We start from the raw sequence: 105,800 nt of genomic DNA on the forward strand, positions 1-105,800 counted from the left end.
TGTTCTTTTACCTCTGAAAGAACATGTATTTTAGGCTGTAAAGTTAGCTCTGACTAGGTCACCTTTAAATATACCTTCAGATATTATTATACAAATCTTTGCTTCATTATGACATCCACAGATTCTATTACAGACATTAATATTCAATGAAATGAGTGAATCAAGCTAAAAATGAGAAAGCTTTGTATATTGTTAGAGTGAATTGTTAAATGTTTGTCATTTTTATGTTTACCATTTGTACATTGTTTTAACTCTGATGAAAGAAATTTCACTGTCCTTCCCCCCAGATTCTCGAGGTTCTAGGTGGGGAGCTGTAGTCTTTTATCACAGACACATCCTTGTGCTTTTGATGTAAGCTTCCTGCGTTTACGACCCTTTGGTCAGCAGGAGGTCTGACACACACACACACACACACACACACACGCACACACACGCACACACACACTTACTTAGATACAGAAGTTCACACATATACATACAATGCCTTGTCTTGGAACCAAGGGGGCGTGGCTTTGTTCTGACGTGTTTTGTGTGAACTGTCTCTCAATAAAAGGCAGCAGGTGGAGGTCAGATCTAGAGGTCATTTTCGTGGTGGACACAGACGAGGCCTCCCTTGCGCAAATAATTGATCAATCGACTGTCTTGTTTTCTTCATGATGAATAAGTCTCTAGAATTACCGGGGCTTGTGGAAACACAGACCCAACATATATAGGATCATATTATGTCTTATGTGAATAATCTTGTATGATCTGTGATGTAAATGTAAGTGCAAATTCAAACAAATGCCTTAACAAAAGTGAACATTGCAGAATTGTTGTGCCTTGTGATAAGGGCAGACAATGACCTGTTTAATTATGTCATTTCATACGCATCTGTTTTAAGAAATGATGGACTATGACTCTTAGGGGATTTGCAATAATGATAACTGTGGTTCAGATAAGACATGATAAGATGAAATAATCCTTTATTAGCTCCACAGGATGGGGGGGTTCAGTCTTAAAGCGGCACAGAGATAGACGCATAGAGTCAAATAAAAAAAATACTAGTATCTGTAAAAAAAATAAAATGTGGTTGTAGTTGTTGTGGTGGTTGTTGTGGAGGTTGTGGTGGTGGTGGTTGCCATCTCCCTTGGACTTTTACCACATGCTGACTCATTACATAAATGAATGGGGAAATTCACGTGTTTACGTCAGGCATTCAGTTTTACTGGAATTGTGTCATCTCCATGACAAATGTAGATGCGTGATTCATGACTAAACATCACTTTAATCCAATCATCTGCACTCAGTGACTGTTTCTTTAGCCCATTACAAGCTTGTTTTCTCTTGTTTAGGTGTTAGTACTGGTTTTGTTTGGCTTTTTTGTATGTAAATCCATTTAGCCCATATCTTACAGTTCTCTCACAAATTTGACTACAATTTTTGCCCATTCATTTTTCATTTTCCTGTTGTGCTTGTTTTTCTATTTTCAAAGCATATTTCCATGTCCTACACATCTTCCCATGTCCACCTGTATAGTTTCGCCTTAATACCTTTTCCACTTTGATTGAATTTTCTTCAAATTGTAGATACAGCTAACTGAGAATTACCAACATCTCCATGTTGAATTTCCTTCTTGAAGGACTTGTATATTTAATTTGAATATTTAAACTGACAGATCTCTTGTTGGAGGAATACTTCCTTACAGCAGCTTGTTAAAATTTGCAAACAATCTTTTTTTAATTTTTATTTTGAGTGGTTTGATTTGTGCAGGCATTGATGCAAATTCAAAGATGACTCCATATTAAATGTTTTTATTTTTGTTTGTTTTTTTCTGTATGTGATCTAGATTAAAATGCTTTATCAAGTATTGTTGGGTCTATGTTTCCACATGCCCCGCTAGTTTAGAGTCAAAAAGCAGCTCTTGGAGCTCACACTCCTCACCTGTCCCATAGCCCAAATCCTTCAAAGAGCAGCTTCCTTCGCAGCTATTTATTGACAAACTGTTACAATACACATCACAGCAAAAGCACCTCCCCTCGTAAGACCCCTCTTGATTACAAAGACAAGGCACTATGTGTGTATGTGTAGGCACTTGTATGCATGTGCAAGAACGTGTGTGTGTCTATGTGTGTCCATGTGTGTGTTTGGGTGAGTGTGTGAGAATGTGTGTGCGTGTGTGTGTGTATGTGACCTCCTGCTCACCAAAAGGGTCGTAAAAGCAGGAAGCTACAACACAAGAAACAGATCTTCCAGATAGAATGTATCTGCAGTAAAACCTCCCCCAGCACAGAGTGGCTGGAGAGGTGGTCAGAAACAAAGGAATGGCTTTGATCCTACAGTTTGAACCAAGACAAATTTAAGAAACACAATGACAACATTCAACAATTAGACTTAACAAGTATTAAATCTACTAACCTCAGCCAAGGAAGAGTTATGGAGGACTTTTGTCTTTCACCAACAGCACTACTGATTGGACTACAGGCAGCCATTTCAGCCTTGTTACGCATAAGCCTCACTTTGTTCACACTGTGGGTGTGTTTATGGGTGTCATCAACATCACACATAAATAATAAATTATACTGATGGAGATCACTTAATCTGTTACTCAGTGATAATGATAAGCTACATTAAGGAATTATAATCCTAAAGTTCCAATTAAACACCTAAAAACCAATCAAATATACCCCCACATGCTCTCATCTCTAGTCATTAGAATCTTGAAGTTTTCATTTGACCTCTGTCAATGGAAAATTGTATTTAGTAGTCAGTATAATCTTTTAGTGATATAAGTTTGCATATGATAGAATACTGCATGTAGTTATTTGTATTAGGAAATATTCAACCATGTATACTTAGAGGCATATAATCAATTGTGTGTGATCTCTAACAGGCTGCAGGCTTGGTGTGCACTCCAGGAATGCACCCCCACGTCCTGGGAGCATGAGAGTTCGTACCTTGTTTTATTGTTTTACGGCAGGATTAACGTAGCTATGTCTGTTTTAGTTTAAGTGCTTCTTTACATATAGATGAACTGTTGGATTTTCCAGACCAGCAGGTTAAGGGAAGTTGTTTATGGGGTCACACTCTGACCCTTTGATCTCACACACACACACACACACACACACACACACACACACACACACACACACACACACACACACACACACACACACACACACACGCACCACTGAAGTATAAATAAAGACCAGGGCAAAGCTCAGCGCGAGTCTCAGTCTGGAGGCTGCCCTTGCTAGCAAGAAGTTCTGTGTGTTTCTCTTCTCGGAGTCTTTACTGAAGAAGTGTTTTAGAACATTTTCCTTAACAACCTCTGTCCACATGTATTTTATTAGTTGTATCTTGGCCTGTCGATCCATCAGTGAAATGGAATGATTTTATGTCATTTTTGAGATTAAGTTTGAAATAATAATAAGGTGAAAAACCAAACTACCTTCAGATCTGGTTAGAATTATATTTGGTTTTGAGTGAGTTAAGAATGTGTATATTTGTACAGATTGGGGTCCATTATGTGTCTCAACAACTTTAGAAGTTAACACAGGATCAATTATTTATACAAGTTCACACTTTACTGGGTCTTACCGGGAATGCTACTATGTGCTTCTTTGTGATTTTTGCAGCAGGTAAACAACACATTGAAACAATGCTGGTCTGAACATTCTGTCCTCCAGGAGATGTTTAACTCTACCACCATCAATGTGTCACAAGAAAAAAAAAACAACAAAGGTGAGGAGGATTACTACAACAATTACAAAGGAATATACCCTCTGATTGATGAAAAAGTGTTTAGTGTTAAACTAGAATTCCTAGACACTTTTGCTGTCTTCATTGTTCCTGCTACTCGTATGTAACTTTGAAATTGGCAGGATATTAAAAAGGCCTATAATGTTCAAGCTGCTTGAGTTGAGTTGGCTCCACTTGTATGTTCCTCAGCTTGATGCGACCTTTCCTGAAAAATATGATTAACCACATTTTTGGGAAATCTCAGTTCAAAATCCCTGCCAAATCTGTTGAAAAAAAGAAATTACATAAATAGAACCTGTCTAACAAACTAGTAATTTAAAAGATATCAAAAAGCAGCACATCATGCACTGTAAAATCTAATTAGTTCCCAGAACTCAAAAAAATTGAGGAAACTCGTTGCCTCAAAAAAAATTGAGTAAAGCTAAGCTAAAAATGACTAAATTAGGACAACTTATTTATTTTGAGTACTCTATACAGGCTCATTTGTTCCCAGAACTCAAGAAAATTGGATCAAGTTTACGTAAGATGACCAAGTTAGGGCAACTTACTCATTTTGAGTACACTGTACAGCCTTGTTAGTTCCCAGAACTCAAAACAATTGAGGAAACTTGTTGCCTCAAAAAAACTAAGTAAAGCTTACTTAAGATGACTGTTAGGACAACTTATTCATTGCAAGTCTGCAGTATTAAGAATAACTTGATATTTCTGACTATACAATACTAATTGTTTACGTCTGTGAAGGTTCTCAGTCATCCAGGTCATCGTAGTCAAAGGAGCTTGCAAAGAAAAGCGTCTGGACTTCTTTAAGTTACTTGAAGACGTTTCACCTCTCATCCGAGAAGCTTCTTCAGTTCTAAGGTCAAATGGTGGAGAGTCCCAGATATAAACCTAGTGGGAGTGACCCCCCACAGAGGAACAAAAGGACCCCCTGATGATCCTCTAATCGCCTGAGCCAAGGTGTGAAACTGGGTGTGGGTCCCAATCAGCCAGAGTTTTGGGTGAGTTCATTGTGAAACCTGGCCCCACCTTATCATGCGAATTCCTGAGATCAGGTGGCCCAGGATGTGAGTGGGCGTTAAGGCGTCTGGGAAGGGATCTCAAAACTGGATTATAGATGGCAGAGAGTTGGTGTCGTAGACCACCACCTCTGTTCAAAGATGGTCGCTCACAGTGGACATAGATGGCTTCTTTCACTCCTCTTTCTTTGGTTTGAAAGAGGAGTGAAAGAAGCCATCTGGCTCAAGCGATTAGAGGATCATCAGGGGGTCCTTTTGTCCCTCTGTGGGGGGTCACTCCCACTAGGTTTATATCTGGGACTCTCCACCATTTGACCTTAGAACTGAAGAAGCTTCTCAGATGAGAGGTGAAACGTCTTCAAGTAACTTAAAGAAGTCCAGACGCTTTTCTTTGCAAGCTCCTTTGACTAATTGTTTACCTACTGACAAACATTTCAAGTTCAACTAAATGAAAAAACAATTTGTGGTAACCTGAATATGATTAAAAATAATTAACAAAACTTTTTGTAATGATGTTAAAATCAGCCCAACTTTTATTTTCAAACACAACCAAGTATAACAGCCAACATACTGGACACTGTTCTGCTGAACAACACTGTTATATCACTGTTATAATCTCACAATGAAACAAAGTCTCAGATGTAATTATTCTGAAAATAAGTTTAGGCCTACCACAAGTCTGTTTTGTACTTACATTACTTATATAATCAAAATAAAATATTTATTGTTCTGTCACAAGTGCAGTCTCTGATTTAAACAACACATTTGTTTTTCATTCCAACACATGAGCTGGAATGTTGTAATGTTTTAAGGATGCTTGTTTCCAGTCCAGGCATTACTGCCTGAATGACTATCATGGATCGATGTGATCCAAATGTAGGTGCAGAAGAAAGTCTTTAACTTCCCTTAAGTACAGTGGCAGTGGATGTGGGTTGGAGATGCAATGAGCTTGAACCTGCAGGCGACCATCTTCACTGACCACACTATCTGTGACGGAGGACTCATCTCTCCTGGTGTCCTGCAAGCAAACAATCATATTTTTTGGAACATGAACTTAATTGCTTTCTTAAAACATTTTTTATGTGTAATGCTGAAATATCTACTTCATTTATCAAAATATCACATATTTGCAAAAGTGCTTCCACGTTTTCGGAGAGCTCTGTTATCCACCAGCAGCTGACCGGGAGGTCAAGGCTCGATAGAGTCCGGGAGCACAGCTAACTTCTGGCTATTCTTTTCAACCCCCCTGCACTCTTTTGCTACTCAGGTTAAACATGATATATAGTTAGTTAGTTAGTTAGTTGGTTATGGCTATGGATTGAAAATACCCCCACCCCTAACGGCTGCACCTCCCAAAGAATTTTGTCTGGGCTCTTATCTCACTTTTTTTTATTTCAAACAATCAACAGAAAATTTCACCGACACAGTTTTATGTAAGGTTTTTAAGGCTGTTGTGTTAATTTTTAAGTAACATGACCCCAGCGGCAGCAGCAACGCTAGGCTAACACTAACTAGCTAGCAAGATTATAAACCTGGTGCTAAACTAAGAGAAGCCGCAAAATCAGTTTGAATAAGAGTAAACATTTACTCACCAAGTCAGTGTATCAGGTAAAGATTCACAGCAATGACAATAATCTCTTGAGCTGACGCTTCTCCAGGTTTGCTCAACATATCCCATAACAAATGCTGGCACCATGAACATGTGGACTGATCCGAGAGGGAGGAGGAGGTAGTCATGTGGCATTTTCAAAACACATTTTTCATCCTTCCGCCCTGAGAAGCAAAACTTCCAGCTTACTTAGTTTTTCTAAGTTTAGACAACTCAAATAAATTGAGTTTATCAGCATTTTTGCATAAAAAGTACTGGTAACTTATTTAAATCGAGTTCTAATAACAAATTGATAAAAATTGAGTTCAGCCCATTTAATATTTTTAATTAAACACAATATTACATTTTACAGTGTGCCATGATCTAAAGAAACCCAAGAACAACTGAGATTTGCATTGTGGGCTACTTTTTGTGAAAAATTTTGAATTTATCAGTGAGAGAATAAAAATCCTCGTCTCAATCATGTTTAATATCTAAGCAATAATATCTTCAATAAAAGGACTGAATAAATTCCTTGAGGAAGATTGCTGAAACTATCAGAATGGAAGTGAGGGAATTAATCAAGAGGGAAAAACTAGAGAGACAACTATGTTTGCATCTGCAAAAAAAAAAAAAAAAAAAAAAAGACCACATAAAAGAGTGGGCACCAAGAGGGAATGTAACCAGGATTTTATTTTAACTTCAAACACTGGCTTCCTCTAGTTCTTGCAGCTTTTGGAGTACCTACCGAATACAAAGGAAATGTTTAAAACGCTTTAAGGAGAATTTGAACCTTTGCCGCAGACACAGTTATAATCTGCTAACACAAAAACACACTGGCATATGAACTCAGTAACCCTGAGACCCAGAACTTATGACCACGTTTCAGACAAATACAAGGGGGAGGGGGTTTAGGCTCTGACTGAGTGAGTTTTCACCAACAAAATTTAGAACAGTTTGTGAGAAAGTAAGAGTATTTACTGCAGTGAGAACTTTCAGTTTGACAGATTGGCAGACACTTTCATTCACTGAAACTCCAGAAACAGTCCCTTACTCCCATAAGCCTTTACTGAAATACTTGGAAAATCAAAGTTTCAACTCTAGAGTGTTATTGGCTTTTTCATTTTTATGTTGCAAACCCAGGACAGGAAAGTTACCAATATATGATTCATGGGTAGAGCTATGTTGAAAACAAATATTTACAGATATATATAGTTTAAAAAACATTGAAGCTACACAATTCAATAAAAGCTTAATAATTACTAAATAAGTAAAATGGAATAAAACTGCTGTATTAAAGCCTAAAAAAATCAGATTTAGGGCATTACATGTAACATTACATATTGTAATTACATATTTACTTCTATTTAAAATCATGTTACATTTTGCAATTTAGCTGCCTTTAATTAAAAGACTTTTTTTTAGTTTTACAGCAAAGTAACCACGACACATCATTATAACTGAGATAGATAGATAGATAGATAGATAGATAGATAGATAGATAGATAGATAGATAGATAGATAGATAGATAGATAGATAGATAGATAGATAGATAGATAGATAGATAGATAGATAGATAGATGCTGAAAAACTGTTATAAATTGTATTTAAGGATCGTGTTATTGTTGATCTTCCAGCCTGTAGATGGCGATAACGGCTTCTGTCCCCAGTTCCCCGAATCATGTGACTTCCACCAAAACAAAGCTACCAGCCAGCTGACGGTGAAAGTACAGAGGTCAGAGGCTGAAACTTTTTAGACTGAATGAAACCGCTGCTGGTTTAGGATGAACACGACACTGAAGCACTGGAAAGAGGCGGCCACTCTGATTTTAGCCGCAGGACGCGGGCGTGGTTTCACCCCGAGAGCACCGCTGACAGGGGAAAGCGACTCTGGACAGTCACATCTGCCCCACAGGTCCCTCTTTGATTACGACGTTTTGCTGCTTAAAAGAAGCGGTAAAAGCGGATTCATGCCCAATGCTTATGTGTTTCCTGGGGGAGTGGTGGACGCATCGGATTTTTCCAGTGAGTGGCTGGACATTTTCAGATCTTTCACTAACTCCCTGACTTTCGGGTTAAGAAGTGTCAAACAGCCTCTGGAGACCAGACCTCCAATCTTTGCTACAGACCGACTGAAACTAGGCTCTCCCATCCCGGGAGAAGTCGCCCTCCGGATCTGCGCGTTGAGGGAAACATTTGAGGAATCTGGCGTACTTCTGGTTGCTCCCAAAACAGAGGAGAAAAAAATGTTAAAAAGCATAAAGGACTTTGGTTACATTGAGCGCTACGGGGTGAATGATCTGTGCAGCAGTGAGCTCACCAAGTGGAGGGCTCTGGTTAACCAGAACCCCTCCAACTTTATCAGGATGTGTAGAGAGCTGCAAGTGTTGCCTAACATCTGGGCTTTACATGAGTGGAGCAACTGGCTGACTCCAGCAGGCCGATATGGGACGACGAGATTTGACACAGCTTTCTTCATCTGCTGCTTGCAGGAGATTCCGCATACGCTACAAGATGATAAGGAAATTGAGCGTTTTCAGGTGATTACATATATCCAGCCAGATTAATTTATATTCTTTATAGACGCATGAAACGCACACGTGACCATCAAAACCTGCTTACCAATTCATTAAAAAGGGGGTCAGTCATATAATCCAACAGTATCCCAACTAAAATCTGGGATCTGGTAGAGCAACTGACTCCTGAGCTACAGCCACTGAGGGGTGGCTCCTTTCTGATTTTTCTATCTCTTGGTATGGCCATATTATTTAGCAAAGATATAGTATAGCCATACTCAGCACAGATGTCCCTGTATACTATGCCAGGCACTTGGTTATAGGGTTCCATGTATCCCCTGCCTGCTAGCATCTTGCACGCTGCTGTTATGTGGTCATCTCAGGAGCATCTTTGCACAACTTGCACCGAGGGTCTTGCCTGGTGTGGTAGGACACAGCCTCTATCGACCTTTTGCTTATAGCTTACAGAAAACAAGAGATGTCAATTTATTCTTATTAGACAGACCTGCAGATCTTTTTGTCCACAGCCCATGCAATGCCAGGGGACAAAGTAAAGCAAAGAAATGCTCCAAATGTAACAGGAAATGAATTCGGAGAACAAAATTAAGACCTTTCAGTAATCACTGCTAAATACTTTATTGATCCCAGAAAGGAAATGATTGTGTTACAGCAGTGGGATAAGGAATAAAAACAGCACAGTCTGCAGTAAATAAACAACCAAATGAATGTATAAGTGCCACAGGTGCACAGTAAGGGAATTATACTGTTAAATAGTGCAAAAATTTACATAGACTACAATGATAACAAACAAAGAGTAAAACTGAAGCGAATGCAAGAGAATAGTGTAAATTGCATTTACAAAAAAATAAATAAAAGTAAACATGAAAGGGTATATACAAAAATGTGTGTTTTAGATCTTATTCCTGACAGGTATGTTCACCTGTGACAGAACAAAACCTTATTGTACAGTTTTATAGAGAAATATAGGATTGATTTCCACAATCATTCTTTATGGCAGTGTGTTTGAATCAGTCTGAAGGAGCTCTGCTGCCTCAGTAGTGCGGAGTGGAGTGGGTGAGATTGTCTGTGGTGGAGAGCAGTTTGTTCAGTGACCTCCTGTCCCTCACTAACGGAAACACCTCCAAATTCTTGATAGTGATGCTTACCGCCTTGTGAATCAGTTTCTTGACAATTATGATTTCTGTTTTACGACACAGAGTTCGTTTTTGTTTTTTTTAAAGAAGCACAGTTGGAAAATGTCATAGACCTAAGAAGTGGTTCGATACTTGCTCCTTTTTAAATTTTCCCAGTGCAGTCAACTTGCCTCTTAAATAATGTTCCTCATAAAAAAAAAGTGTGATCTCAGAAAATCACACTGTGAAGCTAGCATCTTCTCTGACCTCCCAAGATAAGAACTGATATCACCTGACACTGAACTTCTTTATACAATTCCTCTACCAATCATTAAAATCTTCCAGGGGCCACTGGTTACACAAGGATAAGTCAGCGTGAGTAATTCAAAAATGGGGTTTTGCAGCTGAAATTACACAGAAAATGTGGTAAAATTAGTTTCAGTGGGTAAATAACACTAGCTCTTTCGGGTGTCTTTGTACCAGCTGATTGATATTGTGTACCAAATCAAAGGTAAGATCACAGTGTTGCAGTTTTAAAACACTAACCCCATCTGTGTGTTTCAGTGGTCCACACCCTCAGAGATCTTGCAGAGCTACCAGGCACAGGAGTTGTGGATTGCGCCTCCACAGTTCTATGAACTCAGCCGCCTGTGCCACTTCCCTCTACTAAATGATCTCCACAACTTCGCCAGCCAGCGTGCCACAGCGGGCTGCGAGCAGTGGATGCCCGTTGTTGTATCAAATGATGAACATCATATATCGCTGCTGCCAGGTGCAGATTTTATCATTATCATTTAATGATTTACACCTATCTATGTTTAATCTTTCCTCTCTCTCTCTTGGACTACTTACTCATCCAGGTGATAAACTTTATCCAGTGGACAGCCCAAGAGACTCTGAAGCTGCAAAAAACACAGCCCCTCAATCAAAGGATCATCAGGATGCTTCCCCGCTCCACCGTGTTGTCATATCAGATCCATACACTTTAAGGGTACAGATCACCATCACTCCAAAATACAAGCACGTCCTCCCTGTTGCACATTCAGCAGTGTCACATGACTCAAAAAGTCAGCTTTGACAACCCTGTGATCCTTGTCCTCCTGTGCCTATGAAATAAAAAGTCACAAAACCAGGCAAATTTACAGTCATATTTTTATATCGGTCTCAGTCATGTTGCTCTCATCACTGTATATTTTATTATGTTCATTTAAATGAGAAATTTTGCAGCACTTTGAGAGTTAATGTGTTTCAGATTGGCTTGTTTTGGGTAGAAATTCCTAGTACATGAAGCTGGAAGAGAAGAAGAAGACAAACATGGACAGAAGAGAAAGAACATTCAGTCTTCAGCTCAGGCCAAACTTTGCAGGACCTGCCAGACAGCTCATTTAAATAATGGCAGTAATCGTGTCTGTTTTTACAGTGTGTAGTTAGTTTTTACGTCAGGACAAAAAGCAACTTCAAAAATTGTATATGCAGTTTAAAGATTAGACAACTTTTTATTTGCACGGACCTGCCTGCACAGACACAGATGCATTAAGAGGTCAGATTTTTGTTCCAATAAAAATGTATATATAGTTATTGCAATCCAAAGACATGTTCTTCATGACTATACAGAGGACCAGAGTATCCTCAAACTTTGTCGCAGTTGTAGTGAAAGCTGAAGGCTGTGTTTGATCAGTTGTGCTTATTACTGGAAATATAGGTTGATTACAGCAATGCTGTTAATGAAATTTGTTAAATCTGATTAATTTAAACATAAAGGCTGCTGAAAAACACAAGTGTCTTGTGTGTGTTCATGGTTGTCCTTGTGTGGAGGATGCATAAGTAGAAGTTTTCCAGAACAGTGTCCTTCAGGACAAATTGAAGCCCTGTGAGAAATACTTTGTGCAAAATGGGCCACGCAGGATTTTTGCCAGTATAAATGAATTTATTATTGAGCATATTTGATCATTATTCATATTAACCTTTCAATAACGCTGCTTTAACCTGCCTTTTTGTGCTATATCTTATGATTATTTGTGATGGACATAAGTAATGAGCCAAATGGTTTGTCCTATTAAAATTAAGGCTCTCAATTCAGTTCAATCATCACAGTATAACACAAAGTCAGGTAAGTTTCAGGCATATTGTAGGGAACATAGACTGCTGTAAATCAGTTTCATCCATTTTGGTGCAAATCAACGTGATAACACATGCAGTGCTTCCTCTCCTTTGCTGTAATTTTTCAGTACCATTCTTGTCAATACTGGCAGCATGAAACAGTACCTGAAGCACATTCCTTTTGCACAGGTAGCCCAGCTCCTCCAGGATGGCATACCTGTTTATACTGTCTAAAAAATGTTTCATGTATCTCCCAACTATCACCATCAAAAGTGTGGAAGAGCATCAATCCAGCAGCAGGATTAGTATCTGCTTGTTTGTATGAGAAAGAAACACTACCAGAGCTCTGGAAGTGTTTGTTCTGCTCTTTCAAATAGACTTCAAAAGGGCTACTCATGCATGTTTTTCTTATCAAACAGCCAGACACAGGCTCCATGAGGGTGGTGTGAGGTAGTTTGTTAAACTATCTGAGAAAACAGTTCATATTAACCAGGTTTTAAAGTAAAAGTCTGGATATGATTTGTCATGAAATCCAAGACATGACAAATTTTGTTTCTTGTGGAACATGAGCATCCAAAGATTTTTTTCTTTTAGCTTTCAGTGTTCACTTAACTGTATATTTGACATAACAACAAGCTTTGTACAGATACAAAATTAATTTCAGATAAAAGAGGCCAATGGTTGAATTCACCCCGAGAGTTCCAGTACATTATGCACCAGTCACCTTTTTAGAAAAGGTGCAATTCAGAGGTACACTTTCACTAATTCACACTCAAAATGTAAAATGTAAATAAAGTATATTACAACTTTATTTATAATGTTCTTTCTTCTGTAGTAAGAAAGAACCGAAAAACCACCTGTTTTTCGGGCCGGAAAACTGGTGGTGGCTCAACGTACCCATAGCCTTGTCTCACACATTTCTCCAGTACAGTATTTTAAGACAGGATTTTTTTTTCATAACTGTTTTTGGTATCGGCTCTCAAAAACACAAAGTGCACTTTAAATGTGACAGACCACCGTCTGCTGGACTGCTGAGACGACTAGAACAAGTGGGAAGAGGCTGAACCAGCACAAGAGATAGATCCAAATATGCTGTCATAATGTCACCTGTGTTCATCAGAAAAAGTACTTTAATGTCACTCTGATCTGACGAAAACATTTCTCCCAGAAAAAAAAAATGAAGACACACACTGAAGCGAGTCAGCAGCCCTCAGTCTGGTTTTCATCTTTCTGACATATTTTACCTGTCAGCTTGATAAAAGATGCAGAGCTTCTGTCCCCTTTTGCCCTCCCCTGTCCTCACACCTCATCTCTTACTGCTTCAGAGTGCCGTGTGTGTAGGATGGTGGTGGCAGAAAGCGGGTGAGTTGAAATAACGCTGCTGAACCTTCTGTGCTGTTTGCGGAGTATGTTAAGGGTTTCTATGGCAACTCACAGCCTTGAAAACCCACCATCTAAGTCCAGATGAAGTGATGATGCAGTGGTCTGTGTCTGCCAAGTGTGTAGCTCACCTCTTTGTGAACCAGTCTGCTTAGTGTGCTTGTTTCCAAGCGAGCGAATTAAGCAAATACATGGTTTTGTTGTGCATATGTTAAAATAAAATACCTCCAAACAGCTGTTGAGAAACCTGATTTACTCACCTGTAAAGGTGAGTGATGGAGCACTCTAAATATTTGATGCTGTGGCTATTTTCAGGAACATCTTGCATAACTGAAATTTTTTAAAAAGCAATTTAAGAGACACATGAAACAGTCTCTGAGTTGCATGTTGCATAAATGCTCCTCTTCCTCTGGAAGTGAGTGGAACAAATTTTAAAGGGCAGCATTTGAGGATGCTTCATCTCATTCTCTACTTAAATCTCCTCCCTCTCATCCTCATGTTTAATTAATCGCTTTTATATTTTTAGATTTCCGGATGACAATGTAAATCTGTCATAAGTTTCGAGAGATTCAAGGTCCGTGACTCACTGTTAGAAGAGCATAGTGCCTCTGTGAAATGACAGCAACGATAAACAAGATGTCAGAAAGCCTACTGTGAATCAGATGTGAGTAGAGCATGCCACTGATTTTCACACATCGAAGTCTTGCCAAAGAATGCTTTCAGCTTTTTTGTTAGAAGATTAAATATCTTGCATTTTATCTACTTTGTTTACTCTATTATACTAGTTTCTTTTTTAAATGTTTCTCCACAGAATTTCTGTATTGAGAGGTGGAGAAGAGAGAGAGATTCATTTCCTGGAAACAGGAAATGAATCTGAAACTTGAATACCTTTACAATGTTTTACATATAGTTCATATATATATATACACACATATATATATATATATGTAAAGGAAGGAGCCTCTGCTTCGAACAGGAATGTGGATGTACTGTAATTGCATTTAAACATGTGAGATAACTACATTCAGCCTAAGACTCAATTGACTTCAAATGCCATGGGTCCACTTACCATATACAATTAGTACAAGAGGACCTCCTTAATAGTGAAGAAGCTGATCATTAGGGTCCTTTCAGGGCTCATGTGATGTGCAGCTTTTCAGGTGCCAGCATTTAAACAGTCTTTTCATTAGAATTTGCATCAAACTGTTATTTTAATGATACAAGTGTAAATATTTATCTTGAATTATTGTTTTTAGTTAAATTGGCTCTTTTGTCAATCTAAATGGACCTCCTTCTGATTTGACTGATGACCAGAGTCATTACTTCCATGACTGTTTGTTGTTTCACTTATGAAATCAATGAGCGTTTAGTGAACATAAGTTAACCAACTTGCAATGAAGATGAGGAAACTCACAGGATGAACACGGTGGCCTGTTGGGGAAAGAAACTCAGACACCTACTTACATGAAGTGGCATGTTTTTTTAAATGAATAATAATGATAACACACAAACACTCTGACACAAAAATGCAATGAGTTTGTGCATAAATCTGGTTTTCTATTTCACTTACATAGACATTATGGCTATGTAAGAAATGAAGTTTTGTGATACCTGGATATTTTAGCCTGGAGGTATCAAAGTACAAGTTACTGTGATTTCAAACCCAGATTATGACAAAGTTTCAATGACCATTATTATTTTTTACCCACATATACATTTCTGAAAATATCTACATGCATGCTTATACCAACAATTTTGCTATCTTTATTTTTTAAGTGCACTTTTGTCTTTTTGACTTTTTACATTTTTTGTCAAACTTTTGTGGAGTTAAAAAAAGTGGAAGATGTTTTCAATCCTTTGCATAATTCTATTTTATGATTTTTAGGGTGGTTTGACAAGCATTAGATGCATTATCTCTCTATATGTTAAGGTTTTTGTTTTTAGCCCAATGTACTAAAGCATGTGACTTGAAAATATTTCTGGAGCAGCACTTGTTTCTGTTCTGCAAATTAATAACTAACTTGCATTTATATTCATGTTGGGCTAAAGAAAACTGTCTTAGTGTGCATCTACCCTTAACTAACAACCACATGGGTGGAAACTTTGACTCTGACTGCTTCCAGTTCAACTGGATGCCAGTCCAGGAATACCCTTAAAGGCTCTTAGATGTAAAACTATTAGGGATTTAAGCATAGTCTACTTTCCATTTAAATTAAGTACTATTTTAAACCTAAGGTGGTTAAGTGGTTAATTCCCTTCTTAAAACATCTCTATGTGTGTTAGATGTATAGATCTCTAGCTTAGGTTTGCAGTGATTACAAACTAGGCCCGGACTGGTACACAACTTACCACACCTTCAGACAAAGTGACCTTACAAGCATGCCTGGTCATGTTTGTAAAGCACCTATCAAACTGCAAGCACATTTTCAAGTGTGTTTCGAAGTTTTATTATAATAAATATACTTGATCGTATGTACATTTTCTGAAACAGCAGTATATACAAACCTTCTATTCATGTTGCAATGTACATTCAACACTGTGCAAGAAAACCCTGAAAAGGAACATGAGCAGGCTTACAGTGAATGGATGCGTTATTAAAAGACTGTGAACATCTCTTCGGTCCCAAGGCTCTCATCAAGCACATTGTGATTTGATGCGGTAAAGTAAGATGCAGGCCTATTGCAATCTGGCTATACAGATTATTATGACGCATTAAAACGGTGCTGAAAGGAGTGTAGAAGAGTGCAGATTTGATAACATCTGACCAGTGTGGTTTGACGAGCAGAGATTAACTGTGCTGGCTTCCACTATAGTTTCAATAAGACAACCGTTTTTTAGATGCCCCCCTGTTTGTTTGAGCAGATTTAACTTTTCTGGATGCAAAGCATCAATCCACAGAACATCATGAGAATAGTTAACCGTAGGCTACATTTCTGCTTGAGCTTTTCCACTAATCCACTTGGATTACGTGTTGTTTATATCATCCTGATGGCTAGACTCTGTCACGTAATTTTATGACCTTTTTTCCCACCCTCTTCCAAAAATAAATGGTCCACTGGCCCTCCCCCCAAACATACTTTTTCTACCTCACTCCCATTATTTTCACACTTTGGCTATATTGTTCTAGTACATTTTAGCTTATCTAGTGCAATTTCTCGTCTCTGCCAAATACATTCACAAATCAAGGAAAGCTTAATAACTTTTCTGTGTCCACATTATTTTTCAAGCCCAAAAAGACGCTCTTTCTCTTTCTTATGGGCCTGCAGAGTCTTACCGCTCCCTGGGCAGCTTCACAGGTTGTCCATCAGGGTGGGCTTTTGGTTAGACAGTTCACATATTGACGACCAAATAGCCTAGAACCAAGGCGACTATAACGATGACAAAGAATCCAATCACCGCGCAGATTGACGCAAAACCAGTCTCCCTGCTCCCTCCGCCACCTTCTTCTTCTTTGGGCTCTTCTTCGCAGATCGAGATGACACCCACTGAGGAATTCCCTACACTCATGTTGGACTTGAGCTCAGCGCCTGCCTCCTGCTTCGCCTCCACGGCCCACGGCGCCACCTGCACCTTCATCTCCATTTCTTCCATCATCTGGCTCACCTGGGTGATCTCGGCCTGTAGGTCTCTGAGGTCTGCCGTGTCGATATTGCTGTCCGCCTCGTACTTCATATTCTGCACGCTCATGGCCCGGGCCGCCACCGTGGTGGTGCTGCCGGTCATCCCTGTCTGGATGAGGTGTCTTGTGGGCACCTTGAGGGGGAAATCCTGTGCTATCTCTAAGGACCTTTTCATGTCCACCTCAAGAAGCTCCATGCAACTAGAGAACAGCACCCACAGGCGCTCGTACTCGGTCCGATCCTCTTTGCTGATGGTCTTATCTTTGAGCAAAGAAGTCAGTTTAGTCCTGTTGGCCACCGCCAGCTCCTGGGCCTTTTTGCGGGTCTTCTTCAGCTCCTCTCGCAGGTTTTGCGAGTCCGAAGTGCTCCCAAGAGCGATGACCAAATGCCTGTAGCAGGCGGTCACTTTGTTCAAAGCGTCCAGCATTGTTTTGCATTCCTCTTTCCCCATGACTGATAAAAAAAAAAATCTATATCCTTCTTAGAAAATATGAAATGATTAAAAAGGGGGAGCTCTAAACAGCGCGCTTATTCGAACAATGCTTTAGCCACTGACCTCGGTTTAGTTTCCACGGGAGCTCACCAGCCGCTCTCTAAATCCACTCAACGCGCTGGTGAGAGAAAATTCCTCTCTATCCATGCTCCTTCCTGTGCAAGCATATATAGAGAGGGGCTTAGAAAGTAATGCCCCGTAGCCTAAAAGGCTTTAGATTACCTTTGTGTTTTCCAACATGAGATCATACGGCTCCGCAGCCCGTCTCCTGCAGGACGGATGCGAACGTGAAACAATCCAACCACCCTTTTATGAAATTGCGATCCCGATTCAGCCACAGGTGTCACAACATCCGCCTAACCGTTTGCGTAGAGAGCTCGGCGCCTTTTCTCTTCAGCAGCTTAAAATAAATGTTCAAAGAAAATGCGCTGCCGGACAAGTTAGGTTCGCCATTCAGCGTCCGCGAGGAGCAACGCGAGCCATTGTTGTTTTGGTTTGTTTTATCTGCATGAGGAGCTGTCCACTTCAGCACCCGATCGATGATTTTTAAATACCAGTAAGCGCCTTCTGTAGTCACATGTGCACGCACAACAGTGCTATTCAGCGACAGGCAGAGGCAGGGCAGCAAAACAGCTTCACTCCCATTGGGTTTTTTTTCCACACAGGCGTTTGGTTTACATTCTTCATGCTATTGGCTGCTCTGTCCATGATGTGGGCAGAACTGCGATGTCTATCAGCAGGGAAGTCAAATCACAAACACCCTAACTCTCTGACAATACCATGGTCATCAGGGTTCCTGCTTACAGTCGGCTGCACGAGGAAAAATAAAGACCGGTGAACCCAGAGAGGAATGTAAAGTAAATAAATAAAAAAATTAGATTGTTATTTATATAATTTTTTACTTAAGTTAAACAATCTATACTTTTAGTATGAATTGTTTAAATGAATGGTTCTTTTCTTCCTCTTGGAACTATCCTCAGTCTGTTTCAGTGTTGCCTATTACTTCATCTTCACTGCTGGAGGTTAGGCTAAAGAGCTTTCACTGGTACTCTCTCTCGTTCCCACAGTTCCCTTTCAATGGCCATAAAATAATCAAACTCTGATGCCCTGCAGTATATATATGTGGCTTGTAGACTTCCTGTGTTCTCTGTGTAACAGAGGCTATATTGCCATCAACATAAAAATGCACTGTACTTTCAACTAAGCTGCAATAGTTAGCAGCACACTGATAAATCTACCCTAATCTGTAATGTATGCCTGCCATCACTATGTTAGGAACTCTCCAACTTCTTGGTAAAGCCAATAACTAATAATAATAACTAATCCCATGGCAACAACTCACTGCACTTAGATGTGTAGACATGGTAAGGATGAATTGCTGTAGTTCAAACTAAGCACCAGAATGGAGAATAAAGGGTATTTAAGTGGTTTTAAATGTGGCATGATTTGTAGTGTCAGACAGGTTCCACTGAGTATTTCAGAAACTGCTGATCTACTGAGATTTTCCCCACATAATCATCACTAGGGTTTACAGAGAATGACCCAAAAAAGGGAAATTATCCAACCAGTGACAGTTCTGTGGGTGAAAATGCATTCTTGTTACCAGAGGTCAGAGGTGAATGACCAGACTACTACAGGCTGATGGGAAGACAACAATAACTTAAATAACCACTTGTTACCACCAAGGTTTGCAGAAGAGCATCTTTGATTGCACAACATATTGAACCTTGAAACAGATAGGCTACAGCAGCAGACAGAGCACACTGGGAGCTATTCATGTTAGCTAAGGACAAGGAAGCAAGGTTAGGTTAATTTAGGTTCATTTGTGTGGGCTCATCAAAACAGGAAAACAGAAAACTGGAAAAACATTGGCTGGTCTGACGATTTGATTTCTGCTGCAACACTCAGAGATAGAGTCAGAACTTAGGAATAAATAACACGAAAGCATGAATCCATCCTGCCTTGTGTCAGTGATTCAGGCTCTTGATGGTGGTGTAATGGTGTGTGAGATATTTTTGGCACACTTTGGGCTGTTTCGTACAAGTTGAGCATTGTTTCAATGCCAACAACTTACCCGAGTATTTCTGCTGACCATGTCCATCCCTTAGTGATCACAGTGTACCAATCATCTAATGGTTGCTTTCAGCAAGATAAAAAAACATGTAAAAAAAAAAAAGATCAAATCAAAGTTGTTTTATTTTATTTCATTTACATATATTTTACATGACAATGTGCTCACAGTCAGTGGACCTCAGTCCATTAAATCACCTTTGGGATGCATCATGGATGTGCAGCTGACATCTGCAACAACTGTGTGATGCTATCATATCAATATGAACCAAAATCTCTCACACCATAATCAGTGGAACAAAGAATCAGAAAGTTCTGAAGGTAAAACTGGCTTCCAACCCAAGATTAGCAACATTTTTTCTGATAAAGACATCGGTGAGTGTAGATTGTAGTGGAGGGTGATACATTTGAAAAGCTGCTAAAAAACAAACAAACACTATTGACGATGCTGCACCACCTTTTCATCAGCATATCAAAAATGCATAATTTTGCAATACTAAAAATAACAGAATAAAAAATTACCATCTGGTTGACATGTATTGCACCATTGACTGTCACAGCTGAGTGTGTTCATTGAACCTGATGTGTAATCAGGTTCAATGAACACTGAAAGCAAACCCAAAACAAACTGATGATACCCTGATACCAAAAGATCTTTCATACACTGACTAAACCTTCAGTCATATGTTCCTATAAAAAGATAAAACACTTTGTTTCTCCTTGTGTGTTGTTCCATGTGATTTTAAAGCTACGCTGATGTGATTATGAGACACAGGTTTGCGGAAATAGTATTCAGTTTTTCTCTTGCCATTTTTTTTTTTCAGTTTTATAAGTGTGGTAAAAGTGGATAATTTGTGGGTTGTCACCACAGCTGCCTGCACACTGGGAGGAGGCCTGTTGTTGCACACAGTACTGGATGGATAATGTGTTGTTTAGTTGGCTCCTGCTGTGTTGAGAGATGAGAGGCACATAAGGCTGAGTGGTCTTTGCCTGCTTTGCTCTTTTTGCATTATTCAAGCGGATGGGGCCTAATGATCCAGTGACTACAGTGCAAAGCTAATGGAGTGCAGTGAATGCCTGAGGAACTGAGTGAGAGGCTTATTGTTCGTTTCACATAAAATGACATCTGCTGTGGCATGGGAATTGATTTCTTCTGTTCAATTTATTCCTAGTTTGAATCCATTTTTGCTCATATCACTCATTAAAAACATTATGCATGCCCGCCCCTCATATTTGATGCTTTATAAGGTAACTGTGTACTAAAACCTGCAGATCACCATCCCAAGATTACAATATGTGGCTCTGCTGTAAACTGCACTGTTTAATATATTTAAAGTGCTGGTAGCCATTTCAGCACTTTCTGACTAATAACAAATATCTTGGTTGAGTCAGATGATCTTGGCAAATGGATCGTCTTTCCTTTCATGAATATGTTTCCATGGCTACCTCTCACCTCTTACTACTCTTCAGTTATTTTTCTCCAAGGTATTTCATTGCTCTGAGATGTCATCTTTCACTTTGTGCATTTAAAGTTACAAATCAGTTGTTTTCTGTTGTTTATTTCATGTTCTCATGAAATTCCTTAAGGAGCTAACTTTTACACAGACTAAACAAATAACTCAGTTTCAATTTTCATTTCATGCGCTTTCATTAATTTATTTTGAGCTTGAATTTAAAGTGTAAAAAAATAATTAAAAATATAGGAATTCATTCAAAGATTAAAGACCATATGAATTCCCAATAAACGTATAACTGGGCTAATGTAGACTTTATTACCTTTATAAATAACTGATGAAACGCTAAAGTAAGTCGGACTTGCAGGATTAGAAAATTGGCCATAGTCTCTGTCTGTCTACCTCTCTGTCTTTCTCCTCTCCTGTAAAAAGGTTGCTGATAAGCTGTTGTGTTAGATTCAAGTGATGAGTCAGACATGCAGTGGTCTGATTGCTCTCAGTGCCAACACATGATGGAAAACTCCATTTTTGATTTCCACAGGATTTTTGTTTGCACAGGACAGTAAAATGATATAGAACTCTCCAGATATTACTGTTGTTTTTACACAGATTATCGAAGAAATAAAGAAATACCCCCAAATCTCTGTTTGTGTAACAATGCATTATGTGTCAGGTTTCAGTTAACGGACTCAGGCGCAGACCGGGACTCCTTACAGGATTTACAGATTTTATTCACACAACGACACCAGGTGATGCTATTTACAAAGTGCTGGAGGGAGGGGAGGGGGGTCCAGGGTTCCGGGGTATGTGAGGGAAAAGACGGGGATCTGACGTCCTCCAAAGGCTCTCTCTCTTCACTCCCCACACTGGGGAAACACCATCCACTCACTCGTCCACGGGGTGACAGGCAGGCAGGGAAAGGTCCGGGATAGATCTATACACAGAGATAATAGTTAGAGGCGAACAGACGGAACGAACTCACAGATCCTTATTTGCAATCTACTGAGCGACTGACGCTGATAACTCAACGATCCAGCGACGAGTGACACAGTGCTGCTGTCTTAAATCGGCCTTGTGATTATCCCGATCGGCAGCAGGTGCGTGGGCCAGGGGCGGGAGCCCGTAATGAGCATCGCCCCGGCAGGAGAGAGAGAGAGAGAGAGAGAGAGAGAGAGAGAGAGAGAAAACATGTTGCCTAATACAGAATCAGCTGGTGAGGCACAGGGACCATGACATTATGAGTACATCATTAGATCATTTACACTGATATAGATCCCAAAGAATATGACACATATAGCAAGTTTGTTTAGCCTGGAAGAGCTACAGTGATGCACTAAGTACACACCATGATTCAGTAGCTTTTAGAACTACCTTTAGCTCCAGTACACTGAGTTGCTTTCTGTGTAACTTTATCTCTCAGATCATTGTGGATGAATTTTGACACACTCTTCTTTACAGTGTTGCTTCTTCCTCTCAAGGTCCTGCCACAACATTTCATTCAGGTTGAAATCTAGACTTTGACTGGGCCATTACAACATCTTGATTGTTTTCTTTTTCAGTCCCTCTGTTGTAGAGTTGATGTTTTGTTTGGGATAATTGTCGTGTTAGATGACCTAATTTTGAAAATGCTTTAGCTGTCAGAGAGATGACCACACATTTGACTCTTTAATACTTGGTACACAAGGGACTTCATGGTTGACTCACTGACCGTCTTGTGGCTGCAAAATAAGCCCAACTCTACACCCCTGCACCACTGTGCTGACAGTTGGTATGAGGTGTTTGTGCTGACATGCTGTATTTGGTTTTTGCCAAATGTGGCACTGTGCTTCATGGCCACAAATCTCCATTTTGATCTCATTCTTTCAAATGATGTTTGAATAGATGTATGAGTGTGTATTTGCCAGGGTACTTGGCAGGAAGGTTGTTCCAGGCTTTTTAAAAAAATTGCCATCTTTCCTTTTTGGATCCATGTGTCCTCCGGTGCTTCTGTCTCTTTATGTAGTCCAAATATCAATCTTTGATGTTGAGTTCAGGGTATTGTGGAGTCTTGTTCTTCTTGTGATTCTTGTGTTGCTGCACAATGAATTTAAAAGAAAAACCCCAAAGGTATTACTGCACTGAATAAGAACATAAACAGCTGAAAGCAAAAATGATATTTGCATTGGCTTTAAAGAAAGTCTCAACCTTGCAACTATCTTCATATTATATGCTTATGTTATATACCTAAATGAAATAGGTAAAACTGGCATATTTGACATGATTTTTATCACTAAAAAGTAAATACATCAAAATGTCATATTACAAAAGTATTTAGTCACTTGATTCAGTACTGGCAGCTTTGAGTGTGGTTTTGACAACTGGGTTTAGACAGGAAGTGCCTCTTAGTTTCTCTCTTCAGAGTTCTGCAGAGTTGTTCTACAGGCTGTAATTGTGGGCCTTGGCTAGGTTGCTCAGGGACAGTAAGACAGTCGTCCTGAAGTCACTCCAGTATTGTCTTGGCTACATGCCTCAGCTCATTGTGGTACTAAAAGCTGAACCATTGCCCCAGTCTTAGGTCCAGGTTCTCTCTGTGCTGCACTGAGCCTTTAATGAGTCCCTCTGTCTGGGAAATTTGCCTCTTATGCTTTATCTCTGACAGGCTCTATAAGAAGTGTCATTTACCTTTTCTTAAACTAAACCAAGTAGCCTATACAAACTGTGAAAGGAAAAAACACGCACACATACACAACATAAAACAAACTTCCATAAGGCAAAATTATCCCATTAGCAGAATTCACCAAAAAAAAAAAAATGTCTAAACAATGTCAAACTTGTTTTCCATGGAGATTATTAGTTTTTAGTATATGATAGCATTCAGATGCTAAATTACTCCATTTTTCAATGGAGTAATTTTATATAAAATAAAATATAGTATATATGGAATGTTTAACTGAGAAATTTCATGCACCAAGAGCTAAGCATTAAAATAAGAGGCTCAAGAGGTTAAAAAGAGGAGGACTTTAAAAGGGAGGAAAACATCTTAGTGTGTAAAGGAGACACAAATGATGCTATAACATGATACAAATTCTATAATCCAGATTAGCAGTTTCCTACAGGTCCTGGGATTAGCAGTATAATGCTCACTAATGTATCTTTTGAAGAACACTGATCTGTCTCTCTTGCATTTTCGTCATATGGAATCAATGGTTTTAGGGAGGAAATGGAGGCCTCTGATGCTTACTACACTTTGTGTGAGATGATGGTTAAAAGAGGACAGACATAAACACGGTTTCCCCCTGATCTCTGATACTCTGACCAAACACATTAGAAGACCCTAACGTCTGTAAGCCCTTTGATAATCCCAGTAAAAAGCTCCAGCACTAACTGATATTTCCCAAATGACCAAATATGCTTTCTAGTTACAGCCAGCTTTAAGTTTACACTAGTGCAGTCATCAATGTGACTGCTTTTGTTAACACTTAAGTGACATCCTATTCTTAGTCTGTGGGGTTTAACATGATGTTGGCCCACCCTTTGCAGATATAACAGTTTCAGCTCTTCTGAGAAGTCTTTCCACGAGGTTTAGGAGTGTGTTTACGAGAATTTGCATTTTTGGACTGGCTCTCAGTCTCCTATCTAATTCATAACAAAGGTGTTCTCTCAGATTGAGGTACTCTGTGCAAGACAGTCAAGTTTTTCCACACTAAACTCACGCATCCATATCTTTATGGGCCTTCTTGTGCGCTGATGTACAGTTCCCAGTTCCAAAACTGTTCCCAGAAAGATGTAAGTGTGAATTTGTCCAAAATGTCTTGGTATGCTGAAGCATTAAGAGTCCTTTACAATGGAACTAAGGAGCAAAGCCCAATACCTGAGAAAAAAAACTCCATTGTCAGGTTCCCTTCTCTTCCTGGCTTGAGATGTCCTTCCGTCTTTCTCTCTCTCACACTCTTTGTTTCTCTCAGTTCTGCGTTGTCTTCCAGAGGTAGATTGTTTTACTACTCTTTGCTGCGGTGATCACATACCTGAATTCAGCAACCAATCACACACCTGCAGGTTGCCAGACCAATTATACTCTGGCTACTGGAAGCTGGAGATTCTCTTCAACTGACACCAGATCATTGCACTGTTAAACAAGCTCAGCTCACCTTCCAATCAGTATTGCAAGAATCAGTGTTTGTGCGTTTCTTTCCCTCTTTCCCTCTCTGTCCAGAGCTCTTTCAATGCAGAGTGGAAAAGGGGATATTAGACCAGCATGGGAGAGTAGCTCAATGAAGACAAGAACGCTTATGGGGGATAACTTTGCAGTCACCACCTAAGAACCTGTCTTGAACACTGTATCATAATAAACTTTTTTTGTTCAACTTACCTCTGTGCTCTCCACTTTATACCAGGATACCCACGGACTTAACACCTACACCATGATCCCCTCTAAACCAAACCTTACTTTTAGCACACAAGTACTGTTCCTCTGGCAACCACCAAACCCAGACTCATCCATTGGATTGCCAGATGGAGAAATGTGATATGTCACTTCAGAGAGCACATCTCAACCACTCTACAGTCCAGTGGCACCAAACTTTATACTACTCTATCCTAAACTTTGCATTGGGACAATTGTTATTGCCAATTGAATTGGCACTATACAAATAAAATTGAACTATATATATATTTAAGAAGATATTTATAATCCTTTTCTGATAACATCCTTACAGAAAATCTCAGGAAAAGTCCTTCTAGACTGTATTATCCAGGTGAGCTTGTATGTCGTCACGATATCATCTCTAAAATCCACTTAACGACCACTCATTTCATTGCTTTATAGAATGACAAGGGTCTTACACACCCATGTAGCCCTATACTCATTTGAGCTTCTTCTTTTTTTTTTAAACTTTGCAGCTTTGTCTTTTAATAGCTTCCAACATTTGGCATAGAAGAAGGTGGAAAATAAAAGCTGTATGCAGAATTAGGAAGATTCAGTCACTTAGAAAAAGAGGCAGAGCACAGAGGGGAATAAAAAGCAGAGAAAGAGGAAGTCTGTCTTTGTTGAATTATAGATGGACCTTATCCACTATGTGGCCTCTTACACACATAGCATGCAGCAGTGGAGTGAACTGTGAGTCATGCCTCAACTCCACAAAGATCTCCACTCAACCTTGACTTTCAAATATATACACACACAAAGACTGAGTGTCTGAGGACACTATATTGATTTGCAGTGATGTAAGACAGACTTATCCCAGCCCCTAGCTCTAACCTAAATGTAACCTAATTAACCCGCGTAGGCTTTAGTGTGGGTTTTGTTTAGACCATATGGTAAATAGACACATTTTGAGAAACTGAAAGAGCTTTCCTGTGATAGATTGGTGAACTGCATGTATAAAAGTATAGTTGGATGATGGCTGGATGATTTGGAATAATTGAAGTTCTTCTAAATCAATGTTCCAAAGAGACAAGGTGGATGTTAACTTAACCCAGACCCTTTTTCATAACACCCTGATGGATGTTACAAACTCAAACCAAGCCATGCCCTTGCAAAGATTTTTATTTAAACTGTTTTATTTCAGTAATCATGTTACATGTGTTTGTACCTGGTTCTGTCTCACTGCTGTTTATAGGTGCATTTCTTCAGTATATCAAGTTTATTTTAATGATTTTCTTTGTTGCATTTATTTATGATGTTGCCAAATACAGTAATCCAGTACTGCTGTACTGCTGTTTTAAAATGTGCTGCATAGTAAATTTGATTAGATTTTCATACCAAAAAGAAAGATGAGACCCTAGAAGCCATGTGCTTCTAGGGTCTCATCCCTAGAAGCACATCTTACTCGCTCCCTATGAAAATGATAGCGGTTCTGGGGGCGCTCCGTCTCTGGGCTGGGGCCCGGGCCGGGCCTCGGGGGCTTGGGTCCTGGTTGGTGTGTTGCCGGGGTTGTGGGCGGGTGGGTGCATGGGGGCCCGGCCCTGGAGCAGGGTGCCGCCGGTGCGTCGAGCCGCCTGGGGGGCTCTTCATCTGGTGGGGGGGATGGTCACATCTTGCAGGAGCTTTCTTCTCTTCAGGAACTCTCTGCGGGAGGGGGAGATACAGGAGAGGTGGAGGAAGATCTCACATGCAGGGCCTTGGAGTGGGGGTATGTCACCAGGGTGCAGAGGAGGCTACCCCCCCCCCCCCCCCCCCCCCCCCCCCCGTCCCCTTCTGGCTGCCTCTGCCTCAATTTTATCCCACAACTTAGACATTCACATTATTCACACTCTCATTACACATACATATAGGATCTTGGGGGTGGGCACAATCACGGAGTCCAATTTACCATCAGGGTGTATACCTCACCCCTGACGTCGTTGCCCACCTCTCAATTTTAAATACACTTAGTCATTGAGGGCTAGCAGGAGGGACTATGCGCTTACCTGCTGCTCCATGGCAGGTAGCTCCATGCCCTCCTGGGTTTTAATTGCACCTTAGAACACATATGCATCAACACTACAATGAGCGGGTGGAGGGAGGTTTGGAGTCTTCTCCCACCCCCATTCTCTGCGGCCTGCTGGAGCGGGAGGGCTAGTAGGAGGAGTTGGCCGTCCGACTGCGGTCTGGGGTGTGGGGCCTCCCTGCTGCTGCGGAGTCGGGGTGGTCTGCCTCTCCCCACCGCAGGGAAAAGGGTAACACCACCTGGGTCTGGGTGCAATTCCCCCCTCCAGGGGCAAGGGTACCTAGACCCGGTTTGTAGAGTACGCTTGGGGAGTGTGATTGTGTGTACAGCGTCTCTTTATGTCTGTCTCCACGTTGGTTGAGTGTGGAGTGAGTGCATATGAGAGCATGAGGGTGGGAATGGATGTTTGTGTCTGTGTGTGCCTGTATGTCTGTGTCTATATGTCAGGTTGGGTATCAGACGCCACCTCTCTGGGGACACCTCAGGCCCTCCAAGGTTTGGAGGCCTATCTCCACCCACCACCACTTCCCCTGCCGGTGGCGGACTCCCTCAGGTGTCGGTGTGTTGGTGGTTCTTTGTGTCTGGGGGTGGGCGTCCGGGTACACACCGGCTCACTCCTTGGCGGCCGCTTGTCGGGGCCTGGGGCCTGGGGCTCGCTCGGGCCCCCTTTGGAGGTGGGGTGCCCCCGGCCTCTCGGCCTGGGGCTCGGTCACTCAGGCGCAGCTGGGGGCCGGCGGAGCTCACGGGCGCGTCACTGCAACTCCCCCTGACTTCTGCTCCGCGGCTGCTGGGCGAGCCCTCATCTGGGACTCTCCTCAGCTCTTACTGGAACAGTGGCGCGGCTGCCCCTCTGTTGGTCTTCCATGGTCTCTTGTGTTCTGGGGGCCTCTGGATGTCTGGAGTTTTGATCTCCTCCATACCCGCTTCACACCCTGGAGGACGGGGCTGTGGCCCCCCCACACTCCCTAGCAGATCATTACATGGAGAAACCTTTGGAATGCAAGCATGCTGATCCACACAGGTATGCACACATGGGTATTCACAGACGCGGACTAAAGCTTTCTTGGCTGCTACCTCAAAGCACACTGTGCGCTGTCTATCTTGCGTGCTGCACAATATCGTTTATTATTTAGTAAATATTGATATCTATGACTAGCTAGTTTATTGTGATGGTGCTTTGTTTTCTCTATTATTATGTTGCTCTTTGTTGTTTTCTGTCTCCTCTGTTTGTTTTTTTGTTTGTTTTTTTTTTCTTTCTCCATACAGGTGACCCAGGAGTTCTTTTTTTTTTTTTTCTCTCTCTCTCTTCCCCCCCCCTTCTCACCGTCTCTTCTCCCCTTTGGTTTTCTTTCTTTCTCTCCCCCTCTTTCTCTCATTCATTCCCCCTGTCCTATTTATTAAAAAAAAAAAAAAAAAAAAAAAAAAAATGACAAAGGATGAACTGAAGCTCTGCCATCACGTAATGTCGCATACTGCTGTTTCTGATGTCATTTTAAAAAAAAAAAAAAAAAAAAAAGAAAATGATAGCCAAGCTTACCTTAAAAGCCCTCATACAAAGTTTGCATTGATCGCTGCCAGTGTAAAGCAACATTTATTAAAGAAGGGATATATGTGACTATGTGAGGCTGTGGCTGAAACTGGCTAAACTTTAAAAGAAAAAAATGCTTTTTCTTTCCTAAAGATGCAGTCATCATTCAAACTAGTTGCAGTCACATGCTGGGGAGCTGCTGATCTTCTCATTTAACTTTCCATTACAGAAGAAGTAAGCGTGTTTCCTTGAAGTGTTTACCGCATAGACTCTGAGAAAAAAAGGCCTACATTCCCTTAGCTAGAAAATATTATACAATGGCAGCCTTTAAAGGACAAGTATATTTTTTAAGTTGAGGGCAGTCAGTAAGCCTCACTAGTTTGTAACACAAGATAACATGTTTACCTGGACAACTGAGATGAGCCAGAAGATCCAATAGCATTTGCCGCGTCACATCAAGGCAAACTTCAGAAAACTCTGAGGTATGGCAAGCTTTAAAAGTGATATATTTGGAGAATAGTGTCAGCAGAGGAAATGAAGATGCAGGTCATTTGCTTTGCATGCTAAACATTTGAATCAGTTTTCTGAAATTAATTTTGCATCAGCCCTTTTTTCATTCGTATTGCTTCTTGTCATTCTCCACTTCATAGTATCTGATAAAAACATATTAAAACAAGCGGTCCATCCAGCCTGTCATCCTGTGGCTTGCATGTGAAGGAGGTACTTGTTTATCCTTAGCTCCCCTCTCTGGAGCATTAATGTCATCCATTGTACATGTGTCTTTTTGCAGAAAATAGAACAGTACGATGAATGGAGGAAACAACAGGTGCATTAAGGAGATGTCCTCCACTGGGCTCTTAAAAGATATTCAGCTCTGCAAAAACATACTATAGAAGGTTTACATAGTTAATGAGAGAAATACATTAGTGACCTTTAAAAACGCTGAAGTGTTGCTTATTCATAACACTCCTCTTGGCGTCATTTACTGAATGTGCATATTCCAAATAAACCATACGAGCAGAGCTGATGGCCTGCAGGGGGGAAGGGTCATGACCTGTTTGTGCTCTTGCAGTTTTAGAAAAGCAAACAGATTTCCAGAGTCAGAAAATCCCTTCTAAAAGGCTTCTAGGATTTGTGTGGTGAAGGTGGGTGCAGCAGAGATAAGCCTTTGGAAAAGTCAGAGGCCATTCCATCTAAAGACTGTGTATAAAGTCTGCGTTTCACCTTGACCTGGGTCACTTTATATGATATCATGGAGCATTTAATGTCCATTACTATGTCTGTTTCAATCATATTTAGAAGAAGACCTCATACATTTTTCTGTTGTAGATTTATTTAGCGTGATACTTGTGTACACTCACAACCAGATTACCTACTGGCAATAATAAACATCCAGTACTCTCATGTATTTACTGAAACAGGAAAAAGAAAGATAAAGGTATCTTAATTTATTTTATGTGGTCGCTAATATAATAAAAGTGACCAAACATTCAAAAAAAAAAAAGAGGAAAAAAAGGCCAAACCCATTTCAGAAATGTTTCCAGCAGTTTTATGGTGCTAAAAAGATTACTTTGCTTCATTCAGCCATGCTTCACAGAGGTCATGAGAATGACCAGGTCATGGGAAATGCATTGAATTGTATTTATCTCCTTTACCTCAGTTTGTTGAACAAATCTTGTTCTTTTAATTTCATTAAGCAGGCCAATCTACCCCTTTAATGGAGGGCTAAGCTGGTCTCCTGTACTGGAGACTGAATATAACCAAGGTGGCAATATTAGTGTTCTTGAGATTAGCTAAATCAAGTCTTACTTCATCTAGTACTCTAAATACTACGATCTAGCATTTTATTACACCGTGCATCTACTCTCCACTGTATTTTCCTCCTCCTTTTCTACCACAAGTAGATTGCTGACCATCTACCATCAACACCAAAGGATTTTCCTCTGAGGGTTCTCTCTTTAACTCTTTTTTCTTAATAAGACATTAATCTTCAGTTATGAGTCTCTTCTCTTACGGTAACTCAGGGTCAGTTGCCTTGGCACAGAATAAGCTTTGCAATGAGAAAATGTCTAAACAATGACTAGAAATATGGAGTTTATATCTTATACAAGAGGTGAATGTATAGCCATGTGACATCACTAAATGTGATATGAAATGTGACAGAGAAACTGAAACACTCATAAAGTAGCAATAAGCACAAAGTAGGTCCAACATGAGGATGCTTTATTGCCCCTTTTCACTCTAATGAGGACTAAACATTGGAAAAAATTGTGCTGTTCTTAGTAAGATGTTAAAGTTGGAAACAATTTATTGAGCTCATAGGTCAAGGAAGTCAACTTGCAGCCAAAGGATTTGCCTCTTGGCCATAAGAAAGAATGCAATTTTCAGGCTTCACTTTTTGGACATAGATGTTATTATAAATGGTCCTCTGTGTGCGTATTTTCTACAAACATCTTAGGTTACAAAATTTGCACCATTCAGCTCCGTTACAAGTTTATTAAAGTGTTAGATTTATTTCTGAAAATACTGACCGGCAGCCAAGCAAAAAAAAAAAGAAAAAAAAAAAAAGGGGGGGTCCAATATAAAACTAACCCTCTTTCTGAATCTGTATTTTTTTTTTTTCTTAAACACACAAAAAATATACTGTGCTAAGTACTGAGTTTGGGGCATAAAACTGACAGATTTCCCCTTGAAACAATGAAACAAAGCAGGTCTTGTAGTTGTGTGTGTATATGTTCATCTAAGACAGCTGGCTGCTGCTGGTAACTTTCTGTAGGAATGAGAGCAGTCTTAAACTTCCTCTTACTGCAGCAAGAAACAGAATAAATATAGTTGCAAGCTGTTGAATTATTCCCTTGAGAAATGTGATTAAAGTGATTTCCCTCTGGTTTTCAAAGGAATTTCCTTCCTTGTGTCATGCCGTGCTGAAGTATTTATATGCACAATTATGCTAACTTAATCCTTAACCAACCACAAAAATTAATATATAATTTGGATGCATCTGGTAGAAACCCAACAAGTGAGATTACCCAGATGGGGCTTCTTCTCCAGGACAAATCTAAATAAGGTTTTTTCAATGTCTGCGTAAATGCATCAGTCTGGAGCTGTTCTATAGACTCTTGTTTCTATTCTCTGTTTTGCTTGTTCCTTCTTTCTCTCTCTCATTTGCCTTTTTTTCTCCTCTCACCCCTTGAGAAGTAACTCAAGCCTTCAATTCTGTTTTCCTCTGTTTATTCCTGCAGCAATATACACACACACACACACTGACAAGAGGACCACCTAGAGTCACATCACGCACTCACTTCAAACCACTCAGGGCTCCACTCGTCTTTGCGTCACTTCATTTCACTCAAAAGTCAGCATGTTAACAAAGGACAGCGGAGGCGACTGCACCAAAATAATAATGGGTACTGCAACCCATAGGCTCCCATTGGGAGAGTTTATTTGTTACATGATCACTTGACATTCATTATTTAATTGGATGCAAGACTCCTGAATACATCAAGAGTTCAAATCAAACAACCCCCTCTTCCCACAGTTTCTATTCACAGTCTCTAATGCCTTTATAGGACATCAATGTTTTGTGAGATGCACATGAGGCATGAAGAGCCGTTTGGAGAATGCAGCACACAATTTAAATATATCCACAGTAGTTGCTCCTTTGGAAGTCAGTCAGATGTTCATCTAGCCGTAATGGAGAGAGAAGCAGTTCTGGAAATGGAAAGAGCTTCAGTCCCCAAATTCAGCCTTTAAGCTGCTTTAGAGGATTGCTGGGTATTTTTTTCTCTCCCTCGCTCTAAAACAGACTGCCAATATTGGCTCTAAACCAGAATGGGAGAGGGCATACCCCCTGAGCTTTCACTGTGCAGTTGCACAGGGCAGAGAAGGGCCAAGCTGCTTTGTCTTGGCTTTGTAATCCACTCTTGGGTGACACGTGACGGCAGAGACTTCTGCCAGTAAGGTGTTGCCTCTCCCTGCTGTACACCCTGCTGTAAGAAGGGTGCACCTGACCTCAGCTGACCAGAAAGGATTTCACTCAGTATTTCACTGAATTAGATGAGTGGGCCTTCATCTGTATGTACTGAATAAGATGTTGGGCTGCTATGAGGGAAATGCAGAGGACAGAAATCTTCCATAAGTCTTTGACTTGGATGGGATTTTAAAGCTGCAAAGCACTTAGCTTCATCACAGTGAAAAGGTTGTCACTCAGAACAGTTTTTTATTGGTTTGCAGTGACCTTTCCCTCAATAGGTCCAGTTCATGGATTTAATTGACGTTCAAGGTTATGTAGCAGCCACAAGATTTAGTGAGTTTGTTTTGAGAGAGATTTCCCAGACAAGTCAGAGTTTTATTACAGTATTCATCCTCTTTTTTCTAAATACATATGTGCATGTTGATCAAGGTTGAGTTACAAGAGCATCCTCAACTTCAGACTGATTTTAAAGGTATCCATGCAACAAAAGTGTATGCATAGTTGTTTAATTGTGCAGAGTTTTAAACAGTGTTGACCTTACTCACTGGAGTAAGTGGCATAAAAATTGGGTACTTCAAAAAGTAGGAAAGATACACCTTAAAGCCTCATGCTGTTATAAGGTTTTTGTGGGCAAGCATTTGATAAAGATCTGCAGAAATATAAAGTAAATTTCTAAAGCACCAGTATGGTCCCTGAATGCAATTCAGCTGAGATGAATAATGAAAAAAAAATAGCTATTCAGTAATTCAAGGGCAATAACCTGAAGTAACAGGGTCCCTGTTTTTATTAATTTATTTTTGTTTCTTTTTTTATTGAGTGGAGTTTGCCCCAATACACACACACACTATCTAAAACACACACACACACACACACACACACACACACACACACACACACACACACACACACACACACACACACACACACACACCACCTGCTCTTTAACTATAGTTTAGCTTTTTCACTTGAACTTTACCTAAGGTTATTCACTGTAATTGGCCAATATCACCCACTAGTGGAGAAATCATGGTATCGCAGTTTTTACGCGCAATTCTATCATTAACCACACGGTGGCAATGTTTAACCAAATATGATTCGACGAAAAATTACGAAAGGTACCGGACAAACCCGAAGCGAACCCCGGAAGCTCTGTTGTTACTGGTGGCTTTCAGCCCGTTGTTCAAACGATGTGTCGCTTGCTGCAGATCCAGCTGCTTTGAGGGTTAAGAGTTCAGCTGAAACGCTACGCCAGAATGTATTGAGACAGAGTTCCCAGGAAAATACATGACGAATATTAAGGTTTGTAATTTAGCTGTCACTCCAAAGGTTTTGTTTTCTCACTCGTCATTCGTATAGAGTGTTAGCATGCTAGCGGCGTTAGCTTATTTTAGTGGCTTGTTAGCAAGCGAGATTTACCAGCCATCCCGGTTGCATGTGAACTGTCAGGCTAGAGGTGCGTGCTGGCGTACGTGCGCGTGTGTCTGTCTGTGTGCGTGTGTCGAAGTGTTGAGTTTCTATCACGACCTCTGCAGGTATTGTAGATCTGAAGATCGACCCCAGTTGATGCTTTTAGCTGGCAGACAGATAGTCCGTGATACCTATACTAGTACGACGAGTTCCACTGATGGCGGAAGATCAATGAGAAAGTGGTTTGTGGTCTGATCAGTCATACCTCTAAACAATCTTTTTGAGTGACGAGACGCCTAAAGACCCCTGATGATGATGATGATAATGATGATAATAATGATAATAATAATAATAATAATAATAATAATATGTATCTGGTCAAACTAGTTTAAAACCAGTAAAAAGTCATTTACATTTCAGTTTAGTTTCTTAAAGAGTAGTTCAAAGTGGTTTGTAAAGGTTTACATGGTTAGTTTTTTGTATCAACGTTGAGGAACTGGTCGTGTTTTTCCCCCGTGTCTATTAATTTGTGTATTTGATTAGTGTTACTATAGTTTGACCACATTGAGCTGATCCAAATAGAGAAGGACTGATTGACCAACTCGGGGAAAAAAATGTTACTGTTTATATTTGCAGTGTCACCTCATCACCATGACTTGCCTTAATTATGGGTGTGCCACCTGGAAGTAAAAAAACAGTTGTAAATATATATGGCACATACTCTCATTCTGCTATAAGGAAATTAAGCGATGTATAAACTGATCGACAGAAATGGTTTCTTCAATCTGTAATTATGGCCGGTCACAATAAATAAATAAATAAATAAAAATAATAACTTCAGTTCATTACACTCTGTGGAAACTGAACAAATATTTGTGTGCCTTTTGTCTTTTTCAGCCAGCAGTCCACATGTGTATTTCATCCTGAATGCTGGCCCAGGAGGTGCACACCACAGCATGCTGTTGTGAAGCTGGAACATATTAGGTATGTAACAAGAGCAAACAGAGGAAGGACCTTGTGCCACCAGTTTGTCGCTTATGCAAAACCTGGAGAAGTTGCATTCCACTTCTTGGTTTTGGCTGATGAAAAGCGACATTCAGATCAGCAGAGAATATTTGCTTGATTCACTTGCAAACTGGTTTAATTTATGGTATTTTCAATCGTTAATAGCGAATCTGACCTGCAATATTGATGGTGTATGTAAAATGTGACAGTGAGTTGTAATATAACTAAGTAAATCTTCTTTTACTTAGTTATATATATATATATATATATATATATATATATATATATATATATATATATATATATATATATATATATGTAATTTCCTTTCTTGCTTAGCGTGTTGGGGATATAACAAACCTCAGATTTTATTAGAGGGGATGAGTAACAAAAAAGAAATGGAAAGAGCAGGGGGAAATCTTTGGATCATGAACAAAAATTAAACTCAATAATTCAATCAGATAATGTCTGATTTTAACAGGATTAACTTTTTTAAATGGGCATTAACTGCTGCACGTGGATATCATGGTAGAGGAAGATGGAACCACGAGATGATATTGTCGACGTTTGCATCGTGATCTTGGTTTCTGTTTTGGTGGAACTGCTACATCCCTGTTGGCATGCGATGACTCAAGACTAGTGTGAGTCCCATAAAGTGATCTGAGCAGAATAGCGTTTGGGTGCTGTTTCTGGTTACAAAGATAGGAAAAGGAGGAGAGAGGACAGTTGGTGGCTGTTGTGTTGTGCCCTCTGACTGGGAAGGGCAGACAGCTGGACAAGCAGCAGCTGCTGCGGCTTAAATGGACCTCCTCTTTATTGACAATGGAAAAATCAATACTCCTTAAACTAGCAAGAGCATTTTTTGTCCTCTTTAGGATGGTGATTTTCCTTTTTGTTTGTTTTTATTTAGTTTAACAGTCTACTGGCAATGCTGTCTGTCTTCACCTGGCCTGTGGTCCTAATGGCATCAGCTTTGTGGATATTAAACTTCAGCATGACTTCTTAACATACAAATGCAATGTTGCCAGTGGTATTGGGAATATGCAATGAGTGAGTGAGTTATTCTTTTAGCAAGTGTAGCTGACTGCTGGTGATTGAGCAGCTTTTCCTCAGTATATTCATCAACTGGCACAAACTGTTTCTCCTGTCATTGTAATTAATTGAAGTGAAGCATGTATATGAGCTAGACAGTCGGTCACTATCAGTTTCTGGGCTGACTTTTTCAGTTCCTGTTATACCCATTATAACTGGGTGGGAAACATTAGCTCAGCTTTGCTATATGAAATATTGCAGTCTATCTATACGAAGGAAGTGCAAAATTCAGCGACACACACAGTCATCTCATAACTGAAGCTTTATTTGTGGTTTATTGTTTTTGTTCCGTGCATCACACTCGGGTCGCTTGATAACAAACTTCCTTTGTTTTAAGATAGTTTTTATATATAAACAAGGTTTAACAACGTGGAGAATTTTATTAACGTAAGACATCCTGTATTTTGTTATTTTGCACAATATAGAAAAAAATGCACTGCTGTAGTTTATTTGGAGGGTTACAATATGCACAAAGTAGTTTCATTAGATTAGACCAGAGATGCTAAACTCATGTTACATCACGGGCCACGTACAGCTCTCTTTGATCTTATAGTGGGCCGCACCAGTGAAACTCTCCTTTTTGTCAGTGTAAAGAATAGGGCTGCCACGATTAGTCGACTAGTCACGATTACGTCGATTATCAAAATCGTCGACAACAAATTTAATAGTCGACGCGTCGTTTAAAGCCTTGTAAGATCCTGAAAGACGCAGGAATAAGTAGTAGGATTTAAGAGTGTAATAACGGACTGAAACAGAAAATGACAGCACTGCATGTACGAGAATGCCAGCTGCCGTTAAACCTCCAAGAAGAAGAAGCAGTTTCCGATATCGTAGCCGTGTCCAAATTCAGGAACCGCATCCTCTTGTGCCCGCATTTTAAGGCTGATTACGTTACAGCGACACGACAAAGGCTTTTCAAATTCGAAGACTTCTGCAAATGCAGCCGACAAATGTGTTCTACTTTTCCCCAGATTTGAAGGATGGGTCGGGCATATGGCCCAACCTATCCCATAATTCATAGCACGGCTCAGCATATTCCTGTTTCCAACAATGGCGGCAGCTACTTAGTTTTAATATTACTCTTATTATTCTTTCTGGGTCACAAAATAAACTTTGAACATATTTTCAGGCGAGAATGGAGCTGTGTGAACTTCAATCATCTGTTCGGCTTATCAAGACACCACATATTTGTAAAAGCGCTCCGACATTTTCGGAGACATCTGTCACCCACCAGCTGGATAGCTAGCCGGGGGCAAGGCTCACTGGAGCCCGTGAGAACACCGGACTCCCGGCAAATCGTTTTCAAACCCCCCGCGGTCTTTCGCTACTCAGGTTAAACACGATATATAAGTCACATGTCCAATGGATGCATGATCTGATTAGTCGACTAATCGCAAAAATAATCAGTGACTAGTCGACTAGCAAAATAATCGTTTGTGGCAGCCCTAGTAAAGAACTTTAACTACACATTTAGTCCCTGATATATTTTAATGTGAAAAAGAAGATCTCAATATAAACCATACATACCAGTTTTTCCTCACAATGAAAAAATGCTGCTGTAGTAAATTAAATAAATCTATTTGGGATGATTAAATTGTAAGAAATAAGTGTGTAAAATGCCAAAAAAGTTCTGGTATCATATTGCCCAACCTACATTTTAATTATAACACGAGAGGATTTTGTTATTTGACAGAATGTCCTTTTTTATATAATCAGTTAATGAATTTTTTTTAAAATTCTGGAGCTACTGGAAAAAGAAACATACTTCTCTATAGTAGATGGCAAAAAACAAACTTTCTGTAATTTAATTTATTTATTTACTTTGATGTAGTATTAATGGTTATTAATGAGGTATTCAGGAGAAGAGCTACAAAAACTTATAAAATTACAGTTAAATGCCCCATATTTATGTCCTCCTTAATATTTTCCAAAGCTGCCAAGCTGGCCAGATTGGAGCCTTTGGCAGGCTGATTCTGGCCCTGGGCTTTATATTTGACACCCGTGGATTAGACACACAAGTTACGACACAATGTGTGTATAGGGACATGAGTGTGTTTTGAAATAATATATAAAACAGCACAGCACATTTACCTTTCTGAGTCCGTGTTCAAAGGTGTATATGTTCTTCTGTTGTGCCTGACACTTCTGATTAAAAAAAGGAAAAAGCTATTGTTCTTGAATGAAAGGAACATCAATTAACAAGAGTGGTTAAAAGTGGCAATTTTACCACTTCTGTGCTTGCACACTGAAAATTAGGATTTCTTTTCACAATTTGAACTTCAAAAACATCACTCCATCACAAACAGTGTGTCTCTGACAGGGCATGATAATCAGACAGGTATGTCGTTAAAGGTAACCTTTAAAAAAATACAAACTTATGGTAAACATTTCTTTTGTGCACTATATCTGTAGCTAAGATATGTTAAAGCAGAGACAGTTTGACCACTCTTACTATCTGAACCAGTTGTTTGCACAAGTTACATATTGCTAGCTTGCGTGACGTAATATTTTATCCATGTAGGATGTGTTTGGAAGAATTTGTGTGTTCTAGCACTTACTCTTGTGTAACAATATAGATAACTTCCCATATTATCAAAAGGGACAATCCACACAGACTGTGAAACATGCACTACTAAAGTGTCACCTTGCAACACAGATTTTACAGAACACCTCTATTATTTTGAACCAGTTACCGTGAAATCACTTTGGGGCTTGAACTGAACTCCCAAAGAGAAAGAGGATGTCTGTTTTCTGGCAGCCAGAAAGGCAGTTTTCAACACTGCAGGGTAAAAACCTCATACTGCAACTTCAGTGAAAGTCACTGTCATGGAAAGGTGTTGAAGGTGCAAGCACAAGCAAATCTCACCAGGGTATTCCAAAGACAGTCTGATTAGAAATTCTGCACAAGACTGACTGCTTAGCTTTGCACCACCCTATCTCCTGTCTCATTTTATTTAAATGCTTACCTAAAGGAAGCAGCTAAAGCACCTCTACTATTCACCTTAAGTCAATTCTGTAGCGTGGTAATGAGGAAATAGTGTAAGATTGGTGAGGGTGGCAAGACCTTGTGCAAGGTTGTTCTTCTGGCTGAGTCTTATCACTTTAAGGGCCTTGAATATTTGTGTTTGGTTAGCAGGGGCGCATGTATTCTGTTGTGAAAACTGGACATTGTTTAAATTTTTTTATTCCTCTTGTTCCTTTAAAATGGGATCCGTTCTTTTATTTTAAGAGTTAACTCTTTTCATTTGTATTTCTCTGCTCCTCTGTATATAGGCACGTGAAGCAGACACTCATGTGCACTAAGGATGCATCAATCCCACAGTTTCCCGTCTCCATTTGGCTTTGGGCGTATGCCAATACTGAGTATACTGATCAGATAATAATGTTAAATTAATAATTGTATTCCTTGGAGTCATTCTTTCAGCAATTTATTTGCACTAGTCTCATAACAGCTCGGTGTAAGAGTCATTAGGCTACTGCATATTGGTATAATTTTCCAGATGTGCAAGTTTCTCCTTTCCCTGTTGTTCTTCTGTCTCAATGCAAGCGCACCTCCTCACTCGTGTGTTATGTGTGGAGTTGAGGTGATGAGTGAAAGGTACAAATAGTTGACGACATCATATAACCTTGCCACAAGTGAGACAAAGTTTGCCCCAGTTCCCCCCAGATTTGCTGTCATAGGGTGCTAGACCCTGGATGGATGGAATTGTTTTTCTTCTTCTTCTTCTTCTTCTCCTTCTTCCCGTTTGAGTGTTTGGTGGTTCAAGTGTTCCAGCAATGGTAGAAACACTAGATTTGACCTTAAAGTAAGGCTGTGTGATATTTGTTTTCTCTCTTTTTTTAAATACTACAGAATCTAAAAAGCTTTGTTATATTATTTTGTTTTGTCTTTTTTTTTTAACACAAAGCCTACAAGCCAAAGGGAAAATAGGCCCACAAATTATTATTAGCCTTTATTTCTCCTGAACATGTAGCTCAGCTGCGGGATCAGTTTCCTAAAGGTACCAGAATAGCCATTGATTTATCCTGAAGCTGTGGAGATAGTTTCCCCAGCTGGTCCTGAATGTTCGCTTGCGACCTTGAGGAGTACGCCAATGAATCATGCTGAAAGGCTCAACAGGCCCTGAGCTTTGAGGGGGTTGAGTCCAGGGTTGAGCAACATTGATCATATACATACTTTGCCCCATTTGTGTCAGCTGGCATCAGACGTTTGTCCAAAACTTTGAATGTATAAAGTTGCCATAAACTATTAAGAAATGATTTGATTATGTGATTTCAAATTATTTTGGAAAGCACTCTGATCACTAGTTATAATCACTGCTGTCCTAAGGTTTAGTTGTCATTTTACAGATAATCATGACCTAAGAATAAGTACCTTACATTCTTGTTTGATGCTATTTGTAGAACTCTTAATTAACACACATTCCTCATTCTTTTCCCCAAACATTTTACTATTTGTCTCTTTGATGTACTGATTCTAGTTTAAACCGTATTTATTGATTGACTGCTATTACTTTTACTGCTACTAAGTTTGAATGTCTTTCCTCTCTCTAGGGCAGAATGCAGTCTTCAAACCACAGATTACGAGATATGGAGCAGCACCATCCGCTGCTGTCAGCAGGTGCAGATGTCGAGACAGGTAGCCTTGCAGCCGGAGTGATGGTTGGAGGTCCACATGTGGGTCACACAGCAGGAAACCGCACTCTGTGGTTTATTCAGGACAGCTGTGGTATGGTGTGTGCAACCATGACCTGGTTCCTGGTTCTGTACGCTGAATTTGTTGTGAACTTCGTCATGCTTTTGCCTGCCAAGAACTTCTGGTACTCGCTGTTGAATGGTGCTACCTTCAACTCACTGGCTGTGCTTGCGTTGGCCTCGCACCTGCGCACCATGCTGACTGACCCGGTAAGTATGTTTATTACAGTAAGGGTGGAGAAAGTGTGAAAGTTTCAGTCTGATGGCAGTTATTTGTTTTTGCAAACAAACAACATTTACAAATATTAAATAGAACCTGGCTTATTGTTGTAATTTTGCAAGCTAAATTTTTGGTGCTTTAGCTATCAAATCATCTTAATGAAATAAAGATGTGTGGCATGATGCTCAGACTTTGTATAGTAGTCTTACTGCAGTAGATGTTTTGACAGTGAAGCTTACACCAAAAATCACTGACAGTGATACTTGGAGTCACTCACTGATGTAATCTGGGACACTAAGCTTAGGGGTAGTGTGTGAGTGGATGCTGTGCACGAAAGCAGCACAGTGCAGCCTTCTGAACTGAATTTCTGTCAGCTTGTTACTCTAATCTGTTAAGAGCATTTGAGGTTTTCAAAAAAAATGTTCAACTTTTAATTTGGTTTGCTACTGACTTTGCTTCTAATACTTGGCGAATAGTTTAAATACAGTGAAGTCATGTGTCGGGGGGATTGCACGTCTAATACTGTTAGTGCTGCTGTTGAAATGTCAACTGATTCTAACTCAAAGAAACTAAAATGTCTGGTGACAGCCCCACTGGTGCCTCCAGCCCAGTGGCCCTTCCTGAACAAATGCTTAATTGAAATCCAACAAGTAAAACACAGAAGTGTACGCTGTAGTGGAGAAACTGGAGTTTCAGCTGTACTTTCAAGGTCTTAAGGTCATCTGTGTATTTGAGTTTAAGTGTGCGTTACACACTGGGTGTTTCAGTCGACATGCCAAAATGGTTTTGGGCAAGATACTGAACCCCGAGTTGGACCCAGTGCATTCATCAGAGTGTGAATATGTGTGTGAATGTTTGCGTGAGAGGGTGAGTCAGACATAGTGTATAGAAAAAGCTGTGAGTCCTCAAGTAGAATAGAAAAGTTGTGAATAAGAACCAATGCATCTGTTTGTGTCTCAGTTGGACTATTGCCATTTTGGGTTATTAAGATTAATTACTTGTATTACTTTGTACAAGTAGACATTTTGTTCCTTTTATTTATTTATTTTTTAAATTAAAGTATTTTTTCCCCTCTCACAGCCTAGAGACATGACCCCAGCATAATGCATTTATGTGGATCTTTTTAATAAATAGCATGTTTCTTTTTCTGTCTGCCCTTTTCCTTAGGGCGCAGTTCCCAAGGGTAACGCAACAAAGGAATATATGGAGAGCTTGCAGTTGAAGCCTGGTGAGGTCATCTACAAGTGCCCAAAGTGCTGTAGCATCAAGCCTGAGAGGGCACACCACTGCAGGTCAGTCTAACACCATGCATACGCAGCAGGCAGAGCATGAGTAGCATGTAATGAGAACAGAAGCACATTCAGACTCTGTGACTTAGTAATACACAGGCTTGTTGTAGCAGGAAAAATGTTCCTTAAAAACATATTTTATGAAAGGACAAACAGAGTAGCTGATTACATTTGCATTAGCAGTCAGTTTGTCATGAATTAAACTCTCCTTTCTCCTGCCTGCAGTATTTGTAAACGATGCATCAGGAAGATGGATCATCACTGTCCCTGGGTCAATAACTGTGTGGGAGAAAAGAACCAGAGATTCTTTGTTCTTTTCACTGTAAGTACACAGTTGCAGTCGTGAGTTAATCTGTTTGTTAAAGTTACAAAGCAAGTAGAAATGCTCGTTTTACATATGAGAATACTGTTTTTAATCCTCTTAGAAAATTGCTTGTTTTCCACTCATTTTAAATTTAAATAAATACATAAATTATATTTTATTTGGTACTACATGGGAGATATTGCAAAAGTCTTCCCACTTGCTTCATTTCCATGATCAAATAAGCAGCTCAGCTCAGTAGAGATGCACCGCACAGCAGGAACATGCCGACATTAAATGTGCTTTCATGGCCATCTGTGACTCTCTTGACAGCATCAGCACTTCTTTCTGGTTTCGTGTGCTGACTGGAACTTTTTTGAGGGCAGAAACATAAAGCTGTCATATATGGTTGAGTGGCACAAGGTCATAGTTAACTTTCCTTTCAGATTGCCATAAAGGAGAAGTTATCTGTGGAAACACAGGTTCATCATTTAACCCTTTAAAGAACAGCATATCGTATTTGATACATGTGTTTTTGTGAGTTTTTGAGACCTCTACATCATCAGCGTGACTTTTTTTTAACCCTCAAAAAAGAATCTAAATTGCATGACACATTTTTAATGACTAAATTGCAAAAATATGGTTTATGTATTAAATGTAATATAAATGAAAACTTATAAATACATATATGCAGATTAAAATTTCAAATATTTGTATTAGTGCTGTCAAAATTAACGCGTTAACACACATTAATCCGCCATCACGGTCAACGCGGTTAAAATTTTTAATGCAATTAACACATGTGGTAGAACCTGTGTTAAAAGATTGAAGAAAACTATTCAAATTCTCTTTGAATTTAACTATAAATTATTTGTTTATTCTGCATTTACTTCATTATATTGGATAAATGTCTGTTACAAGCTTAAATATAAAGTTGAAAAAATCAAGTAATCAGGATCAAGTAAATGCGATTAATCGCGATTAATTACAGACAATTTTGAGATTTGTTATTTTTTTAATGTATTAACACCACTAATTTGTATATATTTTGTCTAAATTGTTAATGGCCTGCATTTGTATAGCGCTTTACTTAGTCCCTAAGGACTCCAAAGCGCTTTACACTACATTCAGTCATTCACCCATTCACACACACTGGTGATGGCAAGCTACATTGTAGCCACAGCTGCCCTGGGGCGCACTGACAGAGGCGAGGCTGCCGGACACTGGCGCCACCAGGCCCTCTGACCACCACCAGTAGGCAAAAATGGGGTTAGTATCTTGCCCAAGGATATTTGGCATGCAGCGAGGAGGTATCCTGGGATCGAACCACCGACCTTCTGATTAGTGGCTGACCTGCTCAGGTGGCAGAGCAGGTCAGGTGGCAAGGTTCCACAAACACTCCATTATCAAAAAATTAAAGATTTCTGGCAGTTCTTTCATGGTTCAGGTTTTAAAGGGTTAAAATAGAAAGTTGTTTTTGTTTTTAAGTCTAAATACTTAAACTTGTGAATAGAGCAGGGCGATATGACCAAAAATATTTATCACGATATACATTTGAAAATTTGCGATAATGATATAACTGACGATATAATTGACACTAGACAAAATACTTTACAACTGCACAACTTTATTAATGTAAAAAAAAAAAAACATCAATGTATTTTCACTTAAACAAGCAGCTGTTTTTTATGTGCATTAAAGTTATATAAAAATTTAACAGCGCAAATGCAAATTCCTTGCTGACAGTTTAACCAAAAGGCATTTCCAGTGGAAATTGGCCGACATATCCTCAGCATAACCATGTATAATATCCACAAAACTTAAAAAGAGGTTATACACACACAATACGGTAATATTATGTTGAAGCACAGTACGTATCACTCTGCGAGGCTCCTGCCTACGATAGCCGTAATGCTCCGACAATCCATCAAGCGGTAGCTTAGCAAAGTCGTATTAAAACGTTTGAAAGATTTTCGAGTGCTGTGTAGCACATAAAATTGTTTCAAGGTCAGTAAACACAACCAGAATTCATACATAAGGCACACAGGATTATAAGGGGCACAGTCGATTTTCAGAAAAATCAAAGGATTGATTTTAAGTGTGCCGTATGTGCCAAAAAACACGGTAATAACGACGGCCCACTAGCATGCGCTACCAAAAATAGTGCTTTGTTGTGTATCTGACGGACGAAAGCCAAACCAGTTCCACACCACTGAAGTCGCAGCATTTTTACAAACCAGTTCTGGTTCATCCGTTTCATTCATCGATCCGTTTTCGCTCTTCTCATTCTCCGTCGCCGCCATGCTTTTTTCGCCATGTGCGTATGAAAACAAAGACACTGCGCATGCGCGTTTTACCCATATTCTATCGCGATATTTCATTTTCTTATCATTGCCCAACATTATACCGGTATCACCTTGAACGGTATGATCTGGCCCAGCTCTACTTGTGAATGTGAAATTTATAGTTTAAGGCTACATTACTCCAGTGAATGTCAGTAAACTTTTGGGTTGTGAGTGGTTTTGCTTACCTTCTTTGTTTTGTATATGTGACTTTTTTTGTTCTCTTCATCTCTCCATAGATGTACATAGCCTTGATTTCTGCCTATGCCCTCGGCCTCAGTGGCATGCACTTCTTCACATGTATTAAACTTCAGTGGAACGGTAAGGCTTCTCTAACGTAACTTTCAAAAACATGAACACATGATGTCAAAGACATGCAGTTTAAGGCAGAAATACAACTATTAGTACAAGTGGTTGAAACTCCTTAGAGACATGAAGAAAAGAAGCAGAGTACGGAAATGAAAGAGATTTTTATCCTGTTGTCAGAACAGCTGCTCTGCACAAGTCATTGAAGTTGTGCGGCAAAGCCATCATTGAGCTGTCATCCATCACTTCCCGCTCCCTTGTGGGTCTGTCTGTAAGAGTGAACCAGAAAATGAAGATAATATTTCATTCTTCAAATTCTAGCTTCTCGTCGTCTCTACAGGATAATACTCTGACCTCCCAAAAAAATACAGTCTGCCGTAGCAATTGTATTGTAGCAAAGGGACTATTTTAATGGTCTGCACTAGATTTTATCCAGTCACCTATGTGACTTTTAAACACCCAAAGGGAAGACATTTACCCTTTTAGAATCTGTCCTATTTTAAATGTATTGTTATTTGATTGGCATTTTATATTCTGTTTTACTCAGTTGTTCAGCGCACTCTGAAACCTCTAACTTTGTTCCTCTAACCAGAGTGCAGTGAGTTCTCTCCGGGGGTGTCTGTGCTGCTGCTTATCTTCCTGTGTCTCGAAGCCATCCTCTTCCTCACTTTCACAGCTGTAATGTTTGGTACGCAGATCCACTCCATCTGCAATGACGAGACGGTCAGTATCTACTGCGCCATGCAAGCTTTGTTCCTTTCAGCAGTGGAGGGATTAAATGTGCATGAATCGAAGAAAGAAGTCATAGACTAATTTTATCAAGTTGTTACGGTGTCATATTCCTGCCTCAGCAATGTCATCTCATTGGTAATCATGATCATTCGTTAATTTTAATCTGTAAAAGTCACAGGAAATTCACCTAAAAGTTGTGTACCGAGATAGCAGTGATATATTATTTATAAAATAATCAACTGAGACATTGTTCAGGCGTACATTAAATTTCTTTAGCTATAGTAGTATAATTAATATGCAATGACTTTTGTTCTAGTTCTCTGCATAAATGTTTGTGTTAGCATGCTAATGAGAAAGGAAATGGACAACTTATTGAGGATCTTTCCTTTCTGGTGGGTTCAAATGTGTTGCAGGAAATTGAACGTCTTAAAAACGAGAAACCCACTTGGGAGCGTCGCATGAGATGGGATGGCATGAAAGCTGTATTTGGGGGTTCGCCATCTTTGCTGTGGTGCAATCCGTTCACAGGCCTGCGTCTGCGGCGCCTAATGCTGTTGACCCACGGTCGCCGTGGTGGGTCTGAGTTTTCTGTCTGAGAAGACTGCAGACTGATGCAACTCACCGACACCTCACCGTGTCTGGTGTGGTGGAAAAAAAGGATTTCTTCTATGCCCTCTTCGACTGGAGCTACCATGAACCTCCGGCGGCGTCTTTCCTGAGTAGGTGACAAAACATTCTGCAGTAATGGGACCCAAGTGTATCACAATCACTACTGAGAGTCTGTGTTGTCTATCACATGCTGATGTGGATCCAACACATGTGATATTGCTTTGCACAAATCAGATGAACAACTGGATTTTTTTTTTTGCAGGGTGGGCAAAATGAGGAGCTATGTGGTTTGTGTTGTTTGGTAACGCATGCAGTACGTAACTCAAGTGAGTCTTTTTATTCCCCACCATCCAAGATGCTGTTTGAACTCAACTAATGCACCTTGGGACACAACTTGAGTATGTTTTGTTTGCTGTGCACATGAGATTGGAGAAAAGTCTTTGAATGTTTTTTTTTGAGGGATGGATCAACAACGTCTTTCATCATCACTGGAGCCACACAAGTGGGTCGAAATGGAAAGTGCTTGAATTATTTTTCTTTTGGCCCAGACAAGAGAACCACTGACAGGGGATTCACAGTCAAGGACATGCACTACTTACATGACACTTGAGGAAAAAGCTTGGTTATGGAGCACAGTGGTCATTAGAGTTTGAACTGTGCTGCATGTATAAGGCTTCATTCAGCATCTTAGTCTGGAAATGAGGCTTTAATCATCTTAACAAGCTACCATGAACACAATGCTCATTCTTATCTAGGAGATGGCTTTTTCTATCTCTTCATCTCTGTTGTTTTTTGGGGGTTTTTTTGTTTTGGGTCCTCGGGATAAAGTTGTTTAGGTTACTCGAGCTAAAAGAAATTTATTGGTGAAGCTTTATCACCATGTGCACACCTCAGCAGATGACCATGACTCACAGGAGACGACTACTGCTAGTCTTCATTTGGACAAAACATTTTGTAATAATTGTGTATGTGTATCCATTTCCATCACTCCTACATGCTGATCAACATCTCCTTATCTCTGCAATCAGTTAAACAACAGGACAACTGATGGCTGTGCTTTCATGATGAAGTGAATTAGGCCGAAGACTAAATGTTACTAAGTTTGCGTTGTTTAATACTTTCATGTTTTGTTTTGTTTTTAACCTCTGTGTGGGAAATCAGAGGGAACTTCTGTGTAGTAGGAATTTTACTATATACAAAAGTTATCGGAAAAGTCTTCACAGCATTTTAAACCCTAAAAAAACAACGTTATAAGCCCTCAAGACAGAGCCGAGTCTCAGACATGGTCACTTTACATGCTCCTTGGCCACCGTGTGTAACAATGAGTTGAAAAGGAAGGTTTGAAACGTTAGCACAACCTCCTTTGGGTCATTGTTTTCACATTCTGATCGACTGTGCAAAGCTCCATTGTGAAGTCAGCTTGTAGATTTAAAAAGAGTGCTTTGCTGAAAAAGACTGAGGTACCAGGCTCACTATACGAGCTTTAATACGGTCTCGGGGAGCTCAGCAGAGGCTTGTGAGGCCTTTTTTCCTATTACTGCAAAAGTTTCAGGCATGTACCATCTAGTGGCAGGACAGCAGCAGACACTTTCCCAGTGTTATTAGAACACTTTGCCATGCCTTTGAAACATCAAATCAATTGAATTTTTGAGATTGAAAGATATTGTGATTTTTGAAAATGTCAATTTTGTGGCTGCCACTCTCCTAACTTCACTCTGCCTAACTAACGAGTTTGTTGGCACCGGATGAATGTGGCTTTTCGAATCTGCAGTTTACAGTCAAGTCCAGATGCACAGGCTGGTATTATCAAAGTATTGTCAAGTCTAGACTCTTAAAGTCTAATTTATTTGCTTGCTGAACAATATTACTGCTGTTTGTTTTCATCTGTGGTCGTTAAGAAAAGGAACTGTGCCCACTGTTTACAATAAATAATATCTGATGCTCTATGGCTGTAATGTTTTGAAAAACATGCTGTCATTAGAATGGTATTTGACAGCACTGTCATCAGAAGGGTCACAGCACTGAAAGCTAATTAATATCAGGGGATTATTTTAATGCTGGCCTCATTTCTCATTTGTATTCTGCTGAATTTCATATATTTACTATTTAAACATTGCTTTACTTTCACTATATATAGATCATAGAACATTCAACAAGTCCCTAACATGCTAAAAACTGAAAACTGTTAAAAGTTAAGCTTCATAGAAAGTAGAAAATGAAAATTTTTATAACTGAAAGAAATTTAAAATTTGCCAGAAAATAATACTAAAATTCCCATTGTTTAGTTTTGCACGCATATATGTTGCTAATCATGCAGCAGCTGAATAAATGTGTTGCAGGAAATGTTGACGAGTCCAATAAACTATTATGTCATTAGATAAAAGGCAAATATCAAAAGAAATAACAGTTCTAATGCAGTGCTGAACTGTAAGTTGTAGTTGTTGTGGGTACAAAAACAAAAGTAATTGCAGATATTGCTGTGTCAAAGCATTTGAATTTGATTGGTATCATTTGGGCAAGATTGATATGGTCAAGTATTTGACAATAGGATGTCCTGCTCCATGACCGAACTCTTAAACTGTCTCATGTCTTTTTCATATTTGGTAACAGACTCGATGAATGCTGAAGGACTACACTGATAATCTCTGCTTTCTGCTGTATGACTTTAAAAAGCTACAATCACCACAGGAAGATGAATGTTGAACAACATGCAAAGATGCTTAAACCAATACAACACTATTCTGTCAATGCTTTTTTTTTTCTCCTCACAGTAGTTGGCAGTTGAAGCAGAGTCCTGCAGAATATAAAGGATAGAGAGAATTTTGTGTTGTGTCGTAATGGTTCTTAACAGGATGGGTGTTTGATCACAGATTTACCGTTAATATCACCATGAACAGTTGTGAAAGTTTTGTGTCCTACACTCCTGAGAGAATGTTTCTTCAAGAACAAAAGTCCTTCAGCTTTACAAGCAAAGTATAAAGGTTACTATTAACAATATATAAATGGAATGTTTTATTCAAGTTTTTTTAATGGTGTCATAATCTTATGATGTCTTATATTGTTAATGTCATACTTTTACATAATAAACTTGATTAATTTAAAGCTATACACTCGGATTAATTGCCTGTCATACTCATGCTCACGTGCTCCTGATTTGCTTAAAGCAGTTCAGCAAGTGTGAGGTTGGGCAGAATTTGGAGTGGATTTTGATTTTCATCATACATTATGGAGTATATGTATATTAAGTCATTTGTGATGCAGATGCAGTGTGCAAATCATCTTTCAGTTGCTTCCTTTAGGGGTTGCTCCGTCTCACCCTACCCCTCGTTTCCTCCTCTGTCACACGAACCCTCTGCATGGCCTTCATTATTACCTCCTTGAACCTTCTATGTGGTCTTCCTCGTTTCTTCCTGTCTGGCAGCTCTGGATTCAGCATCCTTTGTCCAATATATTCCACAATCCCTCCACTGTGCATGTCCAGAACATCTCAGACGTGCTTCTCTAACTTTGTCTCCTTCATGCTCAGCCTGAGCCATCCCTCTGATATATTAATTTCTTTTCCTGTGCATGCCAGTTACGATCAACAAAAACCTTAAAATCTCTAACTCTGCCACCTCCTGTCTTGTTGTTAGTGCCACCATCTCCAAACCATACACCATAGCTTCTAAAACCTTCCCTTTCGCTCTTCCTCCTTTCCTTCTGTCAGAAATAAATACTGCCACTTATTTCCATCCATCTGGTACTGCCTACACTGTACAAAAAGGTTGACCCCACGCACCATCACTAACTCTAGATCTACTAAGCAAATCAGCAGCAAAAAAATACACACTGTAATTACATAATTAAGCATTTAAAGTCTTCAAAGTTCAGTTGAGCTTCATTCAGAATCCCTCCCCAGAAACAGACATGCACAAAAATGTAAATGAGAGCAATTATTTCAATAGGGGAACACCAAACTTTTAGTATTGTTGTAATGCAAGTATTACAGCAACGTACAGGTGTGCTGAGTTGGCAGCGATGGAGCAAAATGCTTGCAAGGTACAAGTAATGCAGTAAAAAACATTTGAAAAGAACAGCGCTGCTTCTTCCAGTCCGCTGGGTGGCAGCATAGTGCTATCCTGCTAGTGCAACGTCGGCTCAGAGAAGAAGCGCTTGTGTTTTGTAAGCTGAATTTTGACTTTCAGGCAGAACTCTTTTTAAAGTCTTAATTAAATTTTGTATTTTTGATATTGGACTGGCAGTCATGGTTGTAGTTTCACCGATTTTTAAACGTTATTTGGGGATATTTATTGTCTTGGATGAGTTTCTCTTGTGGTTTTATACAACTGGAATGACTTAAGTGCTGCCTGAAAAACTAAATTCGGAGAATAAAATGCCCCGGTTTGCCTTTCGGCCAGCCTTCAAATTTTCCCCGCCTTCATCCTAAATGCTTTCCTGCTTTACCGTCTAACTTGACGTGAATATGGCGGCAAAGGAGACTGTAAACAGTTATCAAGTGAGCGTTGAATCTGTCGTGAACGGCTGGCTAGTGGATTATTACTTCTTTTTGGCGGTAGAGTTCTTTAAAAATGAACAATACGAGGATTTCTGTGCCATTATAGATATACTCGACTGTAAGTATAAACAGTGTTTTTGACTAGTTTGGCTAGCTCGTAACCAGCTATAGTACTACCAGAACTGCCTAACTTCGTACCAAACTTAATACAAGTTAGCGGACTTAAATATTAGTGCTCCTTTATAAGTTGTCTTCTATCTTGGTTACGATAATACATGCTCTTAAACTTTCCAGGCGTCAGCTGACAGAAAATAAATGAATAAACGGGGGAAATTTCATGAATCGTGTTGTTGTGAGACTAAGCGGACTCATCGTCTTGTTATGTCGAGCGAGGCTGCTCTTATTTATTTGTTTTGATCTTTTATATACACAAGGAACAATTTCAGTTCTGTTTACATGTATGTACGTTCACGTAGTGGTTTTTCAACATACTAAAATGTGTCTTTTAAGAAAAAAATCAAGGTGATTTTAATGACATTTATAGTTTTATTACCATACAAAAGACATCTTTTTCTTAAATACAACCTCCATACGCCTTATTTTTGGTTTGTTTTTTTAAAATTATTTATTTATTTATTGAACTTGTTTCTAGGGCATAGACTTCTCTCCAGGTGACATGATAATGGAGTATCAACAGGACTGTCATAATGCCAAGTGTTTATGTAGCTGTACTTCTAATGCTGACAAACATGATACTGACATTACCTGAAAATGTTATTTGTAGCCAGTCAGTAAAATCGGTTATGTATTCCTTCAATTTGAGACACCTCAGTAGACGTTAAAAAAGTGGGCATATAGCCAGCTATTATTGCCAGTTACTTAGGCTATTTTGTGTTATTAATTTCTGTGTGTTTGGGGGAAATAAGAAGCTTCTTTATTGTTTTATTGCAGGTATTATGGCGCGCCCTTTGGAGTCCACGGATGACATCGCAATGAAATTTCGAGTGTTGCAGTTTATCTCCCGGATAAATGAGGGTGAAAACCTTGGTGAGTTCAACATTAATCGACAAGATCGGCACATCTGAGTATTACTGTGGTTCTTTAAGCGACATCAGTGTACAGCTCTGTGCATCAAAATAAATCATTTGCAAAAATGTAATAACTTACCTGTCAAATGATTAAAAAAGGGTATGTAACTAATCTGCAATACATTGTACCACAGTTATGCCACAGTTAGACACATTTAGAGGCCAATATAAATAATAAAAGCTTGTGATTAGAGTCTGACTACACACTCACTGGCTACTTAATTAGTTACACCTTGCCTATACTGGGATTGATCACCTTTTGCTTTCAGAGCTGCCTCAGTTATTTGTGTCACATAATTTTCCTTCCTTGGTCCATATTGACATGATATCCATTGATGTCTATTTAAATACCAGTACACATTTTTATGTAATATTCTGATATCACAAAAGTATCATATCACAATGTCACTGTTGTAGCAACGCCATGCCTTGATGTTCCCTAGTGTGGACAACAACGAGAAAAGCCGAGGCATGTCTCAGAGCAGGAACCACCTGTCAGCTTCCAATGATTTAGTGAAGCAGCTCCCTTTTTAGATCCCAACTTCCAACAAAGGAAAAGTAGTTTGTAAAACACCAAGGTGGAAATGTCAAACTTATTTCACTACTTGAGGTGGTGCTAGTTTCAGTCGTCATTATGCAAATGTACTGTTTATAAGATTGGGGAAACCTGCAGTCAGCTGAGACTGAAGGAGTCACTTGGATGACTGACAAAACGTTTCTCCCACTGAAAACGCTGCGTCCAGATGAACAGAATCAACTAACAACAGAATTGGGGACTAACATGCTAAAGTCACAGCGGAGATCAAGACTCACCAGACCAGGCAGAATTTTCCATTTTGAGTGAATGAGTCAACTCAAAATAGTCTCACTATTCTCCTCTGACTTCTCCCATCAATATGACAATTTTTATTCAGCGAACTGCTGCTCACTGGATGTTTTCTCTTTATCTGACCATTCTCTGTAAACCCTAGAGATGATTGTTAGAGAAAATCCCAGTACATCTTAAATGCACAGACCAGCCTGTCTGGCACCACAAACATGCCATGTTTAAAGTCGCTGAAATTCTTATTCTGATGCTCGGTTTGAATTCCACAAGTAGTCTTTACCATATCCAAATCCCTAAATGCGCTACAGCTGCTGCGGTGGGATTTTAGAAATTTCTATTAAGAAGCTTTTGAAACTTATTGGTATTATTGTACCTAATAGTCCAGTGATGTCCAGTGAGTGTATACATGGTATATAAAGGACATCTGATGACATATCAATACTAGGACTGCTTCTGTAGCGCTCAGTTGTCACGGCGTCACTCACATTTGCAACTAAAAACAGACAACGTAGCAGAAACATATCTAAGAGCAGGGGTGTGTTAAAAACATTACGCTCAAGCTGCTCCGGTTTTTAAACAAAAAAAATCGTTTCTAAAAGAGAATTCAATGAGCAGTTTATTTTAAAAGACCTGTTTTTTTCTCATTTTAATATTTAATATTTTAAAAATTGCTTATTAAAGAGACAAATGTAATTTTCCATTATTACTCAATTGATAGAATACTTGATTATCAAGAATACTTGATAACAAAACTAAGTTTGATTTCTGTCATAATCAATAGCCTGATTCACAGCTTTCTCTAAATTCATATTTGAGGTTGACATCTCGTCATACTGCGAATATTGTGAATAAACACAACAGTGAATATTGGTTTGTCTTTGCCTACAGGTGTTTCATTTGAAATGGATGTGCCATCAACTCCTCTGGAATCAGCCTTAATGTTACTGGAAAAAATAAGCCAGGAATTCAGTATCCCACAGCAGGAGTATGAAAAGGTGTCCTCTTCTCTTAAAGATATGGTAAGCATTTCTCTTGAGCTGAATTCCTTTATTGTACTTCCATTCAAAGTAGAGCTGGGCGATATGAGATTTTTTCATATCACGATATGTTTTTTTCATTTCAGGCGATAACGATATCTATCACGATATAAGCCAAATAACTATATTTGTAAGATTTAAATGTGCCGTTGCTCACAAGTAAAATGTGAAATAATCAGCAGCTTGTTTTTATTTAAATATTTATTTCCCATAATAAGTTCAACAGGGTAGATGTACTTAAGGAACATGAAACTTTTTCAGATAAATAAAGGCAAATATTGCAAACTACACAAAAGGCAGCCACTAAAGCGTTTAAGTTTCAAAATAGAACAAACAAAACAGACTAAATTGTCAATTCCACTTAGAAACAAAATATTAATTCTAAAAATAAATCTTAGTTTGTTTTACAGAAGATCAGACAAAACTGACTAACTTTTGTCAATATCAAATAAACTGAGAACTAAAAGGAAATTCTCAATCTCTCCTTGTCGTATAGCTGAGCTTTTCAAACAGTTTTAACAGTTACTTTAGTCTGACAAAAGCCGAATGACGAATTAGCGCTTCCAGTCAGAGACTGAGGCTACGTCCACGGGTACACGGGTATTTTTGAAAACGGAGATTTTCCGTTTTCGTTTTAAAAAATAATCCCGTCCACACATAAAGGCAGAAATGAAGGAAAACGCTGCTATGAACATGCCAAAGCAGCAGGTGGAGCTAGATTCCTAACCGTGCCGAAATGTTGGCCAATCAGAAGTCTAGAAGCCTCGGTGGGAAAAAGTAAACAAAGCTGCGGCATAGAAGCAGAACCGAGTCGTATGTGTGGAGGGACAGTAACTGTGTGTATATGTAAGCATTTAAACACTGCAGAGAGTAGAATTAACAGTATTGTAGAAATTCATTTCACCGAAACAATAACGTGGCGCACAGTGTCACGCATGCACCAGTTTATTGTATTTCCAGACTTGCTTTCGGCACAATTTACAGTGCACGCTACTCTGTTTTTTGTCAGACTTGAAATAGCCGAAATACCTTCACACTACGGAACTTCTATGGCTCTTCCGTTCGACAATCTCTCCGGCATTGGAACCATCATCGGTTTTCTCTTCGGTCACGCTCGGTTGATTTTTCTAGTCGGCACACTCATTTCCTCCATTACCCGCTGGCTCCATTACCCGCTGGCTGCTTCCCAAACAAACACACGTGCGGCTTGGCACTTGTGCTGTACGTAACAAGTCACGCGGACGTGACGCTGCGGCTGTGATTGGTTCGGCTCTGCGCTACTTAATTTGGATTGGCTGACCTTTTTTTTTTTTTTTTTTTTTTTGAGGACAAGAGCGGCGAAGTCTATCGCGATAGCTTAATTTCTCTATCGAGTAAAAGTTATATCGCGATACATATCGTTATCGTTCTATCGCCCAGCTCTAATTCAAAGACAACTTCTCCCTAAATTAAGTGGGTTGTTTTTGTTTTTACATTTTAAATATCTGCACTTGTTCAGCTTTTACATTCTTACATACGTCTACAAAGGCAATCAAAACAGTGGTTTCTAATTATATTCTGTTTAGCAAATAATATATTTCTGTCTTTAGATTGTGGGGATTTTCATCAAAAACAGTAAGTTTGAGAAAGCAGAAGAGGTGCTGATGAAACACTTTCCTCCCAAAAATATTGGAAAGGTGAGGTTACTCGCTAAACCTTTTTTTCACTACACGATAATAACATTTACATTAAAGTCAGTGTGTAACTTTATCCCTACTGATAAGTTATTTTGTAAAGTCTTGTTTAAAAATTGATAAGCATTGTCATATCGATGTTGATATGCTGTGTAATACAAAATAACCAGGATGGGAAGCTTTTGCTAATCGTTTTATAGCTTTTAAGTGTAGACAAAGACACAACGGTTAATTTCATTTCAGATCTACTAGGCTTTGCAAGCTTAGGCCATAAAAATACTGGATAATGGACAGTCTGCTTTCCCATCTTGCATCTCCTCATCAGCCACAGTCATCAGTGTGCTGATATGATGATAGCGCTGGTGCAGGAAGACATTATGTGGAAAAGACAAATTAAAACAATTGGTTTAGCTTGCATGCCTTATAAGTGTCCCTTTTATTATCTGGATGGGGTTGACTGATCACTGAATGATCTTTGGATGGTGGAGCCTCATTTCACTGTAGAATCCTCCCCAACTTTTTCTGCATTTGTTTTTTAGCTCCAGCTCCCTCCAGTGGCCAACCTCCCCCTTTACAACAAAACCATCAAATAACTGCATTGGCTAGTTTTCATTTTCTGTCACATGAATGTTAAACAATGTTGGGTCTGATTTTATTACATCCCTAAAACAATTTAAAAATTAAAATGGTGCATGCTAAGATATTCAAACACATTATATTTTTAATGTCACGTTTCTCACATTTTCTGTAGAGAGCAACATTCATGGGTCTCATCAGGAAAAAGAATAAGATTCATGAAGTCATTGAGCAAATCAACTTTCAGCACTTCAAGGAGGAGATGCTTGCGTTTTGCCTGAGGATCTGCCACTTCAGCCTTCCTCTTCTTCATAAGGTATACATGCTCTGTATTAAATATGTTTTGTTTTTTTTAGTTAATTATAGAAACTAATCAATAGAATAACTTTAAGCAATGTGAAGTCCTTTTAAACATTTGGGGTCAAGATTGGCCCATCTTTGCATTTAGACATTTCAGCACTTGTTGGGAAAATGGAATGTACACTGCCCGGTGCATCTGCAAAGAAATTGCTGTTACATGAGGTTGACAGCATTAAACTGCAGTCCAGCATTAAACTGTACCCTCTAAACCAGGGGTGGGCAACTCCAGGCCTCGAGGGCTGGTGTCCCTGCAGGTTTTATATGTGTCCTTGAACCAACACAGCTGATTTAAATGGCTAAATTACCTCCTCAACATGTCCTGAAGTTCTCCAGAGGCCTGGTAACGAACTAATCATGTGATTCAGGTGTGTTGACCCAGAGATCTAAAGATCTAAAACCTGCAGGACACCGGGGCCTGGAATTGCCCACCCCTGCTCTAAACCAAGTCTCCAGGGTTTTGGAGATATTTTTTTTGTTGGTGTTTTTTAAAGCCTGCGCATCTTGTAAAATTATCAGGATTTCTATATGTTTCTTTATTACCGGTATGTCTATTCTTCATGTACATCCCTGCTGTAATTTCCTGCTTAAGGATTAAGGATTTCATAGATCCAGCTCTTTCAGCTCAGATATAATATATGCTGACACCTTGATTTGTAGTATCTTCCAATACTAGTATTAATCAATAATAAGTTCTTCTTTGTGAGGAAGAGACCAGGATGTTTAAGGCTGCAAATATCAGATTGCTTTCTTGAGCAGTCCTAATAGCTCAGTGTGTTTAGTAAATGCATGAAAGGTTCAACTTGCTGTATATTATGAATTTAAGTGCATTGTCTTTTGACTAGAATTGAGATTCAAATGAAGAACAAACCATGTTTCATATGTAATCAATTCAGAAATCCTGTTCATGGAAGTTTCTTTGTTGTGAATTTGTGTGTGTGTGTGTGTGTGTGTGTTTGGTTTATGCATCCCAGGCTGCAAAACGTATCATTGAAAAAACCCCTGTGGATCAAGACAGCACAACAACTGAAAGTGATGAACAAGCTGAACCTCAGCCATGCTCTAGTTCACAAATAGCCACTGTCCAGTTTGTACCATGGTAATCGCTTCCCTTCTCTTAGTTGATTAGTAATGTTAGTAATGTCTAATGTTAATGTAATGTCCATAGTAATGCCTATTAAGATCAGTGGCAAAACAACAGTCAGTTTGAAAATGTGTGAAGAAAAATAATTCTCCCTTTTCTTTGAATTGGAAGTGATTATTAACTATATTAATACTCACCATTAGCAGCTGCATTAATTGTATGTTGCACTCATGTGATCACACTGTCCATGCATGTAAAAACATTTATGTATTAGATTAACTGTACATACCTTTTTGTTGTCAGGATGTTTGTTTGTCTGTTTTTCAGTTTTCTAGTGTTAATAGTATTTTATTGTCTTCCAGTACACATTCACTTATCCCGAAGACCAGGCTAGAAGCGGCCTACAAATCCCTGGCCACAGGTTTAAATAAAAAAACATTTGCTCAGTTGGAGGAAGAAGTAGACAGAGAGGAGCTGGAAAAAGAAAATTTTTGCGAACAGCTTTCCATGACATCAGAGAGGTGCACAAGTGTGGACTTGGAGGAACTGTTATTTCAGAGAGACTCAGGAGGCCCTATGGAAGCTTCCCCAGCAGACCAACCAACACAAGCAAATGCCATTCCTCCAATTTGGGAAGATTTACACTTTAAGAATCCGATTGTGCTGTGTAAAAGAGAGAACTACACTGTGTCTCGGCTGGTGGTGGAACCAGACAGTCAGGCAAGTTCACGCTGCACAACCGCTTTAGAGGAACTGGAACCTGAGGTCAGAAGGAAAAAAACACCACAGACACTGTCTGCATCTAATGAAAAAGACCGTCAGTGTCGGGGAACAGACAAAAAAGGTGCCACGCCCACCCAAAAGAGCTGCATTCAAGCCAACAGAACTCGCACCAGGTAAGTTAAAGTAGCAAATAGCAAGATGTTTTTGCTATCCGGTCGTTAAGTCTGACGTCATTAGCCGTGCCTGGGCCCAAACTCCGCTGCAGGTCCTTAAGTCACACGATCACTGCAGCATCACTGAGAGTTAAAAACTGTCTAAATTCTTTCATCTGTAATAAAATGATCAGTGTGGCTGCTCTACCAGGTGTAACAATTACGTTTAACATCCAGGCATCCATGAAAACTGAATCTATGAAGTTTAACGGAGTTAGAAGTTAGCAGGGAGTTAGCTCGCTAATTTCCATCTAAATATAATATACCATGTTCTGACCGAGGGATTTCTGAAAAAATTAAGACTTACAGCTCAGCTATCACTTCCGACATAAATGAAGACAGAAAAGTAAACAGCAGTGACTTTTGTAGGGTTACTGAAGTTGGACTAGCTGGTATATAATGATGTGCTACGTGATCGCTAGCGATCATATAAACAGTGAAGCTGGAGGATGAACGCTAACCTTTTTCCACTCGATAAAAAGTTAATGTGAGGGTTCCCGAAGGTTAGGGACAAATGCAATCGCATGGCAGGATGCTATAAACAGACCAAACGTCAGTCAGGAGAACAACTGAGATAATCCATCCACAATATGAGGTTAGTCATTAATATACTGCTGCATGGGCTGGGCTGCAGTTACATCGTAAGGTTTTAAAAACAGATTTAAAATGATTAGCTGTAATAAAAACTGAGAGAGGCCGACAGTGATCACTGACTGTTTTTAGGGACTTGAGATTAAATAGAACAAGATACAAAGCATTAAAACGTGTTAAATACACAACAGCCTTATTAAACACAGAGTAGTTTGGGCCGGGAAGCAGGATTCATCACGTCCTCACTTAAAGACCGGATTGTTTCGCCTCGTCCATGCCCCACAACTTACGTCTGCCCCTCAGTTTGAGAACCACTGTGTTATGAGAAAGTTACTGTTTAGTAGATATACAACATTAAAAACCGTTTGTTTCAGCTGTTTGAGTTGACTCCTCTGACTCTGCATCCAGCAGGGAAAGTTATGCTGCAGCACAGCAGTTTGATGGTTTACTAAGCAATAAGTCCAAATGTGCATTTCTCACCTGTTACTGGTTACTAGATTGTCAATTTTCAATGTTTGAACTTATTTTATAATAACTTTGATGTGAAAACTAATAACAACCATCAATCCATTTTTCTGCTACTTATCTGGCTCTGGGTTATGAGGGCAGTAGCCTGAGCAAAGATGTCCGGATTTCCCTATCCCCAGCCACCTGTTTTAGGTCTTCTGAGGGTATATTTTGTTTTCACCATGTCAGCCAAATCACTCCAGCATGTCCTGGTCTCCTTCCAATTAGACATAGCAGAAAACACCCAATTAAGTCCTAAATCCTAGTAGGATGCTAAAAAAAAAAAAACAACTCACCCAATTGTCTTCTTTAGGTCCACAACATGATTGATATTTGACCAGTTTTATTTATTTATTCAGGAATCAGGATAATATGGACGTCAGCCGTACCACATCCTCTTCAGTGGAGAGCTCACCAAGTGAGTCACCTTCTCATCCTGTCCGACAAACAACCTCCACTCCTCACAAGGACTCTGGTCAAAAGAAAAGTCCTCGTCTTTTAAAATGGTTAGTAAACGCCAGTAACTGAGAAACTAAAAGTGGTAGAATACACCTGGGTGAATATTTCACCCAGCGTGATTGAGTAATAGTTCTAATCATTTTTAATTTTTATCTTTTGTAGTTGTGCTTAATCATTTTGCCAAACAAAAACACACTCTGGATCTTATTCACAGGAAGCGACTGTACCATGATGCACAGGAGAGCAAGGGCGACGAAGAGTCGCATGTTACCCCTAACAAGAGCGGTATGTAACACTTCATTAAATATAAAATGTTTATAAATATTCAATAAGACTAAAGCAAGTTTGCCATCTGAAACATCTGGTTTTAATGTTTTTCTGTTTGTTTGTTTTTTTGCCTTCCTACAAAGGCTCAGACATGAGCACCAATTCAAATTCAGGCCAAAGGAAAAGGGTAAGTATAGCAAAACATGCTACAAAGCTAACTTGTCACTGTACTTTCCTGTGGATGTTATTTATAAATATAAATAATTAATTTATAATTTATTTACATAAATTACACTAAGTCAAACTCTTTGTTCAATACAGGCATCTCCATTTACAGTTTAGCATATATATTTTGTTCCTCTTTTGCACAAAAAGTACTCATTTGCAACCATCATACAAATGTAAGTTCCTGTATGAATAATGCAGTACACATGAGGACATTTCACTTTAGTCAGTTACATTAAAAACAATTGAAACAATGTTTGGACTCTCCACAGTAGGAAAAAGCTAACAAATCTTTCAATTGTGTTGCAGAAATGGACAGAGAGTGAGACGCAGAAGTTAAAAGACGGGGTCAAAAAATTTGGAGAGGGCAACTGGTGTAAGATAAAGGAACACTACGGCTTCAAAGATCGAACAAATGTCAACCTGAAGGACAGGTGGAGAACAATGAAGAAGTCAAATATCGTCTGACTCACCAATGTCATTTTATCCCATCTCCATTTATTTATTTTTGTTTCTTAAGCAAGTTATTGATAATTTTAAAAATTTGTTTATAGATTTGGTAAATGTTCAGTGTCCACGGCTCAAAGATTGTTTTGTTTTGAGGAAGGGATAAAATGTTACTGTAAGAATAAAAATCTTTGATAGTCTCTTTTTGTCTGCATCTTTATGTTAATGTGTTCTCATTTGTGTTTCACGGGGTCCTAGAGGATTACAAGACATGACTCATACGTCCCTTTAGTGAACAAGGACAAAATTCAAGGTCTCTCTTCTCCCCCCCCCCCCATATAATCCTAAATTTAAGTGACATTAATTCCACATTGTGATCAGTGCGGATACAATTTAGTATATACAGAGTAGCTTTAAAAGTCAAAAATTTCTCTCAGTCTTGTGATCTCAGAAAAGCAGAACAGACCTTTTAATTAAAGATATGACAGCAGCAAAATATCCATTTAGCTGAGATCTACAGGTATATTTTCCCCCAAACAAACTATCGATAAAAAGAATGAATGGAGCAACCTTTTGTGTGTGTGTGTGTGTGTCAGGTCTGATGCAGTGAAATAGATATAAAAAATAAGCCCAGAGAATTTAAAAATCCTTTCCTGTTTACAAGCACAAACCCATATTGAGACATACATTTTATCATTCAGTCCCTATTAAAAATAATGATGAACATGAACAAAGTTCTGCTATGACATTACTGTTGGTAATTCTGGGTAAATATAGGTGCCCCTTAATGTTCTTTATTCTTCACTTACAGTATTAATAGCTTCCATTGTTTTTTCTCTTCAGTAAATATAGTGAGATTCCAGAAGTGACACTGCAAAATAAAACACGTTTCCTTTTCTCCACTTCTCCAATAACTGTCTCACTTGCATATTCTGTGAAACCGTTCTTTGCTGTCATTTTCATTTATGCGTGTAGTCCAATTAAACCCGTGTAGACTGAAATATCAGTGAGCTACCTTAAAATGAAGATTTAAGTAGGAGAGTAGTGAAATGTAGCAGATGGAAAAAATTATATATACCAAAAGAACTGCGTTAATAATGCCTTTACAATGTAAACATGTTACTTTCTGCTACTGTACTTTTTTTTTTTTTTTTAATCCAAATACATTTCTTTCTAAACAATACCAATTATTTTTAGGCTTTAATTTTTATTTTTTGGCCCATAAATTGCATTATTATCATTCAAGCTCCCCAGGAAAATAAATGAGGCGTTATTAAAATGTCACAACGGTTTTAATGGCTCAAAACTGTACAGTGCTACAGCAACAAGATAGTTTGCCTAGTCGAGGTTTCTGTAGCAGCTTGGTGTTTGTGCGGTAGGAAAGCTCTGCTTTCTCATCTGGGATTGAAACCTGGATTATCAGGGCTTGATAAATCAGAGTTAGTTAAATCTAGATCAGGTATGTGTAAAAACAAATTGTTTAAGGCAAAAAAAAAAAAAAAGGAAAGAAAATGCAAAAACAAAATCACTGTTAAAATTGAATGTCTAAAGCGTAATGCGCCTTCCAGTCCAGTGTGTGGCAGCACGAGGTTTTGCGAGTATACGATTTGCCAATGAGTTCAAAGAGTAAGTGTAAGATTTAGTTCTTTTCTTCTTCTTTTTTTTTTTACTCTAAATTGAGACCAATGTATTGTTATACGTAGTATTAATTGAGAGTTGTCTCAAAGGGTGTCTTCTGGGGTAGTTGACCTGGTTATTAACTTCTGTCCGACAGAGATAAAGAGTATTGTAAGGAAAAAATGAAGAAAAGATGGCAAAAACAGTGGCAAGAGGAAAGAGGGCGGGGAGGGGGAATGAGAAGCACAGGACAGGAAGGAGTAGGAGAGAGGAGGTGGTCATATCCAGAATAAGATTTGAACATATTGGTTTAAACACTACACTATTCATAATGGGGAAACATAATACAGGGAAATGTGACTACTGTGGAGAAGAGGAAACTATAGAAGTATCAGGTGGAGAGAAGTCAGCTGACCCCAAACCTCAGTAATATGAAAATGAAACTAGATCTTATTGATTTACTTGAAAAGGTCTCGTGAAAGTTATCAGGCCTTATTCCGGTTTTTAAAAGAGGGTTTGGGAGGATTTGAGGGGGGCGGTGTGAGTGACGTTCCGTCCACACTCCATACCAGTTGGTGGTGGTAATGCACAATTCAGCTGTTTGCCAACCGCCCATAAAATTTAGAACTAAAAGAAGAAGTCTTCCGTTGGATACGAACGTTTTGTCTGTTTTTGTATGTGGTGTGTGTTTTGTTTTGTCTTTTTTTACGCTTTTGCTGAATTCTGCCTCTAAAGAATTGGAATGAAGCGCCACCTGACAAGCTAAACCCGGAGATTAATAACCCATCACTCCCTATGAATATGGCGGCAAAAGAAAACGTAAACAGTCGCCAATTTGATACTGAATCCGTGGTGAACCGCTGGGTAGTGGATTATTATTTGTTTTTGGCGCTAGAGTTGTTTAAAAAGGAACAATATGAGGATTTCTGTGCCATCACAGATGTACTCGACAGTAAGTAACAATCAGTTTAGCGTGTTTTGACTAGCCTACGTATCTCTGGGATTACCAGAACTATGTTTTGCAAGCTTGTTATCCTTGAAAAGTGAAGAAGTGCTCTATATATGTCAACGTGTCACGGTTCGTGTGCTGGACTAATTGTGATGTAGGTTCGTGGTTGCATGTCCCACTGGTTTATGTCATTTATGTGACATTTTTATCAATCTTGTTTTTATTGTAGATACTTATATTATTTTGCTACTGCCTACTACTTGTTTCATCAAAAAAATAAATATGCATTTTTTAGCCTTTTGATTGTTTTCTTACAGGTGTCTTGGTTCGTCCTTATGGGCCCATTGATTTCATGCCACAAAAGATTCAAGTGTGGCGGTTTCTTTGCCGGATAAATGAAGGTGACAAACCTGGTGAGATCAACATTGACCATTTATTATCACACATCTGTCAGTCTGATTCATGGTAGTGCTTCTTTTGCATTGTGAATAAACACTAAAATGAACCTGTTTTTTTTTTTTTTCTCCCAGCTGCAGACACGTCTTCTCAGTCGGTATGTCCTCTGGAATCAGCCCTAATGTTGCTGGAAAGTATGAGCCAGGAGTTCAGTATCCCACAACAGGATTACAAGAACGTATGCACTTCAATTAAAGAAATGGTAAGCATGTTCCTTATTGTTTTTTTTAAATCACCTATTCAATTTATGCACATGATTCGTTTTTACATTCCCTTTCACAAAAACATACAGACATACTATTTTGTTTAATCAGAGACTATAAATGAAATTATTGTGCTGCTAACTTGATGGTGTAAATGCATGGGCGAACGTGTGTACACATCTTTTTTTTTTTTTTTTTTTTTTTTTTTTGTGCCAAAGGATGAATACATGAACTTACTAAGCCTGAGCTAAATTCATTTTTTTACATTATTAATCAGGTTTCCCAAAATGTTGATTCTGTTCATCTGGATGTAGCATTTTCAGTGGGAGAAACATTTCATCACTCATCCAAGTACCTCACAGCCCATTGTTCATTCAGTGCAGCCCACTGAATGCTATCAGCTATTGTGCAAATGTACTGTTTATAAGGTTGGGGAAACCTGCAGTAGTTGAGACTGTCAAAGTCACGTGGATGAGTGACGAAACGTTTCTCCCACTAACACTACACAGAACAGAATCAACCTTTTGGAATTTACTTACCTGGATCATTGAGCATGCATCAAGACATTAATCAGGTTTTTTCAACAAGTTATTTGTTTCTGTCTTTAGATTATAATGCTTTCTATTAAGAATGGAAAATTTGAGAAAGCAGGAAAGGTGCTGAACAAGCACTTTACCAAGAAGATGGATGGCAGGGTGAGTTCACTAATTAAAACATATTTTTCCTTAAGCAATATTCTTTGATTGTTTTATCTTGGTAACTCTATTCACATTGATTGCCATTTTGACATTATTTACAGTGTTAAAATTAGTAGTTATAAAAATGCTGTGTAAAAGCAATAAGAGTAGGGGTACTTGGTTAAATCATGCTTGCGGAAGATGGGGGGGATGGGGGGGGGGGCTTTTTAGCTTTAACTGTAAACACCAAAATATTATTATACTAAATTATTGATGGTGATTCATGAAGTTTTTTAGGTGTTCATGTAGTGTCTTATATTAATGAAATATTTGTGTTCTGTGTAGAGAATGCTGTTCATGGGTCTTATCAGCAACAAAATTAAAAAGCATGAAGTAATTGAGCAAATCAACTTTGCACGGTTCAAGATGGAGATGCTGGCTTTTTGTGAAAGGCTCTGCCCATCAAGCGTTCCCTTTCTCCAAAAGGTATGAATGCTATACTTAAGATAAAGGCTTTGTAGTTTGTTTGGGGTTTTTTTTGGTTTCTTTTTTGGTTGTTTGTTTCTACTTTGTGATCAGTAGGAAATGTTTGCCTGTGACTTCTGTTTATTCTGTTGAAAAACAATTAACAAAACATTGTGGATTTGTCTGTAACATAAAAGTCTTTATACTTACACTATATAAAAGTGTATATTTTTGTGTAATTCTACCAGGCTGCAAATCGGCTTATTCAGGAAAAGAATAAGGAACAAGACAGCAGTGCAGCTAGAGCTGATGAGCAAGTCCAACCGGTCCCCTCTTCAAGTCCACAAGTAAACATGGTCCAGTCTGTACCGTGGTAAGATATCTGTCCCTCTCAGGTGATCTGATCTAATCTGATCAGATTAGGTTTTATTAGATCCTAATAAGTACAGTTATGCTTATCTGTGCTGAGTATTTGCACATTGTGCTCTCTTATAGTCTTAAGCTGCCCGGAGCCCTCACACAAATGCCCAGAGAAAAATCACTCCCCATCTGGACTGGGAATTGCAAACATCCATCACAGATGACTGTTTTAAATTTATTACAAATGAGAAATGTGGTCGTAGTTTCTTCATTATTCAGTAATAGTGAAAGCTATTTCAATTCTGAAATTGAGTACTACTTCCGTTAATATATTGCACACTCTGTATCTACCCCTTGTCAATGCTGGGCAGCATAATATCAGTTGAGAACGGTTGCAGCTTGAAAATCCAATTTAGATTTCCATTTTTTTTTTTTTTTATTGTTGTTTTTTATGATATTTTCAGGAGTACTAGATTCAGCAAACCATAAAAGGTTTAATTAGGTCCCCTTAACTTTAAAAATACACAAAATAAATCAATATAATCCCAAATTTTTTTCAATAATAATTTGCTCTCTGGTGGCCACTTGAGTACAGTGAATGCAACAAAGAACCAGTTTGAAATGATGTGAGCCTTGTAACAGAGCATGTTATACTGCTGGAGGCGGCTGTCAGTGTACATTTGGGCCATAAAGAGATGGACAGGACCAGCAGCAGTACTCAGGAAGCCTGTGTCATTTAAACAGTGTTCAGCTGGTACTACGGGGCACAAAGTGTGCCAGCAAAAAATATTCCCCCACACCATTACACTAGCATCGCATGTGTTATGCATTCAGACATGCTCTTCTCCATACATTGGTTGTACTGAGTGGTTACTGTTTACCCCCTGTTGGCTCAAAGCAATCCGCCCATTTTCCTCTGAACTTTATCAGGTTGTCTTGACCATGTCTACATGCCTAAAGTTTCTGTGCTATCATGTGACTGGCTGACTAGGTGTTATCGTTAACAAGCTGGTGAACAGGTGTACCGATTAAATTAGCAAGTGAGTGTGAAAAGTTAAATATGTGGCGAGACATCCCTTTTCAGCCCCTTTTCCTTGTCTGCATCTTAATTTCCAGCAAGCATTCAACTATCCAGAGGACCAGGCTAGAAGCAGCCTACAAAGCCTTGGCTACAGGATTAAATGAGAGAATGTTTTCTCAGCTGGAGGAAGAAGTGGAGACAGAGGACCAGGAAAGCGAGCATATGTGTCTGCAACTCTCACCTGATCCTAAAATGGACACCAATTTGGACTTGGAGCAGGAAGTGTTATTTCAGAGAGACTCAGGCAGCCCCATGGAAGCTTCACCGGCAGACCAACCACCACAAGCAGATGCTGTTCCACAAACTCAGGAAAGTTCGCTCTCAAAGACAACTTCTGTGCCATGGAACGGACAGCTTTACACTCTGTCTCGGCTGGTGATGGAACCAGATAGTCAGGCAAGTTCACAGTGCTCAAAGGTTTCAGAGGAACTAGAGACCGAGGCCAGAGTAGAAGAAGCACCACAGACACTGGCTCTGTCAAATAAAAGAGACTCACAGTGTCCAGTTACTGACCAAGAAGTTTCCATACCAGCACCAAAACGCCACAGAAGGACCAACAGAATTAACAGGAGGTACTTATATTTGTTTTTTTCTTTTCCAGGAAAATGATTAGTAGGCACTATTTTCTTACAAGGTTGTAAGGTTTTGCATTTCAGCTTACTTTTAGTATTTGTTTAATCAGTGTATGGCATTAAACCTTTTTTTTTGCTTTTGTTTACAGAGTTTCAACTAGTTTTGCTGAGTTGTCAGCAGAGAGTGAGGAGGACTCTCCTCATTCTGTGGCCAGCACAGCAGTTAGTGTGAAACGTCATAACCAGTCCAGTAGTTCACCCACCAGGTAAAATATTAGAACTCTTAACAATAACCAGAAAGACTTCACCGTCGTTAGAGCAAATATGCATTCATGTATTGTCAGTTTGTTTGTAATTATTGACTGTATCTCCTTGTTTTAAGCTAGCTCAATATTAATGCTAATAAAAGTTACTCAGGTCAACTTACACTTAACAATAAACTAGTTAAAGCAGCTATTATACTCGGTTGCCCACGGTGACTCAGACAACTGTCCACACAATGAATGAATAGTTATTCCTGTTTTAGTTCTTTGAAGTCTGACTGAAGGGTGTGTGCGTAGTTGATGTTCTATAATGTTTTCACAGACATGTCCAGACAGTCACAAATCATTGGCAGGCATATGGATGTCAGCACAGAGCCTCATGAAATTTATGTAACTCAGAACCGACAGCGTGTAGTAAAACACATGAGACATGAAGCTCAGAACTCTAAACTATCCTCACTCTCTTATGTTTCCCCCTCCTCTCTAATGTGAGGGTTCAGTGCAAGTGAACAGGACTCACTTTCAAAGAGAATTCAAATTACACTTTTGTGTATTTGATGATGTCATTTAGTTAATAGTAATTGTTTTTTTAATTAGAATTACTCTTTGTTTTATTACTTTGGTGCTTAAAAACACATATATTAAACACTACAGATAAACAGTATAGTATCTTTCAGATCTCCAGTCAAAGCAAATGTTACATTTTGAAGATAATAGTCTAACAGTCTAACTCTTGTCTAACAGAAACATCAACAAGTCAAAACAGTCGTCATCAGACAGTGAAGGAGAACCACAGAAGCTCTCAGAGCCTTCAGTGAAGGTCTCTCCCAGTCTGCTCCCTCTGCACTCTGTTCCTCAGACAAGCTCCACTCCTCACAAGGATTCTGCTCAACTCAGCAACAACTCCTATTCAAAGAAGTGAGTAGAGATAACACCAGTAGTTTTGGCTATGAATAGATAGACGTCATATGTTCAAGTGTTCATCTTGAGTGTAAGATAAGTGATTTACTTTGATTTTTTTTTATTGGCCACAAAGATAACAGCAGTGAAATTACAGATGGGGAACACTGTAACTTGTTAAATACTTTATCAAGCATGGCAAGTCCATATGTACAGCTTCACTTTATACAGGCTTGACATGTCTTATAGCTAAAGATCTACTTTGGAGAACATTAACAATAACTTATTTTTCTGATGTTTGCTGTGCTGCACATTAACTGAAAACATTGAAAAACGGTTATAGATTTTTAGATTTCAAAATGAATTACTCTTACCTACGATGTATATGACACCAAAGCAATCGTCTTAATATACATTGTAGCTTAAGAGGCTGGATGGAATCATTTCAAACTATGGAGCAGAAAAGTGTGAATTAATGGAGAGAAAGAAAAAAAAATTCCAACAGAAGAGACGTGCAAAAGACTAAGATTAGCTCAGAAAAAGAAAAATGCATGAAAGAACTAGCTTCATCAGAGACCCATTTAAGATTACTGAAGACAACAAAGAAATCCCTGGAAGAACACCTTGGAAAATGCACTCTGACCCTGCAAAGTCAAGGGTCAGAGTCCATCATCAAAGGAAAGCTCTCCAACCAAAGGTTCTCAATTGACAACAAACAAAAAGCAATGATATCTGAGAAATCCATCAGAAGATGCTGTGATGCAAATCTCAGACCATGAACAGATCAAGCAACTCAAGCAGGATGCTTGTAGGGACCTCGAGAAATTTGATCACTCTATGCTCAAAGCTTTGGGCCTTCCAGTTTGGCTTGCTGCCTCATGTACATTTTCTCAAAAGTGACTTATAAATTTATTTATAAACTTAAAGTTGGTTAACAGCTTTGTGGCATCATTGACTCTCATTTGTACTTTTCCCAGATCTAATCATACTCGTTGAAAGTCTAGCCAGCCTCTACAAAAAACTATTGCATCAAAAATAATTTTGTCTTTGATTCCTCATCTTTCTTCTATTGTATTGCTTCGTATTCTTAAATCTCTGTATCTACATCATGGTTTAAGACCTGATCCTTTTTGCAATGATAGTGTATCCCCCACATATTTTGTTTTTTTATGAAGAAGTTATTTATTGAAACATTTATATACAGGGAGTGCAGAATTATTAGGCAAATGAGTATTTTGTCCACATCATCCTCTTCATGCATGTTGTCTTACTCCAAGCTGTATAGGCTCGAAAGCCTACTACCAATTAAGCATATTAGGTGATGTGCATCTCTGTAATGAGAAGGGGTGTGGTCTAATGACATCAACACCCTATATCAGGTGTGCATAATTATTAGGCAACGTCCTTTCCTTTGGCAAAATGGGTCAAAAGAAGGACTTGACAGGCTCAGAAAAGTCAAAAATAGTGAGATATCTTGCAGAGGGATGCAGCAGTCTCAAAATTGCAAAGCTTCTGAAGCGTGATCATTGAACAATCAAGCGTTTCATTCAAAATAGTCAACAGGGTCGCAAGAAGCGTGTGGAAAAACCAAGGCGCCAAATAACTGCCCATGAACTGAGAAAAGTCAAGCGTGCAGCTGCCAAGATGCCACTTGCCACCAGTTTGGCCATATTTCAGAGCTGCAACATCACTGGAGTGCCCAAAAGCACAAGGTGTGCAATACTCAGAGACATGGCCAAGGTAAGAAAGGCTGAAAGACAACCACCACTGAACAAGACACGCAAGCTGAAACGTCAAGACTGGGCCAAGAAATATCTCAAGACTGGTTTTTCTAAGGTTTTATGGACTGATGAAATGAGAGTGAGTCTTGATGGGCCAGATGGATGGGCCCGTGGCTGGATTGGTAAAGGGCAGAGAGATCCAGTCCGACTCAGACGCCAGCAAGGTGGAGGTGGAGTACTGGTTTGGGCTGGTATCATCAAAGATGAGCTTGTGGGGCCTTTTCGGGTTAAGGATGGAGTCAAGCTCAACTCTCAGTCCTACTGCCAGTTTCTGGAAGACACCTTCTTCAAGCAGTGGTACAGGAAGAAGTCTGCATCCTTCAAGAAAAACATGATTTTCATGCAGGACAATGCTCCATCACACGCGTCCAAGTACTCCACAGCGTGGCTGGCAAGAAAGGGTATAAAAGAAGAACAACTAATGACATGGCCTCCTTGTTCACCTGATCTGAACCCCATTGAGAACCTGTGGTCCATCATCAAATGTGAGATTTACAAGGAGGGAAAACAGTACACCTCTCTGAACAGTGTCTGGGAGGCTGTGGTTGCTGCTGCACACAATGTTGATGGTGAACAGATCAAAACACTGACAGAATCCATGGATGGCAGGCTTTTGAGTGTCCTTGCAAAGAAAGGTGGCTATATTGGTCGCTGATTTGTTTTTGTTTTGTTTTTGAGTGTCAGAAATGTATATTTGTGAATGTGGAGATGTTATATTGGTGTCACTGGTAAAACAAAATAATTGAAATGGGTATATATTTGTTTTTTGTTAAGTTGCCTAATAATTATGCACAGTAATAGTCACCTGCACACACAGATATCCCCCTAAAATAGCTAAAACTAAAAACAAACTAAAAACTACTTCCAAAAACATTCAGCTTTGATATTAATGAGTTTTTGGGTTCATTGAGAACATGGTTGTTGTTCAATAATAACATTATTCCTCAAAAATACAACTTGCCTAATAATTCTGCACTCCCTATACAGTGCTTTTAAGCTCATGACATTATTGGTAGCCAATGAAGAAACACAGACACTGCTCACTTAAAACCACAGTGTACAAGTTTAAACCAGATAACAGCTTAAGGCATTAGTAGTGATTTAGCATTTTGCAGTTAAAAGTTTCTCTCTACTTGTACACATTGTGCTGTTCCTTTTTATAAAACCTGGCTGTTTAACTTCAGAAATAAAGAGTAAAACATCATTTTAATCACCAATCACTCAAAACAGGTCGTTCCTTTTACAGAATATCATTGACTTTTTTTCTCATCTTGCAGAAAGTCTAAAAAGTCAATACGGTTATCGTCAGACAGCGAGGAAGACCCGAAGGAGCCTGTGACCTGCAAGAAAACTCCAGTACAAAAGCCTCATAAGCAGCTGTCCAGTGATCCTGTGGACAATCAAGTGTAACTACAGAATCTTGTATTTTATACCGGTGCTCTAGACGACTAATTAATCATATGATATTTGACCAGTTTTATTTACTTTGACAGGAATCAAGATGATACGGATGACATCCATATTACAGACTCTTCAGTGGAGAGCTCGCCAAGTCAGTCCCCTTCTCACCCCATCCCACAAACGATCTCTACTCCTCACAAGGACTCTGCTCAAAAGAACGTCCATTCCCATTTAGAATGGTTAGTAAACACCAATAAGTCTGAGAAAGTAACAAGAGGGCTGTAATATGTTAAAATGTAACATTTTGAATGCTTTATCCTTTTGATTGGTGCACATTTTGATTTGGTTTGAAGGTGTGAAGTTCCAGTCAATGATTTAGGGTGCCATGTCATCTGCTAGCGCAGGTGGCAATTGGTCTGCTGTGTTCTATTAAGCACAAAGTACACAAAGCAGGCTCTTACCAGGACATTTTAGACCAGTCTGTGCTTCCATCTGGAGATGCTGGTTTCCTTTTCCAGCAAGACTTAGCACCTGTCTACCCACAAGCTGAAAACTGTTGTCAAAGCAACCTGAGCTTTGATAACATTTCAGCAGTTAGAATAGAATAGAATTCAACTTTATTGTCATTGCACATGCACAGGTACAGGGCAACGAAATGCAGTTTGCATCCATCCAGAAGTGCTTTAGTGATATAGATATATTACAATATATATTAGCAATAATATAGATATGTGAGTATATTACAGTTACTCAAGCTAATTGCCTCCATGCCACACCACACTGATGCAGCAACTCATAGCAAAGGAATCCTAACCAAGTGTTTGATTTCTAAATAAAAACCCAGTATGAAATTAGTATACTGGATATTTCTGTTTTTAACAATCTGAAATCATGGATTTCTGATTTTTGAGCTACGGGTCATATTCACTTTTTTATGGTTAGAAATATTTAACATTACTCTATAAATATAGAATAAAGTTGACTATTTTTGAATTGTAAATGTCTCATATTGTTTTTTATATGCACTAGTCATTAGCTGAGAATATTTAATATGTGATTACATGCAAACACACACGAGTATTCCTCCCAGCATATCTGATTAATAGCCCTAATTATTTTTATCTTTTGTAGTTGTGCTTAATCATTTTGCCGAACAAAAACACATTCTGGCTCTTATTCACAGGAAGCAACGGTACCATAATGCAAAGGAGACCAAGGAGGTATGGAGCGACGAAGAATTGTATTTTACCTCCAAAAAGAGAAGTAAGTAATAGTTCATTGAATATTCAACTCGAATTCATGGAGTTTAGATGATGGGGTTCAAATAATTTTGTGTATTTATTTTTTTTTCTTCTCACAAAGGCTTAGACATGAGCACCATTTCAAATTCAGGCCAAAGGAAAAGAGTAAGTATAGCAAAACATGCTGCAAAGCGAACTGGTCACATTACTTTACTGTTGATATTTGTACTTAAATGCCTTTGTCACATAAATGTGTGGAATAGTCCATAGGGAGGACTTCTTGTTCAATATCACACAGTAATTTGCTGCTTTGCCTTTTGTTGCTATCATACAAATTGAAGTTCCTGTATCAAAACCATTGCATGTTCAGTCACTTGCACTGGTATTACAACTTGATCTAAAATGCTGTCATTTTTAGACTTCCCACAGTGGCAAATGGCTAACCGACATGTTTTTACTGTGTTGCAGAAATGGACAGAGAGTGAGACGCAGAAGTTAAAAGACGGGGTCAAAAAATTTGGAGAGGGCAACTGGAGCAAGATAAAGGCATATTACAAATTCAAAGATCGAACAAATGTCAACCTGAAGGACAGGTGGAGAACAATGAAAAAATCAAATATCGTCTGACTCACCAAAGCCCATTTCATTTTATCCCATCTCCATTTATTTGTTTTGGTTTGTAAATGTTGAATGTTTGTGGGTCAAAGATTGTTTCTTTTTGAGGAAGGGATAACAGAAATTGCAGTAATAGTGACTATTGTAGCATCTCTGCAGCCCTAAATAACAAACCCACTTGTTGAATTGATACAGAGATGGGAATAGCTTTAAAAGTCAGTATGTTACTCAGTCTTATGATCTCGGAAAAGCAGAACAGACCTTTAATTAAAGATATGAAAGCTGCAAAATATCCATATAGCTAAGATCTACAGGTAATTTTTTCCTCCCACACAAACTATTTGTAAAAAAAAAAAGATTTTAATTTAAATAATACAGAGATGTGGATTTATTTCAAGATTCAAGTTACAAAAAACATACACACAAAAACAAAACCCTTCTCATTTAATACAACAGGGAGGGGACAAACCAGGAAATTCTGCAAATGGCAGAAGTGAGTCAATAGACAGATTGTTTGTTTTAGCCTCTGGACTGTAGGGAAGTGTTCCAGGTATAACAGCTGCTCGTGAAGTAGGAACTTTGATCAGATCATGTCACTATAAAATGTTTAGCAGCTAAAAGTTGAACCTTTGACTTTGAGTGAGTGTTACTGTTAAAAATAAACAGTTTGACAGTCCACTTGTTTCTGCATCTTTATGTTAATGTTTCCTCATTTCTTATGAACTCGCCGACATCAGCCTGGTGGAACACAACGATAGACATGGGGTCCACTCGCCGACACTCCTGCGTAGACTTGGCCGCCACACCAAAACCCTGAAGATTAAGACAAACAGCCAGCCTATAAGTGCCTTTTGTCATATAACCTTGAGTTAATCAGGTATTAACCTCTTTTTAGTACATGAGTGGATCTATCCAATACCCTATTGTGAATACACGGCACTGAGGAAAACAAAACATCTGCATAATATGTGCTTTGTTTTCCAGCATGAGTGTTACCAACAGGAATATGTATCTTTGTTGTACTGTGAATACTGCCCATAACAGTGTGACAAGAAGAGCAACCTTTAAAGGACTTACCAGAGGCACATCTGCCATGGAGTAAACCACAACTCCCTGATACTGCATCGTGTTCTCAGTAATTCTGCCAAGACCAGATTTTAGCACGTGGTTCCCATACAGGAAAGACTGCTCTGTTCCAGGTTTCACCCATACCTTAAACTGAATACATGATAGTTTCAAGTTATTCATACATGAATGAATGAGTCCAATATGACAGCACAGATGAAAAGCTTGAACAATTAAGAGAAAGCCTAGAATTTCTAAGCACAAAGAGCTACTTCTCTCTTGTTCTCATAATATTTATAAACTACTTAATACAGGTTCTCGCCATTTAGGGTCTTCAAAAAGCAAAAAAATACATTCAGTTAAAGTATCCATGTAGCTAAGATGTGAATCTGTATGCACAGATATGAATCTTCTCACCTATGAACTTCAATTTGTTGAAAAAATATCTATTTTTATAGAGCATGTTAAGCCTAATGCAATGAGATGGAAAAAAATAACAGCCTGTTTATAAGTATAAACAAACTTTTGTACAGCACAATTTTTCATGCAATAAATCTGTAATAGCACACAGAATTGCACATGAGCCTGCAAATCATGTCCAGTGTTTCCCAGCAATGAACAATGATTTTATTTCTGATTGAATATTTTGATTTTCCATCTGTATAGTAAACAGCTGTTTATGCATGTGAAAAACAATTTCTACCCGTTGTGTGTCACTGATCCTAAAAACTGGTTATACACACTCCACTACTTTACATTTTTGCTGTAACTCTTTCAAAAACCCTTCTGGAAGATGATCTGGTGGCATAATTCAGAATGAGCCTCTACTATAGAGGACTTTAGTAATACCCGTATTGTTTCGTTTCCTACATCTTATTTAAGCTCCGCTTGGTATATTGATGGGAGGGAATGACTTGGCTGTGTGTTGTTTATAGTCACCTTTGCATATGGAGCAAGGAAATCCAGGGCTGTGATGTGCAGGCGGAACTTCTTGGTCTTTGTAAACTTCCCAAAACACGTACCCACTGACATGAGTTTGTCCCGGGAAAAGTTGGTGGCCAGCTTTAAAATTTTCTCACTGTGGACAGAAAACCAAACGCCTTAATCCTTACATGTACGGACAGGTACCCAACATGCGTGTTAATTAACCAAAATTACCTCATGTAGTAGACTCTGTCATGGTGCAGCCTGAAACAGTAAACGCCGTCTGGTCGGTCCACTAGAAGTTTTATGTTTTCACCAATGCTGTTACAAGAGAAAACACATGGATCACACACACATTCACAGCGTGAGCTACCGGGCTTGCTGAACGTGTTGGTATAATTTGAACCTTTACAGGCTAACACGGCGCAGGAACCGTTCACTCACTATTTAGATAACTTCTCGAACATCGTTTTGGTCTCTTCTTCTGTTAGCGGCCTCATATTTACTACTATAAATCCTTAACGTTAGCAACGGATAAACGTGTCTCCTGTGAGAAAAAAACGTGGGTTAACGCGGAAGCAGTAATGCTTTAAAACGGAAGTTGTGTGACGTAACAGTGATCACAGTTCCTGGTTTTTTGCCTCCTTTAGCGATCAGTTTGGACGGACGTGTTTTTTCTCCGGTAAACCGGTCGCCATCTGGTAAGTTTTCTCATACTAAATAATTACAATTCACAAAGAAATCTTGAGGAGTAGTTGGCTCTAATTGCGAAAACCAGCAATTGTTTCAGCTTTTGTTTTAATTTAATAACTGAAGTCACAGCTTCCGAAAATGGGCTGCGTTAGCTCCGACAGCTAGCTGTCAGTGGAAAAAAACACAGACCCGCGGCTATCATCGAGCCCGTGAACGTTAGCTGGAAAGCTAGCTGTATTAGCATGTGGTAGAGCTAACACTCCAATTTACTAAAGCAGTTCAGTTCTAATCAACGCCGACGCCCCGGCACAGCAGCAGTACATGTGTTGAACTGCACCCAGCTGCGAGCTGTGTTCAGACTGGTCATGTAAAGCGTCTTTGCCGCAGCTGGGCGAAGTTACATAACGCTCATTTGTTTGTAAATACCGATTAAGTTCCAGTAATCCAAGATCACCGGCAGAGTTGGTAATCCTTAAAGGATGTCAGATGTGGTTAAAATCATCATTAAACACGTCTGCGCTCATTTTACGACTCTTGATAATATGATTCAGTTGCACTGAGTGTCAGCGGTGCATAGCGTCAGCTGCAGAGTCAGTGTTACAGACTGGGAAATACACTCCGTCAGCGAGCACTTCGCTTTTGGCAGATCATTTGATCCTCCTGTCACCAATTGTTTGACAGCCAGAAGGCCTTCTACTGTGTCTTTCTGAGGCATCGACCAAAAAAAAAACGATTGACATTTCGAAATATGTGGTAACACTGTTTGATTATATCACCCTGTTTTGTGTGTGTGGGGTTTTTTTTGTTTGTTTGTTTTTTGTTTTTTAATCGTTTTGTTCGACTTGTTTACTCGTTTCAGTGTGAAATTTCATTGTTTATAATGTTTTTATGTTTGGTATTAATTATTTTGAGTATTAGTTTAGTCTTTTGTGGCTGATATTTGGACAGGAGTTGCAATACAAACACAACACTCTGTAAAGGGAGTTGGCTCACATTGAGAGAGTCATCCAAAACACACAGCCTCCCCACCCTAGTTGTGTTGACACACTTGACTAAATTTGACAAAGACTGATGATGATTTTAAGATTATTTTATGTAATTTAAACTTAAATATGCACCCAATTTTAATTAACTATAATAGCTTTGTTGATCATATGTTTAACTGCATTTTCTTTGATCCTTGTAAACAAATTAGTAGATTAGTGATAATCCCACAAGTTGTTGTTTTTTTTTTTTGTTTTTTTTTTAAACAACATTTATCCCTTTTAACTACATTTTTTTTTCCTAAGATATTTGTCAGTATAGCAACATTTACCATACTGATATTTTAAAATAAAAATTGTCATCCAACACCAAATTGATGGCCACAGTGTGCTTCCAAAATCAAATTTCTTTCCTTCATTATAGAATTAAGTATATTTTGAACAAGTACAGTACAGTGAAGACAGTTTTATTTATTTTTTTATTTTCCCAAATGGTGCTCCACATTGCTGCTGCCCTATTAGTGAAATAAGCCTCTAGACGATTTCAAGTCCACAGAGATGTTAATTAAAATGGAAAGCTTATCAAGGTGTCGGAGCTAATAACAGCTTTCTGAAAATTGAAACACTGGCTGTTCGTTTAACCTCACAGCCCAAGGTTGGATTCAGGTAGTAAGTTATTTACCACCGGAGATTAACCACAAAAGGGAAAGTAACAGTGATCCCCTGGACAGCTTGTTGAAATAGAGGCCACACTCTGGCCCCATTTCTTTTTCTTAAGACTTGTTACAAGAGAAGTTAAATTTGAATATGGTGAACTTTCTGTTTTTAACCTTCTGACGTAAATGTTTCACCATGCCTCATATGTAGTATGTGTCTGACAGTAGTTTAAACGTATGATTAAAAATAACCATAGATTACCTCATCAGACGCGAGATGGTATCATACAAAAAGTGGCAAGCTTCCAAGAAAGGAATTTTTAAATATTGTTTTCAATCAAAAGTTGCTTCCTGTAAAAGTAAGTCCAGGGAACTATTAGCTATGGGGAACATGAGCAGCCGAAAGCTGCTGATACACATCAAAATATATCAGCAATTGATTGAAATGTGGTTTTTTTTTTTTTTTTTTTTTTCTTCTTCTTTTGTTAACGTGTCAGCAGGTGTGTGGTGCTCTGAAGTGGGACAAGACTTTTCGTACCAACGGTTTACCCCCAAGAAGCCACTGGCCTGTGTCTGTCATCAGTTTCCGGCGTGTGTTTGTGGTTCTGGTAACACGGAACAGGAAGACGGGCGTAGAGACGTCTGAGCAGAGAGAGGAAACTGCTGCGGCTTCTTCGTTGGCCTCAGAATGACTGAGTTCTGGGTTTGTTTCAGTTGCTGCATTGCAGAGCAGCCACAGCCTGTGAGTATGAAATTTGCAAGAAGAACTGATTTATTTAATTTAAGCTGCCTTGTTTTTAAAAGTTTTTAATTTGAATATAGATTAACAAAGTAGCATTCATCCAGTTAAACACATCCTGGCAAAAAACACTTTAAATATATTTGCTAAAGGTTATCTGTTGGCAGACAGACAGTCTGGTTATAATAGGGAACTGTTTGATGTCACAATAATAACCCCTGTCCTGCCGCAGCAAGTCTAAGTTGTTGAGTCCTTTGGAATGATCGTGAGTAATGTATCGATTACTCATCATATGTGGTTTACTGCTCAACTAATTCAGAGTTAATGACAAAAACATGCAGACCTTTGTACATTTCCTGTTTGTATTAAACTCCCCAAGTAATTGTTCTCATGGAAGGCTTTCAAATTTAAATTAACTTCTGAGTTTAGAAAACAAAAACTTCAATCAGAAGTTTCTTGTAGCTGCTCATAAGACGGGCACAGTGATTGGGAGGGAATTTGGATCATTCCTCACTGAAAAACTATTTGTTATTATATCTGGGATATCTTGACTTAACATTGAAGCTATCTAGGTCATGCCACAGTATCTAAATTGGTTTTAGACCCAGACTACAAAACCTAGTTTTCTTCATTTAAAAAAGCAAACCAAGAAAAACCCTTCTTGTTTATTTACTTGTGTGCTGTCACATGATCTGCCATGACTGCTGCCCAGATATCGTTCTGTAATGCGGTTATGAATTTATTGCTGCCTTTGTGAATGTGAGGTGTCGCGGACCTGAGCTATAAAAGCAGCTCAAGATAAGCGGGATTTATAGCCTCGCAAATGTGTCCGTCTGCATACAGTTTTCAGTCAGAGAGGGGAGACGGGTTTTCACCCACGCGAGAAACACTGCCGTGAAGTCCTCCTAGATCCTGACTGCGTCTCGCTGGAATCGGATGACGTATGCGACTGCCAAATGTTAACTGGTTGATAAGTGGGCCAGAAAAGAGCAGGGAGCAGTAGCAGAGTTCCACGGGAATAGGAGATCCTGTTAAAAACTTCAAAGATCAAAAAATAATGTATGAAAAGCACAGACAGTGACTGCAGTGACAGTTTTCATTGTTTTTAATATTCGGTTTCACTTCAGCTTTTGTGTTTTATAACTTCGTTCTTCTTCGTGTTTGGCTCATAGACCAAAAACAACATGAGCCACAGTTGTCCACAGATTGTTTGTAGCACAGACAGTCAGGCCCTGGAGCGGAGTGGACAGCTAACACGCTCACTCTGCTCCACCATAAATCCCACTGTACTTTCTGCACCATGTTTTTATGGATGGTGTTTTGTGTCGGCTTGCCAGTACTCTTTTGTTTCCCTCTAAACATAGCACTCCACATTTTGGCAGGTTTGTTTTCTTTTCTGTTTGCCCACATTTGTCTTATTTGCCCACAGAATAGTTTGAGAATCTTTACAGTGAGGCATTCACATAGGTTTAGTTTTTCCAGCCTGAGTGTGATTAATCAGTGTCCATCATAGAAATTCTAAACTTTTCCCTGTTGTAGGTTTAGTAACCCTGGATTGACAAAACAGATTCAGTAAAACTTCATCACTTTGGTAGTGAACTATCTGTTAACAGATAAGATAACACAAATGATTAGTTTTTACCTTTGTCTCAGTGCAGATCCACTATACTTCAAACAAAGATTTAAAAAGTAAACTGATAAGTGTTTAGTTTCTGATTCACACATGCTCTTCTCAGTTCCCAGTGATAGTAATATTTGCTTTGTGTGTAGTATGGTAAGTCTACTTGTGATATTAATATTTAAATTTAGATTTTTGCTACTTTTCAGAAACGGCGGCGAAGGATCGATCGCTCCATGATTGGGGAGCCGACAAACTTTGTTCATACCACACATGTAGGCTCAGGGGACATGGGCCTGGGTTTGGCATCAGTAAGTTTTGGTTTTTTTGTTTGTTTTCACTGAATTTTCAAACATGTGTTTTCAGCCAGCTAACATTTATATATTTCTATAGGTCGACCTAGTTCAGGCCCAGATGAAATCTAAAGGAGGATACGCGCACACAAGTTCTGAAGGTTCGCAGTTGTAACGAGGTGAGAGATGTCCTGATATCCCTTAGTGAAACTGACATTAACCACAGATTTTTCACTACCCCAAAGCCACACAAGCACAGTTTCATCTTGTTTTCATGCAGCCAGAGCCAACTTATAAAAAGTCAAGTTTGTTTTTGAGTGAATTTTCGTTTTTTGTTTTTTTTTTTGTTTTTTCCCTTCCCTAGCAAAAGCAGTATTTGTCTTGTTCCTCTGTCTTCCAGTTCTTTTAAATAATAGATTAGAAATATCAATATCATATAGGATGTGTGAAATTCTAGACTTGGGGCTCTAGCCATAAGTCAGTGATAGTGTCAAAGTTCTCGTGACTGTTTCCATCTTGTAAACCTCAAAAGTTTGCTCCACCTATGCACTGTCAAAAACAAGTGATGGCAAATCAAGCCTGCACACAACAGCAGGCTTGCCTTATGTGGCTTTGAGAGGAAATGGGAGAAATGCAATGAAGCACATATTTACACTGTACTGTGCATGGTATTGTTTTGCTGATTACCTCTCAAACTGTCTTTGTGAGCGTGACTCAGCTGTCAGAGTAATGACAGTGTAATCGTGCCAAAGTCAATTTAAAAAAAATAAATAAAATCTTTATGACATATAAAAATGACATACTTTTTTTTTTTTCTCTTGACTTTACTGAATTATACTTTTTTTTTTTTTTTTTTTTTTTTTTTTTATAAAATTAGCCTTACTTTAGCAAAATTATAGCTCTCTACTGTCCTAAGACATCAAGAAAGCTACATCTGCAGGGTTGCTTTTTTGGGTTTTGTTTTTTAAGGTGGGGGGGGGGGGGGTGTAACCACTCCCACACAGTGTTGCCATAGGTGCTAAGACAGATCGAACCCAAAGATATCAAATACTTTCTGGGAAAAACACAGATGACTGTAAATTTGACCAAACCAACTAAGATTTTAAAATTGGGACTGACAAATGCACACAGACACAAAAGTACACCTCCAATCAGAAGCAACTCGAATCCTAACATTTGTTCCACCTTTTCCTCCAACAGCTCTTCAGTCTTGTGGAAACTACTGTTGTTCATATAAGGAAGAATTTTCAAAAAGCAGTTCTGTCCATAAAGGACACAGGACCAAAAGATGAAACTACTGCTTTACCTTGATGTTGTATATATTTTTATTTTTCCATTCCCTTTTTTGTTTTGTTTTTTGTTTTTAATGAAAGCACTGCTATCCATTTGCTGCCATACTGTTGCACTGTAAAGAGAAACTGTTTAAGAGTAGGGAAGAGGGTTTAGAAAGCTCATAATCTCAGACAGACGTATGTTTGTGTGTATGCATGAGGAAAATTTACTTCAAAGATTCTTGCTGTTGAAGCCAATTTGGATGCCTGTATTTATTATCTTGATTTGACAACGGACCTCATGGTGGCTGGGCCACGCTGGAAAATTGGAACATTGAGTTTCCTTCTTTATCCTCAGAGGTTTATCAAAGGACAGGTAGCAAGGCAAAAAAAAAAAAGCAACACGTTCATAGTTTTATTCTGAGAAATACTCATTATACTGAGTTGCTTTCAGGGTTGAAGATTGCTGTTTTTGTAATAAACTTGAAATGAGTAGAGTACACTGGACCATACATTGTACACTCACACTTGCTTAGGAGTTCAGCATTGATTTCAACTGTTTTTTGTTTGTTTGTTTTTTATACTCATTTAGATTGAACCATATAGGATTTTAATAAACTATTAACTTCCTAATCTGCCTTCCTGAAGTCATGTTATTTGTTTTGCTAGTGCGATTTGGAAGCTTAAAGCTGAAGTAGGCACAAATCTGGAAAAGGCAATGTTTTAAATGATCACCTTTCTCCCCTTTGCTCTTTGCTGTTTTGTCAATAACCTCTTTATGCTAGATTCTTGAACAAATAGGCTTGACCAAAGGTTGCCACGTGACTGCTTCTTATGTAGCTTCACTTAACGATACCTTTGCTTGTTGGTGGCTTTTTCTGTCATCAATCCACCATCTGAAGGCACATTTGTAGGTCAGCCAATTGAGAAGACTTGATTGTCTGTCACAGTGGGCAAAATTTTTCGATTGATAGAAGAGCTTAGAGGCGGTGCAGAAGGCTAGTTTCTTGCAGAGCACATTAAAGTACAATATGCTGAATTGTTACTGTGGAGCCTTTGCCTACGTATGCCAAAAATGGTGTCTCCCCCAGCTTTAATGCTTTGTTTGAGCTTTTATTTATTTTTGCAGTTGCATGTTTTTGAATGCTATGTGTTTTGTTTTTTTGTTCATTTGCCTTTTTGGTTTTTTTTTTTTTTTTTTTTTTTTTTTTTTTTTTTTTTTTTTTTTTTTTTTTTTTTTTGTCTTTCCAAGGTTTGTGTACCAACAGTAGACTTTAGACCTTAACTTGGAAGTAATCAGAATGTCGCAAACACTGCAGCAAAAGTGGGTTTTGTTACAGTCGGCAGTATTCTCATATCTAGTTCACCTACCTATCATCGTGGGGGGGGGTTGTTTGTTTTGTTTTTTTAAGATGAAGGGAATTTGCCACAGATAATGCTGTCCTTTTTCTTAAACTAACCTGCCATGACTGTTACAGCTGATAAATGCAGCTTGATGACTTCCAGCCACATGTGACCCACCTTTGTCGCAGTGTTTGAGCTTATGTTGCTTCTGTTTTGAATTATTGCTACATATAACCTTATTTTGTTTTAAAAAAAAATTAATAATAATTTTTTACTAAAAGTATTAACACACCACCTGACCGTCTTGGACATTACTTTATTCACAGTTTGCCAGTGTTTTTAACCTTCAAGCACATAATTTTCCTATTTGGGGAAAAAAAAAATAAAAACAGATCTTATTGCCTGGTTATTCTAGTTGTCAGTCATGTCAGTGATCAGACTAGAATGTCTTTTTGATTTTGTTTTTTCCCTTGGAATTATTGTTGTTGTCCAAATTTCTGAATTAGGGTCCATCTTAAGAAAAAAAATCTAAGCAGAAAGATCAAAAGTGCTGAGCAAACCAGCAGGCCTGGACCTAATAAATGTCATTGTTTGTCCTCTTTGTACATCATATTGATTGACTATTTCAGCGACAAAATGTGTTGAATGTATTAAGTCGAGCATGTAGATTGGTGTTAAATGAGTGCTATTGTCAAAATTTCTATGGTACAAAGAAAACGTCTCATTTGATGTTGGTACTTCAAATCATAGAATACATTTAATTGATGTTGTCAAATTTCTTATATCAGCCTTAAGACTTCTTGCAAGTACTTTGCCCATAACCCCGGACAGATTTAAGATTCATCAGGTTGAAACATTGTAACAAACATCTGTGTTTCTGTAATTATTCCTATGTGCAGATGGATCCACATACATGTACACGTTTTTGTTTTGTGTTTTTTGTTTGTTTGTTTTCCAGCTCTGGGATAAATGCTGTAGAATGTGCAGTCATACTTGGATTGCAGTACATTATGTGACCAGCAGGCTGTGCCAGTGGACTGTTTGAATGTGACTTAACAGTTTTGTGTTTGGATTCCTGTCACAGGGCTTATTTTATGATGACACTGTTATTACATGATGTATAAAAGTGATGGCTCCACGCTTTCTCAGATTCATATATTTCTGTATAATATTACAAGAAAGGTGTAGTTGGCAAAATCCCCCACCCCGCCCACACTCAGAATCTGCCTAATGTGTAGTTCTCACTTTAAAGGGAAAATCATCTTTCCTTTATTGCATTTTCAGAATAAGCCAATAAATGTTATATGTTGATGTTTCACCAAATGTGTATTCCATCTTTTCATTTTTAAGAGGAAAGCAGTGAAAGCATCAGTGTAACAAAGACGATACATTTTTAATACAATACAAAATTTTACTTTATATAAATCTAGTAGAATTTTACAGTAAGAGTTCTCACCCCAGAATGAAATACTGCCCGTGGAGCATACTTGGATATACTTTTAGATTGTTAATACATTTGAGTGTTGAATGCTGCAAAGAGGAACCTTATTAACAAAAGTTGGGCAATTAGTGGCTGACATTTCCCGATGCTTGCATGATACTGATAGCAACTAATTTTGAGCGCTCAAAGTCTCATTCACGCAATTACGCACACATTTATGTAGCACTTTTATCTATTTCTTATCGCTTTGTTTAACACTGACAGGCAGACTTGCACTGTGATGAATACATCAAGGGCATCTCAGGGTTCAATATGTTGCCCAAAGGTATTTCACCGTTTAGACAAAATGAGCCAGAGAATGCTCTATTAAATGTTCTAACTGTTAAACTACCCAATTTTTAAAATATTTATACATAAATATTTAAAACAATTATCAACTTTTATATGTGATGCAGTGGTTAGCACTCACAGCTAAAGATTCTCAGTCTAAAACTGCTGGCTGGCTGAGGCCTGCCTGTACCGACTTTGCATGTTCTCTCTCCACCTGCATGCACCTTACACCAGCAGTCCCAAGGCATTCTTGTTGGGTTAATTGAATGTGAGAGGTGATGATTCTGTCTCCATGTGTAATCTGTCCAAAGTGTATGACACATTTGGTCCCACGATAACTAGGATAGACTCCATCCCTCTGTGATCCCGAACTGGAAAAAGGGAATTGGCAAGATTAGAAATAAGCACATCAGAGGGAGACCTTGGTTTGGAGCTAAAGTTAGAAAGTCAAGGTTTATATTAGATACAACAGGCAAAGGATCTAACAAGTATGTACAAAAAAGAATCAAAGAGAAGATCCACAGAAACAGCACAGGTCGACATGCAGAGGTTTGATGTGGCAGAAGAGGATGTAAGGGATAGACTGTGAAGAAGGTAGATGATCTGCTGTGGCAACCCATAAATAACTACAATGTCTCTAATAGTAATCCTTGATAGCAGATTCACTTTATCAACATCTGGTATTTTTATTGCACTCTTGTGAAGTGTTATTTGCACTCTGCTTGTTCTGCTGTGATAGACCCGAATGTCTTCTGTTAAAAAGACGTGTAAATTAAAAACACTAATGTATTTGTTAAAAGCACATGTTTGAAGTTTTTAGGTTTTAGCCAGTTATAGCAATTAGATAACTCTGTTTTCAGAAATTTTAGTTTTTATGTTGAATTAATGCACAGTAGCTCCCGTTTTCTTACAAATGGCATATTGGCTTAGTAATTCCAACATGTGAAGCTGTGTTCAAGATTAAAGATTTAAAGCTTTAATCAAGATTTAAAGCTACAACTTTAAAAGCTGTGCTCAAGATTACAACTTCGAGATAAGATCAGAAGATTCAAGCTGTATTCATTGGTTACATGGTTTCATATCTCCTAACACAACAAGGAATGAGGTGAAGCAGATGTTTTAAAAAATAGAAATGTAACATCTGCTCCTTGTTATTCATCACAGGATTGGGTTTTGGATGCTTGTCAATCACAATGAGTTATCATACTCCTCACATATTTCAGGATGTAAACAACGTGCAATAAATGTGGAAAAAAAAAACAAAATCAAAAAGTAGAAACTTGGCAGCTTTTTAATCACACACTAAAATTCAGTATTTTTTGCATTCATTTTTATATACACACAGGATGTCAAGAATCCTGACAAGTTCATGCCCTTGTGTAATTTGTGTATTTTGTAAAAGCAGGTTTATTTATATATATAATGTAATATATAAACAAATAATAGACACAAAAAACAACATGGGTATTATTCACTAAAACACACAAAACACACTGAACAATCTATAGCCTTAAAAAAGATACAAAAAACAAACAAACTTGTATTTCATGTTGGAAAGTTTTTTTTCAAAAGGTAGTAAAATTAATTTACAAATGTAGAAGTCGCACACATATTACAAATGGACAAGGATATAGAATACACCGTATTGTAGATTGGGTCAGCTTTCTGTGAATGCAGGTAAAGTGAGATTTGAACTCCACTCACAAACACAAACCTACAAATTGTTATTCTTTGTTCTTTGTTTATTCTTTGCTCTTCATTTACTGGCTAAACATCCAGTCAAGCTCACTGAAACGGGCGAACAGAAACTGATCCTGCACTGCGATGAAATGAGATCTGCGAGCTTGGGGTCATTTCTGTGAGTGTTAGGCACTAAATCTAAACATAAGTAATGTTGACAGAGGTAAAGCTTGGCTTGGAACTGGATCTTCATCCCAGCATGCTCAGCAGAGAGGATGACAGAGCAATGTTCCCTGCCCTCTCGCATTTCTCCTATTTCCTGCAATTAGCTTATCAGAAAAACAATAAGAGGGAAACGGATGAAGGTTAGCAAGAAAGCTTAAAAGAAAAAACACACAAAGTAAACACAAAGAGAAGGTAGATGGAGTTCTTGGGTGCACAGCTATGGCATCAGTGGTTGCTGATGTGTGGACCAGTCGGAAAGTTCCTTGATGTAGTTTGGACCAAATAGATCGCTGCAGTTCTCTGAGTGCAGAGGATATGAGTTATCATCTCCAGGACCTGAGAAGCATAAAACAGCACATAAACACACAGTCATGGCAACAATCATGGCTGTTGTCACACCTTTAATACATTTAATTTTATCCCACTTTTACAGATTGTTACATGTACACATAATATATTGAATTTGATCTGTCAGGCTTAACGTTCATCTACCTAATAGAGCTGTGTTTGTTTGTTTGTTATTCTCATAGTCTTTCCCTCAGTGTTACTCACCCCAAAATCCATATTTATACAAAAATATATAGTACAACACACTTCCTGTTCATGTTTACATTTACTCTATCCGAGTAAAATTAAAACATTTCAGGATGTAATTTAATTTAATCATTAGTTATTATCAATCTCTGACTCTCTTCCACAGTGCATTTCTCTGTCTTCTCTGTATTATTCTAGGGGGTTTACCTTACAATACAAAGCGCCTTAACTGTTGCTGTGATTTGGCGCTATATGAATAAAACTGAATATAATTGGAAATGTTTACATTAAATCCACATACAGTAAAATGCTGTACTGCAGTTTAGTACCGTGAAGTAGAAGGGTTATGTTTTTTCATAACCATTTCATTTAACTATTGACTAATAATACTTTGCAGAAATAAAATAAGCGTCATACAGTGCCAGTGGTTCCAGAGATTGTGTGTTCTCCATCCTCTCTGCTCCCCGGTCTGGTTCCAGAGCTCAGTGTTGTTTAAGTGATCCATCAGCTGCAGGAAACAAAACACTGAAAGTTAGTCAAACAGATATACAGAGCAGCACATACAGAATCAAAACTGCAGCAAAAAGAAATTCCCAGGAAACTGATCTCGGTTAAGTCAAATATGATGTAGTTCAATTACATAGCAATTATTTTTCGTTTCCTGAGGAAAACCCACATGTTTTTGCAAGAATACCAAGACTGTTGGTTTGCATTTGATTAGTTAGCATATTTAAGATATAGTACCTTAAAGACGGCCTCACTCTGTTCCTGGTCCACTGGTTTGGCGTCCCACATCCCTGCATACCAACAAGAACCATCATCAATCTTTTCAAAGTGTCTCTTACATCCAAAACACCAACAGAGCACTTTAAAGACAAAGCATCTCACCCTGTCTTTGAATGCTGGTAAATGTGTTCTCTGCAACAGCTTCCACCTTCTGTGGTATGTCTGTAATGGGCCTTGTTGTTGTGGGTTGCCAAATCTGTGTGTTGTGCATGTCATTAGATGTGCATTCACCTAAACTGGTCTGTCTTTCTCTGGATCGGTCGAATAACCGCAGCCCTGAGAGGAGAGAGAGTAGGACTGAAACATGAGGCCAGTGTTTGCAGGTAAAGTTGGGAAATACACTTTAAGTCTGTATCTTACCTCTTCTGCGTTTCTGTGTTTGTGAGCTGGGCAGCATCCTGTAGACTCTGTAGGCATTACTGCCTCTCTTTTTGCTGTGCTCTCGCAGCTCACAGATGTCAGGCAGAGAATTCAAGGCACAGCGGAAATTTGCTTTCCATGTCTTTGGATCTGGCTTATCTTTGCCTGGATGGTACCGTCCTAAAGAAGCATATACAGAAAGGTTAATGATAAAGTCAGAAAAAGACTGTGGTCAGGTGTGTGTAGCTAGGGAAGTCTGCGGTGTGTATAGTTTTAAATACAGACTTTATTTAAAAGCTGCACACAGCAAAAGCACGTCTTCTAAACCTGCAATATTTCTAATGGCCAACAGGGGGCAACTCATCCGGTTGCAAGTAGCCAAATCGAAAAGAAGTCAATGAGAAACTGATCCTACTCATTTCACAAGTGACTTCAGTAAACATCCTCCTTACTAGGCTATGGATGGCCTCAGTTATAAGTGTCACAGCTTCTTTGTTACAGCATAATATTTGTTTTAAAAATCATGGTCCCAGTTAGAGTGACAACAAAACAGAATACGCTTTAGGGCACACCTTCCTTGTGATTTACTAGAGATAATCATACTCACGGGTGTGCGTAATTATAGAGGCTGAAAAATAGTCCAGAAAACAATGGAAGGCAGCTACAGCCAAACTCTTTATACTGTTAAATAGAGTTAAAGGTGTGGCTGCACCTATTAACATACTTAACAGTAATATCACAATTTGGAATGTGTGAAGTCCTTAAAATATAGTCAGATGTGTCTTATAATTAAGGAAACTCAATTTATTAAATTTTGTAAATCAACAGGAAGTACAAGGAAAATGAACTACAAGTCTGATACAGAAATTGTAGTACATGTAGCAGTTTCTTGGTTTCTGATTGAAGACAAAAGAACGTGGAAACACACTGACTGCAATAAAGAAAAAAAATGCTACCAATTTTGTATAAAACAGTGGATGTAAACTATAAGGCCCTGCAATAACCGATATAGGCAATTGCTCCATTATGCTCAAACATTTTTTTTATTGTGTGGAACTGTGGGGATCAACCTTTAAATGTACCTTTAGATACTAATTATTAACAAGCCAAGTTACTGTGGTCCCACCAATCCACTGTTTCTAAAATCTCACAGCATGGGCTTTCACGATTTGGTTCTTTAAAAAGTTGCGTAAAATCAAAGTCCATCTCAGACTGTGTACAATTATTTTTTAGTCTAAGATTTGAGAGGTATTTATATTTTCACTGTACAAAAAGCTAGAAATAATAAAAAATTATATTTATCTTGTTGGGGTAAAAATGTGAACTAATCCTGCAATTAATTTTTGGGTTTCAAAAGAATGATTTACGAAGATATTTTTTAGTGTTATGAGTGAATTATTTTGTATTTGTTGTTTTCTTTTCCTTTTCTAGGGTAGGTTAGCTATAGTGAAACAAATGTAAGCCATGCATATATAAGCATTGCTTCTGCCTGAACCTGTTCAGTCACTTGTCAGTACATAGATAGACTTTATGTGTACTGTAACAATCTCTATTTATGTGATTGCTGAATAAAGTACTTTTTGTATAGTAAAAATGGGGAAGAAAAACACAGCTGTGGCCAGCAAAACAAGGTTTTTAAAGGGAAATTCTGATGTAGTTTGACCAGTGTACCTATGTCACTATGCCCTTTTTGGTTTCCTCTCATTAAAGTGAATAAAGGGAACAAGAAGTAATACAAAGCACATATCAACGTAAGCACTGCAAAATTCCTGAAGCCTTAAAGTAGTACCAAGGAAAGGACCACACGGTAATCTTCAGAGACTAGTTAGTGGTTGACTGATTAGTTTGAAAATCACAGCCTTTGGTTTCAACTCTTTGTAATGACACTAGCCCAACTGTCAATAAAAACAACAAGTAATCAAATCAGAACCAGTGTATGCATAATGTTTGACTTGTTCCCTAGTTCTGCTTTCCGAAATTGTGTTATTACACACATTTAACACATGTTTGTACCACAACATGCCACTAAGGGTGTAGGTCCCCTGTTTGGATTGGAATTTCAATGTATTTTATTTAAGATTACATTTTAATTATATTTACCTACAAATACTTAAAGATAGTCATAGAAAAAGAAGATTTTTACATCCTTATTTTTGCTACATCTTTATTTAATATTCATTGTGTTGATGTGCATGGATGGTCTGTTTTTCAAATGCTTCTTTATTTTACCAATAGAAATGCGAAAAGGACTGTTATCCCTTACAAGCATTTAAATCTCCTTTTTTGTAAAATAACTTTAAGTTAGGCAAGATAGGCAAGACACTCCCAAAAAGTGTAAGATGGGGGGAAATACATTTTTTCCTCTCTAAATCATTAACAAGTTACAAAATAATTAAGATACTTATGCAGTACTTGTACTCACAGTAAAATTGTTTCTTTGTTTGTAAAACCTTGATCTCTTACCTCTTTATTCTAGTGTACCCATGTTTAAGCATTCGAAATTCCATTTAATTACAAAAGAACTAAACCCTTAATCGCGGGCCCTATCATGAAGTGTTACCAAGATTCTCCATCACCTGGTGCCAGACCAGGCTTAATGGTGAATCGTTAACATCATTCATCATTAACCCTGCTGTCAGGTGACTTCATCCAGTCTATGGTCGCCTTTCTCAAATTTAGCACAACAGTTTAACTTGGCTCTCAGCCAGCCTTCTGAAAAGAACTGTTAAAGTAATAAAATCACCGGAGCTTTAAGATCCACTATGGATCACTTACAGCAGACAAGGGCTAACAGGAATTAAAGGGGCACATGCAGCGGCCACTGAAACCTCCCATTCATCAAGGTTTCCACAAGTCTCATGTCAAAGACCTTTTTTTATTTAAGACATTAACTCCATGTAGCTTTTTATGGTTTGTGTTCAAATCAATTTAGTATTTATTTCACACCGTGTTTTTACACAGACAGTTCATGAATATGTTTTGTCTCTTTTTTAGAGCTTGTTTTTTTTAAGCCTTAATGTTGTACTTTGACAGCAATTCGATCGCTTTGAGCATTCACAGCAAGTGAACTGGAGCTTTCCCATGATGCAGATGCAGTCATAAATCGCAACTTTCCCAAGACGGAAACATGTTTAACACATGCGCACATGCACTTATGCTTCTCTGTGCATTGACCAAAACAATAATGTGGGGATAGAAGACTATGAAAAATATATGTTTTATATTCTGTGAATTGTGAAAACTGTGTGATCCACTAAAAGGAGTGAGGAAAATTACTCAGTGTTATGTATTAAATTACTAGAAGAAGGTTATCAGACTACTCATGAGAAGATATCAGTTAAATGATCTGGGAAGATAACATGTATTAGAATGCTTCAGTTTGGAACTGGAGAGCGTCAGAGGGGACTTACATGAACTGAACTGACATCCCTAACGTCATTGCAACAGCTTGTAGTGCCAACTATTTACCCTTAAAGAGACCATGTCTATGTTTGATTGGATAAGGCTTGTTTTATTTGAAGTTGCCGTCAAGCTCTCATCACTTAGCTGGAAAGTAAACAGGAATGTGGTAGATCTAGAAAGACTGAGCAACACAACCGTGGAGCTCTTCACTGGAAACACTTCTAGAACAGAAGAAACCGGTCTATAGGCAAATCTCATCAGGGTCGTTAAAACAATGATTGCAATGCAATCTAAGTAGCATTTAGAAACTTTGTATCTGTTCTCTAAAGTATGTAACCCTAAAAAAATACATTCCGTGTTGAACATTCCCATGACTTTGTTGTTTTTGTTTTTGCGAATAAAGTAATTATCCTGATCTTTTTGTTAGATGTATATTTTTAGGGGAGCATATCAGCTCCCTAACAGATCCCTGATCAGACTTGTACCAGGGAAGTTGTGAAGACAGGGCTCACCTCTTAAACTATCAAGATACCAGGACACAATAGACCCCTACCAAGATAATCTTTCATGACATATGTATGATAATTTTTATTACTATTTACTGTAAAAACAAATAAATATCTTTATAGTTCAACGCTAATATCAATAAAGCGCTGAGATTCTGTCCCAGGGATTGATTTTGGTAGTTATTTGTGGGATGTTCCTGTGGTTTCTGTTTGTAGTTCTTGTTGCTCTGTATTGAAACACGAGCGTGCAGTGAAAAAAATGTAGCATAAGAACTTTGTTCTGATCAGTAAGAGCGATCAGTACAACAGATGGATGATAAAACAGACTGAATTGAGCCGAGAAACAATCAGATGAAACAAATCACATAGTGTCAGTGTTTTGCTCTTACCTGTATGCATGGCCCAGCTCCGGAAAAGGGTAGCATCTCGCTCAATACTCCAACCATGGCGAGCGGCATGTTTCCATGGGATCTGGAAGATTCGTGCTGACTGTTGAATGAAAAAGAAAACAAACTGTGATTTGTTGTATTATTCCCAGGATTATTTAAGAATAAATGCCTTATTATGTTTACCTACTGTGATTTTAACTATAGGAAACTTTCCAAACCCCAGTTGTATTTGTATATGTGTGTAGGTGTATGTAGATATGGTGGTAAGAAGAAGGTGATCTACCTGGTCCAGCCAGCTGACTCCTGGATACCTCCCAGACTGAATCTGTTCCTCCAGCCACGGCCTCAGCCTGAGCCGGCCTTGTTGTTGCATGCTCCAGTCTGTGCTTCAGGTGAGTGGAAAAGGTGGTCAGTACAAAAGCAGGAGTTTCAGCAATAACAGAAAATTTCTTAGGAGCTCAGATTAAATCAGAGGTTATGCTGGGACACCCTTCCTACCTGGCTGGTTCTTCCAATCAGAAGACTCACAGTTAACACGATCCTGCTCCTCCTCCAATAGTCTACCACACAGGCTCTTCCTGTTACAGAAAATATTGTATACTGCATGTTATTTGCTTCGAGTGGAGTTGAATTGGAATAGTGCGGTTATAGGTGGGAGGAGAGTTGTAAAGCTGCTTGTACAGGTTTTTTAATCCTTTTCCAATAGTTGAATATAGACAGAAAAGCTGGTTTATTAACCAGTTGTTTACAGTTAATTTAAAATAACTTGTATAAACATGGGGGAAAAGGTAAATATATATTATGTTTGCATGATATGTGAATTTTTGTATATGTCAGCTGCTGCAGAAAGTCAGTGTCAGTATATTTTTTATTTTGGCTTTATTAAGTCACAGCACAGTTACTAGATAGCATCTATTCATGTTAAGACCACAAGGTGGAAGCACAAGCAATGGTGTAGTAATGGTGACGTTCCCTTACATGTTGCAACAGGGCCTCGACTTTTTAGTGTACATGTTCAGTACAGTTCAGTTAAGCGTGAACATTTCTTTTAAACCTATGCGCCCACCACTAATACTGAGCATAGCCACACACATATACATACACACAGAAGCAACAGGATACAGAACACACACACACACACATATATGCACTATGTAGTATAGAATATAGTGACTTTCACTCACCATAAATGCTTGATGTCTTTATTTTAAGTAGCACATAAACACTAGTTTACATTAGTCCACTGTCATGTTTAAGTACACATATTTACTACATGGGGATCCAAAAAGCAAATAACATGTATCCTACTTAAGGTATATACTTTTGAATTGTATTTTGCATTATGGTCAATTCAATTATGTATAAGATATAATCTCAAAAATGCATTACCAAATTTCATTGGTGTACCAAAGCACACAGCGGACAAAGCTTGTTGTGGATCATTCAAACCTGTTTGTCTCGTTGAAGGAAACACAACTCAGAAGTATTCACATTTATTTGAACTTTTTTATACAACAGAAAATTATTAAGATTCACATCACCCAAATACAGAATAAAGTTGTTTCTTTCAGTTGCATATATTAAAAAGTAACTATGTTTTTATTTTGACAACTACAACATGCTGAAGGCGATGACGTGTGCTTCTGTGGAAACAGATCAACAGTTCCAAAGAAGAGCAATGAGGAAGTAATTTCATAACTCTGAACAGCAGCCCTGAAGGGCAGATAAGTGTTGCGGCTTGTTTTAGTCAGAGAGTGCAGCCATTTCCAATGTAATTCCTACTTAAAAGGTTTAGACTTAATGGGCAAATTGTCTCTCTTTTCTATTCTTTTAAACTGAGATTTAAATGAAAACTCTAAAATGGCTCAAGGGGATTACTGAGTTGACATTTTAGACAGATTTGATACAGCTTAGTCATCTCAGCCTTTATGCATTTAAGGAATCTGTCTTCAAAAAGAAATGCAGAATGACATTTAAAAACAAACGGCAACACAAACCAAACTGAACAAAAAGAAGAAAGAAAATTCACTTTGTTCAATATCAGATGTGGAATGTAGATAAATGATGTGATAGGAGCTGTTTTGCCTATCCCTTTGTAGAAAACAAATACTGAAAATATTAAGGCTACAGGCGCATACTGGTTGATATCTGATATCCGTCATTTTATGTGGAAGTTTCATGGACACTTCACAATTTTCAATCAAAAACTTCAGAAAGAAAGTATTTACAGTTGAAATGTTTTCAGAATGAATACCTGTGGATGCTCTATATTGAAAATGTATACATTTATATGTAAAAGCAGGACTTGCAGTGTAAAGATCCCATGCAGTGCAAAAAACAGACACTAATTGGCTCTTGAGTTACAATTTTAAAACCGTATCCAAGTTCAAGAATGAACCATAGGTCACAGTCACAGTGCTACACAGCTTGATAGCCAGCATCTGTAATTATTGGCACAGAGTGGTCAACAGACATTAAGGGGGGAAAAGGTATTTGGAGCTGCCCGCCCTGGACATTGTGGATAAAACCTGGAAAGACTTCACTTAAGATGCTTTGAGGAGTCTTTTTGAATAATTTTTCGTACTCACCATTTCCTTGCTCTAAAAGCAAAATATCAGGTTGTTTCTCCAGACTTGGAAGTGCCTGGTAGTCATCATCCATTGCAAGAAAGCTGTTTGACCCTTTAGGCACACAACCATAACAGGGATTTTCATCACAAATTGTGACCTCTTCACCTAGCTTTGGTTTACCACTGATGACCTCATCAGAGCTCTCAAACTTTGCCTCAGCTCTGGATGAAAATTCACAAGAATCAGATGCGTTAGTCCCACTAGAGACAGAGGACAAGCTGGTGTCTTCTTCATATGAAGATGTCCCAGAATCTGCTTTGTAGGATTGATATGGCATGTTTGGTTGCCTTAGAAATGAACCAGAATCCTGCTGAGCAGGAACTTGACAAGATGGTAGCAGCTGATGAGGACAAATTCCCATGTCGCTCTTACTGGGATGGTAATCAGGGACACAAAGCATTTCAGCCTTCTCCTGTGCTTCCAAGTCGCCCGTCATGGCCTGATGTTCAGAGACGGGGATTAGGAGGGAATAGGTTTTATTTTCAAATACAGATGATCCTGAACTGGTGTCATTAGCTTGGACACTACACGGACTGTAGGGAGCTGAGCATAAATCGCTTTTTTGCATATTCATTAATTGTGTAAGGGGACTGGTGGTCACTGGTGATATGGGGCTAATATTCAGGAAAAGTTTAGAAAGCACATCATGAACAGCTTTAGTGATAGGAGGTTCTTCGTTCATAGTCTCAGGGGGTTCGGCATTCGCATAACTGAGATCGGAGGAGCCCGTGCTGATCCCACTGGTTTGCTGAAGGCTTCCACTGCTTGTGTCTGTCAGTGACATCTTCGACCTGAGTAGAGAAACAATTACTGAAACTGCCAGATAAAAATCCTCAAGAAAATATCTTGTAATGCTGATGCATCAATAGAGCCAATACTGACCCCAGTTTACTGTCATCTGGTATAAGGGGCTCAATGCAGATAGTGGAGGTAATGGATGGCTCAGGTTTTAAGACCTAAACAAAAGGGATTAGCAGTCTTAAACATGACGCAGGTCATAAATTCAAGCTCAGCTGTAATCCTGTCAGATTGTGTGAGAAGTACTATCCGATATAAGGTGCAGGGCGCCGTCAGTAAATGTTATACTCAGTGAACTAATTAAGTTGTTTTAGCCTGCCTACCATTGGTGCAAACCTCCTCCAGCCCATGTATTCATGTTTGATCTGTGCTCATGAAACACACGGAAGGGTGAGGAAGTCAGCGAAGAGAGCCATACTAAGAATATAAATGACTGCAGATGGAAATAACACTGTTCTTCTGAGTATAACAGTCCCAACCAAACTGCTATTTAACCTCCTAGGACCTGGCGTCCACATATGTGGACATCACATTTTGGGTTATTTAGACCAAAATACTCAATTTTGCTCTACAAGGGCCTGATATCCACTTACAAGGACATTATGCTGCTACTGTTCTATCAAAATTTTAAATGAATATCTTCATATGTGGCTCTTATTTTTCCTAAAAACAGATTTAAGGTAAAAAAAACAAAATCTGGTAATTCTTTGTTTTTACATTCATTGAGTCCCAATATGCCCAAATATCAAAGAGAAATTAAAAATGCATGCCGTGGAAGACTTCAGGTCTTAGGAGGTTAAGGACAGAACATAAATCCAATGAATTGCTACTAATGAAGAAGTAATGAAAAAAATTAATAAAAATTTCCCACAATTATTACTATCAAGTCAGAAGCTTTTAACTAGTGTGAAATATGTCTCACCTGTTCCTTGTTTGGATAGATATTAAGAAAGCTTGGATTTGGAGGTTTGGTAACTACATCCCACCAGTTTATTTTAAACCTAAAAGGAAATGTTAAAAAAATAAAACAAAAAATAAGAAAGCTCTAGTATTTAGGAGAAATGTGCACTGGCAGAAAAAAACTAACTTTTTATATGCACAACCTACTTGACATAACAGCCACACATAACAGCGCTTAAGATGACGGCAGCAATACTGAGGCAGATGATGATAACCACGGGCAGGTAGTGTGGGGAGCGAGCTGTGAAGGTAGGCGTTTGAAAAAAGTTGAATGCTTTTTCTATTTGTACAGAAAATACACAACTATGAGCAAACACTACTGTATACAGACAAAAGTATGAATCAGCTTTTGTATTCTTTGTCATTTCCAAAAGCATAAACAAAACCTTTGTGACCAACAATTCAAGCAAAAATGAAAACAGGGGAGAGGATGAAAATGATAATGAAGAACAGGTTCAATTTGTATTGTGACATACAGTGGGGCAAAAAAGTATTTAGTCAGCCACCGATTGTGCAAGTTCCCCCACCTAAAATGATGACAGAGGTCAGTAATTTGCACCAGAGGTACACTTCAACTGTGAGAGACAGAATGTGAAAAAAAAAAAATCCATGAATTCACATGGTAGGATTTGTAAAGAATTTATTCGTAAATTAGGGTGGAAAATAAGTATTTGGTCACCTCAAACAAGGAAAATCTCTGGCTCCCACAGACCTGTAACGTCTTCTGTAAGAAGCTTTTCTGTCCCCCACTCGTTACCTGTATGAATGGCACCTGTTTGAACTCATCTGTATGAAAGACACCTGTCCACAGCCTCAAACAGTCAGACTCCAAACTCCGCCATGGCCAAGACCAAAGAGCTTTCGAAGGACACCAGGAAAAGTATTGTAGACCTGCACCAGACTGGGAAGAGTGAATCTACAATAGGCAAGCAGCTTGGTGTGAAAAAAAAAAAAATCAACTGTGGGAGCAATCATCAGAAAATGGAAGACATACAAGGCCACTGATAATCTCCCTCGATCTGGGGCTCCACGCAAGATCTCATCCCGTGGGGTCAAAATGATCATGAGAACGGTGAGCAAAGATCCCAGAACCACACGGGGGGACCTGGTGAATGACCTGCAGAGAGCTGGGACCAAAGTAACAAAGGTCACCATCAGTAACACACTACAACGGCAGGGAATCAAATCCCGCAGTGCCAGACGTGTTCCGCTGCTGAAGCCAGTGCATGTCCAGGCCTGTCTGAAGTTTGCCAGAGAGCACATGGATGATACAGCAGAGGATTGGGAGAATGTCATGTGGTCAGATGAAACCAAAGTAGAACTTTTTGGTATAAACTCAACTCGTCGTGTTTGGAGGAAGAAGAATACTGAGTTGCATCCCAAGAACACCATACCTACTGTGAAGCATGGGGGTGGAAACATCATGCTATGGGGCTGTTTTTCTGCCAAGGGGACAGGACGACTGATCCGTGTTAAGGACAGAATGAATGGGGCCATGTATCGTGAGATTTTGAGCCAAAACCTCCTTCCATCAGTGAGAACTTTGAAGATGAAACGAGGCTGGGTCTTCCAACATGACAATGATCCAAAACACACCGCCCGGGCAACAAAGGAGTGGCTCCATAAGAAGCATTTGAAAGTCCTGGAGTGGCCTAGCCAGTCTCCAGACCTCAACCCCATAGAAAATCTGTGGCGGGAGTTGGAAGTCCGTGTTGCTCGGCGACAGCCCCAAAACATCACTGCTCTCGAGAAGATCTGCATGGAGGAATGGGCCAAAATACCAGCTACTGTGTGTGCAAACCTGGTAAAGACCTATAGTAAACGTTTGACCTCTGTTATTGCCAACAAAGGTTATGTTACAAAGTATTGAGTTGTATTTTTGTTATTGACCAAATACTTATTTTCCACCCTGATTTACGAATAAATTCTTTACAAATCCTACCATGTGGATTCATGGATTATTTTTTCACATTCTGTCTCTCACAGTTGAAGTGTACCTCTGGCGCAAATTACTGACCTCTGTCATCATTTTAGGTGGGGGAACTTGCACAATCGGTGGCTGACTAAATACTTTTTTGCCCCACTGTAAGTCAGGAAGTTTAACGCAATAACCACATTATTCAAAGTGTTTGGAGAAAGTACATATTAACACTAATGCAAATAACAAATGTGAGTGCACTCTCTGGAACGTAAATAGAAGGACATGACATCATAGTAATTCGGTTGTTTTGGAGAAAAATTCAAATGAACAAACTGAACCTTCACAGCAAAGTATGCATCGCTTTGCTTTTGAGATATTCAAGGATCTTTTATGTTTGAATACAGGACATTGTAGTTCAGCTTTAATGTTACAATCTGAGGAGCTCATCTCCACTTTTCTCTGGAGACAGCGGCTTCCATGAAAGTTAGTTTGAGAGTTAATATTAAAACTCATTATTTTTCAGCTGAATGTGTAATAGAAATATAATTTGGGCCTCTTAACACAGTTAAGAAATACAGAATTTAAAACTGAAAAAAGACAATACTTACCAGTTTGAAATTCCCACTCTTCGCTACTGTCACTGAACTTGCCACTCAGACTTATGAAGCTTTTCACGCTGACCACATATGCTGAACTGGGATCCAGGTCTTGACCTTTTATTATATAGTAATTTAGTCCATCAACTGTGGCTGGTTTGAAAGGTCCAGATGTCTAGTATGGAGGAACAAAAATGAGTTTGACAGTTGTCCATGTTTACATCTCCAGAACAAATAGTTACTGTGGCATTGTTCCTACCTTTTCTGTTTCTCCTTTTTTATAGTAAGTCACCACAGCAGTCATTTCATTGTTTATAAATCCCTCCATGTTTGACGTCCACATGACTTCAAAATTCCCTTCAGATTTATTGACTGATTTGATTGTTGGAGTTTTTGGTTTTACTGTACAGAAACAGAAACAAGAGCATTAAAGTGAATGTTTGTTCGCCCGGTCTTTCTGGCAGATGCAGAGTTATGGGCTGTAATTTAAAAGGTCCTCACATACAAGGTCTTAAATAATCAGGCCCCATCTTATCTTAATGACCTTGTAGCACCATATCACCCTATTAGAGCACTTCGCTCTCGCTCTGCAGGCCTACTTGTTGTTCCTAGAGTATTTAAAAGTAGAATGGGAGGGAGAGCCTTCAGTTTTCAGGCCCCTCTTCTGTGGAACCAGCTTCCAGTTTGGATTCGGGAGACAGACACTATCTCTACTTTTAAGATTAGGCTTAAAACTTTCCTTTTTGCTAAAGCATATAGTTAGGGCTGGACCAGGTGACCCTGAATCCTCCCTTAGTTATGCTGCAATAGACGTAGGCTGCCGGGGGATTCCCATGATGCATTGAGTTTTTCCTTTCCAGTCACCTTTCTCACTCACTATGTGTTAATAGACCTCTCTGCATTGAATCATATCCGTTATTAACCTCCGTTTCTCTTCCACAGCATGTCTTTTATCCTGTCTTCCTTCTCTCACCCCAACCGGTCGCAGCAGATGGCCGCCCCTCCCTGAGCCTGGTTCTGCCGGAGGTTTCTTCCTGTTAAAAGGGAGTTTTTCCTTCCCACTGTCGCCAAAGTACTTGCTCATAGGGGGTCATATGATTGTTGGGTTTTTCTCTGTATCTATGAAGCGCCTTGAGGCGACTTGTTGTGATTTGGCGCTATATAAATAAAATTGAATTGAATTAAAAGAAGTCAACATACTGCTCTCTGTGACACTGAAAACTTTTGACTCCATGACGTTGCCATCTTTCCAGATAGTTGCTGTGTGAGTTTCTCCAAGCACGAGTATCGGTTGAAAGGAGCAACAACATTGTCCAGTGCCACACTGTTGTAAAAAGCAATTCTTCTTACTGTGGGAAATAATAATACAAAATGTTTAAAACAAATGATATTTATGACATCTTGTGCTGATTAAGCTAATATTATGTTTTTATGTACAGCATTTTCACCCAATGCCTCCATCCCACATTTTTATTTCCTCTAGCTTACAAAAGCCAGTGTTTGAGTCTCACAAAATCACGGCTGGAAAATGAAAGCATTCCCCCTGAAATCCCAAGATGATCACTAGATAAAAGAGGAGTTGAAATGTTAGAGTTAGGCTCCATAGTGTGGTGGTTTACACCTTCGCCTAATAAACAAAAAAATTGTGGTGTTTTATTCTGGGAAGAGACAACCCCTTACGAATCTCGAGAAAAACAAAACAAAACCAAAGCTCCAATAACATTGCTGCGGAGACCCCATGTCAATAAGGGAGCGGCCAAAGGAAGTGTACAAATACAAAAATCCACTAACAAGAAGTACTATATATGTTCTTCACGTGAATGTTAATATTTATCATTTTATTTACTTTTATTTACTTTAGTTCAGCATTATAACATGCTTCACTTTCAGTTTGTTAGGATCATTTCTGTGAGGATCAGTCGCACCCCTAAAACAAGCAGGGACACAACAAACAACCAGCAACAATACTCCCGCATATCAGTCCAAATATGCATCCACTTAATGAGTCAAGTCAAAGCAAGTACAAACCCGCCGAAAGAACCCGCTGTTACAGTCCCTGCTCCGCACACTAAGTCGACAGTTCAGAGCTATTAACAAAAGCAGGATCCACTCAAAGTGACGCAGCTGGTTTAAATGTCATCAGGTTAATATTAAAATTAGACTAAAACCAAACAAAACCATCTCAGTCATACCCGTCTACACTTTGGAGAGTCAAACTGTACTCAGTGCAGTTTTGTAGCTCCAGCTGACACAACATCAGCTCGTCAAAGTCGTTGGTACAGTCAAGACTGGAGTTAGTTGTCTGATTATTTCCTGCACGAAACATAAATTATAAATTGTGGCTCCTTAGGATTTCACACAACAATTAATTCGTTTACTGTGAGCTACATACCAAAGGGAACAGTCACGATGTGCCCTAAAAGAAGGAAGATAACAGAGATCCTGTTGCAGACTCGTCTGGAAAAGGGAAAGAGATATTTTCTTTCAACAAACATGACGGATTCAGTAAGAAAGACAACTCCAAGTTATTCAGTTTACCTATTTGAATCCATTGTAAGATGAGTTAGTGCATTTTTCTGCTATGGAAAATACACAGCTACGGTCTATATCCTGGGTACGCGAACGCTGCTTACGCCCGAGTCTCACAGTCTTCCTGTTATGGGAGTGATAGAAGGATATATTGCGCCACATTAGGGGAAGTCAGTCCTACTCACATTTCTTTAGAAAGACAGAACCGTGCGCATAAAGCCCACAACAGTAGCCGGGGTGCGGCGAGTCGACTTAAAACAGCTACTGAAATCCCAGTGTTTGTGTAGAGTGAGAAATTGGGTTGAAATTAAAACAAACACCCCCGACAAAAAATAAAAACAAATAAAACATGTACATATGAAGATTTAAAGCAAGCATCGATATTTTTCCTACCACATCACAGGCACCCGTTAACATGTCCCTCTGTACTGTGTTGTGTGGTTTCTACTCATGTCTCGTGTCTTTTCTCAGCTGTTAGTGTGACACCGGAGCGGAAAGGCTGATTATGTTTCCAAGATGGTTTGTGTTTTTTTAAAAGGAAGGAAACCTTCCTCAAAGCGGGCAGAGCAGTGGAGCCGCCGAGGGAAAAGCACACGATACAAAAACTGTAGAATTAAAAATATAATTTATTATGTTTAAATAGTTAAAAATATAAAATGAATTAAAACAACCTTGGCCAAGGGAAGACACAATAAAAATCAATAACACACAACATTAAAAGTCCAGTGGAATCCACCACGGCCTAAAAGTCACAGAAAACTAAGAGGTCCAGCGTAGTATTAAAAGAGGGAAACCCAGCGGAGTCCTCGCCTTCCTCCCCGCATTCCACGTCCTGGTGCACTGAAGAAAGGGAGGGAGCGGCAGTCACTATTCCTTTGGCAGTTTACTTTATAAAAAGGATAAGTCAAAGACTTACCCGGGTGGGCAGAGCTCTCAACTCCGCCCGCCACTTCCTCAAACTGCAATCGGCACCGCGGTCTCACTGCTTCTGTTCTCCCGCAGTGCACGAGCTGGCTCTTGTCGTTATTGCCACCAGACTGCCGCTACGCGTCCCTAGTCGCTGGTCATCTGCCTTTTTTTCCTCTGATCGTTTCCCCTTTCCAGTCGCTGGTAATCTCTCTTCCCAGTCGCTGGTCGTCTGCTCCATCTGATCATCTCTACTCTCTGATCGTCTCTCGCTCTCCCCTCTGATCGTCTGTGTCTTTCCTCTGTCTGTCTCGCATTCTTCGTGTTGCATCCCCTGTTGAACACCGGCTCCAACCCTTTTATGTGTCATTGAGCACTCTGTAAATTACCTTTTCTTTTCTCTCAGGTGTATCCAATTAGTAAAAACGGGGGAAAAGGCGGAGTCTCTCCAGGACAATTTGACGGCAACGAAAACATGCAAACTAAATAAAACACTGCACAAAAATATAACCAATACATGCAATATAAAAAATAAATCTGTACACTTCACATTAAAATACAGCACAGCAAAACAACGTCCGTCCTTCCCTGGATGACATTAGCACATTGAGAGCATTTATTGTGAAAGGTGAAAGTGACTAATAGCATGTTGGCCTATGCCCCACAGAGGAATGAATTATCTGACACAGCCGTATTGAATACGCTTAATGAAATCTATTTAATACTTCAACAAAAATATTACCAACTTTGTTGGTAATGACAGCTTTGAGGTGTCTTGTGTGGCCCGTTGTTCCACACAAACACTCTTCAAATTCTGAAGTTCTGTGGGCCTCTTTGATGAACTTTGAGCTTCGCTTCTTTCCACTGATTTTAAGATGGATTCAGGTCAGGTGATTGGCTGGGCTATTCTAGCAGATTTATTTTCTTTTTCAGAAACCCATTGAGAGTTTCCTCGGCTGTGTATTTGGGATCAATGTATTTGCTGAAAGGACCCCCCTTATTTCATCTTCATCATCCTGGTCCATGGCAGCAGATTTTTATCTAGAATGTCTCCATACATTTTTCTATTTAGCCTTCTTTCAGTCATATGAAGAATGCCAGTGACGCTCTGAAAAAGAGCCTCACACCATGATATGCAGTACCTTTTGACCTCCAAACAATGTTTGTAGTAGGGGATCCAAAAAGTAAAATTTTCGTCTCATCTGGCCAGATTATACACGAGTGTATTTCACAGCCGTTTTTTTTCTCTAAATCTTGTTCCTTAAAATTTGAAAAAGCTTCAACATGCTTTTTCTTTAGCAATAGTCTTGTGTGGTGAATGTGCACACAGGCCATGGCAGTTGAGTGCATTACTTATAGTTTTCTTTGAAACCATTGTACTTCCTGCTTCCAGGTCTTTCTGTAGCTCTCCACCAGTGACTTTTGGCTTTTTGACAAATCTTTTGATAATTTATTTCACTCGATCTCTGAAATCTTGCAGGGACCACTTGGCCATGGCTGGTTTATGGTGAAATGATGTCCTCAACACTTCCGAATTATGGCCCCAACAATGTTTACTCGAACCTTCAGTAGTTTTGAAATTCTTCTGTAACCATTGTTTGTATGCTATGTACCTTTGTTTTGCAATAATAGGGTTGCGAAGGTTGTGAGAGCGCTCACCATGTTTAATGAGAAAGCTTTTCACAGACTATATGTTTGGACTGAACCAGCTAAACTTAATTTGTATTAAGTGGGAGCATTGCTTTCTAATTACTGATAGATTTCAGCTGGTGTCATGAAATCCCATGCTTTTTTTGCTTGCACCTCTCATTCTTCCTGTGTTGAATATTTTTTGCCTTAGTTATTTGTCATCATTACTGTTAGGGAAAATGTTCTAAAACACTTCTTCAGTAAAGACTCAGAGAAGAGAAACACACAGAAGTTCTTGCTAGCAAGGGCAGTCTCCACACTAAGAGACTCCAGTGAGAGAACTGCCCTGGTCTTTATTTATACTCTTGAGCGTATGTGTGTGTGTATGGTGTGTGTGTGTGTGTGTGTGTGTGTGTGTGTGTGTGT

At 38.9% G+C, this 105,800-nt stretch overlaps 9 protein-coding genes across 10 annotated transcripts; 5 read left to right on the forward strand and 4 right to left on the reverse strand.

Annotated features, from left to right (window-relative positions):
- Positions 1-8,048: 8,048 nt before the first annotated feature.
- nudt19 (nudix (nucleoside diphosphate linked moiety X)-type motif 19) lies at positions 8,049-11,683 on the forward strand. The gene is made up of 3 exons (XM_085353278.1): positions 8,049-8,886; positions 10,560-10,767; positions 10,856-11,683. The coding sequence occupies exons 1-3, from the start codon at positions 8,131-8,133 to the stop codon at positions 11,071-11,073; spliced, it is 1,182 nt and encodes a 393-aa protein (XP_085209404.1). The 5' UTR covers positions 8,049-8,130; the 3' UTR covers positions 11,074-11,683.
- Positions 11,684-16,805: 5,122 nt separating this feature from the next.
- LOC146639527 (regulator of G protein signaling 9-binding protein) lies at positions 16,806-17,546 on the reverse strand. Its single transcript, XM_085353291.1, has one exon. It carries the CDS (start codon positions 17,544-17,546, stop codon positions 16,806-16,808), a length of 741 nt encoding a protein of 246 aa, XP_085209417.1.
- A 16,684-nt stretch (positions 17,547-34,230) lies between these two features.
- zdhhc7 (zDHHC palmitoyltransferase 7) lies at positions 34,231-47,131 on the forward strand. Its single transcript, XM_085353302.1, has 8 exons — positions 34,231-34,319; positions 35,325-35,411; positions 41,079-41,429; positions 42,607-42,731; positions 42,954-43,050; positions 45,611-45,692; positions 46,270-46,400; positions 46,823-47,131. Exons 3-8 carry the CDS (start codon positions 41,085-41,087, stop codon positions 47,003-47,005), a joined length of 963 nt encoding a protein of 320 aa, XP_085209428.1. The 5' UTR covers positions 34,231-34,319; positions 35,325-35,411; positions 41,079-41,084; the 3' UTR covers positions 47,006-47,131.
- Positions 47,132-51,480: 4,349 nt separating this feature from the next.
- On the forward strand, positions 51,481-61,606 carry LOC146639529 (telomeric repeat-binding factor 2-like). The gene is made up of 11 exons (XM_085353314.1): positions 51,481-51,631; positions 52,465-52,560; positions 54,316-54,446; positions 56,054-56,140; positions 56,889-57,029; positions 58,045-58,169; positions 58,517-59,050; positions 60,547-60,693; positions 60,861-60,931; positions 61,057-61,100; positions 61,448-61,606. The coding sequence occupies exons 1-11, from the start codon at positions 51,481-51,483 to the stop codon at positions 61,604-61,606; spliced, it is 1,686 nt and encodes a 561-aa protein (XP_085209440.1).
- A 2,237-nt stretch (positions 61,607-63,843) lies between these two features.
- On the forward strand, positions 63,844-74,834 carry LOC146639530 (uncharacterized). Its single transcript, XM_085368155.1, has 14 exons — positions 63,844-64,154; positions 64,469-64,564; positions 64,682-64,809; positions 65,419-65,505; positions 65,833-65,973; positions 66,201-66,325; positions 67,429-67,965; positions 68,115-68,231; positions 68,973-69,146; positions 72,187-72,315; positions 72,403-72,549; positions 73,494-73,573; positions 73,673-73,716; positions 74,020-74,834. Exons 1-14 carry the CDS (start codon positions 63,998-64,000, stop codon positions 74,176-74,178), a joined length of 2,121 nt encoding a protein of 706 aa, XP_085224281.1. The 5' UTR covers positions 63,844-63,997; the 3' UTR covers positions 74,179-74,834.
- nip7 (NIP7 nucleolar pre-rRNA processing protein) lies at positions 74,555-76,723 on the reverse strand. Its single transcript, XM_085368272.1, has 5 exons — positions 76,600-76,723; positions 76,390-76,476; positions 76,171-76,309; positions 75,244-75,384; positions 74,555-74,979 (listed from the first exon to the last, which is right to left on the reverse strand). Exons 1-5 carry the CDS (start codon positions 76,653-76,655, stop codon positions 74,860-74,862), a joined length of 543 nt encoding a protein of 180 aa, XP_085224398.1. The 5' UTR covers positions 76,656-76,723; the 3' UTR covers positions 74,555-74,859.
- Positions 76,724-76,793: 70 nt separating this feature from the next.
- Positions 76,794-83,513, forward strand: cdc42se2 (CDC42 small effector 2). Of its 2 annotated transcripts, none has more exons than XM_085368393.1 (5): positions 76,794-76,856; positions 78,985-79,229; positions 81,054-81,155; positions 81,238-81,316; positions 82,338-83,513. In XM_085368393.1, exons 2-4 carry the CDS (start codon positions 79,176-79,178, stop codon positions 81,310-81,312), a joined length of 231 nt encoding a protein of 76 aa, XP_085224519.1. In that variant the 5' UTR covers positions 76,794-76,856; positions 78,985-79,175; the 3' UTR covers positions 81,313-81,316; positions 82,338-83,513. The 2 variants fall into 2 exon arrangements, with proteins under 2 accessions (XP_085224519.1, XP_085224595.1); XM_085368469.1 differs by having other exon boundaries at positions 78,988-79,229.
- A 4,132-nt stretch (positions 83,514-87,645) lies between these two features.
- On the reverse strand, positions 87,646-93,778 carry irf1a (interferon regulatory factor 1a). The gene is made up of 7 exons (XM_085353326.1): positions 93,689-93,778; positions 93,406-93,505; positions 89,109-89,288; positions 88,851-89,024; positions 88,707-88,759; positions 88,380-88,470; positions 87,646-87,764 (listed from the first exon to the last, which is right to left on the reverse strand). The coding sequence occupies exons 1-7, from the start codon at positions 93,776-93,778 to the stop codon at positions 87,646-87,648; spliced, it is 807 nt and encodes a 268-aa protein (XP_085209452.1).
- Positions 93,779-95,030: 1,252 nt separating this feature from the next.
- On the reverse strand, positions 95,031-103,287 carry LOC146639534 (uncharacterized). The gene is made up of 11 exons (XM_085368558.1): positions 103,233-103,287; positions 102,849-102,963; positions 102,703-102,767; positions 102,503-102,623; positions 101,511-101,659; positions 100,570-100,712; positions 100,323-100,485; positions 97,941-98,034; positions 97,756-97,834; positions 96,918-96,991; positions 95,031-96,826 (listed from the first exon to the last, which is right to left on the reverse strand). Exons 2-11 carry the CDS (start codon positions 102,860-102,862, stop codon positions 95,824-95,826), a joined length of 1,905 nt encoding a protein of 634 aa, XP_085224684.1. The 5' UTR covers positions 102,863-102,963; positions 103,233-103,287; the 3' UTR covers positions 95,031-95,823.
- Positions 103,288-105,800: the final 2,513 nt, after the last annotated feature.

This window comes from Diplotaxodon limnothrissa, linkage group LG1 (assembly GCF_057381915.1).
Source record: "Diplotaxodon limnothrissa isolate DT_005_m linkage group LG1, D_limnothrissa_male_GT1.1, whole genome shotgun sequence".
In the NCBI taxonomy this organism is placed as follows: domain Eukaryota; kingdom Metazoa; phylum Chordata; class Actinopteri; order Cichliformes; family Cichlidae; genus Diplotaxodon; species Diplotaxodon limnothrissa.

Excerpts from the sequence above, each read along its gene's own strand:
- LOC146639527 (XM_085353291.1), bottom strand. The coding sequence starts at position 17,546 with ATGGGGAAAGAGGAATGCAAAACAATGCTGGACGCTTTGAACAAAGTG.
- LOC146639530 (XM_085368155.1), top strand. The coding sequence starts at position 63,998 with ATGAATATGGCGGCAAAAGAAAACGTAAACAGTCGCCAATTTGATACT. Across the intron at positions 65,974-66,200 it reads GCGTTCCCTTTCTCCAAAAG|GCTGCAAATCGGCTTATTCA; the intron begins GTATGAATGCTA and ends TAATTCTACCAG. Across the intron at positions 69,147-72,186 it reads AACAACTCCTATTCAAAGAA|AAAGTCTAAAAAGTCAATAC; the intron begins GTGAGTAGAGAT and ends CTCATCTTGCAG.
- nip7 (XM_085368272.1), bottom strand. The coding sequence starts at position 76,655 with ATGAGGCCGCTAACAGAAGAAGAGACCAAAACGATGTTCGAGAAGTTA. Across the intron at positions 75,385-76,170 it reads TCCTTGCTCCATATGCAAAG|TTTAAGGTATGGGTGAAACC; the intron begins GTGACTATAAAC and ends TCATGTATTCAG. Across the intron at positions 74,980-75,243 it reads CCATGGCAGATGTGCCTCTG|GGTTTTGGTGTGGCGGCCAA; the intron begins GTAAGTCCTTTA and ends CTTAATCTTCAG.
- irf1a (XM_085353326.1), bottom strand. The coding sequence starts at position 93,778 with ATGCAACAACAAGGCCGGCTCAGGCTGAGGCCGTGGCTGGAGGAACAG. Across the intron at positions 89,025-89,108 it reads AACACAGAAACGCAGAAGAG|GGCTGCGGTTATTCGACCGA; the intron begins GTAAGATACAGA and ends CTCTCCTCTCAG. Across the intron at positions 87,765-88,379 it reads TCTCTGGAACCACTGGCACT|GTCCTGGAGATGATAACTCA; the intron begins GTATGACGCTTA and ends TATGCTTCTCAG.
- nudt19 (XM_085353278.1), top strand. The coding sequence starts at position 8,131 with ATGAACACGACACTGAAGCACTGGAAAGAGGCGGCCACTCTGATTTTA. Across the intron at positions 8,887-10,559 it reads AGGAAATTGAGCGTTTTCAG|TGGTCCACACCCTCAGAGAT; the intron begins GTGATTACATAT and ends TGTGTGTTTCAG. Across the intron at positions 10,768-10,855 it reads TCATATATCGCTGCTGCCAG|GTGATAAACTTTATCCAGTG; the intron begins GTGCAGATTTTA and ends TTACTCATCCAG.
- LOC146639534 (XM_085368558.1), bottom strand. Across the intron at positions 102,624-102,702 it reads CATCGTGACTGTTCCCTTTG|GAAATAATCAGACAACTAAC; the intron begins GTATGTAGCTCA and ends TGTTTCGTGCAG. Across the intron at positions 96,827-96,917 it reads CCAGATGACAGTAAACTGGG|GTCGAAGATGTCACTGACAG; the intron begins GTCAGTATTGGC and ends TTCTCTACTCAG.
- LOC146639529 (XM_085353314.1), top strand. The coding sequence starts at position 51,481 with ATGGCGGCAAAGGAGACTGTAAACAGTTATCAAGTGAGCGTTGAATCT. Across the intron at positions 58,170-58,516 it reads ACTGTCCAGTTTGTACCATG|TACACATTCACTTATCCCGA; the intron begins GTAATCGCTTCC and ends ATTGTCTTCCAG. Across the intron at positions 61,101-61,447 it reads ATTCAGGCCAAAGGAAAAGG|AAATGGACAGAGAGTGAGAC; the intron begins GTAAGTATAGCA and ends ATTGTGTTGCAG.
- zdhhc7 (XM_085353302.1), top strand. The coding sequence starts at position 41,085 with ATGCAGTCTTCAAACCACAGATTACGAGATATGGAGCAGCACCATCCG. Across the intron at positions 41,430-42,606 it reads GCACCATGCTGACTGACCCG|GGCGCAGTTCCCAAGGGTAA; the intron begins GTAAGTATGTTT and ends CCTTTTCCTTAG. Across the intron at positions 43,051-45,610 it reads GATTCTTTGTTCTTTTCACT|ATGTACATAGCCTTGATTTC; the intron begins GTAAGTACACAG and ends ATCTCTCCATAG.
- cdc42se2 (XM_085368393.1), top strand. The coding sequence starts at position 79,176 with ATGACTGAGTTCTGGGTTTGTTTCAGTTGCTGCATTGCAGAGCAGCCA. Across the intron at positions 79,230-81,053 it reads TTGCAGAGCAGCCACAGCCT|AAACGGCGGCGAAGGATCGA; the intron begins GTGAGTATGAAA and ends GCTACTTTTCAG. Across the intron at positions 81,156-81,237 it reads TGGGCCTGGGTTTGGCATCA|GTCGACCTAGTTCAGGCCCA; the intron begins GTAAGTTTTGGT and ends ATATTTCTATAG.